Source organism: Mesoplodon bidens, assembly GCF_964165515.1.
Source record: "Mesoplodon bidens genome assembly, chromosome: 11".
Taxonomy (NCBI): Eukaryota; Metazoa; Chordata; class Mammalia; order Artiodactyla; family Ziphiidae; genus Mesoplodon; species Mesoplodon bidens.
Window position 1 is genome coordinate 66,352,782 of NC_138167.1, and position 141,858 is coordinate 66,494,639.

The window sequence follows — 141,858 nt, forward strand, 5'->3', positions numbered from 1 at the left end:
ATAAAGATGTAAAATAAATAAATAAATAAATAAAAATAAAAACTAAAAAAGAAAAAAAAAGGCCCCCGGGACTTAGGGGTTTATCTGTGACAGCAGCTAGCGTTCCTTAACTAGTCCACTGGTCCACCATTTGCCAGAATTAAAGTCTCATTTAGAATCGTCCCACAGTTTAGCATTACCCACATAATCCTTTCACGCCTTAGGGGCTTCAAGGGTATTTATCTGGCCTGGCTCTCAGAAGGCAGGACAATGGGTCACAGAGCCTGAGGGGCTCACTGGAGTTGCAAATGGGATGATGGTTTGAGAAAGGTCCCCCTTCCCTTCCCTTCCCTGCCTTGTCACCGCTCTGTGCCATGCCCTACCCTGAACACTAAGTCCCAGGCATGGCCCTGCTCTGGAGGAGCTCCTGTGTATGGGGGACACAGATGCAGATACAGGCAAGCCTGGGACAAGAAGATGATGGTCGTAGTGGACTGAGGGGCTGTGATGACTCAGGCAGTGGCCCATTCAGACTGAGATTCCAGGGCCTGGCTGGGCAGCACCTGTCACAGGGACCCCGTGGTCCAGGCCACTGGAGACAGAGAATCAGATGGGCCTTTCCCTGATCCAAGCAGGCAAGATTCCAGAGGACAGCACAGCCCGCCTGGCAGGGAGGGGCCTGGGCATGCTCTGGAGCTGGACACGTGGCCCAGAGCCAGCAGGACTTCGAGGCCACCCTGGGCAGGAAAACCTCATTTCCACAGCCCTTAATGACACCTTGCTTGGTCAGCTGGCGACATTGTCAGGATAGCACCTACAGTGAGACATCAGGCCAGGGGATGGGGCTACTGGACCTCATCTGGACCCCAGTAGCCTATGGACCCCATGGGCTCCTGGATGGCTCACAGCCTGGAGGGACAAGGAAGGGCCCCCCCGCTGGGAACCAACACACACACACACCCCTCCTCTGACCCTCCCAGCTGCTGGTAACAGCTGTGTCCATAGCCCCCCAGCCAATAAGAACACAAGTCGACTTTATGTGTCAACCTGGCTGGGCCATGGTTCCCAGACGCTTGGTCAAACACTATGTAGGTGTTGCTCTGAAGGTACTTTGTGGGTGTGATGACATTTACAATCAGCTGACTTTGAGTAAAGGAGTTGGCCAAAATAACACCCAGATATGATAACAGTAGAATTCTACCGTTTACATTTCATAATACTTGCCTTATCAATATCCATCCATCAATCCATCTTATTTTTTGATGCATTTCAAAGTACATTGATGATATCAGTCCAATTCCCCTTAAATGCTTCATAGTTAACTGTTTGAGAGGTGAAATTTACATACAATGAAATGCACAAACCTTAAAAGTCATTTGCATATAAACGTGTAACACAAACTTGTATCAGAATAAAAGACATGATTATCATCTCAGGAAGTTTCTTCGTGCCTCTTTTCAGGCAGTCCTGCCCCTACTCCAAGGAGGCAACCACTGTTCTGATGTGGTTTCCACTATAGGTTTCCACTATAGGTTAATCTTCCTGTTGTAAAATTTCATATAATACAGGACATGATTTCATAACACAGTACTGTATGTACTTGTACCAGTTATCTGTGGCTAGGTAACAAATAAGTCCAAAATTTAGCAGCTTAAAACAACAACACCTAAGATTTCACAGTTTCTGTGGGATGGGAACCTGGAGACAGCTTAACTTGACCTCTGGCTTGGGGTCCCCTAAGGCTGCAATCCACACACTGGCTGGGGCTGCAGTCTCATCTCCAGGCTCGGCTGAGGGAGGTCAGCTTCCAAGCTCACTGGAGTGGGCGTCGGCAGGATCAGTGCCTTGGAGGTTGTTGGACTCAGGGCCTCGTCCCCCCGGATATTGGCTTCAGAGTGGCATCTTTCAGTCCCTCGTCACGTGGGCCTCACACAGGGCAGCCCACAGCATAGCAGCCAGTTTCCATCAGAGCACGGAGGTAAAGGGTCAAGAGGGGGCAAGAGCGATGGAAGCCAGGCTTTTTGCCGACTGCTCTCAGAGTGACAGCCTGGACTTCCCTGGTGGCGCAGTGGTTAAGAATCCGCCTGCCAATGCAGGGGACATGGGCTCAAGCCCTGGTCCAAGAAGATCCCACATGCCGCGGAGCAATTAAGCCCTTGCACCACAACTACTGAGCCTGCACTTTAGAGCCCGCGAGCCACAACTACTGAGCCCACATGCCACAACTACTGAAGCCCATGTGCCTAGAGCCCGTGCTCTGCAACAAGAGAAGCCACCGCAAAGAGAAACCTGGGCATCGCAATGAAGAGTGGCCTCCACTCACTACAACTAGAGAAAGCTGCGTGCAGCAAGGTAGACCCAAAACAGTCAAAAATTAATTAATTAATTAATTAAAAGAAGTGACATCCATCGCTTTTGCCATATTCTATCCATTAGAAGGAAGTCACTAGGTCCAGCCCACACTCAAGGGGTGGGGACTGTACAAGGGCATGAGTACCAGGAGGCAGGGTCACTGAGAGCCATCTGAGAAGCTGCCACCACAGCACCCTTGGGCAAGACACCCAGGGCCTGCCCATCACCAGCTGGGGACGGCTCTCCTGGCTGCTCTTTCTCCAAATGCCCCTCTGGCTCCCGGAGAGGGCCACAGTAACAGTGCCTGTGTCCCTTGGTGTGGCCTCCTGGGTAGGAAGATGCTCCTCTCCATGGCTGCAGGTGGCCTGGTTCTTGTCCCAAAGCTGACTGGGGCCTTGAGCTCCTGACCTTTGCCTCTCCGTCCTCCTGGAAGGAGCGTCTGGTGTGGAACACCCCTTTGGGGAGCATGTAGCATGGGGTGCCCTGGGGTGGGGATGAGAACTCCCCCAGCTCTGCATTTAGCTGACAAGTTCTGGTGGCTCTCCTTTCCTTGGGGACGGTGCTGGCCATTTTCAGCACCAGCATGGCAGGTTGTCCCCTGATTTGCCCAAGAAGCATGACTCTGGGCTATGGTCACTCAGCGGCAGGACAGGGACGCTGCCCTTCCCATCACCTGAGACACAGGAGGCGAGAGTGCACTCAAAGTGCACCGTGTGAGGGGCTTCCGTGCTGGCGCAGTGGTTGAGAGTCCGCCTGCCGATGCAGGGGACATGGGTTCGTGCCCCGGTCTGGGAAGATCCCACGTGCCGCGGAGCGGCTGGGCCCGTGAGCCATGGCCGCTAAGCTAAGCCTGTGCGTCCCGGGAGAGGCCACAACAGTGAGAGGCCCGCGTACCACAAAAAAAAAAAAAAAAAAAAGCACTGTGTGAGGAGGAAAGAGCACAGAATCAGATCTAGGCTGTGGCTCAGCCCTCAACTCACGTGGAGACCACAGCATCCTCCCGCTAGACTGTGAACACACAGGGCCTGGGGTGGCCACTTGGCCGGTGATGTGCTTTCTATTGTGGCAAATATGGGGGTGGGGAATGGGCAGGAAATCAGCAGAGAACCAGAGATGGAGGGAAATAGGACAAGACAGAGAGACAGGGACAGACAGAGAGAGACAGGCAGAGACGATACACAGAGAGGGGCAGAGAGGGAGGGAGAGCAGCGGAGAAGACAGAGGGACCAGGACGTGAGGCTGGAAGGCCCACGCTAACGGGCTGAAATGGGGTGAACGGGAGTGTCGGCGGCAGCACGGGGGAGACCTCCGTCCCAGAGCCCTGCATCGCCCGGGGGAGACTCAGAAGCCTCATCCTCGGGAGCTTCCATCTGGGTCGTAGCTGAGGAGACCCCAGGAGCTGCCAGCCTGGCCGCGGCGGGGCACAGGGACCCCGGGCAGCTGTTTGGGAGAAGATCAGACCCAACCCCTGGGAGAGGGCACAGCCGGGAGGGCGCTGCAAACCCACACACACCGGACAGGTGGATGGGTCAGTGCAACGTGTGTGGAGGGAGGCTTCCCTGCCCAGGAGCTCAGAGAGGCCCGAAATGCCACTTCTGTGTCCTAGGGTGTTGTCCCCACCCAGGGATTTGCCTCAGCGGTGTCCAGGCCTTAGAGACCCCTCCGCCTCCCCCTCCCCCACCCCCCACCCCCGAGCTCGTGAGCCGCGTGTGGCCCTGGGATGCTTTGGCCAGGCAGCTGCTCCACACGGCCACCCCTCCTGGGGTCAGACCCCAGTCCGCTGGAGCAGCGGGGTAATTCCCCCTCCCCACCCCACCCCCTCCTTGCTGGGAGCTCTCTCCTCCTCCCTCCCCAGACTCTCCAAGTTCTCCTTTGTGTTTTGGAAATAAAAGTCAGGAAGTCTTGAGCAGCACTCATCTAAGCCGCTCGCCTCCCCTGAGGCCAGGAGGCCGGAGTGTGCTAAAAAGCGAGGAAAGGAAACGAAGACGGGAAAGGAGAGGCAAAAATCTATAGATAATATATCCAAATATTAGCCAAGCCTCACACAAAAGCGAGGAGTGGAGGGGGCGGTAAAACGGTACAGCTGCTGTGGAAAACAGCACAGCAGTTCCTCAAAAAAATTAACAGAAGATTACTCTACGACACAGCAATTCTTTCCACTCCTAGATTTGCACCCAGGAGAAAGGAGAGATATTTGTGCAACCATGTTCACAGTAGCACCATTCACAACAGCCAGAGGTGGAAACAACCCAGATGTCCAACAGCAAATAAACAAAATGTGCTGCATCTGTACAATGGAATATTATTCAGCCTTTAAAAGGAAGGAAATTCTGACACACAGATGAGCCTTGAAGACATTATGCTCAGTGAAATAAGCCAGTCACAAGAAGACCAATACTGCATGATTCCACTTATATGAGCTACCTGGAGTGGTCAACTTTGTAGAAGGAAGAATGATGGGTGCTGGGTGCTGGGAGGAGGGGGAGGGGGAGTTGGGCACAGAGTTTCAGTTTGGGATGATGAAGAAATTCTGGAGATGGATATATTGTATGGGACATACTTGCACTAAAAAATTATTCATGGTTTATTTGATATTCAAATTTAACCGTGCATCCTGGATTTTATCTGGCAGCCTGACTCTCTGAGGGGTGGCCAATGCATTTGCATGGCTGTCTATCTCTTGTCCTTCAGGCCCTGGCTCAGAGGACTCCTCCCCAGAGAGGCCTCCCCTGACCACCCCTCCCCTCAGTCACTCTTTGTCACATCACCTGGCCATAGCCTTCTTGGCCCTCGCAGGCTCTAAAATAACCCCACTCATGTGTCTGTTTGCTGTCTATTTTCTGTCTCCCCCTCTGAGATGCAGACCCATCCATGCTGTATCCCCAGCACCTAGCACATAATAGATGCTCAACAAACATCTTTTATTTATTTATTTTTTTTTGCGGTACGCGGGCCTCTCACTGTGGTGGCCTCTCCCGTTGCGGAGCACAGGCTCCGGACGCGCAGGCCCAGAGGCCATGGCTCACGGGCCCAGCCGCTCCGCGGCACATGGGATCCTCCCGGACCGGGGCACGAACCCGTGTTCCCTGCATCGGCAGGCGGACTCTCAACCACTGTGCCACCAGGGAAGCCCAACAAACATCTATTGAAAGATGAAAGTGAGAGGCCATCAGGCAGGGGAGTGAGAAGATGTGGGTGACGTTGGGGCACTATGCACTTGCTGATTTTTCATACCCCACCCCTCCCGCTGGTGACTTGTCCCCTCTCCTGTGAGGCTCAGGGCTGCCCAGGGGACAGAGCTGCCCGGGCCCAGCCTGCAGGTGGGGCCTGGAGGTCTGCACTGGCCCAGCCCAGCCTGGGCTGGCGGCCCCTCCCCACAGGACCAGCCTCCTATCCACAGACTCCTAGGGCAGCCCCGTTACCATGGCAATGGCAATCCGAGGTCGTAGCACTGGAAACCAGAGGATGTTTCCCTCCTGGAACACCACCTCCAAGTCAGAATCTAATTCTCACTACAATCATAATAGTGGTTTTGCATAATTGTCCATATATTAGTACCTAACATGCCAGTGTTTATTTGGTTAAAATTCATGAATTCAGGTCTAAATAAAAAGTGCTGATGGCCGAAGTTTTTCATTCTCTTAAAATGTGCTGGGTTTTTTGTGGGTTTTTTTAAGTCAGCCTCTCTCCTTGACAGCATCTTGCTTTTAATCTCGTTATAACCGGGTAAGGGACGGGGAAACACAGCACGGCTCTGCTCCCCAGGGTCCCCCACCCGCAGCCCGGCCTCAGCGGCAGCGCTGGACACTAGCTCCCCGGCCATGGAAGGGGCGGTGTGGGTCACCGTCACCCCTGGCAATGTCTCCCTGTGTGACCTGGCACATGCCATGCCGCCTCTCTGGGCCTTAGTTTCCTCAGGTAGAGAAATGAGGGAAGGGCTTAGTTAGTCTTGAAAATCCCTTCTGCTTCCAAAACATAGACATGTAGCTGACATGTGCTGAGGCTCAACCAGGCACCAGGCTCTAGGCTGGGAGAAGGGACCATGGTTGCAGTCCTCCAACTGATGCAGTGTGATGGGGGCTCAGGAAACAGACAAGGACATCGGGGAAAAGCGTTGGTGTGGAGGAGAAGTGGAAGCTGGGGGGCAAAGACATGGGGCAGCCTGGAAGCCTTCCTGGAGGAAGTGACGTTTGAGCTGAGACCTGAAGTGATAAGTAAGAGTTAGCCAAGGGATGGGGAGAAAGGGAACAGGGGAGTCTAGAGGGTGGGCCTCGTCCTATAGGACACTGGGGAAGAGGCGTGGAGTCGGCAGCACACGGGTGGTCTGCAGAGTGAGAGAGACTGACGAGGCCTGGAAAGGGTGACGAGGAGGGGCCTGGCCCCAAGGCTCCTGTGAGAACCAGGAGGCAGGGACAACCTGGGGGATGGGAGGGAGGAGAGAGTTCCAGAAGGAGGGATGGTCCTAGTGACAGCTGCCTCCACAGGGTGAGCTGCAGGGCTGAGGGACGTGGCCCTGGGGGTCGGCAGGGAGTGTTGGGAGGGGACGAAGGTGTTTGGCTGAGGAGGAGATTGGGCCCGGGAGCAGGAGGGAAGCTAGGGTGAGGTGGGCCTGATTCAGGCCAGGGTCCCTGGTAAGGGAGGAGTCGAGGCTGGGACCCAGCCTTCCAGGGAGGGATAGATGTTGGGGGACAGCGATCTAGAGATTTTGGACACGTGGAGTGCAGCAGGTCTGCCTCAAGGGGCTGGGAGAGGAGGGGCTGGAGCAGGGGGTCTCCCCAGGGAGCCAGGGCTTGCTGTACCCTTCGGCCATGAGATCCTAGGCTGGGCAGCTAGACCAGGTCTCACAGGTGATGAATGAGGCTCAGTCTGGGGCCTGGACCTGCACTTGGACTGCTCTGTGGACAGCCTGCCTTGCCTCAGTTTCCTCAGCTGAAAATGAGGGTAACACCCCTCTCTGGATGGAGGCAGGCCCGTGGCCGGCACACGTGCACACAGTGCGTGCACAGCAGCCCTCACCAGGTGTCGCCTCTCTCCCTGCCCCCACCGTTCTGTCTGCCGTGAGGCCGATGCCCAGGTAGAAAGGCCTTGGAAGGGCTCCCCTCTAGACACCCGGAGCAGGGAAAACATGGCACTCCGGGCAGCACGGCTGGCAGCTGGGAGCGTCCATGTGGGTAGCATGCAGAGGGGCCTAGACAGCTGCGGTGATTTCTCTGTTATCTCCCAGAGCTGCAGGGGCCACCAGAAGGGGATCGCAGAGCAGAAACGGGGAAAGCAGGGGCGAGAGGATAGAATCACGCAGGGCCAGGGGTACAGGCCTGTCTGTGGGGTGACCTCAGCTCACCTTGTTCTCCAGAGTTGGTGGGGCCTCAGAGAGGGAGGTGCAGTGTTGGAGGTCACACGTGACATCCCTGTGTCCCTCCCTTGGCCATGCCGAGACCCCGGTCAGCCCCTGAGGAAAGACAGCACACGCTGGGGGGATGGGAGGTCTAGAAAAGGCTGGTGGGGACCAGGCAGGCCCTCTAGCCACTAACTTGGCTATTCTGTTCCCACAGCTTGTTGACGTCCAGGTGACCAGTCTCTGGACCTCTCTGGGCCCCTGGCCTCATCTGAAGGGTGGCGATGAGAGCGCCCTTCCCAGGGACGAAGCTGCAGGGAGCTTAGCCAGAGGCGAGGTTTGGCTGCATGCCCAGCCTTCATCCCCTCCTTCCAACAAGCGCACAGCGGTGCTCCTTGACAGTTCCTCCCTATCCTGCTCTCAGGCCATGATGCAGGTAGGTCACCCCCATCCCTGGATCCCAGAGTTCAGACCTGGGCAATCAGAGCATGGCACGCACCCCAGTCAACCCATGAGATTCCGTGAACTTTGCCAGACTGTCAGGGAGAGGAGCTCTCCTTCATCTGGGGACAGGCAGGCCCAAAGCCTGGGCTGCTGGTGGCCACTAGGAGAGGAAGGAAGCAAACGCAGAAGGAAGCAGTGCCAAGAGGCGGAGAGAGACTTCATCCTAGCGACATAGTTGGAGCTCTTGATCCAACTGCACCTGAAGGCAACGCTACCTCTGCACTTTTTAGCTACTTGAGCCACTAAGTTATTTCCTTCTTGTTTCTCACTTTCCACCCTCCCTTCCTTTCCTCTCTTCTGGCTCTTTCTTTTTTTATTCTCAATTTCATTTGAGTTGGGTTTTTGTCCTTTGCAGCCAAAACAGTCCTGAAAATACCCATAGTATGATTTCAGGAAACAGTGCCAGGTGAGTAGACTATTACTCTCTGTGACCCTGTCACCCGGGTCCAGCATCTTAGCTACAGAACCAGAGTGCGAGAGCCAGGCCTTGCTTCCTCCCCAGCCCAGCAGTCCCCCACCCATACCCCGGCCATGAGAGGACACTTTCATGGGTGTCTCTAAGTCCCAGACACCCCAGGCCCCACAGCCTGGGCATGATGACCGCATCACCACTCCACCCCCTGGGAAGCCCCCCAACTCTACACCCACCCTACTGGGGAAAGAACAGCACAGACACATGGAGAAATTCTGAAATAAGCTTCTGGGTTTTATTCAAAACAGCACTGGTGGCGGCTGCCGCTTGGTTTCTCTATCCCAGGCCATCTGGGCCAGCAGGTACCAGCGCCATTAGCAACTAGGAGGGAAGTTTATTCACACCATAGAAACTGTACAGCGACTGGGAGTGCGGTAGCCACAGCAGCAGGGCTGGGTTGACGGCTTCCAGGAGGAGGTGGCCTCTGTCTCCTCCCTAAACCCCAGCATGGCCCGGGCTCTGCCAGGAACACTGATTATTGCGCAGAGACAAAAAGAGTATGTGTATCTGGGCTAAACAGCGGCTTCTAAGAACCCAAGCCCTTACACAGCGCAGCAAAGGGGGCCAGAGGTGGCCCTGGAAACAGAAAGCTCCAGTGGGAAGATCTGGGGGGAAGACAGGCAGACAGGCTGATACTGTGCACACTTCGTCCACTTTTAGGGGGCTGCCTGGTGCAGGAGGAGGCCCAGCAGGGGACAGGAAAAGGGCTTGGCTGGGTAGACTATGCCCCATCTGGTCTTGGGTCCCTTTGTACAGGTGTTGAGGGGCCCACCAGCCACCACTCTGCAGAAGCCTGCAAACAGACAGCTTGGGGTGTCCAGCACCAGGGTCCTCACTCTCCGCAGGGCCAGGCCATGTGGGTTAGGGTAGGTTTGTGCTTTTGTGATGGACAGGTCACAGGATCAGGGAGGGCTGAGGGGCTATTCACCCAACCCTTAGCCATTTGGGCTTTTCCTGGCCAGCCAATCACAGCTTCCCTGGTCCCCCATCGCCTGTAGCTCCCAGGAAAAAGGCCAAGTGCCTGGGGTCAGCATTTGGGACCCTCCAGGAGCCAGCCCCATCTCCCACAACTCCCTCAGGCAAAGCTTCTATCTTCCGTGTTCAGCTATTCCCACCTCCAGACACACCCTGCTCTGTCCAGCCCTCGCACCATCGCTCAGGCGATGCCTGGATCACTCTTCCCATGTGTCTGCTGGTTCTGGGGTCACTCAGTTCAGGGTAAAAGGATGGCTCTGTGTCAGACTCGCCCGGGATGTGTTCCCTGCCCAGCCACTTATAACCCGGTGGCACCAAGAAACTCACTTCCTTGGTCTGTGCATGGAGCAGCAGTGCACACGGCTCAGGGCCACCGTGCAGAGTAAACAGGATGACACCTGAGCCCAGAAGACAGAAGCTGCTGACCGGTGTCAGATGCCATCTCCTTGAACGCCAACCCACCCTCCACACGGTCCTCTCAGGTCCCACTGGCCACCTTCCGGCCCCCAGCACACACGTCCCTCCAGGAACACGCTGCCGCGCACAGCCACTGTGTGCGTGGCCTCCCCTCCACCTCGATGGCTGGGGCCAGCATGGCGCTGGGAGGGAGGGCGAGGCAGAGCCGGGCAGGCTACCCGTGGCCTCTTCTTCCCCAGATGAGCGAGCGCCCCCGTGATGGAGCCATGGGCGTGGCAAAGGCAGCCAGCGCAAGGCTCTCTGGGGCAGGCAGGCGGCTTGGGACTTGGGCCCAGCCTCCCTCACCAGCCAACAGGCCACTGGGGGCAGGAGGGGATGCGACCCCAGGCCCAGCCAACCTCCCACCCTGGAGGCTCCCGTCCTGGGAGGGAGCACAGCGTCTGGGCATCGCCTTGTGTGTCCTCATAGCGACCCCTCGAAGAGGACTGCCCACCACACTTCTGGGCGAGGAGAGGGAGGTTCCAGAAGCTCAGGGGCAAATCCAGGTCTCAACTACCCCCTGCCAAAAGAGGCCCACGGCCAGGCTGTGCCTTCTGAATCCACCTGCTTTGAAACACAGGGTCACTGTTTCACATTCCAGGTACTCAGGTGCTGGCCCCCCAATGGTGCCCTAGGCCCCAGGGGATCCTTCACCTCCCTGGGCCTTGGTTTCCTCAGGTGTAAAGTGGGCCTGGCAACCCTTCCCCCCACCAGCTCTGGGGGAAAGGCTTTGCAGGCCACATTGCCCTCTCCCTGTGCATGATGCCCAGGCCCCAGAGGGCCCTACGCTGCCCAGAAGACACCCAGAGCCAGTCAAGCAGACCCTCCCCACAACTTGCAGCCCAGCCCAAAGCCAGACTCTTTAAGGTCAGCGTTTGGGAACAAGGTCAAGGGCTCCTCAGCGGGGCCCAGCTGAAGCCACTGAGACGATCTCACACAGGCAAAGGGCCTGGTTATCCCTGAAGCACAGTGAGTCCCAACTTGCAGCCTTTCCCACCCCATGACCCCTGCGTGTCCACAGACCATTCCACCACCACTTCCCAACCTTCTTCAGACTGACTTCAAGTCCGTTCACTGCTCAGAAACCTAGCCTTGACCTCAGCAATATGTCTGTGAAATCATGGGTTCAGTGTACTGTTTTTTTTCTAATAAATACTCAAATAAATGCATAGTCAAATAAAAAAATACCCGTCCGTGAACCCATTTGGGAAGCACTGCAGCTTTGGGAAAGTGGGGGTGATGGGTATGAGACAGAGACCCAGAGACAAGCAGCGGGAGGGGGGAGGATGTGGTCTCCAGGTGCCAGGCTGGGCATCACCCCTGCTTAGAATCCTGTCAGATCTGCTTTACCCTGAACTCCATGGAGGGTGGGGAGAGGGGCAGCAGAGTAGCTCAGGGGACAGGGGGTTGTGAGGGGAGGGGGCGGTACAACCTCCTGGAATGGCCGTGGCTCAGGGTCCACCTGGGGGATAAAAGGCAATAAGTAACCAGCCACTAACTGCCTGAGCCCAGGAGCCCCAGGGGCAGCCTGACCAGCACAGACCAGGCGGGTTCCCTTGACCTCCAAGCATCTCATCTGCTTAATGCCTCCACCTTTCCTCTCCCTCCTGCAGCCTTGCTGCCCTCAGCCTCCTTGGGACAAAGCCACCCCTGCCCAGCCTTGGAGCCGCCCTTCCCCCCACCCCTGCCCTAAAAAAATACGACTACTCACCCCTGGTTTTTCTAAAGAAAGACACCTAACTGGTTGACTAAGAGAGTTTGTGTGCTCTGGGGCATCTACAAAAGACTGTCACAACAACTAGACGGTCAGGAACAAGACAGACACCCCAACACGTGGACGGGTGGGATCTTAGCAGCGTTTCTTCTTTAAAGGAAAAAAATGCACCCTGAATTCCACCTCTTCTTCTGGGCCTGTCTCCCCCGCCACGGGGCCCTCGGAGGCCTGAGAGCCCTCTCCAAGCTACTCTCAGCCCAGGGGAGACACCAGAAATCACGGCTGCCAACGCCCCGGCAGGACCTTCTGCCCTGGAGTGGGTCTGGCCTGGGTCCCAAACATCAGGCGAAAGCCCCGTCTGGGCCCGGACCCGCACTCCCCAACTTTAGCACTTTCTGGAAGTCATAAGCTCTCGGTAGAAAAAATAAATATATATATATGTCTGTCTCTATGTATATGCATATGTATACACGAATATGCACGGGCAGGACCACGCTGAGCCCATCTGAGCCTCGGCAACCTGGACCCTGCTCGTCCCCCAGTCCCGGCGGCTCGGCGCGGCGCCCAGGTCGCGGACGAAGTATTGCTGTCTGCCCCTCGCTCCTGAGGTAAAGAAGGTGAGACGGGGCGGGCGGGCGGCGGCCCTCATCTCCTCCCCTGGCTCGCGGCGTCCCCGGGCTGTGGCTCCCCGGGCGGCGGCTGCGGCTTGGGCACCCAGGGGCCTCGGGCGGCGGCCGGATCGGCCTGGCACGGCGGGTCCTTGCGGCCATCGGAGGCCCAGGAAGGGCTGCGGGCCAGGCCTCGGGGCCGGGCGGCGGCGTGGGGGCGGCCGGGGCCGGCGGCCAGGCTGCTGGTACTGCTGAACCTGCGCGCGGGCGGGAGACCGGGCGGCGGGGGCAGCGGCCCGAAGAGGGAGGTGAGCGAAAGGCTGCTGAGCGTCTCCGAGTGCTCGCTGCCCGCGCCTCCGCCGCCCCCGCCGGCCCGGCCGCCCGCGCCCTCCTCGTCCGACGGGTCCATGGAGTCGTGCTGGGTGCAGCCCGGGCTGGTGGAGCCCCCGCTGCTGTGGCTGCGCTGATGCGCCCGCAGCCCGCTCAGGCTGAAAGGGCCCCGGCCCCGCAGGCTCGGGCGATGGCTGGCGGCTGGCGACGGGCCGGCGCGGAGCCCAGGGGAGGGCGCGGTCGGCCCCAGGGCGCGCCGCGGGCTGTCACTCAGGGTCAGGCTGTCCTCCAGCGTGGTCTGCAGGCTGCCCGCCGAGCTGCTGCGGCTGCCCTCCAGCGACGTGTTGCTCCCCGTGGCCTGCGGGGAGGTCACAGGGGATGGGGGGCCGCCCGGTGTCCCCCAGCCCGCCCTCCCGGTGAAACGCGGGCACGCCCAGCCCTCTTTCCAAGCCCTCGGGAACTCCCTCGGCTCACACGTGGCATCCCAGGCTTCCCCTTCGCCCTACCACCACCTGTCTGAGCTCCTGGGTGGCCCTCCGACCCGGCCCCCTGCCCCACCCCACTCCCCGACCCTCGGGGGACAGTCGGCGTCATCCTTCTCGAACCCCATCAGACGCTGGCCCCCGGCGGGAGGTGTAGGCTCCGGCTCACCAGGGGTAAAAGTCCCTTCCCCCAGCACCCGCCCACAGAAGAGGGACGTCAAGTCCGCAGACCCTTCTGCTCTGCGCTCTGGGCCCTGTGGGTGCCCAGGTGGTGGCCCTGGCCAATCCAATACAGGTGGCCCTGCAGACCAAGACCTGCCATCGCCCAGACCTACCCCCACCTCCATTCCTAGTAATCACACCCCAACCCACTCAGAGCTCCACCACCCACTGCAAAGCCTCCCAACGCCCCCTCCTCCCCATCCCCTCAAGCTAGACCCCATGACCTTCCTTCAGGGCCCCCCCACCCCCGCGTCCGGGCCCGCCCCACACTCTTCTGTCCCCAGATGCCCTGGGACCCGGCTCTGCCCATTTTATCAGACTCTAGGGCCACCTCCTCCCTCAAGTCTCAGCACTACCCCCTCACTTTCCCAGGTGCCCCCAGCACTGCCATGCCCTGTGCCTTTGGCTGGGCCCATCCCCTCCTCCTCCGCCTTGGACTTAAGGGACCCCCTCAGATGTCCCCTGACAAGAGAGCTCTCAGAACTGGGAGGTGCCATACCTGGTGACGGAGGGTGCAGTTGACGCTCGGCAACCGCAGGGACGCCCAGGAGCCCTGCAGGGCAATCTTGGGGAGTGTCCTGGCACCAGGGGCCTTTTCCTGTACTTTCTGGCTGGCGGCCACAGCAGGGTGGAAGAACTCGGCTGGCATGGGCAGGAGTGGGCTGGAGGCATCCGGGGAGAAGGGGCTCGGGGGCGCTGCTGGGGAGGGAGAAGAGGGAGCTGGGGAGCAGGCTCAGGCCCCTGAGGGGGGTTGGCAGGAAAGGGCCACCTAACAAACTGGCTGTGAGACCGTGGGCTCCCTCTCTGAGCCTCAGTGTCCCCTTTGTGAAAGCAAGAGAGGAACACCGAGGCTGCCGGTGTGAGTCCTGGGAGGGTGGACACTAGGCAAAGGCACAGTTTCTGGAGCCAAGCAGACCCAGGCTCAAGGACCCCTGGGTTCCTTCCTCAGTGAAATGGGGACCAGCTGCCCACCTCGAGGAGTGGAGAGAAGGCTATAAGAGCAAGAGGCAGCTGTGGAGCTCCCAGCCCCGTGCAGAGCAGTGCTCACTGTGACAGTCACCCCCGCCCAGGTCCTGACACCCAGGAGGTCTGGCCAGGCCTGGGGGCCCCCCTAGGACAGCAGGCAGGATGGCAGAGCAGACAGAGTGCTGGGGATGGAGAGGGGCAAGGAGAGGGTGAGGGGGAAATGAGAGCTGGGGCCGGTCTTGGGGGGCAACCTCTGTCCACAGTCCCCTCAGTGCCTTCCAGGATGAAGATGGAAGCCTGAATGTCCCCAGGTAGGGGGATTCCTAATCTATGTCTTATTATTTAAGAAAAATGCTAATGAATGGTTAGGTAAAGAAGATGGGATTTTGTTGGATCAGAACGGCTCTTGGGTCCTGTGCCCCAACTTTTGGTTCAGGAAATCTGGGGTCTTGGCCCCTCAGCCATCATGTCCAGTCCAGAGACCGTCAGCTTTAGGGAAGGTCCTCGGAAGTCACTCCACCCCCAGCTCCTGGAAAGCACTCAAGGCCAGGCCTCCCAGAATAGTACTTGGGGTAAGCTCAGGGTCTGGGGGCCCCTCTTCTGCTGAGCTCACCCCTCTGCCCCCTTCCCCAGCCAGTGCTGTGAAGCCAGATCCCATCACCCTCCAAGGGGACTGGAGGTGAAGGTAAGTCCGTGATGGACCAGTCAACTGAGTCCTCCATCCTCCCGCCCAGAGCCCAGCCACAAGCCCAAAGCGCAAACAGAGGATGCTGAGGGCAGGGCTTTGTATGAAAGGGCTGTTGAGGACAACAGGCTTTCTGTTGTTCAGCATCACCTTGTGTGACGATCTGTGGGATAAACACCTCTCGAATTCAGCTCTAGAAAAACCCTTCAATAATTAGGCAGCTTTCATTCTGCTTGATGAGCTGTGTGTGCCAACGTGTTTCCTCTTTCACCACAGCTCCTAGGACACTCAGCATGAATCTTCCACTAGCCTAGACTTCTGGTATAATTATGATCTCATTTCTCTGTATTGGTTGGCTCCTGATCTTCTGTCATTGTTCTATCAGGCCTGAGATTCCTATCTTTTATTATCAGTTATCCATCTGGTTCTTTCTGGACTCAATATAATAGTCTAGGCAAAAATACCAAGGAAAAAACTCAGCCCGCCCCCTCTGAAGCCAACACCTGAGATCAGGGCTGTGGGGAGCTGACGGGGCTCCCACCCCTCACCTTGGCTGCTCTCATGTTTCAGCCAGGACCGGACGGGGTTGAATGGGATCGACTCCATCTCACACAGGAAGTTCTCCGGACCCGACGAGACGGCCGTGTTGGATAAGGGGAAGAAGCATTCACCCAGGTCCCCTACCCGCATCGGCTCAGGCGGGTCCGGCTCACCCTACAGGAAAAGGGAGGTGAAAAGGGCAGGATGGTGGAGGGGGGAAAGCCTGCCACAGCTGCTTTCATGCCCCTGCTCTTCAGCCCTTTGCTTGGTCGCTCTCACTGCCTGGGATGGCCTTCTCACCTCTGCCACCTGGCCAGCAATCATCATCTTCCAAATCCTGGGTGAAAGGGCCCCGCCTCCAGGAAGCCCTCTCTGATGTCCCAGGCAGATAGCACTCACTCCCCTCATGACTCTGAGATCCTTGAGGGTCTTCCTTGTCTCTGTAGCCAAGTGCCTAGTTCAGACCCTGGCCAGTAAAAAAGCCAAGTCTAGGCGGGTGAAGGCACCAGAAGATTGGCCAAGCAGCTGCAGGGCCTCCCTGTGAGCATGACCCTGGGCAGGTCCCTTCCTGTGGCTGAGTCTCTGTTCTCACAGCCATAAATGAGAGAGTAACCCCTTCTTCTGGGGCCTGGCACCCAGAAGCTGCCAGCCTTCCTTCCTGGCACTCCCTGGGCCCTAACCCTTCTCAACCCTGCAGCCCAAGGCAACCTCTGCACAGTTAGCTACTCAAAAGCTGCCCCAATGTCCCCTCCAAGGCAGATGAGTCCCCTATGAACTGTTCTTTGAGTCCTAATAAAACAGCACCCATCTAAGCCCAACGAGGCCCTAGAAACTGTGTACCCCAACATCCTGTGTGGAAAACAGTGCAGGGGTGCAGGAGATACAGGAAGGGGCTGGGGATGGGTGGCAGGAGCTGTCAGCTGTCAGGGAGGGGACAGGGGGGCAGGGAGGGGCTGGGAAGATCCACTCCCCCCATCCCAGCCTTCCTGGAGCTGATGGAGGACAGCCCTGGGGGGCAGTGGTGCCAAACCCAGGTTGCCCCAGGAGTCAGGGGTCAACGGGACCGAGGGTCTCTTAGGGCAGGGTCACTGCACCCCAACCTCAGGCCAGGGGCTCCCTCTCTCATCCCCGAGCTGGGGCAAGAACGACTTGGCCTTGAGGTCACAAGCCAGGTGGCAGACCTCCCCTGCCCGAGTCTGCAGGATCAACATAGTGGCCCTTCCAGCCCTCCTGGCCTCCTCAGACTGACCACCTCTAGGGCAGAGGTTGGGGACCAGCCCCAGGGCTGGCTTCCCTGCTCTGCCTTGCCCGGCTGTGTGACAGGACAAGCTAGCTCACTTCTCAGAGCTCTCATGTCCTCATGTGTGAAATGGAGCCACATTATCCCTGCCGCACAGAGCTGGGGAATGGACGCACTGAGTGCAAGTAAAGTCTGGCACACAGTAGGTGCTTGCACCTGTTTCAACTCTTCAGCCTTAAGGCCCCCTTGTAAGTTTGGACCACCAGGGACACCTCCCATTAAATGGATCAAAAACATCCAAGGCTACAGTGAGTGGCCAAGGTCACTTGGATGCTGTGATTGGAGCCCTGGCTGGCCTCGTTGCTGTGTGACTTCAGGTAAATCACTCTGCCTCTCTCTTCCCAGCCCTCATCTGATCAACAGGAGATGAGGGCCCAGCACACAGTGGGTGCCACTTAAATGGTGAGCCAGGAAGGAGCAGTGTTTTGGCACAGCAGGCAGAGGCCAGGCTCAAGGACAGATCCGCCTGCCCAGGAGCCCACCGGGTGCTCACCTTGTTGTCTCTGGGGCCGGGTGGGCAGGCTGCGGGGTCCTCCAGACTCAGGTCATCGCCAAGCAGGATGGACGAGGACCTGTCTGAGTTCAGGGAGAAGGCCTCTGTCTCGGCCAGCTGCACCTGCAGGGAGAGGCGGCAGCGTCGGGTCACCCCTGGGGCTGGGATGGGGCAGTCTGGTCCTCCAGAAAGATGCAGGGCAGTGGTCAGAGAGGGCCAGAGATCTGAGCACGGACAGCATGTCCACCCTGTGCAGGGACCCAGCCTGGGCAGGGGGTGGGAGATGACAGGAGGGTGTCACAGCCAGCAGAGTGCCAGGCCTGGGCTGGGCTGGGCTGGAGGGCAGGTGAGCTGCCGTGAGCTGTGATCCAAAGCTGGTCTGCTTGCCCTCAGGCCAAGTGCCACTCGAGCCTGGCTGGGTCTAACTCACCCGTGGCCCTGTGCAGGCTACCCGCACGTGCAGAGGTGTTTGCAAGCCCGGAGGACCCTGGGGAATTTGAAGCCACTTCAGGTTAGGGGGGTTCCCAGGGGAGAAGCTCAGGGCCCCACTAGGGAGAGGGCCCGTCTGAGCCTGCACAAGACAGGCCCAAGGCCACTGGACGCCCTGGGATGCCCATCCGGGAAACTCCACCTGGAGTTTGTCACAGAAAAGGCAAACTGCACCAGAGGTGACACATGGGCTTCCTGCTGGCCCCAGGAGCCCACCACCAAGGTGGGCCCTTTCTGAGCACCCACTGTGTACAGACACAGAGAGGGGCCTCGCAGCTCCTGAGGCCACGCCCCAGGCCTGCACTGAGCCGACGGACAGGCCAGCCCGGGCTCGGGGAGGCAGGTCTGCCACAGCCCCCAGCAGCATCCGCCAAGTCGGCCCAGCCAGGCCTCTGCCCAGAGCCGCTCTCCCCTCCGGCTGGCCCCCCAACCCGAGGCCCCAGCTCCCTTGGGGGCTGCCACTACCTCCTGCTGGTCGTGGTGACACTTCTCGCAGCCGGCCGGCGAGGAGTAGTGGTGGAAGATGGAGCCGGACAGGTTGTCGATGATGGTCAGCTCCCCCTCCAAGGAGTCCTTGATGATTAAAGAGACGCTGTCCAGCCACAGGTTCTCCTAGGCGGACGGGGACGGGGTGGGGACAGGCGGGATTATCGGCCAGGTCGGGACGGCGGGGTGGGTGGGCACAGCTGCCCTCCTGGTTCTCTGCCCGTGGCCTGGGCCCGACCCCTCATCACAGGGTCACCCCTTCCGTGGAGCTGAGTGGGGCCCGAAACGACAGAGCTTTCTGCCCGAGGCCCCCGGCCCAGCTGCCCTCCCAGCCCTCGGCGACCCCGCTGCCCTCTCCGGGCCCCGCCCACCTGGGCTGGCGAATAGCAGTTTCGAATCAGGTGGCCCTCGGCGTCGCCCGCGCTACCCGCCCCTCCTGGCCCACGGCCAGGCACGTGTGCCCCCGGGGAGCCGGCGGGTGGCTGCGGGCTGGGGCCCAGGCCGTGGGCCATCTCCAGCTCGAGCTCGGCGTCCATCTCAGCGTCCTCCTGGGCCTCCTTGTTGCTGTCGTCCAGGTGCTTCATGAGCACGGCCACCACCACGTTGATGAGCACGAACTGGGCCGTGAGCACGAAGCTGACGAAGTACAGCGGCGACACGAACTGCAGGCTGCTCAGGCAGCTGCGCTCGTCATGGGTACAGTCTCGCAGTGTGTCCTGCACCCGGCGGGGCGGGGAGGCAGTGGTGAGGCCCAGGGGGCCTCCAGCCACAGGCCTCATCTCTGTCCTCACGAGCCCCTCCCCACCCAGTCCAGGCCAGACTGCAGGCCAGAGCCGAGGAGCCTGCGCTGGGTGATGGGCAGTGAGGCAAACGCTGAGGGCCTGGCACCCGGAGAAGCGGTGCCCGGAGCCCCTGGCCCTGGCCATGGGCCCCCAGGACCCTCTGGCCCTGGGCGGAGTCCTGTCCCCTAGAATCTGAGCACTGACCCCAGAGCAGCACTTAGGGGTGGACAGAGACCCTAGCCTCATGTCCACCTCACTGTGTTTCAGGGTCCCGGGCAGGTCCCTCTGCTTCTCTGTGCCCTGCACCCCACTCCCGTGTGTGACGGGGCGCTGGGCAGGCAGAGGGCCCGGGAGCCCTGGCTGTCAGGACCCGGAACCCAGCCCAACTCTCCCTCCCCAGCCCACCCAGGTGTACCTTCATGATCCCGTTCCAGTTGTCCCCAGTGGAGACCTGGAAAAGTGTGAGGAAGGCCATGCCGAAGTTCTCAAAGGTGGCGTGCCGGCTCATGCCCTCACATGGGTTCTCGTCATTGCAGACTGGAAGGAGAGTGGGGTCAGCCCGGGCCACCCTGCACTGCTGACTCTCAGCCTCATCTCAGAATCCCCACGACAACCTCAGAGGTGCGTGCGGACTGTGCCCAGCCCACAGATGGAGAAACTGAGGTTCGAGGAGGTGGCACACAAGCTGGGACTCAAATTCCGGTGAGCCTGGCTCCTCCCTCCACCCAGGTATCAGTTCCTGAGAGAGACGATGGGGTGGGTAAGGGCCAATGCCCAAGGGAGCCCCACTTTCTGGAGCCAGCCCTGTGCAGGACTGGGCTGGATGTGGGCTGTGTTGCCCTCGGTCTGTGCCCCAGCCACTCTGCCTGCTGGGGCGGCACTGGCTCTGGACGGGCACCGGCAGGTGGAGCCGGAAGGGGCATCCCTGAGAGGCCAGACAGTTCGGGGGCCCCAAGTCGGCGGTCCACTGCACAGGCCTGGGTGTGCCTCCAGACCCAGGCTAGCGTCTCTCAAAAGCTCCTATTCACACTGGGAGGGGCATATGGATGGCTGAGGGTCGCCCATCCATCCCCCCCCGCCAGGCCTGCTCTGGGGGCATCTCCCCAATACAAAGACCTTGACAGGACAGTCTGGTAGGGGAGCGTGTCTCAGGCCTCCCCACCCTGCCGAGGCCCTCCACCAGACCTGTTCCACGAACCCCCCAACCCCAGGCCTGCTTCAGGCGTCACTCACCCAGCTTCCCGAAGAGCTCCACTCCCAGGGCAGCGTAGATGAAGAAGAGCAGCATGAAGAGGAGGCCCAGGTTGCCCACCTGTGGGGACAGCAGGTGGGACTGGGCAGGGCCTGGGGAGGTGGCGGGTGGCAGGCTCCAGGCAAAGGACCAGCCTGAGGGTCGGGGCAGCTGTAACATTTCACCAGGCTGTGTGTCCGTGTCTGCCACCCCTGCACGACCTCCTGGAGGGCAGGCCAGGTCCGGCACAGAGCACAGGACAATAATAAAACACATGTGGAGCCTTTGCTGTGAGAGGCCCAGTTTCAAGCACTCCACATTCATTACTGCACACAGGGATCTATGAACTCTCTTTTACCCGCATTCTTCAGGTGAAGAAACAGATGTACTGAGAGGTGAAGTACTTGCCCAGGGCCACATCGCTAATAAGTGGTAAGACTGGGATCAAGCCCAGCAGGCTGGCCCCAGGGTCCATGCACACAGTCGCTACACCTGTGTGTGGTTAGTACCATCCCACAGATGAATGGAGAGAGAGAGGAAAGGAAGGTGCAGCAATAATGCCACCTCCTCCACGAAGCCTGCCTGGATTCCTTCAGGCAGACCAGGATGCAGTCTGACAGCATGAGAGTAACTGGTGTGTCCCTGTCACTGTCTCTGTCAGTCTGGGAAGTCCTTGAGAGCAGAGACATGGCTGGATTAATTCAGATCTGCTTCCTCAGGCCAGCATGGGCCCCAGCCACAGAGCGGAGTGAACATAGAAATCATGCAAGACTGGGGGCCCCAGAAGCCTCCTGCAAACGCAGTCACCCCCATCCCACAGCTCCTGTGGGAGAAAAACATCGCAGATTCCAAACCTATTTCAAATCTATCCATAGTCCAGAGACTGCCTTTAACTCGTGTTATGGATGAGATAAGGTTCAAAAGTGTTCCTGCCCTAGAAATGAAGTATCTCCAAGAACCCTCAGAAGAGCTGCATGAGTAGAATCCGAGGATGTTTGCATTAATTGCTGAAAAATAAACCATGTTAATCACAGACTCCTGATGCTTCTCTGCTGCAGACAAGGGTTTCCTTCTAATCTGTGCTACAATCACACCAACAGTGTCTGACTAATTAAATGATTCTCATTCATTAATGAAACAAGCAGTCATTGAGTACTTCTGAGGCCAGATGTGAGGCCCCGACTGCCGGAAGAAATCCGGCAGGGCCTGAGCCTCAGTGCAGCTTCCCACCCTTTGCGGGCCCAGGTCAGCGTTTCTTCAACCCCATCTTTCCTACCAGCTCCCCCTCTTCCCTGCTACAGCAGCCTCCTCAAAGGCCTCCCTCCCTCTCCAGCCTCTCCCTCAATCCATTCTCCTCACGGTCACCAGAGCAACCTTCTTAAAGACAGCTCTGCTTGAGGTCTCCCTTATCCAGACCCTCCCGTGGCTCTCACTGCCCACAGGACAAAGCCCAGGTTTGCTGTCTTGACATCTAAGGCCTGTGTGATCCAGCCCTGCGGACCCCCTCCCAGCCTGATTTTCCACCCCGACTCCAACCACACAGAAAACAGACCCCATTTGCATATTCTGTTTCCTCTGCAAGGAAGACCCTCTCTCTGTCTTTGCCTGTTAAATGCCTCCTCCCCACCCCTCAATACCCAGATCATGGGTCACCTCCTCTGAGAAGCCTTCCCCGATGCCTCCTCCCTCTGAGTGCCTGAGGCAAAGCCTGGAAGGACAGGGCTGAAGTTTCATTTTCATATCACTTTACATAGAACCGAGGAAACATCCAGGGTCAGCTAGTAGATGGTGAGGGGTAAGCCCCTCACCCCAATACCACATGGTTCTTGGCACACGCATCTCTTAAAGTATAATTACTGTCATGTGTCTCCTACTCGAGGCTGGGACCTCCTAGGCATCTCCATGTGCCCTATGCCAACTCAGTGCTGGCCTGGGAGCCACCCTAGGATGCCCAGGGGTCAGAACAAGGGGAAAAGGGTAGGGGAAGGGGCAAGGAGGCCAGGCAGGCTGGGGGTACACACTTGCCACCCCCATTTCCATCCTTAGCAGACTCTTACCTGGCACTTCCTATGATCCAGGTACCGTTTGGTGCTTTATAAGCTTTAACTATTTTATTTTTTTATTATTTATTTATTTATTTATTTATTTATTTGCGGTACGCGGGCCTCCCACTGTTGTGGCCCCTCCCATTGCGGAGCACAGGCTCCGGATGCGCAGGCTCAGCGACCATGGCTCACAGGCCTAGTAGCTGCTCCACAGCATGTGGGATCCTCCCGGACCAGGGCACGAACCCGCGTCCCCTGCATCGGCAGGTGGACTCTCAACCACTGCGCCACCAGGGAAGCCCCAGCTTTAACTATTTTAAACCTCACAACACCCCTTTAGGTAAGCGCTGATATCACCCCCCATTTCACAGGCCAGAAAACCAAGGCACGAGAGATTGAGTCACACACCCAGGCTCTCACCGGGGATGAGGCTTTGACCACAGGTCAAAAGGGCTTGAGTCTGGGCTCCAACCCACTTCCTGTCTACACCCCAACCCCCCAGCCCAGCACTCACCCCCCCTCTCCCATGAGACAAATTCCTCTGAAGGGATTTCACGTTAGGAAGGACCACAGCTCTCTGAATGAAGGCCCTTGCTTTCCACCCAGACCTGCTGTAAGCCGTGTCACTTTCCCTTTGCAGCTAGGCTGCTGGGAAGCTCACACCAAACTCAAGAACGGAACTCATTAACATCCCTAGCCCAGGTTCCTGAGAGAATTAGCTTTGCTTTCACCTGCCCTGGGCTGTTAATCTTTTATCTTCATTTTTATCATGCTGTATCCGTGTCTTTTTCTTTAATAAGACACTTAAAGTTCCTTAAGACTAGGTGAGTCATAATGAATAAGTGAATGTATATGAGGCTCACCTCAGAGTGAGGTGAGACCACACTGAGGGGAGGGAGAAGGGGAGCCACCAGTAGTCAGGACAGTCGGGGAGGGAGAGCCTGGGGCTGCAGAATTCCGAGGAGGATGAAAGATGCACCCTCTGTGGCCCTGACCCATCTCCCTTCCGCTCACCAATGTGTGGGGCTTTCCTAACTTCCCAGGGTTCTCACCCAGGTCAAGGATTGAAGCTGTCCCCTCCTAGAATGTCATATCTGTCACCTCTCCATCCACATCACCACCTCTCCTACCAAGCCACCTTACAAGGTCAAGCTCAAAGTGCCCTGACGCCTTCCCTGATTCCCCAGTGTGAGGGCCTCTCCCCACACCGCCCTGAGGCCTCTGTCTTCCCCACCAGGCTGGTGACTCCTGAGGGCAGAACATGGGTGCTCAGCGGCAGCCCCAGGTCCAGTACACAGCAGGCGTGGGCAAGCGCTTGGCGAATCAGGGAGAAAGAAGCAGAGGGGACCCCGCCCATCTCTCACAGCCCCTGGCTCACATTTGCTTCTCTGGAGGTGGGACTCTGCCCTGGCTCCGGGCAGGTCTGGAGAGAAGGGAAGTCAGGGCCCATGCCCCCCAGGGCCCCAGAGAGGGGCCAAAGGAGCAGCTCTTACCTGCGGCAGAGCTTGCACCACGGTGTCCAGCAGGGCCCGCATCCCCGTGGCCATCTTCAGCAGCTTCAGCACTGTGGGCGACACCCAGCCCGGCCCACTCAGCCCGGGCCAGTGGGGACAGGCGTGTGCACGTATGTGCTCGTGTGTGAATGCAGGAGAGTGAGAAAGTGGAGGAGCGTGAAATCAAGGATGACAGCTCTGCGATGCCGCACTACAAGCACGTGGGTTCAGCTGAACAGGGCGGGGGGGGGCGCGGGGGGGCTGCACAAAAACATGTGTGTCCAAGGTTGGGGCGTTGGTGTAAAAAACTCCAAGAGAAGGGGGACAGGCACAGTGGGAATGGAGGGACATTAGGTGTGTGAGTGAGTGCGTAATTCACCGCGATGAGGCCACAATGACCGACGCGTGAGTGGCCTTGGGGTCTCTCCCTTTCCCTCTGGCTGGAGAGGGCCCCAGTGTTACTGCTGAGTTTCTCCACTGGCCCCCTCACCACTTCAGAATCTGGGGGCAACAGGCAGGGCCGGTGGAAGGGTGAGCATTGAGGCAGGAGGTTTTTGAAAGAAGTGTGAGGACAGCCTTGAGGAGAAAGGGAGGCTTCTGGGAGAAGAAAGAGGATTTCAAGGACAGCGCGTCCCAGGCAGTTAGAGAAATGCTGGTGAGGACCCAGTGTCTTCCCAGGTGCACTGGGTTCCTTTCAACCCAACCTGAGACTGGACCGCAAGGATCAGGGTGTTATATGGAGGGGGCATGCAGGGTGCAGTACAGAGCTGGCGGGACAAGGGTGCATGTGTGCCCACGGGACGGTGGGTTGAGTGTGTATCAGGTATGGGCTCCTCCTGGCTCCTGTTCCCCCTGCTCAGCAGGAGGCCCATGCTGCCCCGCAGCCCTCCCCCACCTGTCCCCACCCGGTGCCCCGCCCGCCCCTAACCCCGGGCAATGCGCAGGACCCGCATGATGCGGATGATGGTGGGGTTGATGGGCAGTGCCGCGTTGATCTCGATCTCCTCCAGCGTGATGCCCATGACCGACAGCAGCACGATGGCCAGGTCCAGCTGGTTCCACCTTCGCGGCCGGGCAGAGGAGGGCAGGAGTGAGAAGCAGGGTGAGAGGCACTCGAGGGTAGATACGCCCCAGCTGGGAGGAACTTCCCAGCTCTCCACCCTCCTGCCATGGCCCAAGGGGATCCCTAACAGCCCCTCCAGACCCCCATGGTTCCAGCTCCTTCTCTGCCCCCCACAGCCTCTGATCCCTCAAGCAAGAGGCTGACCAGGCTAAATGAACATCTCTGGCCTCTGCAGGGAAATAGGAATGGGCTCTGACTCCTAGGTCTGAATCTTGAGCCAGATGCTCCCCCTGTGTGGCCTTGGGCTAGTCCATCAACCTCTCTGAGCCCAATGTGTTCCCTCTGAAAAGAAGGACTAGCATGAGGTATGCCCTGCTCTGCCTGTGGGGTATGGAAGACCCACAAAAGATGAGCTGAGGAGGGCTTGGCAGAATGCCCTGCACCCATCAGGGCTGTAGGCAGCACACACCTGGGGTCCCTGGCCATCAGTGCCCAGACACTTATTGGTTCCCCTCCTCCAGCTGCTCCAGGCTTCCCCAGAGGTCAGGACTTCTTCCCCATCCTGCAGCCCACTCTCTGCTGCCCCAGCCCAGCTGCTCACCGGTCCTTGAAGAAGCGCCTCAGACCAAATGCCACCAGCTTCAGCACAGCCTCCAGCACAAAGACAGTGGTGAACATGTAGTTGCAGTACTTGAGGGCTGTCTCCAGAGACTGCAGGGGCAGCAAAGAGAAGCATGATCCAGGCCCCATGACCTGTCCCCCACCTTATTCCAGCCAGAAAATCTCTGCCTTTTAAGGGGAAAATTTACTCCATTCACATTTAATGCAATGATTTACATATCTACTTTCATGCTTTCCACCTTACTTAATGTGTACGATTTACTTTACATTGCTCTTTTCTTTTCCTTATTTCTGCTGGCTTGGTCCAATTGCCACTCTATGGAGGCAGTATGGGGTAATGGTTAAGGGTTGTGCTTAAGAACCAGATTGCCTAGATTTGAATCCAGACTCAGCACTTACTCCTTATTCACTGTGTAACCTTGGCAAGTCACTTGACCTCTCTGGGACTTAGTTTTCTGATCTATGAATTGGGGATGATAATAGCACCCACCTCAGAAAGTTGCTATAAAAATTAAATGAGGTAATAGCCCAAGACCGGACAGAATAAATACTTGGTAAATGTGAACTGTTATTATTCCATTTCTTCATGTTAATTTAGAAGTTCTACAGTTACTGTTCCATTCCACCAGTGGTTGCCTTCTTTTTCCCTGCACTCATAATATTCCTCTCCTACCATTTAAAATAAGATACTAATTCCTCATCTGGAGGCTCTGCTCTCCCCTCCTTCCCCCACTCCAGTAAGTCTTTAAGAAGACTTGCCCCTACATAACCCTCACGTGTCCCTCACGCACACTGCCTGCAACTAGCTGGGAACTGGTCACCTCTCCTACCGCAGTGTTTGCCCCCAGTGGTCCTGCCCCTCCCCCAGGCTCCATATGCCCCGTAGTGGTGGAGACAGCTGGCAGACCTTGAATGCAAATCAAAGTTCCAGTCCTGCCCCCACCACTCTGGCTGAGTAACTTGTGCATATTTTACCTCTCTGAGCCTGGGTTTCCTCGCCTACAAAAGCCTCCCCCAGACACACCTTAGGATTGCTGTGAGGATTAGAGAGTTAATATCTGCAGTGTGCCCTGCAGAGTCACACTGAACATACCGCAGCTACTGTCACCCATGTTGAAGGCTGGGTCCAAATGTCATCCCTCCTACCCTCACCCCCGCCCCACCCCGCTCACCAGGACCGAGTGAACTTTCCCTCTCACTCATCTGTCCTACCAGGCCCTGCGCCTCCTGAGCGTAGGACCCCCAGTGGGGACGGTTCAGACCCTGCCCCACCCCATCCCTGGGGTGGGGTCTTGCTGAGGACCCAACCCCACCACGTGACCTCGGGCCAGAGGCCAGGCCAGGCTCACCGTGGGCTGATTGTAATGCTCCAGGGACATGGTGACCACATTGAGGCAGATGATGAAGGTGATAAAGATGTCCAGGTAGTGGCTGGTGCACATGGAATGGATGAGCAGCCGCGTGGGACAGTAGGTGGCATAGTAGGGCAGCCGCTGGGCCTCTGCAGGGGGGGTGGGGCGGCAGGGGCGAGAGCGGCACAGACCACAGAGGGTCGGGGCCAAGGTGGAGGCAGAGCACACGGAGCGAGAGGTGGAGGGGAGGGAGGAAGCAAGGGGGAGAGATGCCAGTCCACCCCAGGCCCTGGGAATCAGAGTTAGGTCTCTTCCCCTGAGCCAGGGCGCCTTGAGGGAAAGGGGTAGGACGTGAGGGAAGGTGGCAAAGAGGGCACTGATTCTCCCCATCGTGCCCATGTGTGGGGTCTGGTCTGCTGGGGGCAGGACAGGGATCCCGTGGCTCGGGGCGGGGCATCAAGGCTCTGCCCTTGCCCTCTTCCTGGACTGAGCTGCCAGGGTCTCATTCAGGTGGGCAGTGGGGTCACCATCAGACTCCGGGTGGACACCGAGAGGAGTCAGGTCACCTGGACAGGTGGATGCTGGGGGAAGGGCAAGGCCAGGGGCCTGGGGGCCATATTCTTTGTTCCCTTCTGGCTCCAAAGGCCCAGTGGGTGGGGTCACGCCCCGGCCTCGGCCCCTGAGCCCCGCCCCCAGCCCCTGAGCCCCACCCCCCGCGACACCCGCTCACTCTGGCGTTTCTTCTCCAGGCGCCGCAGCCGCTTCTCCTCGCGCCGTCGCGCCTCCTCGGCCTCCTGGTGCTGCCGGCACTTGTGGAAGTTCTCCACCACGACGCCCACGAACATGTTGAGCACGAAGAAGCTGACGATGAGCAGGAAGGAGATGAAGTAGAGCAGCATCCAGGGGTTGTGGTTGGGCACGGGCTGCGGGGACCAGACGGGGCTGAGGGAGGCCGGTCGGGCACCGGGGGGGGGGCCCCACTGTGCGGGGCGTGCCCCACCTCGCCGCGCCTCCGTGCAGTGGGGGCACCGGCAGCAGCCTCCTGGGCAACTGGGAGATTTGAAGGAGGCAGAGGTAGAAAGTGCCCACCCTGCCTGGCACAAGTATGGCGCTCAGCAAAGAGAGCCCTCCCCTTCCCGCCATCTGTCTTCTTCCTCTCACCCACCATCTATCCATCCCCCATCCACTGATCGTCCACCCATTTATCCACCCACCGACCTCTCCATCCATACACTCATTCCTCCATCTACCCATCCATCCACTCAGCATCCGTCCATTTATCCAACCATTCATCTATCTAGAAACAAGGCAGCCAGAAGAGGAGAGAGCACAACCCTGATGGAGTCTGTGTGTGTGTGTGTGTGTGTGTGTGTGTGTGTGTGTGTGCTGGTAGGGGTGGCAGGCAGGAGGGTACAGACTAGGAAGTGGAGGAGGATGTCTCCACGTGCTCTATTCCCCCCACATCCCCAAGCCCCACCTCTACCTCCAGCTCTAGAGTCTATGGGGTGAGGCCCAAGAGGCCAAGAGCCCGAGCCTGCTTACAGGCCTAGGCGCTACCCCCAGCCCCGATTCCTTCACTGAGTGGGCCCTGTCATGACCAACAGCATCTCCCTGCTCCTTCTCCCATGGCCCCCACAGCCATGACACTGCCAGCCCTGGTCAGCCACGTGTCTTGCCTAAAGTCCCAGCCTAGCCCCAGAGGGGATCCCCACTCTCAGGGGCATCTTGGGAGTGAGGGCTCAGGCCTCCTCTCGGGCCCAGCCTCCTCCCTGACCCCTTTCACCCTCCCACTCCTAAATCCATCCTCACCCAGCAGCCCCGGGAAGCTCCCGCAAGCTCACCTCGTTCTAACCCCTTCGCTGACACGCACTGCCCTCAGCTACGCTCCACCCCCGGCAGTGTGTGCAGGTCTTCCCGACCTTCCCACCCTGCTTCCCCGCGCCAGCCGCCTCCTCCCACACACTCAGTCCTCACACATGGGCTCTGCAGCCCTCCTGGCGGGGCCAGCTCGCAGCGCTCGCCCTGCACAGAGCGGGTTTGTTGAGGCAGACAGAGCAGTGACTCACACCAGCCAGGGAGCGGCCCTCGTGGGGCAGGGTGCAGGCCAGGACGAGGAGGGGCGGGCTGTAGCTGACAGTGGGAAACACCAGCTTCAGACCCTGGGCCCCCAAAGACACCGTGTCCCTCCCCCACTGCCCGGGCCGGACCTGGCCCAGCCACTCCCACCTGCTGGTCCACAGCGACGGCGTCCAGTCCATTGTACATAATGTTCACCCAGCCGTCCTTGGAGGCCAGCACAAAGAGGGACATCAGGGCCTGGAACGCGGGAGGAAAGGGTACAGGGGCAATGGGCGCGGGCAGTTCAAGCTGCACCTGCCCCCTCCATAGCTGTGGGAGGCAGAGGGACAAAGAGGCCTTCCCCAAGTCCAGGGCAGAGCTGTATCCTCAACCGACAAACCTTTTCTGAGGATGCACTGTGGGCCTGCCATATGCCCTGCAGGCACTGCTGCAAGAGAATGAGACTGGACCGGGAGTCCTGGGCTCCAGTCTCAGCTCTGAAATTAACTGCACAAGAAAATTCATGAGGTCTTTTCCTCTCACCCATGGAATGGCACTAACACTTCAGTGACTGCCTGCCATGCTGGCTGGGAGGGTCAGCTGAGACTTTAAAACTGGAAGGTTCCTGACAAACATGTGGGGCCCTGCCACCATCACTCCAAGCTTGCCTCTGGCACCTGAAAACAGGAGCTCGTGGGAGAAGTCAGGACCAGCCCAAGCTCTGCCACTCACTGGCTGTGTGACTTAATGTCTCTGGGCCCCAGCTTCTTTGCCTGTAAATGGCAATAATTGCCCCAACTAACAGATTTTAGAAACAGAGGTGATCCCCAGGAGACAGCCAGCCAAGGCTCCTATATAGACAGCAGGCTAGGATAGGTCTCCTGCCCTGAACCGGCCCCTCCTTCCTGCCTACCCAGGGCACAGACCCATCCTCTTCCCTTCCAGGCAGGAATGGTGCTGAGGGCTGCCCAGAAAGGGCTCAGGCCCAGGAGGAGGGCAGGGCAGGGGACAAAGAGGGAGTCCTCCCTGCCAGGGAGGCACACGAAGCCCTCACACACCAAGGGGCAAATGTCCCCGTGAGCCCCTGCATCACAGAGGCCTGTAGTACAGACAGCCTGAGACCTTGGAATCACAGACCTGCTATCACTGTCCCTATTTACAGATGAGGACACTGAAACACAGAGAGGGTCAATACTGGCCTGAGGGCACACTGCTGATAAATGGCCCAACAAGGAATCCAAGGCTTCAGGCCATGCTGTAACCTCCCACATGGCTCTGCAGGCTGAGAACACCCTACTCAGTGGTCCCAGGGCATCAGCCTGGCATCAAGCATGCCCAGAACTGGAAAGAGCTGGGGATGCTCCATAGCAGCCAGGCCTGGGCCTGGCGCTGAGGTCAGGGAGTCAGGAGCAAGATCATAAAGGGTCCCCAGTGGCTTTCCCTCAGCTTCCTGGAACATCTCTTTTAAAACATTGTCTTGGGACTTCCGTGGCAGTCCAGTGGTTAAGACTCCACGTTTCCAATTCAGGGGGCGTGGGTTCGATCCTTGGTCGGGGAACTAAGATCCCACATACTGCGTGGTGCGGCCAAATGAATAATTAAAACTTAGAACAAAATAAAAATTTTTTAATTAAAAAAAAAAAGATTGTCTTACCAACCACTGAGTTGTTAAGAACTTGAGGATGTACTACTTCTGGAGAATCTGGAGGGGCAGGGTAACTGGGACCCAGTTCCTGACCCCATTTCCCAGCCACTCACTGCCCCTCTGAGGCCCCACAGCTCCTTTCCCAGGGGGCCCGGGGAGTGGAATCCCTGGTCATGGGGATGAGTGCTTCAGTGGATACAGTTGGACGGTCCTCAGCAGAGAGGCCCAGGGCCCTGGGCCACCCAGAGTTGGATCCTTGCTCCCTTCCTGTGTGTACTGGGGAAGGCACTCTCAGGCTGGTCATACCCAGTCACCTAGGTGGGCCCTCAAGAAACAGGAACAGTTTGTGGGTGGGGGGAGCTCTTTGGAGGCAGCCAGCTGGGGGCTATCATCTGGGACACTACCCAGATGGCCGAGCCTGGAAGGCCCCCAGGAGAGGGGACCAAGGGCAAAGCAGGAACTGGGCAGGGGCCTGCCTGCCAGCTAGAGTAGGGACCAGAGGAGATGGGTGATGGGAGAAGAAACCCACCCTGGGCCAGGAGCTTGATACACTTTAATCTCTGCCACAGCCTGTATGGTGGCCTGTAACATTCCCATTTTACCAACAGGGAAACTGAGGCTCAGAGAGGCCACACCTACAGTAAGTGGCAGAGCCAGGATTCACACCTGGTCTGGCTGACTCCAAAAATGCCTGTCAGGGCCCCCCCGGGTAGGGGGTGGGGGCCAGGAACCAATGTCCACTAAAGCACTTCCTAAATGCCAGGCACCTGCTGGACACTCTGTATTCACCATCCCTAAGCCTCACGCTACCTGTGAAGTGAGTTCTACCCCTACCCATTCTGCAGAAAAGGAAATCAAGGCTTGCAAAGCAGAAGCCCTGGCAGGGGAGGACTGGAGCCTGGTCTGTAATCCCAGGGCTCTCGGCACCAAAGAGCTGTCACCCCACCCACCGGGGATGGGTCAGGTCAAGAGCAGAAGGAGGCACTCACCTGGCCCAGATTATCGAAGTTGTACTTGTGGTGGACCCAGCGGTAGTTGGCGGCCACGCAGTCAGAGCGGTTGGTGATGTTGCGGGTGTCTATGCCCAGACAGTGGTAGAACTTGCCCTTGAAGAGCTGGGGGTAGGGACACAGGTCACAGGGTTAATGACCATCTTGCCAGTGCTCCCAGGGGTTGGGGGGGGAGTGCAAATCAGAAGAGGGCCCCGCCCCTCGGGGTCACTTCCTCCTTGTACAGCCTGAGCCAACCACTCTATCCCACCGTCTCTCCAAGTCCCCCAGCATGAAGCGGGGCTGCTCGCATCCCATCTCACAAGTGAGGAAACTGAGGCCCAGGGGTGTTACGCAATTTTCCCAAAGTCATTTGAGGTTTAAGAAGTAGCAGAGGGCTTCCCTGGTGGCGCAGTGGTTGAGAGTCCGCCTGCCGATGCAGGGGACACGGGTTCGTGCCCCGGTCCGGGAAGATCCCACGTGTCGCGGAGCGGCTGGGCCCGTGAGCCATGGCCGCTGAGCCTGTGCGTCCGGAGCCTGTGCTCCGCAACGGGAGAGGCCACAACAGTGAGAGGCCCGCACACCACAAAAAAAAAAAAAAAAAAAAAAAAAAAAAAAAAAAAAAAGAAGTAGCAGAGCCAAGCTTCACACCCTGGTCTGTCTGATTCTTAGCTCTTCCACAGACCCAAGAGATCAGACACCAGTACCCACACTGGGGATTCGGGCAGTGACTCCACGTGAGAAAGTTGCTTGTACATCCCTGAGAGACAGAGAGAAGTAAAGGGACCCACTCTAGGGACCCAAGCCCTTTCCATGTCAACTGCCTGGAAGGGGCAAGGCCACTGTCCACACAGGGTCCACACCAAGCCCGTTCTGCCCAGGAGGCCACGCTGTGAATCTCTCAGCAACCCCAAAGGACACCTGTGCATCGGGTTCCTCCAAACCTACAGCCCCAAACACAGGATCAGGTGGGGAGCCTGGGGGCCTCAACACAGGGTTCAGACCCTCAAGAAATAGGGTCTCAGCAGCAGCTCAGACCGCAGAAGGCCCAGGTCATTCTGGCCACCCCCCAACACACACTCTGTGATCTGCCCCACTACTCGCTGTCCAGCCCTGAGGCCTCATTCTATTCCTGGGCTGGACCCCAACCCCAAATCTGAGTCAGCTCAAGGCCCTGCCTGGGTCAGAGACCCTCCATGACCCCTACCCCAGAGAAGCCAAGCCCCAACTCCTTAGCTGCCATTCCAGGTCTCTCCCCACTCGGCCCGGCTCAACTCTCCATGCCAGCTGTAGCCCCGGGGCTCTCTCTCCACACGTACCCTGCTTGGTCCCGCCTCCCCACACGTCGTTGCCCATCTGCCCCTGACACACCTTCCCCCTGCCATGACCTGCCCAAACCTCCTGTTTTTCAAGGCCCAGTGCCAAGGCCACCTCCTTCAGACGTTTTCCCCACTGTCCCCAGCCCACCCCTGTGCTCCCATTTACCCAGCCTGCCTTGCAGTCAGCCATTTGGGCCGTGTCTGTCTCCCTCCCTGGAATGGGAGCTAACTGCTGGCAGGGACCATGGCTGCTCCACCAGGGCCACCTGGCACAAGGTCTGGAGAGTTGGGCAGGAGTGTGGAGCCTCTTGCCCGACTACAGAGCCCACCCCACCCCCTGCCCAGCCTGGGTGCCCCTCACCTGCACCCCCAGGATGCCGAAGATGATGAAGAAGGCACAGCAGATGAGGACGATGTTGCCGATGGGCTTGAGGGAGGAGATGAGTGTCTCCACCACCAGCTTCAGGCCAGGTGCCCGGCTGATGACACTGCAGTCAAGAAGGGGTCAAGGGTACCATTAGCCGTCAGCCAGGCCTGCAGACAACCCCTACTTGGCCCAGAGTCACCAGAGCAGAGGCTCCCAGGCTCCAGATCTATATGAACAGCAAGGCACTGTGCTTTCACCCCAACCCCTTGGGATCCACACCACATCACGCCCAGAGATGGCAGTGAGCCACCAAGGACACACAGGGAGTGGGTAGCAGCCCTGGGGGCCACCTTCAGCCCTCGCCTTCCAGCACCTGCTCCAGGCTCCTCCCCCAGGAGCAGGGCCCACAGGTGTGACCCTGGCCCTGCTCAGCTGGGCACACGCTATGGAGGACTGAGTGGGTGTGGATGGCCGGAGTGAGGGGTCCACTTAGACCCTGGGGTCTTCCTTGGACAGTGCAGGGTTCCCGCATCCTCGGATGCGAGGGTCCTCACCGCAGGGGTCGTAGGGTGCGCAGCAGCCTCAGGACCCGGAGGACCCCCAGGATCTTGGCTCCCCCGGCTGAGGCCAGGGACACCACAATGTCGATGATTGACACGAAGACAAGGAAGCCATCCAGCACATTCCAGCTGCTGCGCAGGTACGCCTGCTCACCGAAGTACAGGCCCAGCGAGACCACCTGGGGGAGGGGCGATGGGCGGGGTCAGCCAGACTCCTCGAGAGGGTGGAGCGAGATCAGCTGGGCAAGGGGCAGAGTCAAGTAGGTGTGGGAGAGCCGGGAGCAGTGGGCTGGAGCGGACACGTGCCCTGCCACCCCCTCTGAAGGCGGGCTATAGGTCTCCCCCTACCCAGGGAGCCACTCCCTGAAGCACCCCATTCCCTTCTCCCTGCACATCTGGTTAACCCAATTTGAAGCCACGTGCTCTGGGAAGCATCCTAGATGGAACCCTCCCCCTGTGCCCTGCACCTCCAGCAGGTACCTCCACAACACTGGAAATGGGCTGTGAGCTCCTGGGCAGCGGGCACAAAGCTGACCTCATCCCACCTTCCCCAGTCCCAGGAGCCCAACCCAGTGGCTGGGACCAAGTGGGGGTGAGCCTCCAAGGCCACCTGTGGAATGCTGTTGAGGGGCAGGTGAGTGACAAGCTGAGCGGGGCTGGGCCAGGGCCTGGGGCCCCGGACAAGGGGGAGAAGAGGTCCCAGGTGAAGCCAGGTACCTTCAGTGTCATCTCGCCCACGAAGATGGCTGTGAAGATGTAGTTGGACACAGTGAGGAAGATGCGTTCCTGAAAGAACCGGGAGATGCCATGGATCCAGGTTCTCCCAGGATTGGTCAGCCTCTGCCTTCAGCCAAGGAGCACCCAGGAGAGGCTGCCACTTCACAGTCCAAGGAGGCGGCCCCCTCTCCAGAGGCAAGCTCCCAGCCACATCTCCCTCCATGGCATCCGGTCTCGCTGGGCTCTCCAACCCTCCCAGCCCAGCATGCTGTCCCCCAGCAGGCCCTGGGGACCTGTCCCTCTGCCTCATTCCTTCCACCGCCCGAAAGCCCCAGCCACTCACGGTGCTGCCGGCCTCAATCTGGGGCCGCTCCAGGGCGATGGTGATGCAGTTGAGGAAGATGAAGGCCAGGACGACATAGTCGAAGAGCTTGTGGGCAATGATGGTCTGACACAGGACCCGGAACCTGGGCAGGGTGGGCAGGGGGCCACATGAGTGTCAGTTTGCCCCTTACCCTGGCCAGGAGGAAGGCACCAGGAACACATGAGAACCAGGGTGGCCTAGAGGAAGCTGATCTTTCTTTTCTCTGGCCACACAATAAATAGGTGGCGGCTTTAGGTCTCTGCTCAGGATGCCCACCTGACGCCACCTCTGCTGACCACACTGCAAGCTCCTGGCACCACAGGGTGAAGGGCACCCACCTAGCCCTGGCACTCAAAGCTTTCCAAACACTGGCCCGAATCTCTAAGCCTTGTCCTCCAGCTGCATGGACACATTGTCTGATACCCTCAGCTTCTGCCCCCAGGCCTTCCCTCGGGCTGCTCCTTCCGCCTGGACCAGCCTCCACCTCCTTACCACCCCTTCTTCATCTACAGAATGGTGTCTGCCTCCAAAGCCCAGCACAAAGGCCTCCTCCCCCAGGAAGCCTTCGGATGACCCCCTCCAGATGGAAGCACCCCAGGTTACCAGAAGATTTATCCAACCTGGTGCCCAGCACAGGATGGCCTAGACTGGAGGAGATGCCCAGGAGGGCCCACACACAAACCCCTTCCTCCCCAGCAGACCCTCCACTACAGGGCCGGGAAGGCCCTCTGAGGTATGGGAAACCACCTGCCCGCTCCCCTACCTCCCCACCACGCCCCGCCAATGGCCCTACTTGGCTTGGCAGAAATCTCTCCCTCCCAGACCTGTCAACCCTCTACTCTAACCCCACCCCAAGCCTGGCCCTGCCCACCTGTTCTCGGGGGAGAAGAGGTAGACAGACCAGTCCTCGCGGACTTCGCACCAGTCAGGCTTGTAGACGTCAATCATCTTGCGGACGCGGAAGCACAGAGTCTGGCAAGGGGAGGACGGGGTGCTGGCGGGTCAGCGCTGCCCAGAGCCGCTCATCTCCACCCACCCTGACCATCCAGCCAAGTGGGGCCACTGGGTGACCTCCGAACTCTCCCAGCAAGACCAGAACCCTCGCCCCACCCAGGGCGGTCAGGGAGGGCTTCTCTCCCAGGGGCGGGCCCAGCTCAGAGGTGGGCAGTTCCGGCCCCGCCCCCTGTTCACCCACCTGAAGCCCTCTCCCCATGGCCAGGCCCCCCCTTGGGCGGGAGCCCTGTCAGTCCCTCCCACTCCAGCGCCGCCCCTCGACCCCTCCCCGCTGCGTCCCAGCTGACCGCCTCGTGGTCCCCTCCGCGGCCCCTAGAGCCTCGCGCACTCACGTAGTCCATCTCCTCCTCGTCCTCCCCGCGATCCCAGCGGTCGTCCATCTTGGTGAAGACGTCCTTGGCGATGCTGGGCATCCTGCCATTGCAGTCCTCGTGCCCGGGGGCCGGGCCTGCCGCCTTCCAGGCAGCCCGTGGGTGGGTGCCCACGGCGGGCACCAGCTCGGCCAGGTCCACCGAATCTCTGGTGTCGAGGGACAGCGTCCGGCGGTGGTGACAGTGACGGTGCGCCAGGTGGGGACCATGCTGCGCTTGGTGGGCATGCGGGGCGTGCAGGGGCGCGGCCCGCAGCGGCCCCTCCTCCTGGGCACCCTCGCAGGCCCGGGCGCCGCTGCTGCGCTCCGCCGCCGAGAGCAGGGACTCGTGCTCCGCCGATGGTGGCTTGTGCTTGAGGCTGTTCCAGCTGGAGCGACGGCTGGCCCAGGCCCCACTGCGGCCCCACGGCCCGTGATAGGAGCTCCGAGAGCTGGACTGGGAGGAAGCCCGGGGCTCCGGTCAGCGCCACCACACACACCCACGGTTGTGACTGAAGGGAACCTGCACACCCGCTGAGGCCCAAAGAGGGCTGCCCACTTGGCCAGTGGGTGACAGAAGGGGCTAGACCCCAGAGGTCCTCTCCCTGCTCTGCCTCTCACTCCATCGACATCTACAGACACATGGGCACCTCCACTGTGTGGCTATGTCCCTCCTGCCACCTCCCTTCCCAGTAAGGGCATCTGCCCATTTTACAGGAAGGGAAACTGAGGCTCAAGAAGGCCTGTAACTTGGCCATGGTTACAAAGTTTGGCAGTGGCAGAGGCCAGATACAAGCTCAGGTCTGCCCAACCCCAAGGCCCAGCTCTTAACCCTACACATTGCTGCTAAGACAAAAACCCAACTCTCTACACCAGACCCACTGGCACTATTCATTCATTCATTCATTCACTCATTCCTTGTTGCCAGGTCCTGCTCTGTCTCTGGGCACCCAGGAATGCAACAGACATGGTCCCTGCCTGGTTCTGGCTGGGCAGCCTGGTGCCCTAAGCCTAGGTACCAGTCTGAGGCTGGACTGGCAGACACTTCTTCTCAGGGTCCCTCAGCACACACCCAGCAGGGAGCAGCCACCCAGAGCACCCCACGAGGACTCACCAGGGAACGCTGGTCGTAGCTTACCCTCCCCAGTGACATGACACTGCTCTTGCGGGAGCCCAAGGCCATTAGCACAGGGTCTGGCTGCGGCGAGAGGCGGGGGGCGGATGCTGCAGCCCCAGTGGGGCCCAGATGTCCACCCAGTGGGAGATTGGAGTCCAGGTGCCCATTGGGGGTCATGGGGATTGCGCAGAGCTTGGGATCTGGAGGGTTCAGATAGAGACAGAGGAAGGAGCAGACAAGAGGACAGAACAAGAGCAAAAGAAGCCACGAGACAAAGAAACAGACAGGGACAGTAACAGAAACGAAGAGTTTTTCTGGAGAGACCTCCTCCACCAGGAAGTCCTCCTGCTTGGACCCCGTCACGTGTGCCTCCCCTCTACCCCATCTGCAAGGCTCTCAGCTTTATTTTTGGATGAGTGGATCCCTTGCCTTCTGTGTTCAGGGCCAGCTCTGAGCTTCACCCAACACAGGAACCTCACTCCCATGCCCAGTGCAGGAAGAAGGCAGAGCCTGGTTAGCCCGGTTACTGAGAAGGACACAGCATGGGCTGGGAGGTTTCTTCCAAGCTGCACAGTGGTGCTAAACAAAACCCAGGCATCCTGAGGCCCAAGGCTCTTCATTACAGGCCAGCTGTATGGAGGGGTGAGGGTGGGCTGCAGCCACCCCTGTGGCTAGAATTCAGGAGAGCCATGAATGTCACTGACCTTTGGAGATTTAGCAATTCTTTCAATTATAAATGTAAACAACAAACCATAGAGAATTAGCAGTCCCGAGCCTTGGCTTGAGGGGAAACCAGATGCTGTGCCCTCTGCCCAACTAGATCTGGGGAAGAGTCCTGGCCTCCTAGGTGACGAGTGGAGGTCCGTTTACCTCCGCCACTGTCCAGGCCCTCCTGGAGCTTGTCAAACTCCTCCATGTTGGATGAGCTCTGGTCCTCGTCCGAGTAGGAGCGATTGGCGTCGCCCTGGGAGACCGTCCCTCACATTGGAACAAAAGTCAGCTTAGCCCTTCCCTCCCTCCTGAATTTTTCAATGGGTGTTTTCACCCCCCCCCCATTTTACAGATGGGGAAACTGAGGCTCAGAAAAGGGAAGCGAGAAGCTAATGAGGACCTAGGCCACAAACCCACATCTGCCTGATTGTAAGTGTCCCCAAAGCCTCAAAAAATGAAGGAGGCAGGATCCAGAATCCCAGATCTTGGGGACTTTAGGATCTCAGAGATGGAGAAGCCTAGGCCTACACCCCTGAGGGAGAGGCAGGGATCCTAGATGCAGACCCCCCCCACTTGCATGCTTCCTGTGATGGTAAGCTCATCACCTCACTGGCAACTCCCTCCTCTGGAGACCTGTTGCCTGCTAGATGTTTGAATAGCAGTCCTCCTCCATCCAGACCACCCCCCGCCCAGTCTCTTGCAGGCCCCAAAGGGGTGCTTCCTCCACCAGGGCCACAGTCACCTCTGCCTGGAAGCCCTCCACCAGGATGGCCACCAACAGGTTGAAGAGCACATAGTTGCCGAAGGTCATGAGGGCAACGAAGTAGAGGGAGGCCCAGGGGGAGGTGGAGGCCATGCCATTGTAGAGGACGACGTTCCAGTCCTCCTGGGTAAGGATCTGTGCAGGGAAGGGGGATGACAGCTCAGCCCCTGAGTATCTCCAGGCCCCCCAGCCCACTGGGTGCCCTAGGTGCAGGCACGCCACAGCCCATGAGCACCTACAGCATCCTCTCACACACGCTCGGGCACACCCAGGGTCCTCAAAAACCATGGCCCTAGCAAAGCCGCAGAATCATGCATGTGCGTGTGTACGCGCACACACACATACACACACACACTGCTCTTCCTGCTGCCTGGCCTGCCCACACCCTCGAGGCCTATGTCACACACTCCTGCCCTGACACGTGCTCCCCACTGACCGGTGCTCCCTCCTGGCTGCTCCCCAGCCCCATCCTCTCAGCACCCGTATCCCACCACCCAGGGCACAAGCCCACCCTGCCTTCTCCCCTGCCCCCACCACACTTGTGTGTACACACCCACTCAACCACGGCCACAGTACACGTGAGGAAACAGTCTCAGGGAAGAATCCTAACCCCACAGTCTCAGGGCAGGAGCAAGGGGGCGGGGACGGGCACCGGGCAGTCAGTCCAGCTCCCAGAGCCAGTGCTGCGCCAGCCTGGCCACTGGAGGCTGGTGTTGAGGGGCCTCCTTGTCAGGCCACTGCTCTTCCCTGGATTCTCTGAGGCTGGGAGCACCTCCAAAAAGTGATCCTGGGAGAAATCCCTTCCCCAGACACCCATGGACACATGCTGGGGCTCACCTGGAACACCGTGACAATGGCCCACAGCAGGGAGTCAAAGTTCTTCCGGTCAGGGACTGTGTCTCCCGTGTCCGTGCGGAGGCTGAATTTGCAGCCAAAGATGTGCATCCCAAGGATGCTGGGGGAGAGACAGAGGTGGCTCAAGGGACTCAGACACACAGAGCTCTCTGCCCACCCACCTTGTTTCATTCTCAGAACAACCCACTAAGATGGGAGGGGCCAGTGTTGGTCCCATTTTACAGACGTGAACACAGAGGCTCAGAGGGGCAGAACTTGCCCGGAGACATAGGGGATTAAGTGATGGTGCCAGGATTCGTAGCCAGGTCCGGGGTGTTGCCCGGAGAAGCTCAGCCAGCCACACTCCCCCCGGTTTCTGCCCACAGGCCTGGCAGGCCCCACAGGTGTGGCCCCAGGGAGGGCGGGACTCACCTGAAGATGAAGATGAAGAGCATGAGCAGCATGCAGAAGGTGGCCACATTGTCCATGGTCTTCATGAGCACCACGAGCTGCCGCCGCAGCGCAGGCATGAAGCGCACCAGCTTCAGGACCCGCAGCAGCCGGAAGGTCCGCAGCACCGACAGCCCGCCGTCCGCCTGCCCCACAATCTCCCAGATGCTGCAGCCCACCAGGCAGGGGTAGGGAGGGGAGAGAGGCAGGAAGGGTCAGAGGGAGGCCGGGAGGAGACGAGGGCAAAGGAAGAAGGAGAGGCCAGGTGGGCGGAGAGATGGACAGCTTCCATTCATTCACTCATTCATCCAACGGGTATTGTTTCACAGGTCACTGCGTCTCGTGGCACCCTAAAGCCAGGGCTCTGAACCTGGATTCCATGGACCACGCCCCCCCAAGAAGTCTATGGTCCATAAATATCTGACCTCTTTTTGAGATTTAACATTCTTTTGATTATGAACATCAACAACAAACAGCAGAGAATTAGCACTTCCTATGACCCTGTGGCCAATCGAAATCACTGATATTTTTCTATCTCATGACAGCCGATACAGATGTTTCCAGATATTATTTATGCTCATCCTTTCTTTGGAATGATGGTAGTCACGGACCCACTGCTAGATCTTGCTATTTAATAAATTAATCCAGAAGTACATATACTGCTAAATCACAAATTTTCAAATATTTTGATAACTGTATTTCAGTGTAATTAGCTTCCTTTGATCTTATGTACTTCATTTACTGGCTGGGGTCAGTGCATTAAATCCCCCTCCCACCCTGTTCTGTTTCTAGGCCCACAGGCTAGGGGTGGGGGTGGGGGGGAAGGTCGGCACCTGATGATGACAATGATGCTGTCGAAGATGTTGTAGGGGTTCCGCAGGTAGTCAAAAAGCCCGAAGGCGGCCAGCTTCAGCAGCATCTCCAGGGCGAACATGCTGGTGAAGACCACATTGCAGATCTCCAGGATGTTGGTCAGCTCCTCGGGCTATGGGGGTGTTGGGGAAGGGAACGGGGACCCCGGTCAGGCCAGAGGGCAGCCGGGACATCCATCAGCTCTAGAACCTCCAGGGAGGCCCGGCTCTGCCACCCCGGCTCCATGACCTGCAGGTCAGTGTCCTCACCAGAGCTCCATCCTCCCCCTGCACTTGGCCTCAAGAAACTTACAACTCTGCCTCATCTCTGCTGGCTTGAGAGGTCCACTGAGATGGGAACACATGGGGCTAACCTTCCACAAAGTTGGCAATGATGCTGGTACTGCACACTAAGGGCCACATTATGATACCCATTTTACAGATAAGGAAACTAAGGCCCAGAAGCCAGCCAGAGGTTACATGGCTAGACACAGAGCAAGACAAGAAGGCAAACCAGTGACTGCGGAAACCCTGTTTGCCCACGACCCTAACCCATTTTGGGAGCACGTGCAGGACCTGCCCTGTGCACTTCATAGGCATCATGTAACTTAGTCCCTCACAAGAGCCCATTATGCATATGAAGAAGCAGGTTCAGAGAAGGCCAGTCCCCTGCCTGAGACTGCAGTAGTAAGGAAGGCCCAGAGCCAGGGTTTGAAGCCAGGCAGCCCGGCTCCAAGTCTCCACCCTTAACCCCTGCCTGTGCAGACCTCCCTACACAGCCTTCCCCCCACCTCCTTCCTTCCTTAGCAATGGCCGTCTCAGGATTGTGGGTGGCTGGAGACCGTCTGCCCTGTGAAGGGGAGGACAGAGACCGTGCACCTCCTGTATGCCACCACGGCTCTCAATCCACCTGACCACCTGGTCAGTGGGGCTTACTTCGCCCGCTTCTCAGAGGATGACACGAAGGCCCAGAGAGGTTAAGGGTCAAAGTCACCTGCTGCTCAGAGGGAGACTTGCCCCTCTGGCCGCAGACACAACCTCTGCCCCTGGAGCTGTTTACTTGCTGGTTATTAGCAGTAGGTGACACCCCTGCAAGTGGGACCACCCAAGGAGCCCCAGTGTATGAAACAGGCCACCCTGTTGGCCACGACTGGGGGTGGGGTTCCAGGTCCTCCCCCCAACAGCCCGGGCCTCAGTTTCCTCATCCATAAAACGAGGGGATGGAGTAAGATGAAGGCCATACGAGGCTCCAGCCCCTTCTCTCCCCACCTCTCCCCCAGCCCTGGCCCCGCCAGGACTGGTGAAGTACCTGGTCTCTGATCACCCTGAGCCAGGCTGTTCCCGCCTGAATCACGGAGAAGGGAAGGGCCATTTGTTAGGCCTGAACATGTGTCCGTGTTGAGCTCGACCCCAACACAATTACTGACAGTCAATCTGTGAGGCCACTGTTAGCGGCTCCATTTTACAGATGAGGAAACTGAGGCTCAGAGAAGGGAACTGCCTTGCTCAGAGCCACCCGGCAAGGCTGTGGCAGAGCCACCAAGTCAGACTCCAAACTGCTCTCCCAGTATCCACACCCACACCTCCCTAAACTCGTCCATCCATCATCCACTTGTTCATCACTGGATGCACTCCACAGGTCTCCCAAGCATCTGTCAGGGGCTGGGCTTGTGCTACCCAGGGTGGGCGGTGGTGAATGAATCAGCACATTCTTCCTGCCCTTGAGAAGTGCAGGCTCCGCTGGCAAAGCCCATCATGCAAGTTAACAAACCACTCGGTGGTGATAAAAACAGAGGAAACTTGAGGGTGGTTTGGGGGAACAGGGCAGTGGAGTCAGGAGCAGCTTCCTCTAGGAAACGACATCTCAGCGAGACCTCAAAGCCGAGAGGGGGAGTGGGTGACAGGGAGAAGAGAAGGTTGTCCAGGCAAAGGGACCAGCCCGAACTCGGGCTGGGAGGCGGGAGAGTTCCCAGCATCAGCACCACCCACCCCAGCCCAGCACCCCCGCACGGAGCAACAGGGCCTCAGGCGCCTGACTTTGATTCCACTTGGGCCAAAAGGAGAAGAGAAAAAAATAACAACCCAGCCCTCCCGCTTCCCGCCTGGTGCCTAGGAAATCTAATAATACTGCCAGCTCCTCTCAAAGCCAGATAAAAGGAGAAGGCACCATTTCCATCTGTAATTATATCTGACTCACAAAATGGTACCAAAAGGGGAGTGGGACCCCGAGAGAGGCCCCCAGTGGGGGAGGGGCTGGGGCCCGGCATCCCTGGCTGAGCCAGGGCCCAGATGCTACTCAGAGCCACCAATTTCCTAGCCCGCCGAAACAGAGGTGAAAGATTTGGACGCTGACAGGCCATAATGGCAGTCACCCCGCTCTGGGCCACACGCACTGCACACACACTCCTGCCCACCTGCAACTGATGCGGAGCCTGCAGCTCTGATCTCCCGGAAAGGTAGGTCACCCACTCGCTCCCCTCCTCCCTCGAAAGAGCTGTTTCTCTAGTCAAGCGCATACCTGTTAATCTTTTTCTAATGGACCATCCATCACTCTTGCGAGCATTTTTCTGAGAGAGACAGCGAGCGGGAGAGAGAGATTGACAAATACAGACACAGTGAGTGATGAGAGACCACGGGGGGAGGTATGTGGAGAGGGACAGGGCAGCCACGAGAGAGATGGAGAAAGAGAGACTGAAAGAGAGGTGGACCGATAGACAGACAAATATAGACCCAGGGAGTGAGAAGCAAATGCAGGGTGTGGAGAGACAAGATAGAGAGAGAAAAACAGAGATAAACACGTAATGAAAGACCAAGATCATGACACTGTGAGTCAGAGACAGAGCCAGAAAGTGAGAGAGAGCAGGTAGACAGACAGACAGACAGGCAGAGACTGCAGAGAGGTGGCTGGAGACGGCAAAGACCCACCCCATGGAAGAGGAGGTGCCGAAGGGCAGAAAAACCAGGTTAAGCCAGAGGCAGGAGGGTAGAGGGCCGATGAGGAGGGGCTGTAACCTGAAGGTGAGGCCAGAAGCAGAGGGAGACGGGGCAGGAGCAGGGCCAGCTCATCCCTGCTGAGCGCCAGGCTTGGGAGGCCCAGTTGCCCAGCCTCTGGCCACTTCTGCTGGGCCAGATAAGGGCCCAGCTGGGCAGGGGTCTCTAAGCTGCCCCCAGGAACCCCTTGAGCCCAACATCATCCTCATGATGACAATGGCAGCTGGTGTTGAAACACCTCCCGTGTGCCAGGTGGTGCTAAGCACTTTCCACGGATTATCCTGTCTAAGCTCAAACATTACCCTATAGTATCCCCATTTTACAGCCAGGAAACCTGAGGCTCAGAGAGAAATGACCATCCCTGGCCACAACCAGGCAGCGGTAAAATCCGATCTCAAACCCAGGTCTCCTCCCTCTGGCCCGCCCCACCTCCCCATGGCCCAGGTGCCTTCACCTGCACTACTCTTCTGACTTCAGGCTCCAGTTCAGCACGGACATGTCACTGCCCTGCTTACAAGCCTTCCATGGCTCCCCACTGCCCTAAGGATAAAGCCAGTCTCAAGACCCTTCATGGATTGACAGGCCCTGGCCTCTTGGGCCGTCTGCCCTGCCCCATGTGCACATCCTCCTTGAGGGCTCAGGGTCTTTCGTAGGAATGCCCATGCTCCCGGCGCCTGCATCTGTCCCTCCTTTGTCTAATGAAATCCCAGTCATCCTTCAGGATCCATCTCCAGCACCATCACCTCCAGGAAGGCTTCCACAACTGCAGTTCATGTTGGTGTCTCTCTCCCCTAAGTCCTCACAGAGCTGGAATGTCAGGTACTAAACCACTCCACCTTCCTTTTCCCAGAGTCACCCCAGATCTGGCTTGGCAGTGACTTGATGAGACAGCTGAAAAGAGAGTAAAGCCTGACCCTCTTTTTGTTGTCCGACGAGGTGAGCATCCTCTAGCTCCAGAACAGTCTTGTGCAGCTCCGGAGGAGTCATGGGCCGGGACGGGCGAATGCTGGGAGAGGGAGGGGCTGAGAGAGCCTGCTCCCAGGAGCAGTGCCTCCCCACCCCCTCCCATCGGCTTCCTGGAACCTCCAATTCAACCTCAGCATCTCAGCTTCTTACCACATCACGCTGGGTGAGAGTCCGCCTCTCTGAGCCTCGGTTTCCCCATCTGCCCAGTGGGGACAAGATACTCACCCCGCCTGCCCTGGGGGCTGCCAAGAGGATGACACTGGGAAGATATGTGACAGCAAATGATGACAGAGAAATCTGGCTGCCCAAGCCGACCCTGCCCACCTGCCTGTCACGCAGCCTCAGTCACAGACTGTTCTGGGCCCATTCCCCTCCAGGGCTATGCCGACTTCTGCACCATCTGACCACCTCATGGGTCACACACAGGCCACTGCCTGGCTGACCCCCACTTTCCCCTGTCACCTCCTCCTAGGCCAGTCCCTGCAAGGAGTAGCTGTGGCCACAAGGAACCTGGTGACACTCCCTTGTGATTTTGGCAGCAGTGGCCTCCTAAAGGCCACGGGCACCCACAGTCTCACCTCTCATTCAAGCACCTGTGACCACAGAGGCCAGAGTGGCCCCACTTCACAGACGGAGCGGGAAAGCAATGCCCAGGCTCTGTCCTGCCCTCACCACCGGCCCCCCCGGGCCCCCACCCGGTGGCCACACCAAGCTCCCTGCCGGCAGGGGCCGCCACGATGCCTCCCTCTGCGATCACTTGCTCTGCGGGAGAGGGGCTGCTAGCGTTCACCAGCCTCTCCTCCAGCTCCCCCCTTTCTCCCTGCCCCCTGGCAGCCCCGGGCCACCTCTCTCTGTAGGCAGCACCTCAGGGGCTGCTCAGAACCACCTCAGGGGCGGAGGGCTTTCTGCCAGCAGTGTCAGGGAGCTAGGGGCGTGGAGCAGAACTACCCGCGCCCCCCACAAGCAGGCCCTGCACAGAGCTTGGCCAAACAATGGCTGCCACTCGGAGCTGCTTTAAAGAGAGTATTTTTTAAATTCTCCCTCCCCCTCACTTTTTCCTTAATTAATAATTTTTTGAGGCTCCAGATGGCAGCTGGTAAACTTACCCCAAGGGTGGTGGTGTAAGGCTCCAACAAAAGATTCACAAATCGGGCTTCCCTGGTGGCGCAGTGGTTGAGAATCTGCCTGCTAATGCAGGGGACGCGGGTTTGAGCCCTGGTCTGGGAGGATCCCACATGCCGTGGAGCAACTGGGCCCGTGAGCCACAACTACTGAGCCTGCGCGTCTGGAGCCTGTGCTCCGCAACGGGAGAGGCCACAACAGTGAGAGGCCCGCACACCGTGATGAAGGGTGGCCCCTGCTTGCCACAACTAGAGAAAGGCCTCGCACAGAAACGAAGACCCAACACAGCAAAAATAAATTAATTAATTAATAAACTCCTACCCCCAACATCTTCTTTAAAAAAAAAATGCAAATCTCCAGACTCCCCAGGAAAAAAAGAAAAAAAAAGATTCACAAATCTTTCTTAACAAGTGGGCACCTACTATGCACCAGGCTTCTTAATGCATCGAACCCTCCCAGCTACTCTGGGAGGAGGGGGTCTGTGTGCCCATTTCCAGATGGGGGACACTGGCCGAAGGAGGCCAAGTGACTTGCCCAAGGCCACCCTACCAGTCGACAGCAGAACCAGGGATGGAGCCCAGACCTGGAGCGGCGGATTGCAGCTCTCTGGCGGTGGTCTTCAGAGTGTGGCTGGGGTTGGGGTGGGGGGCGGAAGGGGGGTGTTAATACCTGTCTTGAGGATGGTGATGAGGACTCAATACACCAGGCTGGCTCGGGGCCTGGCGCTTAGTAGGTGCCAGGGAGCCGATCCCTATGACGGAAAGGGCACGAAGTTAGGGCACCTGCTCGTGGATGAGGAGGCCAGGGAGGATCCTTTGAAGGGGCAGAGAGCGCCTACTGAGGGCAACCCAGTGGGGGGGCCAAGAGGGGTCCTACGGTGCCAGAGAGAAGAGGCTCCCCCATCTGGAGGCTAGAAAGTTTGCCCAAAAGGACGTGGCAGAAGAAGTGAGTGGGGACAGGCCAGGCAGGAAGACCCTGAGGAGGCTTGGGCAGGGACCATAGCCTGGCCTGAGGCTGGGGCTGCGGAGAGAGGGAGAAGCTGGACCCAGAGGATGGAGCCACCCTGGCCACCGTGTTTGCCCGTGGAGGGATGGCTGGGAAGTGAGGAACCAGTAGTTCACTGGCAAATGGGCCTCTGAAAAATAGCCCTGATTTGCTGCGTATGTCAATTTCCATGGTGTAAATACTCCCACCATGGCCAATTTCAAGCTACCAACTGTTTATAACGATGGGCTTGCAAAATCCTTGAGTATGAGCAAACTGGCTCTTGCGAGCTGGCTCCACAAGCCACTGGCAGGGATGGTGCTCAGGCCCTGGTGCAGCAGGACTGTGACAGGCGCCCTTAGTGCTGCCCCACCCAGAAGCTAGAGCCAGCACCCCAACAGTGCAGGTTCCCTGTGGGGCCTTCCCCGGGGATGCTGGGCCAGGCAAAGGCCAGAAGGCTGGACCCTAGGTGAGGGGGTCCAGCCTGCCTGTCTCACCAGCTTTACCCTGCAGAAAGCCTCCTCAGCCCTCCCCAGAGACACTTAGTTAAGCCGGAATAACTGGCAAACAGGCAGCTCCGAGCAGAGCGTGGCGGCAGCCCCAGGGGCCGCATTTAAGTAAATTAAATGAAGCCTGTACCTGGTGAGCGAATAAAGAGGGAAATGAGAGTGTGGCCCACCACGGGGCACAGCGGGGGGTGGGGGGGCCTGCAGAAAGAGGGCCACGGGGAAGCCAAGGAGGCGTCGAAACCCTAAACTCTGCGGTGGTATCAGTCTTGCCACACAAAGATGTGGGTTCAAATTCGGCCCCTGACTGGCTATGGGACCTTGGGCCAGTGACCCCCCCTCCCTGGGCCTCAGGGTCACCAACTGCCAGATGGCGTACCTCATAGGAAAGGGGTGCAGGTTAAGGGAGGGACCCCACCTAGCAGCTGGGGGACAGAGGGAGCCAAAAAATGATGTTTTTCCAAATGGATCCAGGGCTGGGCTTGTCCAGGCTGTCACCCGGGCTGTGACCTATGGATTGGGGACATCTGTGCAAACCCCCCAGAGCCCTCCATCCTGTGTCCCCACAAATACGCTCTTGTACACATCCTCCCTGTGCTCCTGCTACTTCCCAGAAGCCATGCCCTCCTCCATGTGCTATTCCCCCATGGGGACCCTTTCTCTGAACTCAGCTCACCTGTGAACCCCCAGCAGTACCCCCGATGGCCTAGGGGGCCTGGGACTCACCAATCACCGCAGCCAACACCCTCCCTGCGCCCCACGCACCCAGAGCTGAAGACAGAAGAAACCACAGGTTTGTCCAAGAAGGGAGATGGGGGACAGCCTTTGCAGGGCACCCCTGGGGCCCCTTAGTGCCGGGGTGCTGCGGTGAGGCGGAGAGTAAGTGGGGGGCGTGAGGGGCAGGAGGGCGTCCCACCTGCAGAAGGTATCAATATGTCCCAGGTGGAGCACAAAGGGCCTTGAATGTCAGTGGAAAGGTCTGCATTTTGTGCCAAGGTCAGCGGGGGCTCTGGAAATTTGGGGGCAGGGGCACTCCCAGCCTCTGGAATGACTGCTCCAGCCGTTTTGGAGAGAAGAGACAGGAGGGTCACATGGAGAGGCGACAAATGGAAGTTAGGACTCTGCAGGGACTGGCGGGGGATGGGTTGTGGGGGACCTGGTGTCCACGCTGAGAGACTCAGAGGGAAAGGAACCACATCCCCCTGTTCACACCCCAAGGGGCCATTCGGCCACGCGTTGACCCTGAGCTCCACCCCCTCTGTGCCTGGCCCTGGGCAGGGCACTGAGGTCACATGGCTGAAGGGGACCCAGGTCAGAGGAAGACAGACAGACAGCAGGTGTTCGACAGGCCCGGGCTCACACGTGCCAGGCTCCCCCGGGCCCCGCCTCCCGACACTCGCCTGCTGGTGGTGCTCAATGCCCATGCTGACGGTGTTGACCAGGATGGCCATCATGATGCCCCGGTTGAAGTACTTGCTCTCCACAATGCCCCGCAGCTTGGCTCGCGTCTCCCGCCACACGTCTCCACACAGCCAGGCAGCCCCGTCCGCCTGCCCCACCTCGTCCTCGTTCTCCAGCTCCAAGGAGGCCCCGTCTTCACTGCTCCGGGCCCCGTGCCCGCCGGCCTCGTCCTCGCCGCTGCCCGAGCCCCCGGAGCCCGAGCCCCCAGAGCCCGAGTCCTCCTGGCCCGAGTTGCTGCTGCCCAGGCCCGAGGGCCGCCAGCCCACCTCGTGCTGGCAGCGGGGGCAGCTGGCGGGGTCGGAGGCCAGAATGGCAGAGATGGGCTGCACCAGCATGTGAAGCGTCAAGTCCGGGGGGCTGTGTCGGGGGCACAGCTCTGGAAAAGAAGCCAAGGTCGGGGTTGGTGCCTCGGGTCCCGCAGGAGGCGGCCCCCGCGCACACTAGGCCCGGCCCAACCTGGGTTACCACTCGCGTGTGCCCACGGGGTCTGCCTGGAACCCGCCAGCCCCACCTGGAGGCCAAGTGGCTCGTGGTTCCTGGGGAAACAGCTTCACCCTCTGGGCTTCGTTGGCCCCCGAGGAAAAGCGGGGACCAGGAACACCCACACACCGGGGCCATGGGGCGGATTCTGTTGGTTAATACACGGTATGAGCCCAGAACAGTGTCCTCGCCCTGTCACTTCCTGCCCCGTGGCCCCAGGTTGGTCACTGAAAGACCCTCCAGGAGCCCCAGCCCCTCCCCACCGTCCTGCTTCATGACATCATGGAGCTTGGAAAACGGCTGAAAAGACCATTGTGGAGGGTAGACACCCCTCAGATGAAGCCAAGGTGGCCTCGGCATTCCTCAATTCTCCTGCCCATGGCGGGGGCCTGTCACCAGGGAGGAAGCGGGCAGGAGCCCGGGGCAGGGGCAAGCCCTTGCTCTAGAAGCACCACCCCTATGACTTCCTCCCCCAACCCCGCACAGCTGAGTCAGGGTTAACCCCGGGAGGGGGCAGGAGCCGTCATCCCCCCAGCTGCCCAGGGAGAGTGCGAGAAGCTGGGCCGGTCTTGGACCCACGTTCTGTGATCTGTGAACCATTTCAAAGAGGTGTCAGAGAGGCTCTTTCTGGATAGTTTGGTTCCTTCTTTATATTTGTCTGCGTTTTCCTAGAATACACAGGTTTGGCTTATGTAGCAAAACATAAATAAATAACGTTAAAGGGAAAGAAAAACCTGTAATGTCTACCGTTCATTTCCAAACACCTCCCTATGTCTGGACAAGGCTCTCTGACTCAGTCACCCTCTAGACCGGTGGGGCAGCCAGAAGCCCAAGGGTGGGCCACCTCAGTGCTGGAGGTCATGGCAAAGCCCTTCCCAGCCCAACTGTACGTGGGGCTGGGCCCCCTGACACTTGTTTCCCAAGGAAGGGAGCCGGGGGAGGCACGAAGGCCCAGGGCAGGGGGCACGGCCTCCCTCCAAAAGCCTGTCTAGGGCTTCTCTCCACGAGGTTTCCATGGAGAGGGCGATGGGCGGCAGCAGGAAGCCCTGAGCCGTAAACACCCCTCCCCGCGTCATCCAGGAACACGGGGTGCCAGCCTTGCCCGACCCCAGCTCCCCTGTCCACGTGCTGGGCCAGCCCACAGGCCACCTGGAGCTTCCAAGACCACGCCTGGATGGCTGGCTCCCAGGGGCGGCTGGGCGGCAGCTCTGAGGATGAGTTCTCCAGCTTGTCTCTGAGAACCTCAGGTTCCCAGAACGTGAGACCTGCAGGGGCAGGGCCTGGGGGTGGCTGGCTCCCACAGCGCAGGGCCTCGCCCTCGCTCCACGGCGGGGAGCCGGGCCGTCCACCGTCCCAACTGCGCCTACTCTGGGCTGACGCCGGCTGACTTCCTTGTGGACACCGCCTGGGGGCAGGACTGGGCCTGGGGTGGGGCCCACCTCCTGTGGCCCTTTGCCTCCTCCTACGGGAGCGGTTCACGTCCCCCTAGGGGTGGGCTCAGCAGAGCCTGCAACTCTGATGTCCCCAATGCCGAGCTTTGGTCACTGACACACTGTGTGACCTTAAGTGACTCCCTTCACCCCTCTGGACGTTCGTTGTCCCATCTGAACACTGGGGCTAATATTACTCACTCTGCTCCCTTCACAGGACTGTTTTCTAGAACAGATGAGAAAACGAATGGAAGCCCCTTTTTAAGCCTACGCTGCTAACTCTCTGGAACCGTCTACAGTCGAGCAGGAGAAATGGCCCCAAGGCAGGGGCAGATCACAGTGTTCGGGTGTCCCCAGCATGCCCTGCCTCTCTCTGCAGGGCTGGCCACGGCCCTTTCATTCCAGGTGCCCGACATCGCTGCTCAGGTGTGCTAGCAAGCAGGCAGGCGGCCACAGGAACCCATGGGGGATCAGCGGGGTGAGAACGGAGACAGGCTACAGTGGTGGAGGGATTTTATAGTTTCACAAGACTAAGGACAGACTATTGTTCATTCTTTCAAGCGTGGCTCCCAGGGCAGAGCCCGAGTCCCTGTGCACACATGGGATCAAAAGAAAATTCCTCCAGGGCAGGGCTAGGCCCCCCAAGCGCAGGGCTAGCCCAGGCCAGGCACCAGCAGGTGGTCAGGAAAGGGGGCACGGAACCCCGGGGGTGTGGACTGGAGCTGCCAGGGGAAGATCCGGGTTCTGAACTTGCTGGATACCTTTGCTTGTGCTGGGAAGACAGGGCACGTTTGCAAACAGTGCTGTTTCTGAGTCCCCAGCTAGAGGCACACGAGGCCTGCGCGGGGCACCCTGGAGGTCAGGGGAGGTGGGCCACTTACTGTAGTGCCTGGGCTCCTTGGTGTGGGGCCCGGGCTTGGTGGAGCCGGGTGCCTCCGGGGCCTGGCGCCGGCTCTGCAGGGCCTGGTAGAGGCCCAGGGCCCGGCGCTTAGCCTTGCGCAGGATGTGGCAGACGTACTGGAAGATCTCCTCGTAGCAGTCACCAGGCTCGGCGTAGCTGGCCACCGTGCTGGAGGACAGGTAACGCTGCCGCTGCTCCAGCATCAGCCGGTGCTCCCGCTGCTTGGTCTCCGAGAACTGGGTCGCTATGACAACGAGGCACAGGTTGATCATGAAGAAGGAGCCCACCTGTGACCAACGGGAGAGGACAGGGACAGAGGGGACGGTGGGGTGAGAGGAGGTGGGAGCAGGGGCAGGATGGTGGGAGAGGGAGACGGAGAAGGAGAAAGAGAGACGGGGAGACGGCGATGGTGATGGGGAGACGGTGATGGAGATGGGGAGACGGTGATGGAGACGGGGAGACGGCGACGGAGACGGGGAGACGGCGATGGAGATGGAGGGACAGAGGCAGGGCGAGAAGCAGAGGATACAGAGGCCAAAAGGAAGACCGGAGGAGGGGCAGGGGCGGATCCCAGACATGGAACAGGGAAAGAGACAGCCACAGACAGGGGGGTACAGACAGACAGACAAGGTCAAGGAGGGACACCAGGGGAGAGTGAGACAGGCTCAGAGAGGACAGAAACGGAGGGTGTGGGAAGCACAAAGTGACCGGGGCGGGTGGAGACAGGGAGAGAGGAGGGGAGGGCGGAGCGCCCAGAGAGACGGAGAGGCACGGGCACAGATAGGGACAGGAAAAGAGCGCTGAGGCCTTGCTCTGGGAGGAGGCTGGGGCTCAGGACAGCGGTGGCCCAGGCAGCTCCCCAGGCCCCGCTGAGGCCTGCTTCCAAGCCCTCTCCCCTCAGGCCCCTAAGCCTTGGCCACGGCTGCCCTCCCACCTGGGACATCAGCGCTGAGGGCAGGGAGGGAGGCACGGCCCCCCTCAGACTACCCGGGCCCTGAGTCCCACCCCAGCCCTACCCTCACTACGGCCTTGACTTTGGGCCTCCAGACAAGAAAAGAGAAGCTTCCCTCGGAAAGGGCTTAGTTGGGCATCTTCATCTGGGCTTGGATGGGGAAAGGCTACCTGGCTAGTGCTAGGAATTCTGCCACCTCAAGTCCCAGGGCCCAGCCCCAGGGGCCACCACAGGCAGGAAAGCCCCCGTTTCCAGACGCAGGCTCCTCCTAAGCACATGCTAAGCCTTTGAACAGACTCAGCTGCAGACTCGCCTGCCAGAGGGAGGGGGCAGTGTGCGTTTCACCCTCCTCCAGGCTGCCTACCAGAAGGTTCCTGTAGGCCACAGCCCCAGTCGCTGATCCCCCTTCCTTCCTCTCCCCCACAGCACAGCTGGGGAGCTGGGGCTCAGGAGTGGGGTACGGGGGCCTGGGGTGGGGAGCTTCCTGACCCAGAGGACTCTGGGAAAAATCCCTGCCTCTAAAGTAAGAAGATGCCTCACTCGTTTGCTCTCTCCGCATTTCCTGGAGACCCGCTCGGCAGGCCTGTGTGAGGGGCACGGACCCTGTCCGCTGGGAGCTCACACCTGGCAGCCTCTACCCAGCCCGCCTCTGGGGCTGCTGTCCCTGGGTAACTGGGCAGCTCCCCATCCCCTCTAGACCTCCATTTCCCCATCAAAAACATAAGGCTCGGACGAGCTTAGGACTTCTGCAAACAGGAGTACTGGGGACCTGCGTGCAAAGGCTGAGGACCCCTCACCGGCTGTGTGGCCCAGGCCAGGCACCTCACCTCTCTGGGGCTCAGGGTCCACACCTGGGAAACAAGCAGGTGACCCTGCATGGCCAGGGTTGTGAGGGTAAAAGAACAGCACGGTCACCCAGCCTCTGCTCGCAGGATGCTTCCCAGCACCTGGAAAACTCAGCATCCTCAGCCTCCTACCAGCACCCGTTCTCCTGTGACAGGGCCACCCGGGGCCCAATAATCGCAGCAATAATAGCAGCAGGGCACATTTATTGAGCATGTACTGTGTGCCAGGGGCTGTGCAGCCGCAGGCTCTGTCTCCTCTAACCCCCCCCAGGGCCCCTGAGCCAGGTGCCGTCACTGTTCCCCGCTTCACCGTGAGCTCAGGGGGCTAAGGGTCCTGCCCAGGGTCATGCTGGGAGTTCCCAAGCCCAGACTCCACCCCTAAGTCCATCAGGAGAAGCAGATGAAGGGTCCTCCGGCCTCTCTCTGGAACTCAAGGCTCCTCTCGCAAGCTCAGTGGTTCACAGTCCCCGCACTGCAGGATTCTGTCTGGCCTCAGGGTCTCTGTGAGGCGTCCCCTGCCCAGAAGGCTCTTCCTCTGGCTCTTCCGCCTCCAGCCTTTAAGGCTCAATTCTGGCATCACCTCCTCCAGGAAGCCTCTCACTTCCCCTATCCCTTCTCCAAGCCGGGTGAGAGGCCTCCTGTGGGCTCCCTCAGCCTCTTGGGCTTCCTTCAGTGGTGGCTCCTAAGATGCAGTCTGGTACCTGTCTGCTGTAGCCCATCTTCCCCCACAAGACTGTGAGCTCCCAGGGAGCAGGGAGGGCCTGACTCACTGCTCAGTACCCAGCACTCGGCTCAGGGCCTGGCGCAGAGCAGGCTTCCCTAAATGTGCTAGGCAATGAACAAGCCAGTGGATGGACGGCAACGCTGAACAAAGCCTGGGTCCCTCTCTTTCTATCTAGGGTGACTCCTCATGGGTCCAAGGCCCCAGCATCCCCAGGAAGGCATCGAAACTAAGCCAAGAGCGAGGGTGTCTCAGGTCGGCTTGTCCTGAGCCCCCAGGTCAAAGTCCCAGCAGCCCAGGATGGGGTGCTGCCCCGGAGTCCCAAGCCCGCTCTCTCCCACGGCCAGGAAGCCAGAGATCCCAGCCCTGCAGCAGCAGGGAGCCAGCAGCGACTCTCCCAGGAGTGAATCACCTTGACACCTGGGGACTGTGCTGTGGCTGAAGCTGCTGTCAGGCATGACAAGGTGGATGAGCTCGTTCTGGGGAGACTGTGCAGAGGAAGGCAGGAGGGGCCGGCCAGACAGTGGGCCCTCTCTGGGGGCGGAGAGAGAACCCCTTCATCTCGAGGTCTCCCCCACAAGACAGAGCTGCCCAAAAGCTGGGAGCCCCTCCGAGAATTTCAGGGACTTCTACCAGTTCCCAACCAGGCTCAGCCTCCCCTCCAGACCCTGCCCGGGAAGCAGCCCCGGGCTTCCATTTCACAGCATCTCATCTTCCCGCCCCAGGAAACGAGGGAGGTGCTGGAGCCCTTGAGAAGCTTCCATCCTGAGGCTGCATCCCTGCTATGGTCATAAAAGGATGTATTCCCAGAGACTACGAGGCAGAGAAACACGAGCAGGAGCAGCAGGTGGACTTAAATGCCCAGAAATGAGAAGTGAAGGCAATCGGAAGTGATGGATGCCTCCACAGCCACCCCTGACGAGCTCCCTCAGTCACCTGCTGCTCGGCTGCATTTAAAAACTGCCCCTCCTGCTCTCTCCCACTCAGTTCTCCGGGCTCTGAAGGGGCACCCTGGGGATTCCCAAAGACCCCTGCCCCCACTCTGGGGTCCCCTGGCCCATGGGTCCCTGAGCTTGCCCAGAGAGCCCCAGCTCCCCTGACACTTACTATGATAAGCAGGATAAAATAGATGAAGTTGTAGAAGGAGTGAGCATCCATCACGTAGTACATGATCTCCACCCAGCCTTCCAGAGTAATCACCTGCAGCCAGGACAGAGCAGAAGAGGAGAGAGAGAGCCTGAGATGGCTGAGCGTCCAGAAAGGCAGGCAGCAAAGGGGAAGCTGCCCCAGACAGAAGCCCCGCTGCGTGCCGGGACACTCTACACACGTTCCCTCTCGTACTTCTCCCAAAGGCTCTGCCAGGCAGCCATCCTCATCCCCAACATGCAAGTAAGGAAACTGAGGCTCAGAAGGGTTAGGACACTTGCCCAATGTCACACAGCCAGGAAGGAGGGGACCAGGGACTTAATCTGGCCCCTCTCGCTCCAGAGCCCCCCACCTTCCAGTCTTCCACACCAAGGCAGGAGGACTGGAAGCAGGGGGCCCTGGGCTGCGGCTCCAGCTCACCCCCCGGGCCACTCTCTGAGCCTCGGCTGCTTCTTTAGTGTGTGGGATTAACAGAGCCCACCTGGCAGGGTCGGGGCGCAGCTCAGGTGAGCCCGGGACGGGGGCTGTGAGAAGCCTGGTGTGCCTCTGTCACCCATGCACTTTCCCAGAGAGGAAAGCAGAGGAGCCTCGGGCGAGGCGAACGCTGGGCACCCCCAGCACCGCGGTCTTGTTCGCTTCTGACAAATGCACAGAGCATTTGCCAGGTCACTGCCAGCCACCCTCTCGGGGCCGAAGGGTCCCAAAATGCACCTGCTGGGCTGTGATCACATCACACCTTGCAGCTCTGAATTCTATGATCCTGTTGCTCCCCAGAGCAAAGCGTGCCAAGCAGACCCCTCAGCGGCTTCTCAGCCACCACCCTCTGCACCTGCCCCATCCTTCCATCTGACGACAGCAGGAAGGCAACCTTGACTGAGTACTCACCGCACACTAGTCTCGGCTCGCATCATCTGGTTTATTCTTCTCAGCCACTCAAGGTGGGGGGGGAGTTGTTATTACCCCCATTTTAGAGATAAGAAAACTGAGGCACAGAGGCATCAGGCAATACACCCGAGGGCCTACAGCCCTTTCTTTGAACCTCAGTTGCTCTGTCTGTAACATGGGCATGATAGTGCCTGTTGAGCCAGCAGGACGGGTAGATTTCAATGACGGGTGGCAAACTCCCAGCACAGAGCCCCGCCTGCCAGGTGAAGCTGTTCACCCCACCCCTCCCCACCCCCAGCCCCCAGCATGGGGGCCGGTGCCAGGCCCGAGGGCCCCACCTGGAAGATGACGATCCAGGCGTAGCCGATGTTGTCAAAGTTGATGGCGCCCTTGTGGGGGTTGGCGCTGCCCGTGCGGCACACATTGTAGTAGCGGTTCCAGTTGACACAGAGCCCACTGGCGTTGAGGTCCTGGCGCCCCGCCCCGAAGTCATAGACGTCATCCTTGGACAGGCAGCACTCGCGGCCCTGCTCCTTGAGCGGGGGAATCTCGTGGCAGCCCATGATGCCGTTGTCCCCCGACAGGGAGCAGATGAAGGGCATCTCGTCGTCCTCCTCCGGCTGGTAGTAGGGGGGCAGGGCCACATCCCCTTGTCTGTCCACAGGTGATGGTGGGGAAAGAGGAGAAGGGGAGGGGTCACTGCCACACAGCATGGCAAGACCGGCCCAACATGCCATCATCGCCTCCAGGCCTTCGCACATGCTGGTCCCCCTGCCTGGGACGCCCTTCCCCACCTCTGCCATGGTCACAAAAACTCCCACCTGCCCACCGTGGACAGTTCCAGGGTCCCCCCCACACCAAGAGGGAGCCTTCCCTGGCGGAGCCTCAGGGAAGACTGGGCCCTGCACTCACCCCTGTTATTGCTCTTGGGGAAAAAAGTGCACCCAACTCCCCTGGGAGGTTGGAGCTCTTTTAGGGAAAGGACTGAGTCTCAGCATCCCTAGTACCTACACACTGTGGTCGGCGCAGAGTAGGTGCTTAATATACAAATGCTAAATTTTTTTTTTTTTTTTGCAGTACGCGGGCCTCTCACCACTGTGGCCTGTCCTGCTGCGGAGCACAGGCTCCAGACACGCAGGCTCAGCGGCCACGACTCACGGGCCCAGCCGCTCTGCGGCATGTGGGATCCTCCCGGACCAGGGCATGAACCCGTGTCTCCTGCATCAGCAGGCGGACTCTCAACCACTGAGCCACCAGGGAAGCCCCACAAATGCTAAATTTTACTGATTCAACAAATGAAGGTAAGATACCTTCCTGCCCCACCCTCTCCCATCTCTGTGACCTTGGGCTGGTCACTTCCCCTCTCTGGACCTCAATTTCTTCATCTGTAAAACAGAGATGACAATGCCTGCCCTGCCCATCCTGTAGAGCTAATCTATGATTCACTGCAATCCTAATCAAAATCTCAACATGTTTTTGTCTATGAAACCTGGCCAGATGGTTCTAGGATTTATATGAACGGGAGAATAGTCAATACAATTTTTTAAAAGAATAAAGATGAATGGAGTGCAGCCCTACAGGAGAACAAAATACTCTACAAGTATGATTATTATTAGAGTGTGGTATTGCAACAGGAACAGAAAGAATTGTGGAACATCACAGAGCACAGGGACAAACCCAGGTATAAAAGAGAACTTAGTACATTATAGAGACACCTTTTGAGGTCCATGGGGAATGGAAGGACTAGTCAGTAAATGGTGTTAAGACATTTGCTGTCCATTTGGAAAATAAAAAAGTTAGATCCTGGGCTTCCCTGGTGGCTCAGTGGTTGAGAGTCCGCCTGCCGATGCAGAGGACACGGGTTCATGCCCCGGTCCGGGAAGATCCCACATGCCACAGAGCGGCTGGGCCCGTGAGCCATGGCCGCTGAGCCTACGCATCCAGAGCCTGTGCTCCGCAACGGGAGAGGCCACAACAGAGAGAGGCCCGCGTACCACAAAAAAAAAAAAAAAGTTAGATCCTTACCTCACACCATAAATATGTCTTGAGGACATGGTATCAAAAGGAAAAAAGAATGTCTATTATCTCATCATTAATTGTTTATATTGATTGCACACTGAAAATAATAATATTTTGGATATATTAGGTTAAATAAAATATATCATAAAATTTAAAATAGTAAACTGGTGCATTAAAAAGCATAAATGCGGGCCTCCCTGGTGGCGCAGTGGTTGAGAGTCTGCCTGCCGATGCAGGGGATACGGGTTCGTGCCCCGGTCTGGGAGGATCCCACATGCCGCGGAGCGGCTGGGCCCGTGAGCCATGGCTGCTGAGGCTGCACATCTGGAGCCTGTGCTTCACAACGGGGGAGGCCACAACAGTGAGAGGCCCACGTACCGCAAAAAAAAAAAAAGCATAAATGCTACAAAAATAACCATAAAAACACTATAAGAAAATATGAAATATTTTTGTTAACTCAGGATAGGTAAGGCCTTCTTGTATAAGACACATAAAATCCAAAATCTATAAAGGAAAAGGTTGACAAGATTGATTATATACAAAATTTCTATGAGACAAACAATAGTATACAAAGTAGGCAAACTTTTTCCATAAAGGGCCAAATAGTAAGTATTTTTCTGCATACCACATGGTCTCTGTCCCAGTCATGCAACTCCACCATTATAACATGAAAACAGTCATAAGAAGCAAGTAAACAAGTGGGCATGGCTGTGGTCCAATAAAACTTTATTTACGAAAACAGGCCAGAGTTTGCCATCCCCTGGGATGAAGTATTTGCAACGTATAAAACAGATAAAAAATAACCATCTAAAGCATATTAAAATCTCCTATAACTCAATAAGAAAAGGAACCCACTGCGGGGGAAAGGACAAAAGAATGGAAAATTCACAGAAGAAATCAAAATGGCCAACATACAGGAAAAGATGTTCATCTCACTAATAACAGGAAAATACAAACAAAACTAACAGTGAGATCATTTTACATCCATCTAAACAGCAAACATTTCAGGGCTGACAATATTGAGTATGGGGTGAGTGCAAACACGCTAATACACTATTGGTGGGAGTGTAAGTTGACATGACTTTTTAGAGGGCAATTTGGCAACAACATCTATTAACAATTAACATGTAGACATCCAACCCAAATACATATGGTCCCCTGACAGTTTAATAAAGGCACTACTGCAGTTCAGTGGAGAAAGGATGGACTTCTCCATCAGTGGTGCTGGGACAGTCGGTCGTCCATATAAAAAATGAATCTTGACCCCAACCACAGGTCATACTAAAAATTATTTGAAGTGGAATATAGACCTAAATGTGAAAGATAAAAAGAAAGCTTCTAAAAGAAAACACCGGAGGACAGTTGGTAACCTTGGGTTAGGAAAAGATTTCTTAAACTGGATACAAAAAGCATACTAGGAAAATGATTGATATCTGGTCTTCATTACAACTGAGAGCTTCTGTTTGTCAATCAAATGACACCATTAAGAGAGTGAAAACAGAAAAAGAACAAAAAGAAAAAATTTTTAAAAGGAAAAGAAAAAACAAAAAGTATAAAGGAACAAAAAATTTCTAAAGAAATAGAAAACAAAAACACAATAAAAAATATTTTTAAAAGGAAAAACAGAGTGAAAACAGAAGAAAAACAGAAAAAAAATTAAAGACAATAAAAGAAAAACAGAAAAAAAATATAAAAGAACAAAAAGAACTTTTTATTTAAAAAGAAATAAAAAGGAAAAAGAAAAAAATTTAAAAGAAAAAGAACAAAATTTAAAATATTAAAAAAAGAGTGAAAACAGAAAATTTAGACTGGAATCAAATATTTGCAGTTTATATATATCCACCAAAGGACTCAAATCCAGGATATAAAGGTCCGCTACAAATTTATAAGAAAAAGAAAGGCAATCCAACTTTAACATGGCAAAAGACCATACAAACACTTCACAAGAAGATACACCAATGGCTGATAAACACACGGAAAGGTGCTTATCACCACTAGTCATCAGGGAAATTCAAATTAAAACCACAATAAGGCACCATTGCACTCTCACTAGAATAGTAAAAATGAAAGGACAATTCCAAATGTTGCTAAAGCATGTAGGGCAACTGGAACTCTTAGACTTTGCTAGCGAACATTTAGTGCAACCATCCTGGAAAACAGTTTGGCAAAATCTACTAAAGCCAATAAACTTATGCACTCCCTTAACCCAGCAATTCCACCCCTGAGAACTTACCCAAGAGAAGGAATGGCCATATCCACCCAAAGACATGGACAAAAGTATTCATCAGTCATAGAGCCAAAGAACCAGAAACTACCCAGATCAACAGGAGAATAGAAAAACACATAGTTGTATATTCACGCAGCAGAATCCTCACAGCAGTGAAAAAGAAGGAGGGACTTCTCTGGTGGTCCAGTGGGTAAGACTCCATGCTCCCAAAGCATGGGGCGGGTACGACCCCTGGTCAAGGAACTAGATCCTGCATGCATGCTGCGACTAAGAGTCTGCATGCCACAACAAAGATACCCCATGCCACAACTAAGACCTGGCACAGCCAAAATAAATAAATATTTTTTTTAAAAAATAAGTAATCTAAAGATGATTTTTCTTAATGAAAAAGGAAATACACAAGCAACAACTTGGATGAACCTCAAAGACATTGAGACAAAGATGCAGACACAAAAGGTAACGGCCTATATGATTCCATCTAAAGAAACCTCAGAAACAGGCAAAGGGAATCTATGGTGATGGAGATCAGAATAGCTGCTACTTTGGGGTGAGGGGGAAGGTGACTGGGAAAGGGCAGGAGGGAGCTTTGCTGGGGACAGTGAGTTTCTCAGGGTAGATTTACAGTGATGTACAACCCAGGTTAAAACCTCACTGAGCACTTAATAGCTGTGCCTGCTACTGAGTGTAATTTATACCTTAACCAAAAAAAGTATTTTAAAAAAATGGACACAGGGGCATACCTCGGTTTTTTTGAGCTTTGCTTTATTGCATTTCTTACAAATTGAAGGTTTGTGGCAACCCTGTATCGAGCATATGTCGGTGCCGTTGTTCCAACAGCATTTGCTCACTTTGTGTCTCTGTCACATTTTGATTATTCTTGTAATATTTCAAACTTTTATTATTATTATATTTGTCGTGGTGATCTGTGATCAGTAATCTTTGTCGTTACTATTACAACTCACTGAAGGCTCAGATGATGGCTAGCATTTTTTGGTAATAAAGTACTTTTTAATTGGGGTATGTTCTTTTTTTAATACTATTGCACAATCAATCGACTACAGTATAGTGTAAACATAATATGCACTGAGAAACCAAAAAAGTCATATGACTCGCTTTACTGTGGTGGTCTGGAACCAAACCCGCAATATCTCTGAGGAATGCCTTACATTTTGACTAGAAATTATGAGTCTAGCCATTGATCACAAACATCGCAAGCATACACAATGCTCCCTGCAGGCTTGTGTGTAAAAGCTAAAACTTGGAAACCTCGCAAGGTCCATCAACAGAAGCTGGCTCGCCAGCTTCTGATTCATTCGTGGAATAAGAAACACTGATGAAAAACACACTCAAGACACGCTGCCAGAGCAATTCTCATTTTTAAAACCTGTCTGGGGTGTAAATAGTCGTGTGTGTGCATTAATGCCTAGACAGAATCCGCAAGAAGGGACCAGATGCTTTGCAGAGGACACCAGACCAGGGCTCAGATTCCGGGCCCTGCCACTTCCTAGCTGGGTGACATCGTCCTGATTCTGTGCTCATCAAGAACACTCCAAATGACCATCTGGGGTCTCCTGAGGGGCTTATGTGCCTGGAGGGATGCTTCGCACACACTCCCTGGGGGGCAGTCACAGCAGGCTTTAGAGTCAGGGGAACCCAGGTTCTAATTCTATCTCTCACTTCGCCAAGCTGGGTGCCCCGGAGCAAGATTCTCCTCTCTCAGCCTCAGTTTCCTGGTCTCCACATGGGATCAAAAGTCAAGCGTCACCTCCACGGCCCCTGTCACACAGGAGCGCTTCATCCTTGCTAACCAAGTAAATAAACTGGTCTAGAGATACCCAACAACCAAGAAAATAAATCACAAGTGACATAATTTCAGACAGAGATAGTGCCAAGAAAATCAAGCAGGATAAGGCAATAGAGGGTCTGGGGGATGTGGGTGGTGAGGGAAGGCCTCCAGGACAAGGCGACATCGAGGCTGAGCTGGGATAATGAGAAGGGGCCCATGTCGGAACGACCTAGAGAAAGATCCATATGGGACGGAGGGGCCTGGATGAGACCTGAACCCAAAGCTGAGAGCTCATACCTACGCGTCTCCATCTTTGAAGGCCAGACCAGGAGAAGCAGGGTCCTCCTCTCCTGCTGCCCCAGGCCCTGACTCAGGGGCCACCTCTTCCAAATGACTGACACAGTGAGGGCACCCCTACCCCCCACAGGGCTCTTACCCACAAGGGTGCCCCTTCTCTGATCTACCCAGGTACCCTACTGTTCCCCCACAGTGATGGGCGGGTCAGTCCCTTCCCCAGGCTTCCCCCTGGCTCTCCAGCTTAGCTCCATCCCCACAACCAACAGTCAGGCCAAGAGGGAGGCCCGGCCCATGCCTGTGCAGTGTCCCCAGGGGCAGGAACTGTCCCTCCTGCAGTCCTTGCTCCCCAGGGGCAGGAACTCCACCTTCTGCTGCGTCCTCGGCCCGAGCACGGGCTGGGCAAGAGCTGCCACTTGGATGAGTTTGTCGAGTGACAGGATGAATGAAAATGCTTTTTTACTTCAGTCTCCCTGGGGCCTGGCACACAGCAGGAGTGCACTAACGCATATTAGTGAAACAAAATGAAAGTATAGTCATGTCCAAATACATATGGGCATGTATGTACACTCAAAAACGTCGCTTATCCCTCGTCGCTGAGATTCTGTAGATGTCACATTTCTCAGACAACTCAACGCAACTCCTCCAAGAGCCAAAGCTTGATTTCTGTTTACATAGCTTTGGACAGTCATCTCTCTGAGGAGTTGCTCACCCCACTGCTTTTAGACACAAGTGGGCCGAATGCAAGCTGACCTTTCCCTGATGACTCAGAGTCACTGATAGGAATGTCTGTGCTGTAATTAGAAAGCCAGTTTCCATGTCTGCTTTTAAGGTTTTCTGACTCTTTATTCCTTGTTGTCATCACTTCTGCTTGGATCTTAACTGCCCTTTTTCCTCTTACCCAACCTCCTTCTAGTTTGCTGCTTCCACTCTTTTGGTCCCAATTCCCAAGTAAGTTAAAACTATGTGTTAAGTAAGAGTCACTAGGTACTGAATTAGCATCTAAGGGCTTATCTTGGACTGGGACTTTTTGAGACCAATTTTGAGAGCTCAGAGGACTTCTGTGCTCATTCTGGTGTCCAGCCATTCATGAGAGACCTACCACCAACTCACCTGGGTACATCCCTTAATCTCTCTGCACCACTGGAAATAAGGATTGGGACCAGGTCTCAATGTGGAGACCTTCCTAGCCCTGAAACATTTAGTGCCACTGATCCCCCAGCTAAAGCTGGCCAGGAGCCCAGGGCAGGCGGGTACAGGGTGGGGTGGGACTGCACTCACATTGTGAAGTTCTCCTCCAGGAAGCAGCGGTTGCGCAGCAGGCCTGCCCAGAGCTGCACGCCGATGATGCCAAAGATGAAGAAGACAAAGAAGCAGAGCAGGAGGACATTCCCCAGCATGGGCAGCGTGTCCAGGAGCAGGTTCACCAGGATCCGCATACCTGAGAGAGGGAAGGGTGGAGGGATGGGCAGACAGGGGCAGAGGTCCCAGAGAGGACAGAGGGAGAGCAGGGTTAGAGGAACAGAGAGGGGGCAGTGAAAGGAGAGGTGGGACATATGGGCAGGGGCTCCTTACTGTCCTCAGCCTGCTCAGTGGCCACCAGACAGACTTCCTCCTTGGTACCTGCCCCTCCTCTCAGAGGCCACGGAAATGGCCCTGGGCCCCACGACACTTACACTAGATTCTGGGTGAAGAGGCAGGCATTTATGGAGCACCTTTTATGTGCCAAGCGCTTTTCTGGGTAATGCACAAATATGATCTCCTTCGTGAGGGTGATAATATTATCCCTATTTTATAGAAGAGGCAACTGGAGGTTCCTAGAACTGAAGCTACTCACCCAAGGTCACACAGATAGGAAGCAGCAGGGTCTGGATTTAAACCAGGTGTCCTGACACCAAGTTAGCACTCTTTCCACAACCCCCAAGTACCCAGAGGCCTAGGACTGAGGCCAGCTCATCTCCCTATGCCCAGCACCCACCCAGAATGGGCAACAGTAGGAGGCTAATAAGTGTCCTTCATCTCCGGGGCAGTCAGTGGTTCCCTGACCTTGCCAGGACACATCAGTACCAGCCAAAACCACCCTGCTGACCCACCCACTGCATGATGGAACCAGGCAGAGCTCTCAGAGCCACCTACAGAAGAACCCTGGCCAGCCGAGGGACTCAGACCTGGCCTGATGCCAGAGTAAGAGGACTTTTCCTTTCCTAAGAAATAGCTGCAATGAACAACCCAAGCCAGAGGCAAAACAGGAGAAAATGGGGAAATGGGAGTGGAGATAGACATCCCCAGGGAGGGTTATGGGTGACTTGAAGGGGGCTTCAGGCAGGCATGGGAAGGGGGGCAGAACATGTGTTCCTGGGGAGGTCTGACATCCTGAAATGCCTCAGGTAGGGAAAGCCTGTGGAAAGCACATAGCCTCTGATTTACAGAGATTCAGGTTCAAATCCTCACCCTGCTAGCCTCTGGGACCTGTGGGACATGAACCAGTCCCTTCGCCTCTTGGAGGATAAGGCCCCTCAGCAGAGGGGCCCAAGAAGACAACAACCACTCTACAAAGATTCCCCAGCTCAGGGCCCACACCCAACTCTCAGCAAACTCCGGGGCTCCCGCCCCACAGAGGAAGTGGAGAAGATGCTCAGCTTCCGGCACTGCTCCACACACTTACCACCCTTCACGTCTGTCTCCCCATCCTTCCCTTCTGCCCCTCCTGCCCTGGGCTGACCCATCTGCACCCTCCATGCCCTCTCTCTCCCCGTGGGCTCAGTACCCCAGTTGTGAAAAGGACCCAGCTCTCCCAAGGCTGGGTGACATCATCTGCACAGCTTCAGTAACTGTCTGCATGTCACCCACTCCCTCCTGACTCCTCAAGAAGATCCAGCCAACCCAGTCACTGGAGAATCCGCAGGAATGCAAGCCCCAGACAGGTGGGTCACCTCTAGTTTTGCCCAGCTCCCTTTCCCAGTCCTATGAAAACAGCACCAATTCCCCCATTCCAGTCCTGTGGTTTGGGTGGGCTGACATGGAGATCACATGACCTAGACCTGGCCAATCAGCATAGCCTGTTCCTCTAGCCTCAATGATTGGTCCAGGATGAGCACATGACTCCATCCAGGACCAATGAGAGTCTGCACTGAGACTTCTGCTGGAACTACAGGAAAAGAGATGCTCTCTTTCTGCAGAGGTTACAAGCTGCGAGGAGTTAAGCCTGGAGCTGCTGGGGCCATTTGCCTCCCGGGAATAATGCCTGCCTGGGGTTGAAGCCAGCCCAAGGAAAGCAGAGCCCAGGACAGAGAGGGAGTGATTCCTGATAACACACTCTACAACACAAATCTGGGCATGTCATCACTATGTATGAAAATTGCTGGCATTCTTATCAGTTACAGAAGCTGTGGTTTGTGGACCCCTGGCAGGTTGGGGGAGGTCCCTGGAAGGACTACAGAAGGTCCATGAACCTTATGGAATTGCTGTAAACTATGCAAGTATGATGCCATGAATTTTTCTGGGAAGAAGGTCCACACAAGTGTCTGTGGCCCCAAAGAGTGTCAAGAGCTGGTGGGTCACACTTGAGTGCACACCCCCCAAGATCCTGTGATTTCTGTGAACCCTGCCTACCTCTCTAGCCTCATCTTCCTCTCTCCCTCCCTCTGTCCCCAGTGTGTTCACCCTATGTCTAGCAATATCAAATTATTTAAAGTTCCATAAAGCTACCATGGGATTTCACACCTCCATGCTTTTTTACTCATGCTGTTCCCTCTTTCCAGAACACTCTTCTGCCTCTTTTGTGCCTGGCAAACCTCTATTCAGCCACCACAGCTCAGTTAAGGATCTGCTTTCTCTCTGTGAAGACTTCCCATACCCTTTCTAACCCCATCTCTCTCTCTTCTGTTCTGGGCAACCTCAGCACCTCTGACCTAAGATGTACAGTTGTGCCATGTACAGTTGTGCAGGTTGCACAACCTTGGAGGGACCATTTACATCAACATCCAATCTTCTTCTAACCCTAGTGTGTAGTCATCTGTTTACCCTCCTGTCTCTTCCACTTGGCTCTAACCTCCTGGGGGCAGGGCCTGTGACTGTGTCACCTCAGTGTTCTTGGAACCCAGCAGGTCCTGGCCCAGAGGAGAGGCTCAGCCAACATTTATTGAATGACTGCTTGTGAATGAATTGTGTGCTAAGTCATAGGGAGGGAGTGGAATATTGGAGAGGGGAGGATGGAAGGATGGTGACAAGGAGAACAGTGGCCCTGTCCAGATTTTTATTTATTCCAGGGGTGATGGCTGAGGTAGTTTTTTTTTTTTTGTGGTATGCAGGCCTCTCACTGTTGTGGCCTCTCCCGTTGCGGAGCACAGGCTCTGGACGTGCAGGCTCAGCGGCCAAGGCTCATGGGCCCAGCCGCTCCACGGCATGTGGGATCTTCCCGGATCGGGGCACGAACCCGTGTCCCCTACATCGGCAGGCGGACTCTCAACCACTGCGCCACCAGGGAAGCCCCTGAGGTAGTTATTAATGAGTGTAGTTATTTGGGATTTGCATCACGAGCTCTGTATGGAGTGATTTCCAATCAATAATTAATGCCCACCCCCATCCTCCCTCCCCACAAAACTAGGTCAGCCTCCTCTTGGGAAAGGCAGTGGGGCTCCTTTGCAAGCTCCTGCTCTCCAATTGAGAGCAAGCCAGGGTGAGTGAAGGCTCAATACCCCACCTTGCCACATCTGCCCCCCCCACTGCAGGGTAGTCAGGGGGTGTGCAGAAGAGGGAAGCGAGAAAACAGAGCAAGCACCCTGCAATCCATCCAAATGTTAAGTCATTTGCAGGCCTTTCTGATGCCCCATCATTCATTCACTCATCAAACACTTATAAATACTGTTGCATACCAGGCACAGTGCTGGGCACATGGGGAAACAAAAATCCTAATTTTTTTACGCCCCCATTTTTTACCCCTGCTGGTGGAGCTTGCAGTCTACCAGCAGGGGGTCAGGGGAACACAGTGTTGGGGAAACGGACCATGCCTGGGCAGTGAGGGCAGCTCCAGGAACGTTCCTGGAGGGGCTGACTCGAGCTGGGCCCTGCAGGATGCCAGGAGCCGTGGCAAAGGCACAGAGGGGTGACCATTCAGAGAGGGCATCCAGACTGTGTTTGGGGGTCTAAGGAGAGCGGGGCTCTCTGTTAGGTGGCTGGTCAGGGTGGTCCATGGGCAGATTTCTAAACAGGCCGAGCGCTTGATCAGCTCTGGGCTTTAAAGGGGAAGGAGTAATCCTGGAGGACAGGACAGAGGCGGGAGGCAAGCACGGAGGGCCAGGTGGCAGCTGTGAGAAGGGGTGAGATCAGAAAGACCTGGAGGAGGCAGCTCCATATCATCCCAGCCCCGCTTCTCCATGCCTGCTCCCCAGGCCCAGCCTGTGTTGCTCAATTAATTACATTTCTCAGTTCTCCAGGACATTGAAATTCTGAAACGCTCCTGAGAACCTGCCAGGCTGGCTTCCCTGAATGGCAGCCCGGTCCCTCCTCCCCTCCTGCCACCCTCTGCTGAGCTGGGCCGCAGCTCACTTCACAGCCCCCCTGGGGCCCGGGGAGTCCCAGGGCCACAGAGCCACCACATAATTAGCTAATTAGGGACTCCGAACGAGTTCATCACTTCCGCGCCAGGAAACAGGGGCCACGCGATTAGGGAGCCAGGGAGGACCCCGTGAGAGCCCAGCTAATCCTCCTTCTATGCCCACGGTCAAGTAAGTAATTAGCTAAGGCAAATCCGATGGTTCCACTCTGCCCTCATTTCCCCTGGCACTGTGTACAGGAGACAGAGAGAGACAGACAGAAAGTGAAACAGAGAGAGAACTGTAGACAGAACAGAGATGGAGAGAAAGAGAGACAGAGAGAGACTGTCTTTAAGACCCATCACCATCTGCCTCGGACCATCCTTCCTGCTCGTCTCCCTCCAAACCGTCCCCCAGCCAAAGCCTCCTCCTCCAGGCAGTCTTCTCTGATTCTTACTCCCAGATACTTAGGAAGGCTTCCTGCATCTAGTTCCCCCATGGCTCTCCTTTTTCCTCTCTCAGGATGAGCTTACCTGGTTCTGCTCTCTCAGTGTGACTTTTCAGACCTTCAGCCTGGGTTGGGGACCAGGTGTGCCTTGGTGAGGGCAGGCTGCAGGCGACCCATGAGCGTGGTTGAGGGCCCTGCTTCCCTAGTTAAGAAGGGAAAGAGGACCCCGGAGTCCTCAGAACATTCAGTGTAGCCCCTACCCTGATGAGCATCCAGGGCATCAACCCACAACAAGACATCTGGGTCCCAGTCCTGGCTGGGCATCCTTGAAACAGAGTTTGCCCTCTCTTGGCCCCAGCGGCCTCATCTACAGAAGAGGACGGTGGTTCCTGTCCAGCCTCAGGAACACCCCAAGGCCAGGACACCTCAGAGTGGGGTGCCCCCAAAGTTAGAAGCCTCCAGCAGCCCAGCCACCCCGTGGGGAAAGTGTAAATCCTCATCCCAGCTGCCTCCCATCCCCCCCTCACAGGCCCCAACAACCGGGCTCCAGTCTAGCTCCAAAGTCTCACTCCCCATGCCCTCCACGCCACACCTGAACCTGCTGCTCCAGCCAGACAGCAGATGCGCCCGGCACCCTGACTCCCCACCTCTGCACACACTCTGCCCCCACTCACACCGCCCCGCACTCTCTGCCACAAGGGTTCCTTTGCTATTGTGCTGCCAGGGGCAATGCCAGGTGCACTTCCCACGGCAGGACGGGGTCCATGCTGGAGCCAGACTGACCCACTTCCAGTCCCTGGAAAGCCCAGGTTCTGGGTCACTGCCGGGCCCTCAAAGTTGCCTAGAAGTCCATCTCTCCTCCATTTTTAAAGCTCAGCTGCGTGGTCGCCTCTTCTGGTCCCCAGGCTGAGCTCGTGCTCCTGCAATGAGCTGCCACAGCCCCATCCTCCCTCCATCACAGCACTTGGTACACTGTCGGCCTTCATCACAGCTCTGCCCTCCTCTCCCCGCCGGAAACCAGGAGGGCAAGGCCCACCAGGGGTGTTCTGCATCCTCCAACCCAGCCCAGGGCCTGGCACAGAGTGGCCCCTCCGAGGAGGGCAGCTTGAACGAATGTAGGAGTGATGGTTGAGTGGATGGATCTGTTCAACAAATGTTTAGTGAGGGCTGGGCTTCCTCCGTGACTCTCCAGCGTGGGGACCAGGGCCTTCCGTCCACCTGCTCCTCTCCACCATGCCTGGCCCGGCCCAGCCATCGCTCGCCTGCCATCCTGATAATGCACATGTGGCTGGTCCAGATGACATGGCAGTGGAGGGGGTCGTGGCTGGGTTCAGGAGACATCTTGAAGGTTGAGCCGAGGGGTGGGATGTGGCTGCGGGCGGTAGAGAGGAACCCAGGCATCTCTGAGGTTGGGGGCCTGAGACTAGAGGCATGGAGCAGCCCTCAGTAAAGATGGGGGTCCGCGGGGATGGGTGGAGTCTGGGGTGCGTGGTGTACACCCATGTGAAGTCGCTTTGTAAGATCTCAGGGTCCGGGGTTCAGGAGAGAGGAGTATGGCCTGGAGCATCACGTGGGTGGCATCAGGGTAGAAATGGCCTCTAGGTGGCATTTAAAGCCAGGAGCTGGGGGAGATGGATGACAGGTGGGCAAACTGATGGAGCTGCTCAAGCTTTTCACTGCTTCTCGCCGGGGACCCCCAGACCAGACCCTCTGCCCTAAGGAAAGCTGGGCAGCAGCGAGGCAGAGGGCCCTGGTGGCAGTAGGGGGCCAGGAGGAAGACGGGGGTGTGCTTCCTGACAGGCATCTCCCCTGGGGGTCCGGGGTGCGCTCTGCGGACAGGAACTGTCAGCCCACATTAGCGGGGCCACTCTGCCAGGCCAGCTCAAGTAGAAAGAGCCGAACTCACACCAGCCTCTGCCAGGGGCACAGCCCGCAGCCAGAAGGAGGGGAGCCAGGCCCGGGGCAAGGGGCGCCAAGGCTGTGCTTGGCCTGGGGGCTCCCCTTTCTCCCTGGTCTGGCCAGGTCAGCGGAGGGCGCTGAGCAGCCGGGAGAGGCCGTGTGCTGCTTCTGCCGTGGCCAGCGCCAACTAATCAGGGGCACAGTGGGTACCGGGAGGCCGGGCCAGGCAGCATATGGCTGGGCTGCCGAGGACACAGCTACTGGCCCCAGCCCAGCCTGGGAGGGGCCTGTGGGCTGAAGAGGGCCCTCAGTGCCCACTCCTGAGATAAGAAACAATCCCCAAGCAAGGAGTCTGCAGCCCGGCACCCTCCACCTCAGGGGAGGCCTTGGTTTCCTCCCCAAGGCTGTCAGGGCTCACTCCCTAGAGGGTGGGCCTGGTCCTGTGCCACTGAAGGCCCCCCCACACTGGGGCCCCTGCTGCCCTCTTACTCATTCTTCAAACGTCGGGTGCCCCCTCCTCTCTGAAGCCTCCTCAAAGTACGTCGTTGGTGGCCCTTCCCCTCGGCCCTGATGCTTCCATTAGAGCACACGTCCCCTGGCCCAGAGCTTCTGGCTTGAGTGTCTGCCTACGGAGACGGGGCTGCATCTGAGTCTTCTCTATGACCCCACAGCTGACCCAAGGCCTGGCCCCATTGCCCCTTAGTGGATGAACGGATGCTTGGATGAATGGGTGAATGAATGCATACACAGTGCCTCTCTCCCTTAATCTTGTGTCCTGTCCACGAATCACTCCTTCCTGATTTGTAGAATAGAACTTGACCCCGGCGGAGGAGGTGGCAGTAGGGGGGGCTACCTTCACCCCACCCCCACCCCAAGCATCTCTCCTCTCACAGTCCTGGCTGCTCTTTACCGTTCCTGAGCCAGGTTCTCATCAGATGTTCTGGCCAGATGCTCTCCCGCCCACCCTCACCTCTTCCGAAAGGCAGCAGCCCTGGGGAAATTGGCGCCCTCCACTGCCTCTTCTCTCTTCTTTCCCCACCTTCCTCTTTCCCTCCCTTCCTTCCTTGGGGGCTGCCAGACCTTTCTTCCTCAGGGAAGCTGGGGGACCCTTGTGGGATCCAAGGACAGACAGTCTGAAGTCCAAGGTCCTGCACCCCAAGTCCCATTAAACACACGTACAGAGTGGAAGTGCTGAGATTCTCATGCAAGCTCTGTTTCAAGGTCCCCCGGCCCCACTGCCAATAGATGCGGAGTATGAGACTCCCACGTGATCAACGTATGGTGTTTGCACCTTCACTGGGCACCTTCTAGGAGCAGATGTCATAAGGATGTTTTGCTGCCCCCACAGCCTAGCGAGGAAGGGCTGGGACCCCATTTTATGGATGGAGAAACTGAGGTCCGAGAGGTGGAGCCACTGGCCAAGATCCCAGGCACTAACCCTGGTCTAACTGCTCTGGATGCAGCAGTCTGTAGCCCAAACACTGGGACCCTCCCTCTGTGAAAAGGGCAGGGATGGGGCAGTTCACAGGGCACATGTTCTACACCTGGCACTGCAGACTAACCCACATGAAGGTGCTGTGTGCCATCCCCCTTGTGCAGACAGGGGTCCGAAACAAGAGAAGAATCTTTCCCCAGGTCCTGCAGCTAATTAACACAGGACCAAGCTTTGAATGCTGGCAGGGTGACTCAGACACCATGCTCTGCACTAACCATTGCGCCATCCTCCTTCCTGCCCTGACTCATCCCCCTCAGGCTGCTTGGGGCCTGGCACCACGAGAACTCTGCACCCTGACAGTGAAAGGCGTTCAGAGGTCTGGGGCACACCAAACTTGGGGGTAGATGGGAAGAGAAGGGGCCTTGAGGGCATTACTTCAGCCCACAGGGCCTTTCTACTTTGACCTTGGATGTGGGCAGGGGTCTTTCCTGATGCCCTGCGGATGGAGTGGGCGGCTGAGATGCCTACACACTAAAAGGAAAGGAAGGAGGTTGTGAAAAGGAGCAAAAAGCTCTGGCCAGCTGTGTGGTCTTGGTCAGGTTAGTCAACCTCTCTTTGACTCAGTTTCCCCATCTGTAAAGTGGGCATCACAATGGTACCAACATCCTAGGGCTGTTATGAAGGTGAAATGATACAGCCCATGGAAAGCATCTGATAAATTTTAGCCATTTATCATTATTAGGAAATCCCTAGAAGATGTGGAATGCTCACCTCCCACCTCCCCATGACATACAGTCCTCTGCCCAGCCCCACTGTTCCCAAGACAGCTCCTGCTCTCCACCTTGGCACATGCAATTCCACTCCGTCTGCAGGGACCACCCTCCCCAGCCTTCTGTGTCCTTGTTGAGCATCTTCCAAAACCAGCCTCTGCGAAGAGGTCCTGATGCCCCCACCTTCCACCCCCAATGCTCCCAGCACCTTCTTCATAATAGTAGCACCTGTTGGCCACTTACTGCATACAAGGCTCCATGCTAAGCTCTCTACACACATGAGGGCATTTCATCCTTACAAAGTCATATGGAAATTGCTATTATTAACCCCATCTTATCGTTGGAGAAATAGAGGCCCAGCGTCCCACAACAGGCAGGTGAAAGGATTAGAACCGGGGCCTGTCAGCACAGAGTAAGTCTCCAGTCCTGCCTGCAGCTGGGGCCAGACAGGAGCCTCACCCACAGCACTGTCAGCTCTGCCTCCCTGTCCCTGGGCCCTGCCCAGCCCAGCCGCATCCCAGAGGCCCCTGCACAGAGGTGGCTTCTTGCTGACCCAGGGGTTGTTAGTTGGACTGGGCTCCAGGAAGGGGGCAGGGGCCCAGGAGAGGCTCAGCATCCCCAGCAGCTACCCCCAAGCTCCCCAGGCCTCCCTCCCAACCCCCTCCACAGACTGGGCAGGTGTGTGCAGTGGCAGGGTGCAGATGTGGGCCAGCAGCTCAGACTCAGCCGGCTCAGGCTTTAGCAGTAACTGCCCTAGTTTCTTACTGGAGAAAAAAGCACTTTTCATATTTAAATGGCTTGGCCAATGGGCTTTGGGAGGCACTGCAGCTGATTGAGGGGTGTATAGGCTGGGTGAGGCCTGGAGTCCGCTGGTGCCGGCAGAGGGCACTTTCAGAGATAATCCAGCCCCATCTTGCCAAGGCCCAGAAAGGGATAGCAACTTATGAAAGGTCACACAGCGAGGAACCAGAACCCAGCCTCCTGACTGGCAGTCTAGTGCTTCTTCCCTCCCTCCCTAACCTTCTCCCATGCACTATCTCCTGCCCTTTATCCACCAATGGTTCAGTGGCCAGGACAGACCTGGCAGGAGTAGGGTGGAGGGACGTATTTTTAACGAGTTTCTGTAAAGAGCATCACGACTCCCAGGTGCCCCAACCATCCTGGACAAAGTCAGAACCACACATCTAATCAGTCCCTCCTCCTCCTTTGTGCAAACAGGGAAACTGAGGCCCAGAGACAGCCAGGGGCTTCCCAGGTCACACAGCAGACTCCCCGCAGAGCTAAGAAGCAGAAATTACATTCCCTGACAGCCCAACTGAGTCTTCCTGGTTGGTCGTGTTTTTAAACTACTTCTTAAACTATAGGCAGCCACCCCCCCTCTCCACAGCTTTGCAATTAATAACCCATAATTTCACTTTGCCTAGTCCCAGTTCTCTAGCCTGCCATCTAGTGGCCAAATTGAAAGCTACAGGCTATTGTTGAAGGAGTCCCATGGCAGAAGCGGCTCGAAAGATAAATAAATGGGAGGACCTGGAATGTTCATGGAAACATCTAGGAAAAAAGAAGGTAACCAACCAAACTTCTCAAAGAGACACTTCTAAGACTCTGTGCCCGCCCCACCCCCCATGCCACTCATTCCCCAGTGACCCTGGGCAGAACTTCTGGCACCTGGGAAGGACGCTGCCCCTTCTGTAAATGAGGGTCTGGATCAGAGGACCTGCTCCAACAGCCTGAGGCTCCTGTTAATCAAGCTGTTCGTGAAGATGGATTTATCTTAAGGTCCCTTTCCAGGGGGGCGCATCGGTTATATTTTGGATCCTGGAGCGTTGTGCTTCCAGGTTCTGAGAAAGCAAGTTTCGAGATTCATTTGTCAGCTGAGAGGCGGAATCAGCTCAGAGTGGAAACAGAACTGCCCACCTCAGGCCACCCTGGGCCTCCAGCGAAGCCTATTAGAAGGAGAGAGGCCCCTAAGGAAAGACCCGAACTCCTCTCTGGGCCCTTGGGGCTACCCAGCCTCCAAAATCGGAACCTCCAGGAGCGCAGGGTCCAACCCCGCCCTTCTCCAGAGAAGTGAACAGACTGGCTCTGGGGACCTGGAAGTGACCCCTACAGCCAGGAGCTGCAAATGAGCTCCTCACGCGGGCAGCGAGAGTGGGCGAAAAGGGCAGGGAGGAGAGGCACATAGGCCCACACCCCGCACACGTGCACACACATATACATACAGCACATGGTCTCTCATAGATACAGAGACCCTCACACCCACACACACAAGTGTACAGAAACCCACCCAGAGAGAGAGGCCCATACCCTGCGTGTCTATCCTGTCTGCCCCCCACCCAGACCATCTCTTCTGAAACGTCCTGTCACATTGCCGCTCCCATGCCTGTCAGATCCCGAGACCTGACAGGGGATGCAGAATGCAGGATCGTGTACAAACGCCCCTGTGTGACCCCGACACAGGCACCCGCATCTCTGGAAAGGGTACCGGGCCTGTGGGTTGCATGGCTAGGAGCGTGACAGTGGCCACATGGTGGCTGCTTCCTGAGGGCAACCCCTGCCTTCCCCTGGAACAGAAATGGGGAGCACTGAGGGGGCGCCCAGGAAAGATGCGGCCCCTGCCCGGTGCCTTCCCTGCTGAGGTTGCCCAGGCCAGACGCTGGGCTTCCTCCGTGACTCTCCAGGGTGGGGACCAGGGCTTCTGCCCACCTGCTCCTCTCCACCCTGCCTGGCCTGGCCACGGCTCACCCACATTACCAGAGCAGTCCTCTGTGTCCACTCCTTCACTTCTGCCAGGCGTTTCTAAAACACTCCCTTGCCAGGTCAATCCCCACGCTCCACTGGGTCTCAGCTCAGGCTCCACCTCAGGCCCCCAGTGCCCCCCACTCTGCCCCTCCCTGCACCCCCATAAGCTCCACATGCCCGGCACCCCTCCGTCTGAGCACTGACTGCACAGAACAGCTACTCGATAAACTTGGCCAGCGGGTCCACTTCACACCTATTTACTGAGCGCTTTCCACACACCAGGCATAGTTCTGGGCGCTGAGGGAACAAAGTCTGCCTTGTGGTCAGTTTCCCAGTAGGAGGTGGCGCCTGAGAGAGAGGAACATGCACCCCTGGGCAAGGTGGGCTGGTTAGAAACAGGCTCCAGTTTAGTCCCTGCCACTAACCTGCTGTGTGACCTTGGGCCGGTCATGGCCCTCTCTGGGTCTCATTCTCCACATTTGTTAAAAGGGGTAAAGATGGTTTTGAACAAGTTAATCTTCTAGGCTTGTTGGCAAGTGGGAAGGACAGAGACAGTCTGCCACCTAGGATGGCCTCTCTGGATGTCCCTTCCCTGCCCCCGAGGGAGTCTCCCCAGGACAGTGGGAGGGGCAAAGGTGATACAGCTGAACTGCTCCCCCCCCACCACAGCTTTGGTTCTCACCGCTCACCCCCAGCCCCACCCCCATCTCTCAACCCCTCCCTCAGGACCTTCACAGCAACTCTCAGGGGCCCCTGGAGTTTCCCATCACGTCAAGGCTCATGTGTGGGGAGGTGACCTTGTATCTGCGACCTTGAGACCCCAGCACTCCAGGACCCCCTACGTAATTCACCCAACCTGTGCCAACCTGCCCTCCCAGGTCACCTTGCTCCACAAATATCCCACAGCACAGCCTCCACTGCCCAGCCAGGCCTGTCCGGGCTGACCAACACGGTCTGCGAGCCCAGAGTCAGGCTGGCCCCGCAGGCACTCACAGCGGACGGGCTGTAGAGAGGTGGGCAGGGCGAGTGGCAGGGACCCCCAAGGCCCCAAGCCTGGGTATTGGCAGAGTGGGGTCAGTGGTGACTGTGGAGAATGAGGTGCCAGGAGCCCTCTCACCTTCTGCAGATTGGGAAACTGAGGCTCAGGCAGGGAAGAGAAGCAAGGGGTCAGACAGAGCCAGGGAAAGAGCTGGGCTTAGGACAGACATAACTCTACTCAGATCCCTGCCTTGCCCCTGAATTGCTGTATGACCTTATGGAAGCCACTTAACCTCTCTGAGCCTCACATAGGTTGTTCAGAGGGTTAAGTCAGCCAGCGGCATGTCAAGAGCCTGGCACACAGGAGGTGAGTAGATGCTCATAAAAGTTCCTGACCTTCCCCATCAGGGCTGAAGCCCCCTGCAGGCAGGGCCCTCCCCCTCTCCTTCCCTAGATCCCCATCCCATTCCAGACACAGGGCAGTGGAAAGAGTCAGGAGACCTCCTGGGCAAGTAACCTCAAGTCTCCAAGTCTCAGTTCCTTCATCTCAGTTTTTCACGAGACTAACCCACCTCCCGCCAGGGGGACGGTAAGGCTCCGAAGAAATCACAGAGATGAAAAGCTTTGAAAGCTGTATGATTCTGGGCAGGTGTCAGGGTTTTTTGTTATCAGATAAACTCTCTCGATACTAGATGGGCCGACAGATGGATGGGCAGCCGGTCAGATGGGGGAGCGGGTGGATGGACCTGTGGCGGATGAACCTATGGAGGGGGTGAGTGGGGGGGTCGGGAGCTCGAGCTCCAAGTCAGCACAAGTGGGGGGTCTGGGAGCCCCTCCCCAGTGGAATGCTGCATGACGCCCTCCCTCAAACCAAGCAGCTTCTTTCCACACACCTGTCAACTTGACAGCCCCCCCAACAAGGAACCTTGTCCCCAAAAAGCCAGTACTTGCTGCAGTCCGAGTCCTTTTGGGACCCAGAGGCGCCAGGGCCACCTTCCAGCATCTTCAGGCCCAAATAGTGCCCCTTGAACCCCTGGCAGCAGGGCCCGCATCTGTCCGGTCACTGAAGGATCCCGTGCCCAGCACAGGCCTGGCATGGGGAGATGCCGGTCTGTCTCTGCTGAGTGAGTGAGTGCCCTGGGGCAGGGCAGGGGGCACCAACTCACTGGGCACACGGTTGATGGCTTTGAGGGGCCTCAGGACACGCACGGTGCGGATGGCCGACAGGTTGATGTTCTGGAGGTCCAGGGAGTACTCGACCATCCTGCGAAGAGAGGGGAGAAGAGTGAGGCCCAGAGCACGGGGACAGCAGGGCCACGGCCGGGCCAGCCACGCCCACGCCTGCCTGGACGGGGTAAGAAAAGTGGTCAGAAACCCGGCTAAGCCCCAGTCAGCCCTCTGGCCTTGGGCTGTCTCCTTGGGCCTGTCTCCTTCTCTGTAAGCAGCGCAGGTGACATCCACCTCGTGGACTGCCCTGAGGGTCCCAGTAGATGCGGCCAGGGGCAGAGGGAATGGATGGGCAGAGACCCTGGGGCCCCACCGCATGCCCAGCACTGTGCCAGGTGGCTCCTGCCCCGCTTCCAGGGCAGCCTCTGAAACAGGGAGGATTCGCCCCATTCCTCAGAGGGGAGAACAGAGGAACCGCCGAGAGGCCCCCAGGCTGAGCCCAGACGGTGACTGGACATCACAGTCACAGCAGCAGCAGCATCTGCGAAGATTTTGCTGAGGGCAGAGGCCGGAGTGGAGCCCCAGTCCCTCCATCTCCCCAAGTCCCCAGGGGCCCCCCAAGCCAGTGTTAGACGCCCAGATTTATGAAGAGATGAGGCTGTAAGAGAGGTGACATCACGTGTCCCAGGTCACCCAGCAAAAGGGTAGAGGCTCAAGCCAGGAGTCACACCAGTTCTGCCCCCCTCCACCGCCTCACACCCATCCCCCACCCCCCAACTCCCAGCTCCACTGCCGGCTCAACGAGGCCAGGCCAGGCGCAAACTGTACCTGGTCTGCAGGAATAACCTCTCTCTCCTGGGCACGCAAGGCGGCCGGCTCCAGCCTCGCGGGGCCCACTCCCGGCCTTTCTCCCACTGTCCCTTCTGCCTGCAACGCCTCCATCATCTCTGTCCATTGAAACCTTCCTCGGGTTCTGTGCAGATGCCCCTGGAGTCCTGGAAGTTTCTCCACACCTGTGTCCATGTTGAACCAGGCCAGTCTAGGTGCTGACTCAGACCGGCCCCTACCCTCAGGCGTCTGCACTCAGGCAAGGGAGGGACCGAAAAGCAAAGACAGCACTGGAGCCCTCACCACTGCCCTAGTTCTCGTCCTCGGGGCCTCACCAAACAGGTCCCCCTCCCCTTCCAGTCTGCCTCCTCCAGGAGGCCTCCCCAGATCTCCAGGGGAGGCAGATCTCCGGTGTCCCCTCTGTAGTTTCCTGCACGTCCGTCAGACCCTTCCTGCTCAGTTGCTACCTCCCCCACGTTTCCCCCTTTGAAAGACAGGTCCCAGGGGCCTGCAGCCCCCGCCTGACCCCAGACATCCCAGTCACTGGACCTGGGCCTGCCACCCTGGGACTCCGGCACTGCCGCCAGCTCCACCTGTCACCACCATCAGCGGGAAGTGAAGGCTGTTCCTACACACCATGCAAACCTGCCCGATTGTTGTGGAGCCATCGCCCCCTCCCGCTGCTTGAAGAGTAATTGAGTGAAAGCTCCGTTTCCCTGAAATGCCTCAATCCATCCCCCAGCTTTCTGGGGCACAGGGTCCGGCTCCCATGCTTGTGTGCTCTCTCTCTCTCTCTCCTTTTTCACACACACACACACAAATGCAACACAGAGTCAAACGCCTGCACACAACCATTGGTGCACACACACGTACACACTCACTCCTTGGGCACCCTCATCCACATTCACTCCTACCAGGGCCCAAATTCAGATGAAGGGACATGACAAAAAAAGTGACAGAGAGGGCTTCCCTGGTGGCGCATTGGTTGAGAGTCCGCCTGCTGATGCAGGGGACACGGGTTCGTGCCCCGGTCCGGGAAGATCCCACATGCCGCGGAGCGGCTGGGCCCGTGAGCCATGGCCGCTGAGCCCGCGCATCCGGAGCCTGTGCTCCGCAGTGGGAGAAGCCACAACAGTGAGAGGCCCGCGTACCACATACACACACACAAAAAAAGTGACAGAGACCTAAGAACTGGAGACAGAGACCAGGGGTCCCGAGGAGGGGGCAGGAGAGGGGGCAGGGGGGGCAGCAGCCAGGCAGAGAGGGTGAGGGCTGAGGTGCCCAGGGGCAGTGGGTGAGCTGGAAAGGGGGCGCCGAGGGCGTGGAGCGGCGTAAGGATTCCGGGTGTGGGTGAGCCAAACTGTCATTTTCATCTTTGGTAGAAAGAGCTCTCCAGGCAGCCAGGGAGATGTGTGTGATGGAGGCACTGCGGGGGCAGCACACACGGGCACACAAACAGGCTCTCACACTGGCGCGCACACGCGCACGCGCGCACACACACACACACCAGGCCTAGGAGAGCCACCCCATGGCAGGCAGCCCTGCCCCCAGGCCCCAGCCTCTCAAACACAGACCCTGGTTCTCTCCCTCCTGCCAGTGGGCTCGCTTTATGCTTTGCTGGGTGTGCTGGAAGTGGGAGATCCCAGCCCACGCCAGACTGAACCCACCCAGGTACTACGTCCCAGGAGCCCCTGGGCACACCTGCCGAGATCCATCAAATGCCAGCCCAGGATTTCTTCCCATCCCGTGAAGTTTCACCACAGAAATAAATAGATGCTTCACAGACGATGGGTAGAAAGAAAAGCGAATGGTTTTTGAGGGCCTCTTGTGTGTGTTACCTGCGTTAACCTGCTCGAGCCCCCTCTACATTTCTCAGATCCCATCTCATCCCTCTCCCTACTGCCCTGAACCAGGCCAGGCCCATGGCTACGAGCCACACCAGGGCCTGCCTGCTGCAGGAGCCCTCAGGACAATCCTGCCTGGTCCCTTACTCTCCCGCCCCACTCTGCCACACGGGTTCTGTGCCCCTCCATCCCCCCTCAAGGAACCCATAGCCCACCGTCTGGGACTATTGGTTCTTAATTAAGTGAGGGGCACCCACCATGGCCCCTGCCCCAGGACAGGCTGGGAGGCAAGAATGGGAGACTACAGAGGTGCTGTGTAGTCAGGCCCCGTGGCGAGGATTCAGGTTCACCTTCCTTTCTCTAAAATAAGTGGGGCAGGGGGCCGGCCTCTGGGTCCTGAGTGAGATACAACTTATGGCTGGGTGTCACCGAGGCCCACAGTTACCCAGAGTCAGTAAGCTTTAGGGTCTGAACTCCTCCTAAACTCCATCTCATGGGAGGCTGATCTGACTCTTGTCCCCATCTCTGAAGGGGACTAAGCAGTCACAGCCGGGCAGACCCAGAGCGACACAGTGACCCAGTCCCTTCCCTTCACCTCTGACTTGATCCTCTACTACAAAAATTCCCCTAAGAATTAATCAGTTGCAGCCCACCCTCAGGGTCCCCACTGAAAAGCCCTCAAGAGAAACTTCTGGGAGAATTTAGTGTCAAGATCTTAGCTCTGAGCTTCCTGGCAGTTGAGTCAAAAGGAGAAATGCGATGAGTCACTAAGTTCTTTTCTTTTCTTTTTTTTTTTTTTAAGTTTTTCATTGGCAAATATATATTCTATTTTTTTTTACATCTTTATTGGAGTATAACTGCTTTACAATGGGGTGTTAGTTTCTGCTTTATAACAAAGTGAATCACCTATATATATACATATATCCACATATCTCCTCCCTCTTGCGTCTCCCTCCCACCCTCCCTATCCCACCCCTCTAGGTGGTCACAAAGCACCGAGCTGATCTCCCTGTGCTATGCAGCTGCTTCCCACTAGCTATCTATTTTACATTTGGTAGTGTATACATGTCCATGCCACTCTCTCGCTTTGTCACAGCTTACCCTTCCCCCTCCCTGTATCCTCAAGTCCATTCTCTAGCATGAACGACCTTGGCTTTGGGGGGTTTTGTTTGTTTGTTTTTTGGTTGCACCATGTGGCTGGCGGGATCTCAGCTCCTAAACGTTTCTCCCAGGTCCCAACTCTCTCTTCTATATTTCATGAACCTATCAGGGTGGCGGGGGAGGGTGTCCTGCTGCAGCTGCATCTCCCATCTGGGGGAGCAAGACCAGCTGTAAATGCTTTCAGTGATAAAGAGCAAATAGCAGGTGTGCAGTGAGGAATCCAGCAGTTCTCATTCCCTGAGGGGAAGAGGATAGAAAGCTGGACATTGGACAAGACCGTGGAGAGAGGGGCTGGGCGAGTAGCCGGGAGGTAGGAACTGCGGGTTTAAGTCTCTGCCCTGGGATCACGCTGTCCTGACGGTGACCGTGCACCGACAAGCCCAACGCGGGACACTTGCTGACAGCTCCAGCACCCAGCCCTCCCTGCTGACAGCTGCAGCAGCCCCCTGCTTCCTCTCCACACGGCCCATCCTCCGTTAGTCCAAACCTCCTAAAACTCGAATCTAGGGACTTCCTTGGTGGTGCACTGGTTAAGAATCCGCCTGCCAATCCAGGGGACACAGATTCGAGCCCTGGTCCTGGAAGATCCCACGTGCCGCGGAGCAACTAAGCCCGTGCGCCACAACTACTGAGCCCAAGCTCTAGAGCCCACGAGCCACAACTACTGAGCCCTCGTGCCACAACTACTGAAGCCCACGTGCTCTAGAGCTCGTGCTCCACAAGAGAAGCCACCACAATGAGAAGCCCAGGCACTGCAATGAAGAGTAGCCCCCGCTCGCCGCAGCTAGAGAAAGCCTGTGCGCAGCAATGAAGACCCAATGCAACCAAAAAAAAAAAAACCTCGAATCTAGCTGTGTCACTCCTGGCCTTAAACCCTCAGTGGCTCCCCCTTGCCCTTCAAGGCCCTGTAGTCTGGCCTCGGCCCCCTCCCCCCACCCCTTGCCCCTAGTCCATGCACCTCGGGCACCAGGCCAGGCCCACCGAGCTCAGCAAACACGCGATTCTCTGCCCCCTTTGCTTTGCGCGTTGCCTGTTCTCGCTCTCATCCTTCAAGATGCCCTCCTCCGTGAAGCCCTGCTCACGCCCTCCCTGCACGGCAGGCTGAATTCAACCCTCTCTGCTCTGGCTCCTTCTACACTCTGTTCACACCTCCTGTCTAGTTTGGGTTCCCCCAAAGCAGACTCAGCCAAGGGCTTGGGAGCAGCAGCTTATTTGGGGGGTGATCCCAGGAGGCAGAGAGAGAGCAGCAGAGAGGGAAAAGCCAGCGAGGGACTGGTCATGAGCAGGTTACCCTGCAACTGGGCTGCAGTCCCAGCAGGGGCCCTGACGGGCTGTGTGCCTCAGACGTGGACCGGTGAGGGCGGGGCTGCAGCATTATCCATCGCCTGACCGGCTGGAGGCTGGATGCTGACCGGCACCTCTCTCCTCAGACGCACCCCGCTCCAGCCCCGCCACGCAGAGCCGGCCCCCCGGGGAATCTACGCAGCATGAAGAACGCCTGTGACAGAAGCAGCCACCTTCCACCTCCTTCCTCCTCCTCCCCGCTGGATGAAAGCTAAGGGAGCATCCCCCACCTCGAAAAAAAAAAGAGGGTGAAGAGGGCCGCTCTGTGGGTGAATAACCACCCAGCCGACTTCCCTTAGGCCCTAAGTAAGACATCACTTGCAGGAGTGAGAAATTAATCCCTAATTACACAGTTACTTTATGGTGCAGCTTCAGTGCTAAAAGTCTAAAAAAAAAATCAACAAACCCCCCCACTGCCTCCTGCCAGCTCCCAAGTGCCTAATTAGGTAAGTAATTTTGCTTTAAAGCGAGCACTTTCGTCCTGACATCACCCCAGGAGGAGGCTGACTGCACCCAGCTCCCGGGTGGCATGTCATCTGGGGAGAGGGGCTGGGATGTGGCCGTGCTGAGGTGGGGACCGTGCCAGGGTGGGCAGGCAGGGCGGACTATCTGCTCTCCAGGGCCCTCCCCATGGATTCCTGCTGAGGGGCCACCCTGCTCCACTGCCAGCTCCCCTGGCTCCCGGGACAGGCCCAGAGACCCAGGTCTGGTCAACCAGTGGACAGCCATTCCCCAGCCACCACGACTGGCTCAGGATGGGCCATGAGGGGCAGCCAGTCCTTGAGCTGGGACTGCAGGGAAGAGGTGCTCTTCCTGGCTAAGCCACCGTCAGGAAACCCGGAGGCACTAATGGCCATCTTGCCTCCGTGGTGGCCCGAGAGTTTTGCCAACACAAAGGAAGGCTGAGGCCAGAACTGGAGAGAAGCAGGATCCTGACCATATGGTTCAAGCACTCCCTCCCGCTGCACCCGAATCGAAGAGCTGCCCTTTATTCTTCCCAGGCACATGAGCCAGTACCTGCCCTTTGGGCCTTGGGGGTCATTTGAGTTGGGTTTCTGTCACTGGCAACTCAGAGTCCTGCTGATTCAGAGGGTTTCTGGAGCACTCAGCATGTGCCAAGCACTTCACACCCCTTCCCATGGTGGGATTACGGCGCCCAACGCAGATGAGGAAGCTGAGGCTCAGACAGAGCCCGGGTCACCCAGCTGAGTAGTGAGGGACCCAAGAGCTCTGCGTGACCCCTCCCCACCTCATCAGTCATCAGGCCAGGCGTGAGCACCTCCCACAGCTGGCCAGGTGGCCAGTAGTCAGCTGGGTCAGCAGCACGTGAAGTAGAGCCAACATCCATGGGGGCAGTGTTGCCCCGTGGTTAGAGCACGGAGCCTGGCTTCCAACCTCAGCTCTGCTGCTAGTGCACCATGTGACCTTGGGCAAGTCACTGAATTGACCTCATGGGGTTGTGGGGAGGATGAAATGCGTTCACATATGGGTTCAGTGCCTACGACAGGGCCTGGCACAAGAAAGAGCCAGCTATTATTATATCACAGCCTCATGTGCTGCTTCGGTTCACACTGGCCCACGAATCACATGATGCCTGCTTAAACCCTTCCCTGGATCCCACCTCCTGCTGGGGACAGCCCAGGCAGTAAGGGCCTCCGGAAGTTCTCTGACCATGACCGCAGCACTGCCCACCGTTTGCCCTGCAGTCCAGGGACACCCCCCATCTCAGTTTCCCAGAGTGCACCATGCTGTTTCCAGCCGACACGCCTTTGCTCTCGCCAGTGCCTCTACCTGTGGTGCCCTTCCCGGCTGTCCAGATCCCACCCCCGGGCAGAACTGAACTCTCCTGCTCTGTGTCCCACTGTGTCTCTACTAGGGCACCTCTGGCCCTGAGGGGTGCTGTCGTTGCCCCTGCTCCTCAGGGGCTAGCTCAGAGTCCTAGCTGAGTCCCCAGCCCCCGGCCCAGGGCCTGGCTTGGAGGTGGCTCCCTTGTCAGCTTGTCAAACAAATAACTTGAGGGACAAGATCAGAAAAAAAAAAAAGAAGCTTGGAGCTGACAAGAAGCACCATAAAATGACTGAGACTTAACATCTTTCCAGGAAATAACCCTCCCAGGAGATGATTCTTGTGTGTTGCTGATAAAAATAGGGTGTTTCCTCAATCTTTACAAGGGACCCACAGGGGCTTTCTTAAAATGTAATGTAAGATGTAGCTGATGGAAAGGCAGCTGAGATGCTGGAAATGGCAGATCATCTGTCAGGAGGCAGTTCTGTGATGACTCAGGCTTGTGTTGCTTGATAACTAGACCACCAGCCTATGCTACTAGGCTGGTACCCAGCACATAGTAGGTGTTCAGTGGAGGCAGAGAGGAAGGAAGTAATGGAAAGAGAGAATTAGGGAGTGATAACATTAACCCTTGACTTTGGCCAGCGTGTTATGATTTATGGGTCATTTTTACCCATATATCCTCACACAAATCCTATGAGACCAGAAGAACAGGGTTTCTTTAGCCCGCTGGACAAAGAAACTGATGCACTGAAACCAACTCAGGCCAAGTTCAGAGTAAAGGGGGAATTGGGGGCCACAAAAGAATTTGGGGGCCACAAAAGAATTTGGGGGCCTCAGCAGTAGGAGACCCTGGACCTTCTCTCGACAAGGCTCCACTCAGGTGACAACACTCCAGTGACTTTATCTCTGGGTAGAATTGCCAGATACATACAGGATGCCCAGTTAAGTCTGAACTTCAGGCAAACAACAATATATAATTTTTTAGCATATATGCCTTCTGATGAGCCTCCCACAAAATTCAGCTCCCTTACGCCAGGGTAGTCTTGGCACCACGGTAGTTGGGCGCAGCTGCTGGAAACCAGACAGAGATTCTTTTGGCTCTACCACAGCTTGAGGGAGAGGTCCCTCTTCCAAGACTCACCCCACATCCTTCTGAGAGCTGGTGAGGCTGCCCAAGTCCTCCAGAGGAGATCAGCTAGAATATTTTGGCCTCTGAAAAGGTAAAACCCTTCATATTGTGAGTGAGCATGGGCTCTGGGGACGGTTGTACCTGAGCACATCCCAGATCTGGTCCATACGGGCTGTGTGACCTGAGGCAGGCTATTAATCTCTCTGAGCCTCCATTTCCCCATCTGGGAAATGAGGTTAACAGCCCCAAGTTCTCTGGACTGTGGGGATGTAAGAGAGCCCAGCCCAGTCAGGAAACTTTAGTTCTGGTAACCCACCTAATCAGCAGTGGTTTGTGCCTACCTAGAGCACCCTTCTCTGCTTGTAGGGTAACAGTCCTGGGATTTTCCAAGTCCATCCTCCCCACTCTTAGGCCACGTGGTATGAGAGACGTCAACCCCACACCCAGCGCCAGGGCATGGGTCTTGACCTAGGTTTGGCCAATCAGAGTGCTACCGCATTTAGGCTACAGTGATTGGTTCAGGGATGAACACATGCCAATCCAAGCCAAGGAGGCTCTGTTCCGCCCTCGTTGGAGTGGCTGAGAAAGCAAAGGTGTCTTTCTGTTGAACCAGAGGGAGGAGGCTGGGCACTCAGGGCTGCCTGCCGCCATCCCCCCACTGAGAGGAAAGCTGCCATGGATGGAGGTCGACACAGAAGAATGAGAAGAGCTATGGGACGGGAGGACACACTGCCTGGTGACATCTTTCAGGATTCTGGATTAAGCGTGTCCTGAAGTCAGAGACCCCTCGACTTTCAGTAAAGGAGATGATAAACTCCCTTAAACAAGGTTCGGCAGGTTCCTGTCCATATAACTGAGAGAATTCTGAATGATTTATGATTGACTTGGTGTCTGGCTTGTCAACCTGTAGCCTGAGAATCTCTGGTGATTTACCCCCTACCCCACCCTCCATGACATCTAGCACCTGTTTCCATGGAAACGGACCAGAGCAGTGATCATCACTCTCTCCCTCCCTCCCACTTTTCTCCATATGCAAATGAAAGATCATCCACACCAGGATTCTCCCTGGAACCTTCCCAGATCCACACCCACCCAAGGGCCAGTTCGGCTACAAGAAAATGGCTCCAGATCCCCCAGCTCTGCAGTGACTGGGCACAAAGATACAAAACAAACATGTCATGGAGCCTCTCCGCCATGCTGGCTCAGGGCCAGGCTCCAGGGACTCCAGGTCGATGCCTCAGCCTCAGCCCTGCCCCACAGCATGCAGGCCTTGGAGCAGACAGACCTGTAGAGCCCAGGATAAAGCAGAGTGTAAAGTCAGTGGCAGAGCCAGGAGGATGCCCTGGGCCTGCTGACACATGGAGTGCTTCCCTGACCCAGAGATCACGCACACAGAGCCGTGCAGGAGGGAGGCCAGCAGTAAAGGCTTCTGAAAACAGCCCAGTGGTGACTCTCTGATGCTGGTAGCCACAGCGGGTCTGCTGGCGGGCATGGGCCTCTGTGGAGCTTACACAGGTTGGTAATTGACTTTAGATTTCTCAACAGATCATGTGCACCCACAGTCAGCCCAGGTAGTGCTCCCAAGGCTCCAACCAGGACTTGGAGACATGGTAGGGTCACAGCTTTGGCCAAGAGCAGACGAAGAAACTCAGACCCTAGGAGAGGCATGTGGCAGACTCGGAGAGCTGCCCACCCAATACGCATTCTCTCGTCTTCCAATCTTGCCTGGCCCCAGGGAACGATTCTTGGTTGATTTGCCCAAATTCAATGATGTTTTCTATTTTCCTAGCTTCCCTTGCAGCTAAGGATGGCCAAGAGATCCAGTCTGGCCAAGCATGCTGGGACAGAGGAAGGATCTAGAAAAGAAAATGTTGTTTTCCAGATCCAAGTAGGCAGGTGCAGCTGGCATAGCCCTGTCTCCCTTCACCCTTCCTGCCTTCAGTGCAGACACAATGCCCACAGCTTCAACAGCCACCTTGTGACCATGAAAGAAAGACCTGGAAAATCACAAGGACATCAGCCCCCACATCACAGAGACATCACTGGTACCCACTGACCTCAGAACATCATGTTATGTCAGACAAAACACCCCAGGATTTTCACAAGTCACTGTTGGTCATATGTTCTGTTACCTGCAGCCAAATGCATCCCTGACAAATACACCCAGCAAGTTACACAGAACCAGGATTTGATCCCAGCCCATGGAGCCAAGCTGCCTGGGTTCAACTCCTGACTCTGCCCCTTGCCAGTCCATGACCTCGGGCAGGTCACTCCCTGTCCCTGTGCCTCATCTGTGAAATGGAACTGACCACAGTCCCTCCCTCGCAGAGCTAGTCTGAAGATTAAGCCAGATAATGCACAGCATCGGGCCCAAGGTGAGTACTCAGCAAACAGTAGATGCTCTTATTTTTATCACCTGGATAATGCCTAAGAGGATTCAATTCCCTTTGCTTTTTAAAGTCCCACTGATGGGGCACTTTGGACAATAGGAACTCTCAGCAAGCAACACAGAGGGGACATGTCTGCCTGATCTTCCTAGAAAGCTCTAGTCCAGGGATAAGGAACAATTCTTACTGACATTTTGTTTCCCGAGAGCCTGTAAGAGTCAGGTTGGAGAAGCTGTTCCCCACGCACTCTCGGGAGAAGCTGTTTCCAGGGTGGGTTAGATCCTGGTCCAGCCTCTCCTTCTCCCTCCCTGGCCAAGGTGCAGAGTTCCAGACATTACTGCTATTTGTGTTAATATTATTAACGATGATAGAAAGTCTTACAAGGAGTCCCCACTGTTCCGTTGACACAGCACATCTGCTTGTCATGAGCATTAATTCAGATCCTGGACACAGATCAGAGATAGAGCCCTCCCCATGCCTCTCCCCCTTCCTGCAGCTTCCAGAACTGGGAAGCATGCTCTCCACTTGAAGCACTCCCAATGAGGGGCTCTGTGAGGGTCAAATGAACTAGACCCACTTGCAGCAGGGCCACCTGGGCATTTGCATATAATGCAGATTCCTAGGCCCTCCGTACCTGCTGGGTCTAGATCCCTTGGGTGAGGCCCAAGAATCTATATTTTAACATGTGCCCCAGTAATCCTGTCACTCTCTGGATTTGGGGGAGCACTAAGAAGTGGTACAAAGCTGCACATATGTTTGAGGACTGGGGAGGCTGCACATTCCTCATCTGCTCACGCTCATCCCTCAGCTGCTCCGTTCTCTACACCGAGGTCCTTTCCAGGATACCATCATAGCCAGAAGCTTTCAAGGGACATCAGACTCAAGGCCACTACTGTTCCCTGTACTCTTCCAAGGCGGGGCCCACACCAGCCATGCACTTGGCAAGGGCTCTGGCTCGGCCTCATTCTGGAAAGGTCCCTACAGCCCAGCCCTAGAGCCCTGGCTCAACCCCACCACAGACACCAGTCATCAGAATTCTCGGGGAGGGTTTTTTTGTTTTGTTTTTTTGGGGTTTTTGTTTTTGGTTTTTTGTGTTTCTTTTTTGCGATACGCGGGCCTCTCACTGTTGTGGCCTCTCCCGTTGCGGAGCACAGGCTCCGGACGTGCAGGCTCAGCAGCCATGGCTCATGGGCCCAGCCGCTCCACAGCATGCGGGATCCTCCCGGACCGGGGCACAAACCCGTGTCCCCTGCATTGGCAGGCACACTCTCAACCACTGCGCCACCAGGGAAGCCCCTTGGGGAAGGTTTTAACAGAGGGACCCAGGCCCCTCCCCACAGACGTCAACGGCCATTTCATATTGTTGGTTAGGGGAGGCGGTAGTATTACCAGCTTGATGCAGCAAGGGAGATATACAGATAAAGAAAATCTCAAGTTCAACAAGAAGTCATTGAATATTTCACGGCCTCCTAATGGACTAAGGCAGAAAAGTGTAGCTTAAACAAGACAGTGAGGTAGGTTCAACTATTACCCATGGATTAGTGGGGCTTTGTCACACACTGGAAGAGAGTCTCTAGTGAGGTGCCACAGGGCTCACTGTCCTGGGCTGATCAAGCACAGGAAATAAATGTAATGAGTGAGTGAATCAAGACTCCAAGATATCACTATAAGATGAAATTAATAACAATGAATGCAAAATTTGGTATTTGTGGTTTAAAAAAAAAAATCAACTGTGTTTAGTTCCAGGGTGGGAGAGACCTGGCTTGGAAAGTGAACACGACCTAGGGGTGGTAGGTAGCACAGCCCCTCACAGGTCACCATGATCCCACATGACCCTGGGGCAAGGGCAGTCCCTTCTCTCCCCCCATAAGTCATCATTGGAAAGTTGGGGTCCTGCTCCCCAGCCAGGGACCAAGACAGCCTGAAGTATGTCCAGCAGGTGAGGCCACCCACCTGTCCTTTGACAAATGGTGGGAGATGCTTGGGAGACTCGGGGAGGATATGAGCCGCCTTCCAATTTGTGAAGGCTGTCATGAGTCTGTCGGGGAGGCACCTGCCCATGTGCTCCAGGCCCCTCTGTGCGATCAGGCCCCTGCCCCCGTCTCTGGCTTCATCTCTCAGCACCCACCCATGCCCCAGATCCCTGGACTCTGACAGACACCCTCCCCCACCCCCTGCCCGGTCAGCTCTTGCACACCCCCCCCCCCCGCCCGGCCTCTCTTCCTCAGGAAGCCGTACACTAACCCTCCCCTGCCATCTAAATCAGGCCCCCATTCCACGCCCTCACGGCCCTTCTATACTTCTTTGCAACAACATTGGTCCCAATTTAGAAGTTATTTAGAACTTTATTATCTGTTTTATATCCATTTTCTAAATCGGGAGCTCCATGAAATCACAACAGCATCTGTCTTGTTCCTCTCATGTCCCCGCTGCACAGCACCTGGCGTGTAGTAGGTGCTCAATAAATGCTGGTTTTGTGAATGAGTAAGTGAATCCCATCAGGTGGGAGCTACAGGAAGACAAATTTCAGCTTCGTGAAAGAACTTCCTAGCACATTAGGTTGTCCCAGTTTGCAATCGGCTGCCTTGTGAGTTGCCCCCAGGGGCAGCACACAAGCAGGGGCCGAATGGATGTGGAGGTGAAGGCTCTGACCTCTAAGGAACCTTCCAGTACAGAGGTATAGAACCTCCATCGCTTGAAGAGGGAGCCAATAATTTGGGGAAGAGGAGGAGCAGGAAGGAAGAAAACATCCTCGGGATGGCAGGCCGGTTACTCGGGAAACAGGACATTTATAGCTGCGAGCTTGGGTGGGCCTGGGCGGGGGGTTGGGCTCTGGAGTCCAGGCTTGTGGCTTCCCATCCTGCCCTCTGCACCCACACCATCCCTAGGCACAAAGGACAGGAAGGACCCAGGACAGGGTTAGGTCTGGGTCACCAGAGTTCCCAGCATCCCACACAGGGCTGTTCATGACTCACAAAATGTCTTCACTGAACCCACCCCCTAAGCCAGGACTGGCTACATAATTTGCAGGGCCCAGTGCTAAGTGAAAACTTAGGGCCGCTTGTTCAAAACGTATTAAGAATTTCAAAAGGGTGAAAGCAGAGCATTAAACCAAGCATGAGGCCCTAGGGGACTCCATATGCACCCAGCTCTCCCTGCCTCCCAGGAGGATGCTGGCCTGTGGACCCCACCCCATCCCACCCCCACCCCAAGGACCAAGAGAAGACATCAGACGGAGACCTGGCCACAACGCTGAAGCCAGGCCAGCTCCTCACTCTGCTCATCTTAGATTTCATTGTCTTTATTTATAAATATGAGCAGACGGTGAGGGGGAAATCACTAAGCAATAGAGGAGACTCTTCAAGTCAAAAGGGCAGAGTGGGGGCACCTCCCTGGCGGTCCAATGGTTAAGAATCCGCCTTCCAATGCAGGGGACGCGTGTTCAATTCCTGGTCCGGGAAGTTCCCACATGCCGCGGGGCAACTGAGCCCAAGCTCTAGAGCCCACAAGCCACAATTACTGAGCCCACGTGCCACAACTACTGAAGCCCGTGCGCTCTGGGGCCCATGTGCCACAACTACTGAGCCCTCATGCTGCAACTACTGAAGCCCATGTGCCTAGAGCCCGTGCTCCACAACAAGAGAAGCCACCGCAATGAGAAGCCCGTGCACCGCAACGAAGAGTAGCCCCTGCTCACTGCAACTAGAGAAAGCCTGTGCATAGCAAGGAAGACCCAGCACAGCCAAACTAAATAAATAAATAAATCATGCAGTACTGACTTAAAAAAAAAAAAAAATGACTTCCCTGAAACAGGAGTTAAGAAAAATTATCCTAAAACGTGGAAATACAGCAAAGGGAGGGCAGTATTTCTCACAATGTCATTTAGAGCACTATTTAACAGACCTATCTAAGGACTATTTCATCATCTAGGGGAATATACCTTTGTTTGATTCACTCTTTATCATTAATTAACAGTCTGGCTGCTGTGCAATTACCTGTAAACTCAGAAATATTTGTAAGTGATTTCTGAGAGGGAAGACAGCAGAAGCAAGAAGAACTACAATCCTGCAGCCTATGGAACAAAAACCACATTCACAGAAAGATAGACAAGATGAAAAGGCAGAGGGGTATGTACCAGTTGAAGGAACAAGATAAAACCCCAGAAAAACAACTAAATGAAGTGGATATAGGCCACCTTCCAGAAAAAGAATTCAGAATAATGATAGTGAAGATGATCCAGGACCTCGGAAAAAGAATGGGGGCAAAGATCGAGAAGATGCAAGAAATGTTTAACAAAGACCTAGAAGAATTAAAGAACAAACAAACAGAGTTGAACAATACAATAACTGAAATGAAGACTACACTAGAAGGAATCAATAGCAGATAACTGAGGCAGAAAAACGGATAAGTGACCTGGAAGACAGAATGGTGGAATTCACTGCTGTGGAACAGAATAAAGAAAAAAGAATGAAAACAAATGAAGACAGCCTAAGAGACCTCTGGGACAACATTAAACGCAACAACGTTCGCATTATAGGGGTCCCAGAAGGAGAAGAGAGAGAGAAAGGACCCGAGAAAATATTTGAAGAGATTATATTCAAAAATTTCCCTAACATGGAAAAGGAAATAGCCACCCAAGTCCAAGAAGCGCAGCGAGTCCCATACAGGATAAACCCAAGGAGAAACACATCAAGACACACAGTAATCAAATTGGCAAAAATTAAAGACAAAGAAAAAGTATTGAAAGCAGCAAGGAAAAAACAACAAATAACATACAAGGGAACTCCCATAAGGTTAACAGCTGATTTCTCAGCAGAAACTCTACAAGCCAGAAGGGAGTGGCATGATATACTTAAAGTGATGAAAGGGAAGAACGAGCTTTGATTCTAACTGCCTCTTATCCCCACATTTTTTCTCCAGTGCCTGTCTTCCTAATTCTGCTGATTACCATCCTGCTTGTTCCTCATTAATGAGTTGAATAAGTCTGTGATACATGTTCCTTCTAAGATTTGTGTGAGGGTAATTTTTTTTTCAACTTTTTGGAAATTACACTTTGACTTCAGGATCAGGAAAGGACTTTTAAGAAGGCTGATTTGCGGGCTTCCCTGGTGGCGCAGTGGTTGAGAATCCGCCTGCCGATGCAGGGGACATGGGTTCGTGCCCCAGTCTGGGAAGATCCCACATGCCACGGAGCGGCTAGGCCCGTGAGCCATGGCCGCTGAGCCTGCGCGTCCGGAGCCTGTGCTCCGCAACGGGAGAAGCCACAACAGTGAGAGGCCCGCGTACCGCAAAAAAAAAAAAAAAAAAAAGGAGGCTGATTTGTATCTATAAAGAGATACGAGCGAATAATGCATCCATAAAAATAAGCTGCTCTGAAAAATAAATTCAAGAGCCAGAAGCAATCCTGGGAATTAAAAAGACACAAAAGGAGAGGAACGCTTCCATTAGGGGCAGTAAATAGAGAAAAGGACATCGTTAGTGATTCAGAAGGCCAAGTCAAGGAATTCTCTCCAAGTACAGATGAAATCTGTGAGAGAAATGAGAAAAAATGCAGAGAATAGAGGAGGGAAATAACCACTTACTGGGAATTCCAGGAGAGAGCAGAGAAGAATGGGCAATCACCAAAGAAGATACAGAAAATTTTTTTTCTGACTTGAAGGAATACATGAGTCTTGAGTTCCAAAAGGCCCCACAGGGAGCAGTTCTTCACTTACACCTGCCCTTGTGAAATCTCTGAATTCTGAAGGTGAGGAGAAAACCTACAAGCTTCTAGCAAGGAAAAAGCAGGCTGTCTCCCAAGAAAAAAGAACCAGATCTATAGTGGCCTCAGCTGCAATACTGTGGTGTTGATTTGGCTGGTATCATGGGCAGGGTTCTGAGGGAGAAAAACTAGGACTCTAGAACAGTACAGACAAAAACTGTCCTTCACCCACAAAGATCAAAGGAATATATGTTCGGACAGGCAAGACTGAAAAATGACACTATCCAAACACCTTTTCTTTTTAAAAAAAACTACTTAAGGATGTCCTCCAGCCAAACCAAAATGAGAACGAGAATGAAGAATTTGACAAAGGGGTGACACATCTCCCAGCATAGGAACCCCAGCATTAACTTCTAGTTTGGTCTAAATCATCACTGATAATGTGGTTGTGAAACTGAATACAGCTCTGAGGAAGGGAAACTCAGAAGAGCTGCCACATTTTTTTTTTTTTTTTTTTTGGCAGTACGTGGGCCTCTCACTGTTGTGGCCTCTCCCGCTGCGGAGAACAGGCTCCGGACTCACAGGCTCAGCGGCCATGGCTCACAGGCCTAGCCGCTCCGTGGCATGTGGGATCTTCTCGGACCGGGGCACAAACCCGGGTCCTCTGCATCGGCAGGCAGACTCTCAACCACTGCGACACCAGGGAAGCCCGAGCTGCCACATTTTAAAGAACACCAGTGAGAATTCAGCATATACTTGGTGATAGCAACTCCCCATCTCAGCCATGTGCCTGGCCACCCTCCCTGCCCCTTCTCAAGGGCATCACATACATATGCTGGCATGCACACACATGCAAATGTACATGCTCTCACAGATACTGACACGTGTATACACTCACACACACACTCGTGGACCTCCAGCCTTTTTGTCTCCCCCCTTCTCACCTCTGCCATATTGACCATTACTGGGCATGGTTAACACCTGCTCCTCCTTCAGCTGTTGTGTGTGTGTCACCTCCTCAGGCAAGTCCTCCCGAGCCCGCAGCCTGGCCCAGAAATTCTCTCAGAAAATCATAACACTTTCCCAGAGCTCTGGTCTCAGCGTGTGGCACGTTCACCCATGTGGCTGCTGGATGCCTCTTTCCAGACGGTAGTTGGGAAGGACAAGACCTACGTCTGGATTTGCCATCCTCCATACCCCACATCAAGGACAGAGCTGACACGTAGTAGGAGCTCAGTCAACCCCTGGCTGTTGGATGAATGTGTGAATGGGCCACCAGCCTGGTTTGACCCAGGAAAGCAAGGACAAGGCACAGAGCAGAGTCCAAAATGCTCCAAACAAGCTGAGTTGTCACCTGGCCTCTCTCTGACTGACTGTAGCTTAAGTCTTGGCAGAAATAACCACAGTTTGGAGTCAGACAGTACTTGAGTCTGTGCTGGATCTCTGACTTGCCGAGTGATCTAGATTGATATAATAATAATAATAGCTGGGATTTCCCTGGTGGTCCAGTGGTTAAGACTCCATGCTCCCAGTGCAGGGGGCCCAGGTTCGATCCCTGGTCAGGGAACTAGATCCCGCATGCCGCAACTAAAGATCCTGCATGCCACAACTAAAGGTCCTGCACACGGCAACGGAGCTCCCATGTGCACAGCCAAATAAACAAATAAATATTTTAAATAATAATAGCTAATATTTATTGGGTGCTCACTTTGATGTAGCTACTATTCATTATATTATCTCCATTTCACAGATGAGGAAACTGAGGCTTAGAGAGGTTAAGTGGCTTTCTCAAGGTCATAGTTAATATAAAACAGACCCAGTATCAGCTGACAGTGCAGGAAGACACATGATTTACCCGAATGGGGAGGTATGAATGTCTGTCTGTCCAGGCCATTCAGGGAAGGGACATAATTCCTTCCTTTGCAGGCATCCAGGAAGGACCCAGACAATACCACACAGCTTCATCAATATTACCAAGAAGCCCCAGGGGTTATTCAAATTATGTCTGGCATGTACCAGGGGCTAGGACCTGTCTGATATGGTCTACCTACCCTGCCATGACAATGAAGAAATCCAGTCGGTTCCATGTGTCCCCAAGGTAGCACTTCTTGCCAAAAATGCCCAGGGCCACCATCTTGAGCACCATTTCCATGGCAAAGAAGACAAAGATGAAGTCATCAAAGACCTGCAGGGGCAGGAGGAAGGCAAGAAGCAAGGGACAGCATGAGGTTCTGGAGCAGGACCCAGGGTCAGAGCCATGGTGTGAGGTGGGAACATGGGCACGGACACGAGGGGCCAGGGAAAGACCTGGAAAGTTCTTCTCCTAGGCAGGGAGAGAACCTCAGAGATCCTCGTCCAATGGAGTCATTTCACAGATGAGGAGACTGAGGCCCAGAATGGGGAATGAGCTTGCCCAGGGTCATCCAGTCCACTCTATTTGTTCCCTAAACACAAGCGTAATGACAAGGGACCCAGATGGGAGTGGGGTAAAGGGGGTCTCCCTGATAATCGCCATGCAGTGGGCTAGACACGACCTCTTCAATTCTCACAATGACCCCATGAATGCTCCCATTTTACAGATGAGGAAACTGGAGCTCAGATTGTTTAAGCGACTTGCCACAGGTCACACAGCAGTGAATGGCAGACCAGAAATGACACTCAGGTCTATCTGACTCCAAAACCTACATGGAAGGGGCTTTCTCAAAACAGGCCTGACACCCCAGTGGGCACAGGTCTCGGTGCTGCCTTCTTCCGCTCAGAAAGGAGGCCCCCAATATGTCCCTAGTCATGGGCTCAGGTGAGTGTGTATTTCCTGAGAACGGGGCCTGGGTGGAATTCCTCTTCCTAGGATCAATGAGGGCTACGGTCAATTCAATAAATGGGCGCTGAGCACCTTCTGTGGGCAGCACATAGGCTGGGTGTTGGGGACACAGAGGTGAGTGCTCGGTAAACTCACCACCTGGTAGGGAAGCCAGCCTAGTACCCACTGAGGCTAACTGATTCTAACTCTACCCAGGGCCCTGGGGCTCGCTGAGGAGCATGTTACCCACTTGGACCCCGGACCCACCCCAGAGATTCTAATTCTGCAGGTTTGGGATGGGTCAGGGGTCTGGATCTTTAACTAGTGCCCCAAGGGAACCTGAAGCTTTGGGCTGCTTGGGAACCACTGAGTCCTGTGGGAACACAAGAAGCAGAGGGCAATTCCTCCCAGGAGGAATCTGACTTTCTCAGGGAGACAGAATTGGATGTTTCCACATCTGTAGAATGGGTATAAACCTAACACCCCACACTATGGGTGTACATGTGCCACAGGGACCAAACGTCAGGCCTCCACCTGGAACTATGGATGTACGTGTGCCACAGGGACCAAACGTCAGGCCTCCATCTGGAACTTCAGTGAGATGAGAATAGGAGAGGTCCAGGAGGCCACTCCTAAAGTCATAGACAGAGTTATGGAGCTTGGCCTTTATTTCATGAGCACTGGGAGCAAAGGGCAGGCTTTCTGCAGGGAGTGTCTGGTCACTTGTGCTTTACTGGATGGGGGGTAGGGGTGGGGAGAACAGGAGGAAGCTGGTGGTGGGAGATAAAGGGGGCGTGGACTAGGGCAGAGACCTCGAGATAGACAGGATGGAAGGGAAACGGGTAAGACCAGCTGGGAGTGAGGAAGAAGAGGACAAGAGACAGGGCAGGCCAGGTGTTGAAAATGTGGCTGGGCAGGGTGGGGCGGGGCATGGCAAGAATGGGCGGGGCATGGCAGGAGGGGCAGGGCATGGCAGCCGGCCTCACCTGTAGGATCTTGCAGCGGTCTGATAGGCAGTCCATGTCGTCGCACGGCTGGTACATGCCAAGTGTCACGCAGTTCAGCAGGATCACCAGCATGCTGATACATTCAAACCACGTGCGCACCAAGTCAAGGACAAAACAGCTGGGGGACCGTGGCGCACCACCCACCACAAACACAGGGCCACCCCATTTCCCTCCAGGTGCCTCCCCTGATGGGTCAATGCCCACATTTTCAAAGACCTTGGAGACCTTGGAGCCTGCCTACCCCCTCACAACAGACAGGGCCACACGTGCCAAATCCACCAGGGAACCCAAACCCCACCAAGCCACCGCCTGCCAGGATGCCCCACCGCCTTGCCCCAGCCTGAGATTTCCCCACAGACCCAGAAAGGGAGAGGTCCCCAGAGGCCCAGCTGGCGGGCCATCTCCGGACTACCCCAGCCGCTCTGTCTCTGACCACCTCCCCCTGACTGTCTTTGCCTCCTTTCTCTGACCATCCTTCGTCTCCGCAACCCACGGCCCCTTCATCTCTGCCCAACCCCTGGAGCTGAAGCCTGCAGGGCCTCAGGGGCACGTGCTCGGACCCAGATGGGCTCCCCAGGCCAGGCCGCTCTCCTCAGTAATACCCTCCTCCTTCCTGACTGGCTCCTGCCCAGTCTTAGAACACAGCTGACTGATGTTCAGCCCCACCCCTCCCAATCCACCTAGAGTCCTAGAACCAGGGGAGCCAGAGCTCGAAGGGACCTGAGGGCCTGGGTCATTCATAAGTTATCTTGCGGACATGCTCGTGGTCTTTATCCACAACTAGAACCGACATTCCAGGGGGACGGGGGGATTACATTCACAGCCCTGACAGGGACAGGCATCTAGGAGGAGTTCAGTAAATGTCTGTTGTGAGTAAGTAAATCTCTCTAGGCACTGCCCACTCTGACACCCAAGGATTCTTGAGTGTCCTCAAATGAAAGCCCTGGTCCCTCAATTTCAAAGCCCTTGCCCTGAGCTCAGATGTAGCTATGGAGGCCAGACACTTAGCCAGACCCTTAGCCAGACCCCATCCAGTGCAGGGGGTGGGAAGTACCTCTTGCCTGATGGAAGACTGACCTGGTTTCCTTGGCAACGAACTCCCGCCCATCCCCGGCCCTTGCTCACCTTGGGATGCTGCCTTCCCTCCCGCTTTCCCCTCAGACCCTCCTCGCCCCAGCCCTGCTCCTTCCTGCCCCCACCCAAACCTCTGTCACTCTCCTGCCACAGCCTGTAATTAACTTCAGTCGCTGCCAGGGCCCCCTTCTAGCCTGAGCATCGCTCCTGCAGCAGCTTCATCATTAATTAAGTTTTTTGAAGTTCAAACGTTCTAATTACCAGCGAACGTCCCCCACCCCCTTGCCTTTCCCCCCTGCCTGTTGTGCTCGCTCTCCTTCCAGCCACCTCTTCTGCTCCCTCTGCCCTTCCCGCCAGATTCATGTTCAAAGTGCACTTGGCAGGTGTCTCCCAGAAGCCTGGCACTCCCACTTCTTCCTCACCAAGGCCCTGAGCAGTGGAGATCAGCAGGCCCATTTTACAGATGAGGAAAACTGAGGTTTAGAGAAACAAGGGGCCTCTCCTAGGTCACACAGCTGGAAAGCACTGGTGCTGAGATTCACACCAGGCCTGCTCTCCTCTGTAACGGAGGGCCCATCTCTGCCTGTGCCTTCACCACCCCTCTCTGAGGCCTCAGCCCATCCTCAGCATCTCTCACCTGGACCCTGCACAGCCTCCCCGATAGCTTCCAGCTCTGGTCTCTGCCCCTCCAATCTGCCCTGCACACAATCCCCAGGCACTTGCTGTGTGGCCAATACTATCCGAGCTCTTTGCAAGTGTTACCTCATTTAATCCTCCAGCACTGTTATAAGCCCATTTACAAGTGAGGAAACTGAGTCACAAAAGGGAATACAATTTGCCCAAGGACCCCAGCTGGGAAAAGGCAGAGCTGGGATGCAAAACCAGAGCCTGCTTTTCTTGCCCCCAAGCTATTTCATCACTGCCAGATTAATCTGGCTGAAGCACAACTCTGATGATACCTCTCCCCTGTTCAAAAACCTTCCATGGCTCCCCATCACCTTCCCTGGCCTGACACACTCAAGGCCTCCTACATTCTGACCTCACTAAATTCTTCTAGGCTTACCTCCCACCAGCCTTTGCATGCATTGAACTTCTTGCTGTCCCTAAGCATACGCTTTGCATGTATTTTCTTCTACCATCTTTACTAGGCAAACTCCTACTCATCCTTCAGGTGACAGCCCAGGTCATTTGTCACCTCTTCTTGAAGCTTCCCTTGAAGCACCTTTCCCCACTCACATAGTGGTGGCTCAGCATCCTCTCCGGAAGTGCTCCCCACCCACCTGGTCTAGCTCATATCACAGTAATGAACTTGGCAGTAATCACGACTACTGTATGCCAGGCCCCTAGGGGCATGGCCCTAACGCTCATCACAGCCCACTGGGGGCAGGTGGAGAAACGGTCTGGAGAGTTGGAGTGACCTGTCCAAGGTCACACAGTCAGTAAGTGGCCCAAATGCTCTGACTTAGTGGTGCGGGAGCTGCCGCCACGGGGGTGCCTCTGTGGCTCATCCCTCGAAGCGGCAGATGGAATGGCTTTCACCTCTAGATTGCTCAGCTTCAGACACTCAGAGATGGACAGTCTCAGCCCTGCCCCGAGGCACTGGGGGAAATCCCAGATGGCACAGCCTGGGCCCTTTCCAGGAGCCCATGAGGCTCAGAAGTCAGGCCAGAGCTGGCATCGCTGCCCGTGGTTCCTGACACGCTCCCCACTGGCTTGGGGATCAAAGGCACCAGCCCTCCTTGAAGTTAAGCCAGACCACATGGTGCAGGGTCGGAGAGCATCAGAGGGAGAAAAGGTCGCGGGCTGAGCAACTTGGTGGCCTGGCCCAACGCCCAATGTTGCCATCTTTGGTCACAAGCACTGAGGAGCTCCAAAAGCCTTCAGGCAAAGCTCCGGGGCTCCAGGACAATGCGAGGGAGGACAGAGGCCCAGAGAAGGTGGTAAGGGATTTCTGGGGAACAGGGCAGGCAGGGGCTTGTCAACGGCCCTGCGTTACCTCCCACAGCGAGGCTCAGGGCCCCCGTCTGGCACTTGAGGCTCTGCAGTTAGGACCCTGCCCCCTTGCCCACTTCGTGCCCAGACTTGCATCCCTCTCTGGCTGACCTTTGTCACAGAACAACCCCATCCAGGTCCTCAGAGAGCCCCTGATCCCATCCCCCACTGCCCAGAGGGGACACAGAGGGGCAGAGAGCATCCAGCAACAGGGTGAGCCTGGATCAGAAGTGACCCTCTGACAAGAGACTCCCCACCCACAGGGGTCCGTGAGTCACAGCTGGATTCCAAGCCCTACCAAAACCCAAATGTCCCCAAACGTACAGGCTCTGCATGTGTAGCAGCCACTAGGCACAGGTCCCCACCCCACCTCCCAGCTCCACCCCTGCCCCCGTCTCAGCCCCGCTTCCTGCCAGCCTCGCCTTAGGAGCCCCAGCCCATCTCCCCGCACCCCCTGCTCTGCCCTCAGTGCCTCCTATGGCCCTCAGAACTGGGGCCTCAGAGCCCAGCAGTGAATTAATGCACACCTATTGAGCGTCTGCTGTGTGCCCGGCACCAGGTTAACAACGGCGATAATGGTAACAATGGCAAACACATCTCAAGTGTTCTGGAGTGTTTGTCTGCCAAGGAGCTTTCTAATCAAACAGCATGTATTATCTCATTTAAACCTTACATGCCAGTCCAGGCCCTATTCCCAGGGCCCCAGAACACAGAGCCCATGTAGCCATGGACTGAGGACCGGGGCTTGTCATCTGTGTGCAATAGGGGAAGCCCCGGTCCTTGTCAACCTCTTCTATAACAGGGTGCAGAGTTTCCCATTCTTTGGCTTTGGGGGGGCAAAAAAAAAGCCACCTCACCAGCAAAGGACTGAAAATCCCAGGCTGCTGTTAACTGCAGATTACTTAACATGACCTTGAGTAAGAATAAGAGATTCCATCACAAACCCTTTAGACAATGGTTGTCTTCCAAGTGCTGAACGTTCGCTCACAGCCTTTAAATACAATCAATCAATTCAGGCCTGGCAACGTGGAGAGTCACCCTGCAACTTCAGCCAACTCCCCCCAACTGGCAGGTACTACTGTTACCCCCATTTTACAGATAAGGAAACTGAGGCACCAGTGCTGGCTGCAGGGCTCCAGCCACAGCCACCCAGGGTCACATGGCTGGTACGTGGCAAGGGCAGGATTTGAACTTGCTTCTGTTGACTCCAAATCCCCAGTTCTCGGCCACGTGCTCTCTGGCCCCAAGTACAGGGCCTGGACTGGCGTGTGCTCTGTGGAGTATTTGCTTTTCCCTTCTCGCCCACATTGGCTCCTCCCGATTGGGCCTGGGTCAGCAGTGCGGGGTCAGGAAGGGGAATAGTCCACCCCCACCATGGCTGGGAAGGAAGGACCTGTGTGCAGGACATGGCAGGAGGGGAAGCCAGTGAGGAGAGGGTGCTGGCCTCAAGACCCCCAGTAAGAGCCGAGCTAGATCAGTACCATCTCCACCCCATGCCTGGCTGCTGTCTTAAGAAGGCCGGGGTGTGATCTGGGAGGACAGGGTCACCAGGGAAGCCACAATGCCGGGGGCCCCCTCAAATCTGCCACTTCCCAAAGAGAAGAATGACCAGCTGGGCAGTGTCCAAAGCCCGAGCAGGCCCCTCAGGGCAGCCTCCCTCTCCAGGAGCCAGAGCCAAGGCCTGCACAGTTACCATGGCAACCACCACCCTTCATCCTGTAGGCCCAGCTGACAGTCATGGTTTCTGTAATTTGGGGGGCTCTGGTAAGGTGGGTGGGGGGTGGGAGTGCTGGGTTTGGCTGGGGCAGCCAAGTTTGTTTTAATTTTTGTCAAATCTGAAATCAGATCCATTTCCCAGGGTGCACCTCAGTTGTCTAAATAAATCAAGTGGAGGAAGAGGGCTGGGAGCTGCATCCTCCTGGACCAGGGAGGCAGGAAAAGTGGACCAGCCCTTATACAGGATCCCTCCCATATACGTCCCCAGGGAGTCCAAGGATGGGCAGGCAGGAAAAGTGGACCAGCCCTTATACAGGATCCCTCCCATATACATCCCCAGGGAGTCCAAGGATGGGCATGCAGGCCTCAGCCCTTCATAGACCAGGGCCTGAGGTTCCAGATCCCTGTTCTTGGGCCAGCTCTTTGATCCTCCGAGGCCAGGTTCACAAGCATCCATGGAGCACCTGCTGTATACCTGGCCTGTGCATCATCGTACTGAGATGAACCAGGCTCACTCCTGCCCGGGAGATGTCCAGAGTGCTTCCATGTTCCAGGACCCGCCATGGTGTGAGGCCACGTCGTAAAAGTGGTTACCATTATGAATGTCAAATATGCTCCAGGTCCTGGGCTTTAAAGAGGATATCCATTCACTCATTCATTCATTCGACTTATCTTTATGAGCAGCAACCACTCTGGAAAGCTGCTTGGCAGCATTTATTAAAACTAAACATTGGGCTTCCCTGATGGCGCAGTGGTTGAGAGGCCGCCTGCCGATGCAGGGGACACGGGTTCGTGCCCCGGTCCGGGAAGATTCCACATGCCGCGGAGCGGCTGGGCCCGTGAGCCATGGCCACTGAGCCTGCACGTCCGGAGCCCATGCTCCACAACGGGAGGGGCCACAACAGTGAGAGGCCCACGTACCGCAAAAAAAAAAAAAAAAAACTAAACATAAGCCTATGCTAGTATCCAGCTGTGCCACTCCTTGGTCCATACCCCAGAGAAATGCCCAAATAAGTCCACAAAAAGGCACGTGCAATTCTTAACAGCCCCAACCTGGGAACAACACAAGTGTCCGTCAACAGGAGAATGAGTCGGGCAGGAGATTTCAACTGGGGATGATTTTGGCCCCCAGTGGACGTGGCCATGTCTGGAGACATTTTTGGTTGTCACAACCAGGGTTTGAAGGATGCTCTTGGCACCCGGTGGGTGGATTCCAGGAACACTGCTCAAAACCCTACAATGCACAGGGCAGCCCCACTGCAAAGAATTATCCAGCCCAAAATGTCAACTGTGCCGAGGCTGAGAAAGTCTGTGGTACATCCTTTTGATGGAATACTACCCAGTGATGAAAAAGAACAAACTACTGCAGCAGCATGGATGGAGCTGCCAGGCATAACGCTGGCAACAGGAGCCAGATGCCAAAGAGCAAAGAATGTCCGAATCCAATTAGACGAAGTGAAAACCCAGGCAAAGCAAACCAATAGGGAAGGAGGTCAGAACGGCGGTAACTCTGGGGGAGAGTCCTTCACAGGTGGGGGTGAGGGAGCTTGCGGGGCTGGAGATGTTCTTCTTGGCCTGAGTGGGGTCACAGGAGTGTGTGTATATGGAAAAAATGCCTTGAGCTGGACATTAAGATTTGTGAGCTCTACTGCAAGCACACTTTACCTCAATAAAAAGTGTAACAAAAAATGATAAAGAATCACAGCTATAAGGAAAAATAAAATGCAACAATTAAAAAAACACAAGCACCCGCTGGGGCACCAGCTGTGATGGACCCCCAGGGCACCTTCACCACAGCCCTGCAAGAGAAGGGTGCCATCCTTGTTTCACAGACTTGCCCAAGGCCACAACAAGGGACAGAACCAGATTTGAACCTCACACCATTCCATCTCTGTTTTTTTTTTTTTTTTTTTGTGGTACGCAGGCCTCTCACTGTTGTGGCCTCTCCCGTTGCGGAGCACAGGCTCCGGACGCGCAGGCTCCGCGGCCATGGCTCACGGGCCCAGCCACTCCGCGGCATGTGGGATCTTCCCGGACCGGGGCACGAACCCGTGTCCCCTGCATCGGCAGGCGGACTCTCAACCACTGCGCCACCAGGGAAGCCCTCATCTCTGTTTTTTTAAAGATTTGTTCTGTCCAAACCCACGGCAGCCTTGGGAGACAGGCATGGCAGACATCAACACACCCACTTAACAGATATGAAAATGAAGGTCCAGAGACTGCAGGACTTGCCCAAGGTGTCACAGTTGTTGAGCTGAGGCAGAAAATTGTTCCACAAAGTGAAGAGACCCGCTGGGCAGATGGTCCTAGGCCTCTCTCCACTTACATGCCTCTAGCAACAGGGAGCTCCCCACATGACACACAGCCCTGCCCAGGCTGATTGGTTCTGGTTATAAGCTATGGAGCCTCAGTGGGCTGAGATCCCTTAGAACGAGTGAGCTCTCCCTTCCTTGTCCCTGCCCCCAAGCCCACTTCTTAGAGTCCCTGTAATTTGACAACTCATTGAATTTGGCCAAACTCTCTGATTCCCAGATGCCCAGCAGGCCTCCGTGCCCAGTGCAGACAGCTGGAGTGGGGGAGGCAATGGTGAGGGAACTGGGGCCGTCAGCTTGGAAGAAAACCCGGGGCGGATGGTCCACAGGAAAGAAGCTCCAGCCAAGTACCCTCTCCAGACGTCACACCTCAGCCATCGCTGAAGACAAGGGCAGGGAAGGCCCCTGGGGGGCCAGGGTCCCACTGTCTGTGAGCTGTCCCAGCCTCAGGAGCCCATCCACAAAGAAGGTGCACTGCAGGGGAGCCTCCTGGAGTCCTAGGCAGTGGGTGTGGATGCCTCCCCTGGGCCCTCCCGGCAGCTTGGACATCCCCCTGATGACGGTGTGGTCTGTCCTAGCCTCCCGCCCCCAACCAGGCTGTGCTCTCCAAGGGCAGAGCATATCCGACCCTCTCTGTGCCCAGAGGCCCACCTGGAGCAGCAGCTCAGGGGTATCTGCAGCCTCAGGAGGGAGTGAGGTCCCTGTCGCTTGGAGGCATCAAGCAGGCTAAGGAGGGACTTCTACACCAGAGGGATCTGCAGCCTCCCTCCCCACCCTGAACTCCCCCCTTCTCCTTTTTAACATCCATCACTCGTTATTCATATATTCAGCCCCTCTTCACTGAGGGTCCCCTCTGTCTGGCCCACAGTGGCTCCGGGAACCCCAAATAAAGAAGACATGGTCCCTGCCCTCCAGAAACCATGAGCAAACACTCCGTGGAGACACAGACGGAGAAGGTGAGGGCTGGATGGAGGGTGATGACAATCTCCCTCAGCCTCCTGGGGGCCTGTCCCCACCACACATATCCCCTGCCTGCCCCTGACCACCCACGTACACACATTCACATGTGCACTCCCATGGAGCCCCGTGGCCCCTCCCGCATGTACACGCGCTAACTCGCGTGCACACCATCCTCCACGCCCCCCAGACAGCAGCACTGGGCATGGCCGATCCACTCTCTCCCTGAGGAAGCTCATGAGCCCTTTCTCAGAATAATGTTTTTAAGTGCAAAATTGTTCTTAAAAGAATGCTTAGTATTAGAAAGGAAGGAAGCCAGCTCTGTTAAAATACTTGTCAAAATATTTTTTAGAAAAACAAATTTGTGATGGGGGTGTGTTTCGTTATCAACACAACAAATAACCAGAGCTGGGGCGGGTCTGATGCTGTCTGCCTGGGAAGCAGGGATGAATGTCAATGACATTCTGAGAGCTCTACAACGACCATGATGTGGCACGGAAATATTAAATATCGGTGACTGCTACTGGTGACAGTCGCAGACACTGCCAGTAACCCCACCGTGCTTGGTTGCCTCCATTCATAATAGATAGAAATGCTCCATTTCAGTCAGAACTCAGTGAAAACAAACATGCAACTTGTCCCCATCCAAGTTCACAAACCTTAGTTTAAGACCCTTGTTCTAGAAACTTTCTCCTCCTGGGCGCTGGGGACACCACAAGCCCCTGAGCAGATGCCCTTCCTGCTTCGTGGACTCCACACCTTGAATGATGGCCCTTCTCAGGCTCCCCAGTCCCCGATCTCCCTTCTCCATCCCCTGACCCCACACCCTCTCCCAGAGCCTTGACAACCGTCCCTGGGCTGACCAGGTCCTGTCTGGTCCAGCCACAGGTTCACTCCCTGCTGAAATGGCCTCCCAGACACTGCTCTGGGATGTCTCTGGGAACCTCAAATTCATCAGATCCAAGATGGGATAGGTCCTCCTCTCCCCAGACCACCAAATTCTCCCCTGAACTTCCCACCCCCATGAACAAGGACCCCAACCACCACCAATCCTGCAAGTCATCCAGACTAGAACCCTTCAGAGCCCTCCTTCCCCTCATCCCCATGCCCATCTCAGAGACCTGTCTGCTTCACCCCCTAAATCTCTCCTCTCCACCCACTCCTCGGCACCCCACTGCCCAGGCAGGCTGCACTGTCTCACCCCTGAGTCCGTGAACAGCCTCCTCCTCCAGCCTTGCCTCTTCTGCCACAGCCTCCACGCAGCAGCCTGAGGGCTCCTCCAAAACCAAAAGGCTTCCGTGGCTCCGCTGCCTTCCAGAGAATTTCCAAATTCCTTGGCTCGGCATCCCTTCGTGTAAGGGCTCTGGGCCGGCCTCGTCTCTGTCCATATAACCTCCACCTCCAACCTTGTTTACTAGGATGCACCTCACTGAAAGCTTTGCTGCACACCTACTATGTGCAGGGCTGAGGGTCAAAGCTAAATTAGAGACAGGCATTAATGGAACATGGCACCTGTCCTCAAGGAGCTCACAATCTAGCAGAAGGTGAGGAGAATAAGTCAGGTACAAAAGGTCTTGTAAGTAAATAGTACAAGGAGAGAGTGATGGTGCCCAACACAGGGTTGAGCTGGGGATTCAGCATCTGCCAAACAAGTGAATGGATGAATGGGTGAATGGATTGACAGATGGGTAGGTAGGAAGGTGGGGGTGGGGCTGTTGGGTAGTTGGATGAATGGATGATTGAATGGGTAGATAGTTGGGAAGATGGGTGAATGAATGCACGGATGTAAGAGTTGGGTGGATAGGTGGGTGGGTGGGCAGATAAATGGATGCAGAGATGAAAAGATGGATGCATGGATGGGTGGATGGATGGATGAGTGGGTGGATGGATGGATGGATGGATGAAGTAAAGAAAGGCGGGTGGGGAGATGGGTGGGTGGGTGCATGGGTGAATGGGGGACAGATGGATGGGTGGGCATATGGGAAGGTGATTGGGAATGTGACTCTCTAGTAAATGGCAGCTCCAGGACCCAAACCCAAGTCTACGGGACCACAGGAAACACTTCCGGTTGGGACTCAGCACCATCCTCGACTCCTCTTTGAGCGATTCCCACCCTCAGTCTCAGCCCTCCTCCTCACAAGACCTTCAACTCCGTTCTTTCTCAGAGCTTCAAGAGATCTCAGGGACCACCTAGGCCAGAGCTTCTGAGCCTCAGCATTATTGACATTTGGGGCTGGATAATTCTTTGCTGTGGGAGGCTGTCCTGTGCATTGTAGGATGTTTGACCTTTATCCACTGGAAATCAGTAGCACCCTCTCCCCAAGCTGTGACAGCCAAAAGCATCTCCAGACTTTTGCCAAATGTGGCCCGAGGGCAAAATCACTCCCGACTGAAAAATCACAGTTGATACAGCTCAACCTTCCCTCACCAACAATTTTAGGGATGAGAAAACTGAGACGCAGACAGGAGGAGTGACCGGCCTGAGATCACGGGGCTTGCACGTGGGCTCGGCCTCTCTCCCCAGCCCAGCGCCTCCACATTCATACAGCACTTCACCATCAGCCAAGCCTTCTCCTCCTGCTTTCTCATCTAGATGAGCCAGATGGAAACCGGCGCCCAGAGAGGTCCAGGTGTTTGCTCAGTATCACACAGCAGTAAGCACCAGTGTCAGGATTTGAACTTGGGGAGAGATGAGGGAGACGGGGGAGCAGAACACAGCTCCACAGGGCAGCTAGGGGCAGAAATGTGGAAGGCAGCCCTATAGGAGAGCTGGAGGGAGATGAGCAGGAAGACATTGTGGCTGATTAAAAAGACGTATCGATTTCTCTCCAAGGGAAACAAACAGGGCCATCTGTCTCCCCACGGGACCATGACGCGGTCTGAGGGAGGCGACAGGTCAAAGTTGGCTTCTGACACGGAGCTGCAGCCCAGGCAGGAGGGAGGAGTAAAAATCCAATCACATTTTAAATGCCCCAGGAGGGGGCTGACTCTTCATTAGCCAGCCCTCTTTCTAATCCTCCTGCTGTGCACCAGTCACAAGGAGACATCCCCTGGTCTGGGCTCTCAGGTTTCACAGGACCGGCGCACAGGCTGCCCCCCAACCCGCCTCCGCCACCGCCAGCCTGGGTGGCCCGCACAAGCTGGCCTCGACTAGCAAACGGGCTATCTCGAGGATGGCGCTGAGCTGCACCCAGTGCACAGGAGGCCCTTAGGGGACGCAGCGCCCGCTCCAGCACAGCCTTCCAGAAGCGTCCTTGCACGCTCAGCCTCCACTCCTGTCTTCTCCCTACCCACACCCCAGGCTATAATCAGCAGCCCTGGTGACCCCAGCTTGGCTTGGAACCTTTGACCAGACTGTTTCCTCAACTGGGATGCCATGCCCCTCTGCCCACTTCCCATCAAAGTCTCTCCTGCCCTGCTCTTTCTCCACTCACAGCTCCTGCTGCATCCCCCGTCAGGACGAACTGACCACTGCAGCCTCCTGGTGCCCTCAGCCCCTCAGGGTCCCTCTGCCCGGTCTTTACCCTATTTTTCTTCACTGGAGTATGATTCGGGTGCGGCTCTGCCTCCCCCATCAGGCTGGGGACTCCTAGGGGTCACTGCTGGGTTCCAGGCCTGGTGCACCATGGTCCCACCCAACATGGCTGAACAGCCCTGGGGGCACCTCCGCCCAAGTCTGGAACAGTGTCCAACACTACTGAAGCTGGCTTCGATAAACACTTGTTGAATCAATCAATCAATCAATCAATCTTCATTATAGGTGCCTCCTGCTTGGTCTGCAGACCTTAGTCTCTCTCCCTCAAGCATCCTCCATTCTGCTCCAGCAGGGACCATTCTAATAAATGAAATTACTCATGTTCTATCCCTGCTGGACCCCCTTAAATGGCTCCCCAGTGCCCACAAGACAGAGAGCAAGCTCTAACCTGACACTTCTTACCCTGCTATCCAGCCCCTGCCTCACACTGTTACAGCCACACTAAACTCCTCACTGTTCTCTACACTATTCCCTCTGCCTAAAATACCATCCCTCAACTGTTCTCCTGGAAAACTCCTACTCATGCAGCAAGACCCAGGCCAAATGTCCCCCCTCCAGGTAGGCTTCATCAATGCTCCCAGGCTGGGTCAAGGGCAACTTCTGCACCTGTAGCTCTCTTTCTTTCTTTTTTTTTTTTTTTTTTTTTTGGCTGTGTTGGGTCTTCGTTGCTGCTCACAGGCTTTCTCTAGTTGCGGCGAGCGGAGGCTACTCTTCATTGCGGCGCATGAGGCTCTCATTGCAGTGGCTTCTCTTGTTGCAGAGCACGGTCTCTCGCGGGCTTCAGTAGTTGTGGCACACGGGCTCGGTAGTTGTGGCTCGCGGGCTCTAGAGCACAGGCTCAGTAGTTGTGGTGCACAGGCTTAGTTGCTCTGTGGCATGTGGGATCTTCCCGGACCAGGGCTCGAACCCGTGTCCACTGCACTGGCAGGCATATTCTTAACCACTGCGCCACCAGGGAAGCCCCCTGTAGCTCTCTTTACATATAAATCTCCAGGTGACAGTACCTGAGATTGCCCTGTGAGTCAGGCTCTCCCTGGCCCAGCCAGGCTCCTCTAACTGGCCATCCAGTCTACCCTGCTGACCAATGAGCGTGCAGCATCCACTCTGACTACCATGAACGTCCCCAGGGCATAACTTGATGCTGACTTTTAGTTCTGAGAAAAACAACCTTCTCTACACCAGATGGAGGGAAACGGACAATTTCCCAGACATGTGTTGCCTCTTCCAGCAACACTTGCCGTCTGTCTGGGCATTCCGCTTGGGCCAGGGCTGAAGGAGGAGGGGACACCTTCTCCGAAAGAACCCCTTCCCTGGCTGCGACCAGGCCCTGGCCTGAGAGTCCTGGGCTCCGGTCTGCCCTGGATTTGCTGACTACTCAACATGTGACCTCGGGCAGTTCACGCTCCCCTCCTTGGCCTCAGTCTCCCCAGCTGTAGAGTGGGGAGTTAGCACACTCCCAGCCCTGCCACTGCATGGGAGGAGCTGAGAGTATCTGAGAGGTCATGGCGAGTGGGAAAGTACTTTGTAAAGCGGAAAGTGATGAGCAAGCCCACCTGTGCCAGGCCTGGGCGTTGGAGGCACAGAGTAAAGTGAGAACCACAGGTCCAGCCCTCTGGGGCCTCACACCTGGAGGAGGAGACAAGGCCAGCAACCAACAATTCCCTGAGGCAGGAGGAAACTAAGATAGGGAAGGACTGATAAAAGGCTAAGGGAGCCTAGAGAGGAAAAAGCTGAGATCCAGGAAAACTTCCTGTAGGTGGCGGCCAGGAAGCTGGGGCTGGTGGGGCTGGCAGGATTTGGCACCATGGAGATGGTGGAGAGGGCACTGTGGGGGCAGACCCAGCAGAAGCAAAGTCAGGGAAGCAGGGGTGTCAGGAAACACCAGCAGCTTGTTTAGGCTTCAGAGCAGAGTGTGTGAAGGGAAATAGCAGAAAGGCAGCTGGAGGCCAACCAGGTGGATCATGGAAGGCCCTGAATCCAGGCTAAGTGAAACTATTCTGGGGGTGACAGAGAGCTGCTGAAGGTTTTTGCGTGAGGAATGAATAAGCAAACAAATGGAAGAAGGCAGGCAGGGAGGGAGGAAACAGTACCTGACAAGTGACAAACCGCTTCCATGCTGGGAGCCCCAGGACCCCCTGATGTTGAAGGCAAGTGGGGAGGAGAGAGGGGGTCCAGGGGAGAGGCACTCATCCGAGGTTGCCAAGCTTTAGGCTCCTGGTTGGGTGCTCTTTCCACTGTGCAGGGAAGAAGAGGGAGGGTGACGCCAGCTGTCAGTGGGACAGGAGGGGTGAGATCCCGGGAGCCACCTGCTTAGACAGGAAGAGGTGGAGGAATGCAAGCCCGGATTTCCCGGGAAAGGGCTCAGGACAGGAGGGGTGGGGGTTAGATTAAGGAGGACTTCCTGATAGTCAAGAGCCCTCAGAGGCCCTAAATGTCCTTATCAGGAGGCCCAAGGCCCTGTCTGGTGCAGCAGGACTGAGAGGTAGCCCGCCAGAGGCAGGGGGATGGACTAAATGACCAGAGCAGGGGAGCAGGGCGATGGGAGAGGGGACTTCCTGCTGGTGATGGCCCCGTTTCTCTCCCCATGGTTAGGGCTTTGCAGGTTTCCCCCCTCTCACTCCCCAGCCATCATGCCCTCTCCCCACCTCGACCCTGCAGGAGCCAGCACATTCCCACCCCCGTCAACACCGCTCTCCCTGGCAGCCCAGCCCACAACCTTCTCAGACCATCGTCAAAGACGTGGGACCCAGCTCCCCGCCAGCCTTCAGGACCCTTGTCCTGAGCCAGGGCACCCAAGCCACCCTAACCCTGAAAGCTCCATCATCAGCTCCAGTGTGCACAGAGCTGTCACTCTGCACTTAACAGTTTGCCCGGTCAATGCTTGCCCTGGAATTCTCACTGGACCCCCTGACATTCCCAAATGGTGGTGGGGGGGGTGTTGCAGAGGCTCCCATTTCACAGATGAACAAACAGAGGCTCAGCAAAGACAAAGGCCTCTCGGCCAAGAAGCCAGGAGCAGGTCATCATTCACACTCAACCAAGCCACAGTCCCGGCGGTCACCTCTAAGTCCTCTCCTTCCAACACCAACCCCAAAGCAGCCACACCTCCACTCGGACCCCCCTCTCCAGGCCCCACCAGCACCATGGGCCACCATCATCCCTTGTCACCATCCCACAGGTCCCCTCCAATGATGGTCTCCTGGCTGACGTGACCCTCTCCTGCCCAAAATGGCCACAGCTGTCCTCTGCACGTGCCTGGTACACGGCACACACTCAGTAAAGGCTTGTTGACCGAGCTCATGAATGGGTGAGTGAAGGATGGATGAACAAGATCCCTTTCACCCCCAGAACCAACACACTGAACCCTCACAATGAACAGCACAAGGCTTGGCATCACAGGGCTATGATGAGACCCTGGGCCCTGCCCTCTTCCTGCCCAGTGATGACCCAGGTTAGAGGGTCTGCAAGGCAGGGGTCTCAGCCAGGTGGACTTCAAAGCAAGAGCACCCACAGACCCCACCCTAGCAGCAGAGGGTCCCCCGGCAGGGGACCAGAAGCAAACAGAAGTGGGACAGAGTGGCAGAGGAGAACCAGGACCACAGCCATGAAAGCACAGAGCGATTGAGCCCACCCACAAGGAACACGGAGCCCCGTCCCCACAGACACCACTGAGATGTTTCCTGACAAAGGCGGCAGGGAAATGGGCACCCCAGGCAGCCTTTCCTGACTTCACTGCCCAAGTATCCCCAACCTGCAGACAGGGAGACTGAGGGCAAGAGAGGGGAAGTGACTTATCCAAGGTCACTGGCAGCTGGCGGCTCCCTGCTCCCGGCCCAGGCTGGCGCCCTCCCCCTGCCCAGCAGAGAGGCAGCCTTCACAGCGGACCGGCTTCCACCGTGCATGGCTGGTTTGCGCCTCGGCAGAAGCGCTGACTCAGCACTGGCTGGCGCGGGGGAGATGGCAGCCAGGAGCATGCCGGAAGGCAGGGGGCTGCGAACTCCTCCGGGGGGCAGCCCCTGGCAGGGCACAGTGAGGTGGCTCCCAAGGGTAGACACTGGAACCCAGGAAGACCCTTGCCCGGCCACCTGGGACTGCAAAGCAAACGTCCCTGCTCCGGTGGAGTGGGGAGAACCCCGTCTTCAGACTCCGCAGGGGGCAGCCATGTCCTGGATAAAAGCTGAGCCTGGGGATTCAGAGAAATTGAGGATTTCACGCCAGCTTTAACACATCCTGGCTGCACAACCTGGATAAAAGTTACTCAGCCTCGGGCTTCCCTGGTGGTGCAGTGGTTGAGAATCTGCCTGCTAATGCAGGGGACACGGGTTCGCGCCCTGGTCTGGGAAGATCCCACATGCCGCAGAGCAACTAGGCCCGTGCACCACAACTACTGAGCCTGCGTGTCTGGAGCCTGTGCTCTGCAACAAGAGAGGCCGCAATAGTGAGAGGCCCACGCACCACGATGGAGAGTGGTCCCCACTTGCCACAACTAGAGAAAGCCCTCACACAGAAACGAAGACCCTATACACAGCCCCAAATAATAAATTGATTAAAAAAAAAAAAAGTTACTCAGCCTCTCTGAGCCTCTGACAGCACCTACCTCTTGAGGTGGTCATAAGGGTTAAAAGGTGATACTTCAGGCAAAGCATTCAGCACAGTAAGTGCCAGCTCTTGTTATTATCGCTCCTGAGCCCTCCTCTGTGCTGGACACACGGCTGGGTGCTTTGCAGGAGTCATCTCTAATCATCTTTAATCGTCCCATTACAGAGATGAGAAAACTAAAGCTCAGGGAAGGGAAACTAGAGTGAGTACAGCCCACTACTGGCCCTTCTCCCAGCCAGTTACACGCCTAAGAAAGGCTCTCAAAGTCTAATCTAGGGTGGAAAATAGGTTTCCAACTGATTAGTCATGCTGCCACGGGTGCCCTGCTGGAGGATGCTGTTATCGATTAGCAATGTCTGCACGGATGAGGGCATGGGTACTAGCAGCGTCACTGGCACAAATGTACCTAACTCACAGAGATAGAATCTGATTTTCCCTGGAAACAATGTCCTCTGAAGGCATTATGTTCTATCTAAAGACTTGATGCCCAATGTCTTATTGAATCTACCACGAGCAGTGTTTACTCAGCTGTATGTGAGGGCTCTGTTCAGCTTTTGGGCACAGGTAATAAGAGCGATGACCACACGGGTGGCAGTTTTTCGAGTTTACAAAGATCCATTTTCACACTATGTACTGCTTTGGTCTTCAGTGCGATCCTGTGAAATGGGTAAATACCACCGCCGTTTGACCGGTGGAGAAACTGGGGATCTGTGAGGCTAAGAAACTGGCTTATGGTCACACAGCAAACAACAGGCAGAACCAGCCCATGGGTCTGTCTCACCCTGGTTCCCAATGCTTTCCACACGCCACCCACCCATGAGTCAGCACCATGGGAAAAAAAATAAACAAACAGCGCCATGGACCCCTTGACATTTCAGACCCAGTGTCCTTCCTGCTGAAACCCTGCTGACAGTGCATGCTCAAGGCCCAGGCCAGGCAGGCAGAGAGTGGTGCTGACATTTGGGTGAGTGGACCTTTCCCACCCCAGCTCACCAGCTCGTTGAGGGTCCCAGCAGCCTTCTGGCTCTCCAGTGAGTCAGGTGGTGACTCAGGGCCTACCTCTGGGCTGGATGAGGAGCTGAGTCAGGGAGCACCAAGCTTCAAAGGGCAGCTGGCTCTGAGCCAGGGCCCCTCAGCTCCAGGGACACTGGCGCTCAGGACAGTCTGTCTGGGGCAGACCTCCCACACTGCCCTGCCCCCTCCCGGGCCTGCTGGTCCTGATAGCCATTCCCGCTGGCCTGACCCTGATGCCTACATGTCCTCCCATGTTCCTTTGGGCTCTTGATGGGGAGCAGAATCCTGCAACATCTGGAAATGCAAAGGGTCATTTCTGGTTGTCACAGTGATTGAGGGCCACTACCTACCAATATTTAGGGACCAGGAACACCAAGTGTCCTGTGCAAGACAGCTCAGACCACAAAACACTGTCACACCCAAAACGCCAACCGTGCCCGCACTGAGGAGTAAGGCGTTAAGCACTGCCCCCTCCCTGAGCTCCCTCCCAAGGACGAGGGGCAGGAGGGAGGTTTCGGGCCAAGGAAGAATCCTGGAACCCTCAGCACCTGATCAATGACATCCCCCTCCCCCCGCACCCCAAGACCCGAAAGCCCAGCCTGAGTGCCCCATGATTAAGCCTCCACTCCATTCACTAGTGGAGACCCAGCGAGGACACTGCCAACACGCCCCCAGCGAACACTACAGGAGCACCCGTGGTGCGCCAGGCACTGTGCTGGGTGCTGGGGTCCCGCAATGAACAAGACAGGCTCGGTCTGTGTCCTGGTCACCTGATAGCACCCTGGAGGAGGCAAGTGTTAGATTCAGAATCACATACGGGCTAAAACTGAGGGGCTAATAAAACAGAGGGGCTAATAAAACAGAGGGGCTAAGGGGGAATCACAGAGGGCTGCCCTGAGGAGGTGGCACTTAACTGTGATTTGAAGGATGCAACAAAGGACCTAGCCAGGTGAAGAGGAAAGGAAAGCATTTCAAGAGGAAGAGCATGTGAGAAGGCCCTGAGGCCCGGAAGAGCTTGGGAAGCAGAGTGAGGTAAGCGAGGCAGGGGGTGCTTAGGGGGCTGGTTAGTGCTTTGCTCTCTTCCTGCAGGGCGATGGGAAACAGTAAAGGGTCTTGAGCAGGGGTGACCCGAGCAGATGAGAGGCAGCAGGTGGATGCAGGAAGAACTGTAGGAGGCAAGGTGGGTGGAGTCTCACCCTGCGTGCTGGGGTCAACTGCCTCCGGTCCAGGCCCCTGGGCTCCCCATCAGGCTCTCATCACCCCTGTAGCCACCACCCACCAAATGGCTCAGCCACGGGGAGCTGGGCCACAAGCCAGGGTCTGACTTAACTCTGCCTTCTCAGTCCCGGTGCAGACCTGAGGTTCACACCTGAAGGCTTCCTGAGCCAGTGAGACACTGCACTGACCCCCACAGTCATCAGCAACTTCCAGAACATTCACATCAGCAGGACACCAGGTCCTCATCCATCCGAGCTCCACGGCCTGAGCAAGGTGTCCCCTGACCCAGCACGTGAGTTGGCTCACCACCCCAGAGCCGTGCAGCCTCAGGCCTCCTGACCAGAGGGAACAGCCGGGTCCCGGGCAGGACCCAGACAAACCCAGGCCATACAAAGGATATGGGTTACACACCATCTTGATGCACCAGTTCCGGGGGCTGGTGGTCTGTCGCAGGCAGAAGAAGGCAACAGGCGCCAGGTCTGGGTGAGGGACGTCTGGATCGACTCCGTCCAGGGGCTCCTCCGGGCCTGGAGGGGAGGGAGCGGGGCTCTGGGGCCCGGGCTGCTCCGTGACTCCTGGCTCAGCTGCTGGGGCTGCGGCAGGGGAGGAGGGCAGTGGGGAGCTCTCCGCCATGTCGGCACTGAGCAGGGAGCCCTGCGGAAGAAAAAGAGATGGCACTTGACGGGGCACAAGCTTGGCACCCATTCCGCGACCCGCCTCCCCCGACAAGGGGACACGGCTCAGACAGCCCAGCCTCAGGCCCCTCGGCCTCACTCTGGCTGTGAGGATTAGGAAGGAGCTGGTGGTCCTGGGGCAGGTCTGGTCAAGCTTGCTGAGCCTCAGTTTGGGGAGATGAAAAGTGGGGAGAACAAAACATTCTTAGAGTATACTTGTGATATTATTGTTGTGAGTTGTTGGTTGGCTGGTTGGTTTTTTTCAATGATACTAGAGTTGTGTATTTATTGCATCATCGAAGTAAAGAAAATTTGCAGGAAAAAGGTGAAAGTGATCGTAAAGACAGACATTACTGCCAGGACGATGCGTGTTACAAAGCAGAGGTTGGGGTGCCGTGGGACCAGATACCAGCGTACCTGGGCAAGCCAGGATGGAATCAGGGCAGACGTCCCCGAGGAAGTGACAGCTGAGACGAGACTTACAGCTGAGCCCAGAGGCACCCCCACCCACTGCCCCACAAAGCTGAGAACCCAGAGCCCTCACACACCAACCTCTCTGCTTTACGGATGGAGAAGCTGAGGCTCAGAGAAGGGACAGGATGGACACACAGCCAGGTAACAGCAGAGACAGAGCTCCACCAGGGCTGGATTCCTGGGTGTGTCGCCTGGGCACCCACCCACAGCAGCACTCAGAAGGGCCCTGTGCTTGGTTTAAAGCCCGGCTGTCACCAACTTGAAATCCTTAATACTTTTTGACCAAGGCTCCCACATTCTCATTTTGCGCTGGGCCCTGCAAATCACGTAGCTGGTTGTGACTTCAACACAGAGGTACTCTGACATCCTGGCCTCGTCTAGTGTTCATTCCAACCCCAGAAGCCTTATTAGGCCCATTTAACACATGGAGAAACTGAGAAGGGAGGGGCATGCCAAGGCTACACACTGAACTAGGGCATGTCTGGGGGCCGGAAGCCCAGCACCAGCCCACCAGATTCAGCGATGACTGACTGTGGCCTTGCTTAGCCCCCTCCTCAGCCAGCCAACGGCAGGGCCCGCCTCTCCACACCTCACCCAAGAGGTTACCAATCCCTGAATCCTCACCCACTGGGGTCTCCTGGGCCCTGGCACCCTGGCAGTGCCAGGCTGGGCACTAAGAGTAAGAGATCCCTGGCACCCAACCGGCTGCTGCCCGCGGCCGGTGGGCAGTCAGCTGAGCCGCCCAGAGCTGATACATTTGGACATTTCTCTGGCTCCTGGGGACAACAGGCGGGAGTTGGTGCCTCCTGCCACTTCGCCCGGCTGATCAGACAGGCAGAGTTTTCTCCTGAGCTCAGGGCTTTGCTCTTGATTCCAGAAAAACAGCCACGGGCCTTACATAAGCTCCCAGGCACCTCGGCCCTCCACGTGTCAACCACTGGGCGGAAAAACATCCTCCCCAGAATGGCTGCAGGTCTGCTCACCGCTGTGCCAGCCCAAGTCCACCGCTCCCCGCACTGGCCCTCGCTCCCGCCAAACTCGACCTCGTCAGGTCCCAGGGCAGCGGCTGCCTCCCCTAGGTCTCTGCTCACACGGCTCCCTCTGCCGGGAGCACCCTCTCCCCATCTCCCATCCACCATTCTCCCAGGCCCTGACGATTCATTCATTTGTCCAACAATTATTTCCTGAGCACCTACTGTGTGCAGGCACTGTGAGGGCTCTGGGGTTAGGCTGGTGAAGAAGCCAAACTGGGCGCCAGCCCTCATTCAGCCTTCACTCCAGCAAGGGAAAGAGGCACACGGGTCAATTCATTTTTCTCTCTGGGTTTCCATAGCTCTTATCACCACTGAACATGTTGTATAATTTATGTATTTATGATTCAGTGTCTGTCTCCCGACCTGAAAGGAGGCTGTAAGACAGCAGGGACTGTGGTCTGTCTCATTCACTGCTGTATCCCCCAGAGCCTGAAACAGTGCCTGGAACATACTAGGTGCTCAATAAACATTTGGTGAATAAATAAAAAGTGCTGGGAAGTAAATAAACAAGGAAGAAAGGTGGGAGTGGGGAGAACCCACCTCACCCTCTCTAAAGAAAGACCTTCAAGATAAAAACAAGAATCAGAAGTCACCAGCCATGGGTGGTCTCGGGCAAGAGCCCTCCAGGTACCAGGAATGGCTGGGAGGCTGGAACGCTCAGTGCATTTAAGGAACGGAAACGAGACCAGTGTGGCTGAGCAAGGGGCAAGGAGGGGGGATGAAACTGAAGAGTTTGGCAGGGCCCACTGTGAGTCCACGGAAGGAGCTCGGGTTTTAGTCCAAGCACCAACAGGAAACCACAGAAGGGTTTTTACGCAGGGAGTGGTTTGCTCTGGTCTCTGTTTTAAGCCGTCCCTCTGTGGGCTGAAGGGAGACAGGGTGGAGGGGCAGGGGTGGAGCGAGGACGGCAGGAAGGAGAGAGATGGGCTGGGCTGGCCTGGGATGCTGGCGGAGGCGAAGGGAAGGCGGTGGATCTGAGGTATATTTTACTGGCAGGAGAGCCTGGCCTCGCCTTGGCCCCCATGCCACCGCACCTAGCTCTGCCGAAGTCCTGCCTGCAACCGCAGAGGTGGGAAGAGCTGCCGTGGCCTCTGGGACCACACAGAGCCGCTTCCTCTCCTCCTGCTAAGCTCTGTCCACGTTGTACTAACTCGCTCTTTGCCTCGCTCCGCCCTATTGAAAGCTGTCACACTGTGTTGTCCTTTGCCCTCACACCTCTCCCCACACGCTGCGGGGCTCCTAGAGACCACGACTGCCAAAGCCACCAACCCACTCCCCAGGGCCCAGCCAGCCTCCACCGCTGACCTGCTCCCTCGCAGCTGCCCAGGCGACAGCCTTCGGGCCTGCTCCCCATTCCCAGTTCCCTCTGCTCCACGCCTGCAGCCCAGCTCCTGGCCCAGCTACCCACGTGCCTACAGCGGAAGGCTCTTGGGCATTTGGCAGCTGGGGCCCCCTGGGCTCCAACCTGTCTGCAGATGGAGCCTCAGAGAGGGCAGAGGACTTGCCTTCGGTGGCAGCATTGGTGGATTCCAGCTCAGGCCCATCTGGTCCCAGAGTCTCAGCTGCTTCCACAGCCAAAGCCTCCTCCCTCTAGATGGTCCCAGGGGGGCCCCGCAGGCAGTGGTGTAGTAACTCGACTGGCCTCCACGAGCAGGGGCAGGACCCCAGTGTGCCTAGAACACCCCACCCCCACTCCTGACCCCACTGGCCTCCTGGAGCCTCAGCCTTCTTCTCCGTTAAGCTCAGCCTTCCTCTCCTGCCTCCCTCCGCAGGCCCCTGTGAAGAGGCGATGTAACCTCGATGGAAAGGCTCTCTAGGACCCACGAAGGTGGCTGTCGAAGCGTGTATGGGGCCAGCTGTGCCATCCCCAGGGGCTGCCACCCAGCCCTCTCTTTGCTATCACCACCGTCTCCACTACCAGAACCGCCATCACCGCCGTCACCGTCATCTCCACCGTCACCACCACCACCACCATCATCACAGCATCACAGAGGCTCTGATTGAGTCTGACCCTGTACCAGGCAATGGGCAGAGGGCTTTCTATGCATTGTTTATGTCGATTCCCAACACAGTCCCATGACATACAGACCATGCTTATTCCTACTTCATGGAGAAGGAGACCGGGGACCAGGGAAGTCCAGCAGTGCCCGAGACCATGCATCTAGTATAGGGCAGGGTCAAGGTCCCAGTCCAGGTCTGCAACCCCTGAGCACAAGCACTGAACCATCACAGGCACCACTTTGGGACAAGGAAAGGTGCCCTGGAACCAGTCCTTCCCTCCCACTTAAGTCACCAGGCAGTGCAGATATAGCTGCTGGTCCAGCCAAGACCCCCAGTGTGGGCAAAGACCCACCAAGTCTTCCCAAGTCTATGGAGAAATCTGCCTCCCAGAGCCTTCCAGAGCCTTTAGAGTGTGGTATGGGGAAACCTTGTGTCCGCAGAGCTCAGAGTCCTGGCGGAGAAGGACCTGAGGCCTGGCCTGGTCACCCCAGGCAGGCCGTGTGCGTGTGTGTGCATGTGTGTGTGTTCACAGGTGCACACAGGCAATAAGCAACTTATTTATCCTTTTGTCAACAACCACACATCAGCTAATGTCACAGCTCAAAGAACAAGCTACAAATTCAGTCTGGGAATTCTAGAATCCAGGAATCTCAGAATTAGAATATCTTAGAATCACCCAGGACCTTAGAGGCCCAAGATACTAATTACGGTCACCTTACACTCTATAGTGTGTGTTTCAGAGCACAGGCGCTGGAAGCAGAGACCTGTGTCAGAGTCCCGGCTCTGATGCCAGCCCACCTTGGCACGTGGCTCAGCCTGGCAGGGACCTCGGATACCCTGTTTATAAAATGAGGGTGGTGGCTGCCCCGTGGCAGGCTCGCTGGGAGGATGAACTGGAGTAACACGTCAGCACCTGACCACGCCACCAGCCACTAGGCCAGCAAACAATGAGCCTGTGATGGTCTCCCACGCTTGTGAGCGCCATCAGCCACAGAATTCCAGAACCCTGGAACGTAGGCATCCCAGAAACACAGCATCTGGTTTTAGACCCTGTGGGCTCTAGATCTTTACACAGGGAATCTCTGAAAAGATTGGGACCCCTGAAGTGGCCTAATCATCACCACACACATTCACCAGCACAAAGACCACACAGTCACACTCACACACACCCTCACACACACAAGCACACACAGAGACATACATACAATTACACACTCACACGACACCCAGTCACACAGACATCCATCTTACTATCACACTCACACACACAATCAAACTCACACACAGACACACTCACAATGACACACACACACAGACACATACAACGTTTACTCACATAGACATGCACTCACACACCTCACAAGCTCATTATCACAGACACACAGACACACACCACAGCGCCCACTCACACACCGCACACACCAATGCAGAGCCTGCATCTAGAGGCCTGGAGAAAAGTCTCTACGAGGCTGCAGGAAACCTGCCTCCCAGAATCTTCCAGCCGGTGTCTCAGAGCCCCTGGAACCCTCTGTCTGCTCCCTCTTCCGCATGACAGCCCTGCAGATGCGTGACGACAGCCCGCCCACCCCCAAGCCTCATCTGCCCCAGGCCTCTTGTCACCAGCTCCCTCATCCATTCCTTGGGTGGCAATTTCCAGATCATCTGTTCCTTGGGACCTCTCCCCAGTCATGCTCAAGTTTGCCTTCTTTCCTCCGCAAGGACTGGACCAGGTTTGCACCAACTCACCCAGAGTAGAGCAGACGGGTCACCTGCCTGATTCTGCAGGGACAGAGATGGATCTCTCTTGATGCAGTCTGGGAGCCCCAGAGCCCAGCTGGCAGCTCAGTCAGACTGAAGCAACTATGGGGCATGTGGTCCACTGGTCCCCTCTGATCTTCTTCAGAGGAGCTGCAGCCAAGTCAAGGCTCCTCTAGCCTAAAGAGGAATGGCTGAAATCTGGCCTCTAAGTGCAGAACCTGACACAAAACTTGCTCTGGTCTGGCCAGCTAAGCCTGCCCACATATTGCAGCCACCTTGGCTCTGTCACCAAAATCAACAGCTCACCCTCCCAGCTTTGCAGTGTTAAATGAATTAGATCAGCAACCCCTCCCATGATGGCTAACAAGACTCATAGCCAACATTATTTGTTGAGCACTTACTATGTGCCAGGCACCTCATTACAACCCAGTGAAGTAAGCACTTTTGCCCTCTCCAATTTATAGGTGGAGAAACTGAGGCACAGAGAGATTAAGGGATTTTCCCAAGGTCAAGAGCTACTTAGTCAAAGAGCTGGGATTGGGGCTTCCCTGGTGGCGCAGTGGTTGAGAGTCCACCTGCCGATGCAGGGGACACGGGTTCGTGCCCCGGTCCAGGAAGATCCTACATGCCGCGGAGCAGCTGGGCCCGAGAGCCATGGCTGCTGAGCCTGCGCGTCCGGAGCCTGTGCTCCGCAACGGGAGAAGCCACAACAGTGAGAGGCCCGTGTACCTCAAAAAAACAAAAAAAGAAAAAAGACTTGGGATTTGGATCTGGGAGGTCCAAATCCAGGTTCCCTGTTAAAGGGTTGTCCAGGCCGGGCTGTATACAGAAGTTTGCAGCCCCCTCCCCCTCCCCCAGTACCTGTCCATGTGTCTGTCACTAGGCATCATCATTTGTTTGTTGGCCCTCGGCCTCATGACCAGCAAGTGAGGCTGTGTTTGAATCTTGATCAGTGTGTTTGAACATTTCCCAGCAGGTGACCCTGCTGATCATTTTCCACTCACTCTGCAGTAATTAGGACCTTGGGTCTTATTTCAGTGAACAAATCAGGATGAACATGGCCCCTGATGGAGGGAGAGTATTCTAGCAGGAAGAGCACTGGGTCAGGAGCCTCAGGGCCCAGGTTCGAGTCCCAGCTCTACCCTCTCTGCATCATATAGTCTCAGCAAACTTCATTTCCTCTTGTATAAAATGCAGAACAGGATTCTTTCTCTACCTCACAAAAGGGACAGCAAATGGGAAAAGAGATTCAGAAAGTACCTTAATGAAAGAAAAACGGCTTCCCTGTACCAGGCCCCATGCTAGGCACTGTAGAGACATTTCTAAGCCTCGCAAAAATCCCTTAAGGTGCAAGTTATTATCCCAATTTTACGAGAAGCCAATGCTCCCCTGATGCTAAGTGCCTTGCCCCTCGGGGCCAGGCCTGTGACCATGGACTGGCTCATGTGTCTCCCGGCCAGGACAAGAGCTGAGTGATCCAGGTTGGAGGCCTAAGTCCCTGGACCAACGATGAGTGAATCACAGCCCTGACTGCTCATCAGGGCTGGTGGTCAGGGGTGAGGAGAGGGAAGACCCTGATGCTCTTCTCTGCCCAGGCCAGAGTGCAGGAAAGGGGGATTTAGTAGAGGGAGGGCCTCCAAGATGAAAGGAGAAGGTCTGCAAGGCAGGGTCAGGCCTGTGCTGACCTTGGCCCCAAAAGACTGTGGCTTCCACCCTGGAGAAACCACTTCCCTCTCATCCTCTCCTGCATGAGGAGCCCCAGAAGCTTCCAGCACTTGCTTCAAGGGTATCCAAACACCTCATGCTTCCAAAGCACACCGCCCCCCACATGCATCAAACACAGCCCTGGTTCTCCTTTCTGAGAGCACAAGAAAAAATCAGGCCCTATGGCCATGTGCCCACACGGCACCTGGCACAGGGGATGACCCAGGCCGCTCCCAGGGGCACAGAAGCACCAAGACTGTCTGTCCCCTTCTGTTCACTGCTATGTCCCCCAGTGACCAGAACAGAGCCTGTCACATAGTAGGTGCTTAACAAATACAAAAGAGAAAGAGAGAGAAGGGAATCAGGAAATCAGATTTGTTTTCTTCCCTCCTTAGACTGGCAGCCATGAGGGGGAGAGACTCAGCCCACATCTTTCTGGATATCAGGAGCCACAGACCCACGAACCTACACCCACAGACCCATGAATCCACACATCCACAGGTTCACAGACACATATACCCACAGATCTATAGATCCACAGACCCACGGACCTAAAGACTCACAGACCTACACACTCACATATTCAGAGATCCACAGACCACGGATCATGGAGCATGGGACCACAGACCATGCTCCCAGCTCCCTGGGCTGCCTCTGAGCCCCCAACCCAGCCGTAGCACTCCTGGGGGCATAAGGATTGAGGGCACAAGGCAAGAGACATCCTGTGCAGGAAGAAAACATTCTGCAGCAAAGAACGAGAGGGTGCGGAGGGGTCGAGAGGGTGCGGAGGGGTCGGAAAGGAGCAAGGGGAAGGGAGGATAGAAGAGAAGAGGGGGAGAGAGGATGGGGGAGAGGGGAGGAGGGCGCTGCTCCCCCTGCAGCCCCAACCCAGTCCAGCAGCCTCTCTTTCCAGACATGGTTTTTGAGCGCCCTGAGCTGGGGGTTGGGCACCCAGAGAACAAGGCAGCCGAGGGGGAGACAGACGCAACTCAAGGAGCCCCACAAAAGCCTGTTATTACCTTGGACCATGTTCAGAAGCTGCTGGGGGTGGGCAGAGCAGTGCCCAGAAGCAGACTTTCCTGAGGAGCCCCACTCGGGGCACAGGGTGAGGGTGGCAGAGATGGCGGTGGAGGGGGACAAAGGCAGGAGAGTCGGAGGCGACCCCCCACGGGGTCAGGATGTGGGTCTGGGTCCAGGAGCACAGGAAGGCTGCAGTCATGCAGGTCCTTGAAGCTGCTCCCAGCTTGGCTGCGGGCTCACGAGGGTCAGGCTGTCTGGAGCCAGCGACAGCGAGTGGGAGAGGAGGGCTTCTGGCAGCCACCTCCCCACCCAAGGTCAAGGGGAGTCAGGGCACAGGGATATGGAACTGCTGCTTGGTGCCCCCTGGTGGGCCTAGAAGATGCCCTCTCAGAAGCACCTGGAACGGGGGTGTGGGGGAAGGGGGCAGAGAACCTTGGTCAAAGGTTCAAACCGGGAGGGACCTTCAGCCAGGCTGGTAGCCCCTCCCCCAAGCTGCCCTCCACAGTGTTCCAGGGGCAGGCCTGGGCAGCTCTGAGAAGCCAGGCACGGAGCTCAGAGGTCCTGGTGTGGTACCCAGGCCCCCGGGGTGTGTGTGTTGGGGAGGGCGGGAGCGAGTTTGGTGCCAGCCAGCTCAGCAATCCCCCCAGGATGTGCTCTTCCCTTTTTCTCTTCCTCCCCACCAGACGCAGCCCCAGAATCCGTCCCACTCAGTGCCACCTGCCCTGACACCTACTGGATCCTCTCCCTCTGGTCTCAGCACTGATGGTGGAGGTGGTAAGGGGACGGGGAGGTCTCTAGACTCCCCCACCCGGTCCCCATCCCAGGCCGGGGTCCTGGAGCCTGAACAGAAAGTTTGTCCTCAAGGGTGGACAAGAGTTTCCAAAGCCAGTCCTTGGGGCTGAGGGGAGACACTGATCTGAGAGGTGGCCTCACAGCACGGACAGGGCCTGAGGATTGAGACGGTGGGGAAGCAGGCCCAAACTCTTCAGCAAGACCCTCTCCCGCGGGGCCTAGCCCACGGACCCATAGCTCCATCTGCACAGCACCCTAGCCCTAGGCAGTGCCAGTATCTGCTGGGTAAATCCCCCAGGTGGCGAGACACAGAAGGACAGACTGGCTCCCTGGTCAGGCCAACCTGAGCACCCCAGCCCCTAGGACGCTGCTCACATGGCGTGTCAGACCCCATCACACTGCACGGCAGACGCAAGCAAGCTTCCTCTCTCTCTCTCTCTCTCTCTCTCTCTCTCTCTCTGTCATACACACACACGCAAATAGGGACACACTCACACATGCATACACCTGGGCCCAGAACATAGACTCCTAGGGCCAGAATACGGCTCATGGTTCTCTCCAAATGCCAGTCTCATCCATGGCTCAGGAGCCCCCAGGACCCTAAAGGGAAAGAAAGACACAAGCAGAGCAGCTGACGGACGCCTCCGCGGGCCCATCCAAGAGCCCCCTCCCCCAGGCATCATGACCTCCCCCAGAGGCCCTCCCACTCCCTGCCAAGGCCTCTTGCCCCCCACATCCCACACACACACCACCCAGCAGACAGTTAAAACCCGATCATCATGAGCACTCATTATATAACCAGCCCCGACCTGCTGAGGATTCCTTTTACCCCCTAGAGTCCCAGCTCCAACCCCCTTCCTGGCTTCCTACAGCGAGGAATTGGGCACCCCCTGGGTGCTGACCAGAGAGGGGGCCGGCTCTCCCCCCTACCCGGGCCTCGAGGAAAGTTAAAGGCTGCCTGGGATTTCCCCCATTCCATCCCCTGCTGCGGCTCTCCCTCCACCAGCACTCCCAGCTCAGCCCCCTGGACACTGGCACCAGCTATGGTCCCGCTGGCCGCAGAGCCGCAGCAGCTTAGGGGCAGCGGAATTGACAGCCCCCGGCCGGCAGCCTGACTTGTTGAATAAATTTCTGCAGCGCTGGCTCAGCCGGCTTCAGCATTGGCACCGAGAGAACTTTCGTGGCCTTGGAGAAGGGACCGGTCAAAGTTTCCCGTCCTTCCTCCCAAGGCACCTACCCCGAAGGCACGGGGTGGGGGGCCGGCCTGATGGGCACGCGCGGGTGGGGGACCGGTCCCCAGAAATAAATAAATAAACGCCTCAATAAAGAAAGAACCCGACGCGCCAAGAAACTGGCATGGAGCGTAGCCCTCCTTTGCTTCCCCTTCCCCCCATCCCCGCCCCCACCCCACCTACCTTGGCATGGACTTGGCCGGGCAGCGGTGGGTCGTCCACGTTAGAGCCGCAGGGGCGACGCGGCCCCCCGAAGCCAGAAATCGAGGGGGACCTGCAGCCCCGCCAGCTGCCCCCCGCCAATTCAGGATCAGCTGAGCCCCCGGGGCGCGAGGGGCGGCGGGCAGTGGGCGGCGGGCCCCGGGGCCCGGGCCATGGCGGGAGAAGGCGGCGGGCTGGCGGGAGTGTCGCGCGGCTCCGGCGAGCGGCGAGAAGCCGGCAGCGCGGACGAGCCGCGGACCGAGCCGGAGTTGGAGCGCGCGGCAGGCGGCAGGCGGCAGGCGGCAGGCGGCGGGCGGGCGGGCGGGCGGGAGCGCGGCGCTCCGGGGCCGGGGCCGGGACCGGGGGCGGGGGCGGGGGCGCTGCGGGGACCGAGCGGCGGGCAAGTGCCCGAGGGGAGCCGCGCGGGCTGTGGCTCAGGGCGGGGGCGCGGGGTTCACCCGGCTCGGCTGGGATCGCGCCTCCGGCCCCGGGCTCGAGGCGCGGGGTCTGCGCGCGGCGGGGCTGCGGAGGAGCCCGAGCGCCCGGCGGTGCGGGGACGTGCGGCAGCGGCGAGACCGAGCCGCGTCGCGTGCGAGGCAAAGCCGTCCTTATACTGACACCAAATGTCTTCGGGGAAAGCTGCAGGCGCGGGACGCTGGAGGGGGGAGGCGTGGAGGCGACAGACAGACTGACGGCGACGGCTGGTGAGCCCCCACTTCTCCCAAGCGGACAGGTAGCCCCCAGCCTTGAGGCCACCTCCTTAAAATTCAGGGTCGTGCCTGGGGGAGGGTCCTATCCCCTCAACATGGGGGCTGCGTCAATGCATAAAAAGGGAGGGACCCTATTACCACCGACCACTCCCAAGTCCCAGGTGCCTGGTTTGGCCACATTACAGTCCGGATTCTCACCGAGATGTTGTGAGAAGGGTGGGGAGAGGGTCCTTCACTGCCCCAGTGAGGGGCTGCCCATCTAAGACCACCAGCTTTTACAAGGTGGAGCCTGGCTAGAACTCAGATCCAAAGGTCACTCCACAGCCCAGGCAGCCTCCCCTCTTCTCATCCACATCCAGCTTCTTCCCACCCTTCAAGGCTTGGCTGAAAAGCCACCTCCTCCAGGAAGGCTTCCAAGAGGGCCCCCAAGTGGAACAGATGCCTCTCTCCAGCTGCAAATGACCCAGCCTTGCCAATTCCCCTGGGCAGCCCAGGCCACAGGAGCCTGAGGGGTCAGGAACCTCAACTCAGCTCTCCCACCCCCACTTCATCTTCTTGGAGGTTGGTGGGTGGGGGCATCCTGCTGAGCTGGGGGCTGTGGTGGGGGGATACTGAAGCCTGCCCTGGTACTGTTTGGTCTGGCAGATGGACAGAATGTTGGGGGAAGGTGCCTTCAGGCTTGATCCCAGTTTGGCCCCTTCCTGACTGAGGGCCTTGGGCAAGCCCCTTAAGGTCTCTGAGCCTCAGGTTCCTCATCTGTGAAATGGGGGCAAAAGTTTACACTTTGCAGAATGAGAGGAGTCTAAAAAGGTTTTAGCACCGTGCCTGGCGCATAGTAGGTGCTCAACAAATATTCACTACTTCTTACCTTTTCGTTTGTCCAGGGAAACAAGACAAAACTTTGTCAACAGACCACAGTGCAAGGTCTTACAAGCACACACCAGGGTAGGCGGTGTCTCACAGGCATGAACTGAGCAGGCCAGAAGGTGTCCACCGGTGGGATGGATTTATTTCAGAATAGAGTGGGCTTCAGATCAGGAGTCTCGGGAAAGAGCTCATCAAAGGCCAGAGGCTTGCACCAGGCCTCGAAGGCTTGTGCAGGATTAAGATAAGAGGAGAGGGGGTGGGTGGAGAAATGGCATCGAGAAGGGAGAAAGGACACGCGCAAAGACATGGAGGTGGGAATGAGGTGGCCAGAGCAGGCACTCCGTGCCCTGACCGGCTGAGTGCCCAGCTGGACAGCCCCAGACCTGGGAGAGTGGAAGAGATCAGGCAGCCAGGCAGGGAGAAGATGCCGACTATTGCTCGCTTCCTCTCCATTCTCCTCTGGCCACACTTACATTAAGTTCAAAGGCCGGACGGGACCCTGAGAAGCCACCAGATGGTGAGTTCTCAGGACGGGGGCTTTTCAGTCACAGTCTCCCAAAGTGACTGCTCAGCTGCCCCCACCCCAGTTGCATACCTGGAGTGACATAAATCTCAGCATCTCCTGGGGCAGCTCCTTTGTTCTCTGTGCATCTCTGATCATTCAAGTTCTGTTTCAGATTTAAGGAGAAATTTGCGCCCCCCTCCATGATCCAAGTCCCTTCCCTGTCCCGACAGGACTAACAACCCCTCCCGGCCTCCTTCAAGCATCCACACTGGCAGGAAGTCCTGCTTTATGTCCAACCTAAATGCTTTAGGCTTCAACTAAAACCTTCATTGCCCAGTCCTTCACTCTTCTGCCCACCCCACCGCTCATCACTGGGATGGGCTCTGTGGACATGGAGGGCACACATAGACTAAAGGTCATGGAAGGACTGCTGATGAAGGGCGACCCTCAAATCTGCAGGTGAATGGGAGTGCAATTCCAGGTCTCCGCAAGAAGCAAGGCTGTGGCAGTCTCTCCTGGAGGCCCTCGCTGGCTGCAGGAGCTTCATTTATTCATTATTGCTATTTATATTGGGCCTGGTATTTGCAGAAGGCTGCAGCAGCCGTGCACACTCATTAGGCCCCGCCGTGCCCCGGGAGCGGGAGCCTGCCAGGGCCCTGCCAGGAGGTAGGTGTGATGGGCCCCAGCCTGGAGTCCCCTAGTGCACCCACCTGACAGCTGGGCCAGGTTCCCTATCCCCTCCCCCAGGGACAAGACCCAATCCTTGCTGGGCCCTCACTCTCTATTCCAGCAGCTGCTGGGCTTCTCTGCCCGTCCCCGAGGAGAACTTTCTAGCAATTGTAGTGGCTGGAAGGGTAGGGAACACCTGTCAATGGAGATAAGCAAGCTGGGACTAAAGGAAGCTGGGGCAGGATTCCTGCCCTAGGACATGAGACGGGTCCCTTCCAGGCCTAAAGATCCAAAGAGTACAGAGACAAAGATTGCAATATCCTCAGAATCCACACTGATTTATTTCTCAAACACTTACAAAGCATTTTTCTGTGCCAGGCCCTGGTCTAAGCGCTTGACAAATATTATTAACGTGTTTAATCCTTTCCACAGTCTTGTAAATTGTCACTACTATTTTACAGATGAGGAACCAGTGGCAGAGAGAAGTTAGGTAACTTGCTCAAGGTCACACAGCTAATAAATGGCAGAGCTGGTATTTGAATTCAGGGGACCACGCTCCAGAGTCTGTGCTCTTAACGTGGATTCTGGATTCTAAGATTCAAAAACTCTGAGGCTTCCATGGTGACGCAGTGGTTAAGAATCCGCCTGCCGATTCAGGAGACACAGGTTCGAGACCTGGTCCAGGAAGATTCCCACATGCTGCGGAGCAACTAAGCCCATGTGCCACAACTACTGAACCTGCAATCTAGAGCCGGTGAGCCACAACTACTGAGCCCACGTGCCACAACTACTGAAGCCCGCTCGCCTAGAGCCCGTGCTCTGCAACAAGAGAAGCCACCGCCATGAGAAGCCCGTGCACGCAACGAAGAGTAGCCCCCGCTCACCGCAGCTAGAGAAAGCCCGCGTGCAGCAACGAAGACCCAACACAGCCAAAAATAAATAAATTAAATAAGTAAATTAATTAATTTTTTAAAAATGTTCAAAAACTCTAAGAATCAAGGTTTCCAGGATTCCCAACAGGCAGAATAACCCCACCTACTAGAGCAGGGAGGGGATGGCCTGAGATACCCTCACATGGGCCACCCCCTGCCGCTTCGAGCACATTCCACCGGGGCATGGAGAGGGACTGCTCTCAGCCCAGTACCCTGGATGCCTAAGAACCAGGCCCTGGGAGCATCCCACCATGATCAGAGCTAGGGATAGAAGAAAACCAATGGCAGAAAATGAACTTCAACACTCCAAGAGCTTTTATTAAGCATCTACTGGGTACCGGGCCTGTGCCAGGGCTGAAGGACATGACAAGATAGAAAGGTAACAGAAATGCTGATTGTGGATGAAACAGGGTGGAGATTTGGAGTCAGACTCAGAGGGAAGGTGGACCAAAGCTGGGCCCCCCAGAGGCAGGTGCTTGATGGGTTCAGAGAGGCCAAGATGGACCCAGGGCCCAGTCTGGAGGGTCGTGGCTGGATGGGTCAGGGGAGAGAAGAACCGGAAGTTTCAGAGGGGAAAGAGCAGAGAGTGAAAGGAGAGGAGAGAAGATGAGGAGGCGGGGTCACAGGGAAGGAGAGCCCCTGGGGAGGAGCCTCCAGAGAGGAGGACTCCGATGTGCCAGTCCCCTCTCCCCACAAGCCCCCAGGAAGTTGCTAGATGCACACAGGCCTTGTGAGAGTGGGGTTTTCAGTGTGGGAATGTCAAGAAAGGGATGAAACCCCCTGGGAGCTGATGTGCACGAGGCCAGCCCTGGGCAGGTCAGCCAGTCCATCCCCCAACTGGACTAAGCTGGCGGAAGCAAAGGTCAGAGCCAGAGGGGCCCAGGAGGACACTGGCATCCCTTCAGAGTCACTGCAGCCACAGGAATCCTGCCCAGGCTGGAAGGGTGGTGGTCCAGCATCTTACCCAGCTGAGGAGAGGCAGCCCCCTCCCCCGGACAGGTGCCCGTGTCCTCTATCACCCCACTTAACCTGGTGAGAGGGATCATGAAGCTCATTTTACAGATGAGAGAACCAAGATCCAGAGAAATTAAGTCAATTGCCCAAGGTCACATAGCTAATGAGTGGCAGAAACAGATTCTATGCCAGAGTGAGTGTGTGTGTGTGTGTGTGTGTGTGTGTGTGTGAGAGAGAGAGAGAGAGAGAGAGAGAGAGAGAAGAAGAGGGAGGATAGAGATCCATCTCCACCTGCCCAGGAAGGAGGCTGGAGATGGGCAGAGGGAGAGGGGACAGATCTCAGGACCCCCAGTTTCCTGCCAGGTGGGAGACCCCTGACTCACAGCCAAAAGAAGCTTTTGTTGCCCTAGAAGCTTCCCAGATGGGGCTTGAAGAACCTAGTGTGGGCGCAGTGGACAGGGCTGCTATGCCCCAGAAGTCTGCAGTGGGTGGGGGCGGGGGCAGGGGCAAGGAGAGGCGGCAGCTTTATTCCAGGGTGAACGTCAGAGAAGAGAACGGCAGCCCTGCCCAGACCCCCAGCCCAGACAGGACACCAGAAACCCCCTAACATCCGACTAGCGCCCAACCATTGGCAAATCACCCCCTCTGTGCCTCACAGCATCCGGCACGCATAACCTGGCATGCAGTAGGTGCTCAGTATTTGCTCAGTGCATTCCTTGAATGCCGTCACTCAAACAGTCATTTCCAGGTCCATGTTCCTGATAAGGGAATTGAGGTGATGTGGCATGCGGACAGTCACTCCAGGTGGTCACTCAGTGACATTTATGAACCACCTACTCTGTGTCAGGTATTGGATGTACAGAGACGAATGAAACCCAGCCCAGCAGGGGCATGGCCATGTTCAGATAACTGGTGGTAAGCGCAGTGGAGAAGCGGGCCCACAAGGAAACCGTCTTTTCTGGTGGCGGAGGGTCAAAGCAGGCTTCACATGCAGAGCAACCCTCTGAAGGCTTGGCGGGGGGCAGTGGGCAGCGGGTGGACAAGGGCTTTCCTGGCAGAACATTGCAGGAAGGTCATCTCAGGCAGGGGTCAGGTGGAGAAAGGCCTGGGTCTGTGAAGGAGCCGAGCTTGTTGTGGGAAGAACCCTGCTTTGAATGCCAGGCCAAGGGGGTGCCAGGGGGGAGTGGCAAGGTCAGGTTTGTTGTGGAAGCCCGGACCTGGGTGCCATGGGAGAGCCCATCGCGGAAGGCAGGATTAGGGCCCGGAGGCCTAACTAGCCTGGGCTGTATTGCTGACAGGAGGGATGGGGACAGACTTGAGGGATGTTTTGGAGGCAGAGGGACAGGACTTAGAAACTTAAGGAGGGAGGGAGGGCCCTGGTTTCTGGTCCTTCCCCAGGTGGACAGTGGTACCTGCCATCTCCCCCAGCAGAGCCCCCAGGGCTCCTCCCAGCCTGGGAAGGCAGACAGTGGGATGGGCGGTGAGACAGGCACAATGAGGGAGAGACAGCAAACGAGAGAGATGGGAGAGTATGAGATAAAGGACATGGGAAAGGAGAGGTGAAGGGAGGGACCAGAGACACAATGGAGCTGGAGGGGAGAGCGATGGGAGGAACCAAGGGAAATCAGCCTCTGCTTCCTTCTCTCTGTCTCTGTGGGAGTGCTTCTCCTTTTTCCTGTTCCTCTTTCCCGTCTCCCTTCCTCCTCAGCTGCCTCTCTGTCTTCCTCTTTCTCTGACTCTGTCCATCTTTCTTCCTCCATCCCCCTCTCTCCGTGTCCACCTCCCCTCCCAGTACTCCCCTGTCTCCCTAACTCGGGGGGCCACTCCCTCTCCATCTGTCTTCAGCCTCTGTGTGTAAGTCTCCCTGCACACATGCTCTCGCTGTCTTTTTCTCTTTGCCCTTCCTGCTGTTTGGAGAAAGAATAATGGAGCAGGCATCTCTTCCCTTTATCCTCTGCTGGACAAAGGCTGGCACCCCTGCAGTCAGGCCTCTGGGAAGCCACCTTCAATGTCGCCCTCAAGGAGAGATGACTGGGGGCTGTGCGGGTGGGAGAGGGGCCCTGGGCTGCAGAGGCTGCTCCGGGTTGCCCTCAGTCCTCACCCTGCAACCCCGGGACCCCTGCTGGCTCAGGAGAGGCATTCGAGGGAGAGCTCCTAGAGCTCCCTGCGTGGTCGAAATTCTTCCTTTCCTTTCAGGTTCTGATCTTTGTTAAAACTGGAACCCACCTCCCCCCACCTCCCACTCCCCTACCCGCCCCACCCCTGGCCCCGGGAAGAATCATGGAGCCCAGTTCCCCAGCCCTGGGGCCAGGTCTGTACCTATGCCAACTCTGGGTTTTGGAGAATAATCCCCAGTCCTGCCCTCTGTTTGGCCTTGGTCTTGGAGGTTGGGAGGAGGGGATGAAAAGCCATAATCAAATGTCTCCACCTAGAGAGTGCCTTTGCATCCTCAAGGCCAGCTCAGTCTCTTCCCCCCATCACACCAGAAGAGTCAGAGGTCCCTCACTCCTCACCCCCACCCTGACTTGATGGCCTAGCACTTTGTCCTGCCCCTGCCAGACTGGGACCCCTGCAAAGAAGGGCAGAGCTGGGCATAGAGCAGGTGGCAGAGTCTTGCTGAATGAATGAATGGATGATGATCACACAGGAGGGTGTAACAGGGCCACTTTGTCCGTTTAGCAGCTCCTCTCTGAGCCCCAACTATGTGCCAGGCACAGTTTTAGGCCCTGTGGGTACAACAATGAACAAAATGAAGTCCTTGCCCTGTCATGGAGCTTATATTGTAGTCAGCGAGTCAGAAAATACGTAAGATAAAAATGTGAAATATATAGTACATCAGATATGATCAGCCTGTAGAGAAAAATAAAGCTGGGGAGAAAGATAGACAGTGAGGATGGAGGGGTCATTTTAAGCGAGGTAGTCAGGGACATGATCAGACTCAGATCCTGAAAAATCATCCTGGCTGCTGCATAGCGACCAGGCTGGGAGGGGACATTGCTCATCAGTCTCCGCACACTCTAGGGCCAGAGGACTGATGCTTTCTCAGCAGGTCCTTGGTCCCTGATGCAAATGGCCCCTGACATCTGGGCCCACCTACCCAGCTGAGGGCTCAGACTCTTACTTCTCCCTCTGGGTGAGCAGAGCCTGGCGCTCAAGCTGCCCCACTTTATCTCAGCCCCTGGGTCCATCTCTCATCTTCCATTCTCTGCCACCATCCCTAGGGCACACACATTCCCTTTATAAAATCTTTCCAGGAACCCTTCCATCTAGGGCAGAGACACAGACCATGGTCAGGGTGTTTGACGGGTCCACGGGGGAATGGAGGACACAGATGCACATCCTCAGTGGAGATCTGGGAGGCTTCCTGCAGAGAGTGGCTTTCAAGATGCACCTTGAAGGTGAGAGTAGCCATCCACAGATTAAGATGGGGGGACACTTCCAGTGGGGGGTGGGGGGTGTCACAGAATCCAGCCTCCAATTCTGTTTGAACATCAAATTATATATACACAGTTGGGGAAGTGGTATGAGCCAACCCACTGAAGCAGAAAAGCACACACCTGATGGAGAGGCTTCAGGTGTTCTGGTAACCAGCGTGACCTCACCACCTCCACATCCATGAATTCCCTTGCTCCCCACCCCCAGCTTTTCAAGGTGAGCAGGGTCATCATGTTCCTCTGGCAGATGCAGAAGCAAGGACTGGAGAGGCCAACAGACTGGCCAAGGTCACACAGCAGAAAGCAGCAGAGCTCAAAAGCCCAGCCTGGGTCTACTCTCTAGATAGTCTGGGGCTTGCAGCCACCTTGCTCCCAGTCTTTGGGGACCTGGCCATCCCCCCGCACCCCAAGTCTCTGGGTAAAACTGGAGAGGGGTTCTCCACTGCTTTCACTTCCGGGGTATAGAGCTGCACGCCCCCAAAGAAGAAGAAACACACAGAGACACACAATCCCCACACTCCTGTGTGTACACCACAAACACCACAGACAGCCTCACACATACACCCAAACAGATAGAATCTTTATTAAATACACCCTCACAGCAAGACACAAACTCGCACAGATACGTTCACACTCCCTCTCAAGTACACACAGCCACTTGAGCGTTACTGTTATTAGGTTCACACAAACACAAACACAAGAGCAAAAATACCCTTTCTCAAAGGCACTCGTGAAGGCAGAAAGACATAGTTAAGTGTTAGAGAGACAGAGGGAGAGGGAAGGACGAGAAAGAGGAGGAAGGTGGAAAAATCGAGGGAGAGAGAGAGAGTGAGGGAACGGGCAGATCAGGGAGGGAGCGAGTTTAGAACAGCCAGGAGGAGAGAGATTTAGGGAGAAAGATAGGAGAGGAGAGGGGAAAGACGGGGAGGAAAAATAAGGAGACAAGGAGGCAGTAAGGGGACGGAGGATGAAGAAGGCAAAGAGGGAGAGGGAGCCTGTGATTGGAGCCTAACTTTAGCTGCAGCAGCGCTGATGACTCACACTGGGGGGGGTGGGGGGGTGGAGCGTTGGGTTGGCTCCAGGCTTCTGTTTATATACCTCGATGAGCTAAATATACAGGCTAAGGGGTTCTTCTGTTCTGGTCCAGCAGCTCCTCTGCATTCTTCCTCCCGCCCTCCCCTCCCCTCCCTAGCACACACAGGCACACACGCGCACGCACACACACACACTCAGAGCCCCTGCCTCTCCCTCCCCCAAGCCCACAGGGCCCTGCCTGTGCCCTCCTGCAGCCACCAGCACACATCCTGCCCTTGCCTACGGCTCTCCCCACCAGTGTATTAGCTGCCAGGAGCTGACCATGGAGCTTGGCCCCAAGCTCAGAAATAACATGGTCCAAACTGCCCCTTTCTGATTTCAGGAGGTCAGGTGGGAGGGGTTGACACTTGTCCAAGATCACGCAGCGTGCGAGTAGATGAGCCCCACCAGAGCCTCCTGTGACTACCAAGCCAGAAACTCCCACAGGAGACAGAGGTGAGGGCCTGAGGTGGTGGGACTGAGTGCCCAGGGGCAGGCAGGCTGGGGCCTGGGGAAGGGAGAGTGGAGCTTGGAGGGAGAGAAAGCACGAGAAAAATCCTGCAGAACAAGGAAGAAACGGAACAGGGGCTGATGGCAGGGAGTGGTGACTGAGGGTCTTGGGAGAGAAGGAGAAAGAGAATTCCATTGGCGAAATCATCTCTGGACCCACAGGGAGCTCTTCTGTCATCATCAGCCCCCAACCCCGCTCCCTGCATCCAGACCTCCTGAGTTCGCATGCAAGGCCAGCCCACCAGCCCGGTCAAATGCCTGTAGAATCCCGTCCTGTAGATCGTGGGTTGTGTCGCTGTCCGTGGTCCTGAACCTCTCCATGGCCTCTCCCAGGCCTGGACAGGGTCCTTTCCCACCTAAACCTCTCCCAGCAGTTCAGCAGGGTTGAGGGATGAGATAGTGGTGGGAAGGAAGGGGGAGACGGAGACAAAGGACAGGGATTGTGAAGGAGGTGGCCGCAGCCAAAGATTTCCAGGGAGAGAGAGCGATTTCTCCTTTGACATAGTTTTCAGATAACCACAGTGACCAAGAACACCACAGCAAAGATGGCTGGCAAGTCGCGGAACCAAGGCAGAATGAGATGTCTGCAAATCTGGGCAAGTGTTGACACGCACAAATGAATCCAGGCCGGAGGGCGGAAACTGGGCAGGCTGAGAGTAACGTCCTCAGCAGACTTGAACCAAAACGCTCCTAGTTTTCCTGTGTTTTTATTATCCATTTTGATGAAGAGATTGTGAGTTTTCACACTGTCACAGAACAAACAGAGCCGTGACTTCCGTTTCCCAGGGTACGTGGCTGTTTCATGTAGTCCTCACAGCTCCATCACATTCCTGACAGTTTCGAAAATTTTTGTTTTCCTCTGGGAACATAGAAGCGTGCTAGCCCTCCCTTTCCCCATCACACGCCAGGCTCAGGAGCCCCGTTCCCTGGCACACACCTGCCCCCCCAATGCTCTAATTACACTTGCCCCCTCCCTATGCTGTCTCAAGCCTCCAAGGCCTTTGCACATGCTGTTTGCCCACACACACCTGAAGTGCCTTCCTTCCCCCTTTTCTCCTTCTAGGCCTAGCTTCTCTGTCTCCTCTGCTGGACACTGCAGGGCAGGAAGTACCACACTCATCTCAGTATCCCCAGCAGCCAGCATAGAGTCTGTCATACCCACTTACTGGGCTTCCCTTCCATTTAGATGAGTGAGCTGAACTGAAGAAACACTTGACTAAATATCCTAGGATTGGGGAGGAGGGGTGCACATTGACTTTTCTAGCAAGGAGAGGGTTGCAGGTGTTCAAAGGGAGAGGTCTCCAAGTTCGTAGACAGAAACTTACTGCATAAAGCAACCTTAAGGGAAGTTTAATAGAATCCTCCCTCCCTGCTTTGTCTCATTTTGCAGCTGAGAGAACTGAGGCTGAGAGAGGAAGGGCCTTGGTGCACAGCTGTCCAGGGGGATAGTGGGCATCCCGAAGCTGCCCGAGATGGCAGGGATGTCCTTCTGAGTGCAAGCAGGCGGGGAGGGGGCTGGCTCTCTCTTCCAGGCCCCTGAGCCCTCGCTTGACCATACATATCCCTTAGGAGAGAATCTATCAGCCCTGGCAGAGAGATGGCCCCACCCCCTCTCCTCCACCACCCCACCTGCCAGAGAATCCCAGCCTTCAAATAATGAACAATTCCTAATTTAATTACATCTTTAATTCATTTGGGTCTCTGAGGAGCTTTGAACTGGAGTCTGAGGAAATGCTCAGTAGTTTCTGAGAGGGAGGGAGGACTTCCTTTCCTGTTTCAGAGAAGGGAGAAAGAGAGGCCGTGGTCCCCTTTTCCTCTGGGACTGTGTGTGCCCCCTACTTTCCCTGCAGAGAATCCCTCCGTCAGACTTGGACTTTGAGACAAACAAGGTGCTGGCAGAGGGCAGGGTGGCAGCTGGTGGAGGAAGCAGGGGGTTATTGGGGAACCCCCCCTCCACTATTTTAAAAGACACAGTGCTCACTCACACAGCAGGGAATTGGTTGTGGACTGCCTTCCGTGTGCTGGAGCATCATAATCACTGCAATCATTTCTTGAGGGTCTTCTGTTGTCAGGCACTGCATCCAACTTAACTTTTACCTCTCAATATTGCCATCTGTGTTTTGCAAAAGAGGAAACCAAGGCTCCGAGGAGAGGAAATGACTTGCCCAAGACCATAAGGTAGGTAAGAGGCACAACCAAGACTCAACAGTTTTCTTTCTGGCTCGAAGCTGCTGCCCATAAACTCTACCTCCACCCCCACCCCCACATACCGCATCTTGGACAAGGAATCCCAGGAGATGTCTAATCCAAGGATGCTGACACTCCAGGGATGAACCTCTTGGAAGTATTTGGGAAATCTTGTGCCTATGTGCAAATTTCATCAACTTATAATAATAAGGGCAGACATTTATACAGTCTTTACTGTGAGTTAGGCACTGTTCTAAGCACTTTCACGTATTACCTCATTTAACCTTCACATCAGTCCTATGAGGTAGGTGCTAGTATTATCACCCCCATTTTACAGATGAGGAGACTGAGGCACTGAGAGGCGAGTAACCTGGCTAAAGGTCACATACCTGGGAAGTAGTGGGTTCTGCAGAGTAAGTCCTGCAGAGTAAGGTTTATAATCCTAACTCTGAAGATCAGGAAACAGGCTTAGAAGGGGCAGGGCATCTCCCAAAGACACACAGGACATGACCTAACTTAAACTCACACCCAGGTCTGACCGAGTTCCAGGCTCTCCATTGCATTGAGTAGGTGGGAACCTCAATGTCCTCATTTGTCAAATAGGTCAGACATCTGTGTCACAGATTAACTGGGAGGACCAGATGTTAACTGGGAAAGCACTCTGTTAATGGATAGGCACCAAAAACATGATAGCTACGGTCCTGAGGCACTTAGAATGTGTTCATTTAATCCTCACAACAACCTACAGGGTTGACATTATGGTTAAGCACAATTTATGATGAGGAAACTAAAGCACAGAGAGTTTAAGTAATTTGCCTAAGGTCACACAGCCCATAGTTGGTGGAGCTAAGATTTGAACCCAGGCAGCTGACTCCAGAGTCATGCCCTTAACCACCATGCTCTGCTCCCTCCACCTGGGAGCGTCAGGGAGGGTGGGGAAGGGATGGGAGCCGGTGATGAGGCCTGGGAGGACACAGAAGGAGGTCATCTGGCAGAGAAGAGGGGAGAGCAGAAGCAGAAGAGGGGACAATTCTGGGACCAGAGCTGGAGTGGGGACACAGCCTAGCGCCCCACCCCCAGGACCGAGGGGTCTTAGGAGCCTATTTGTGTAGAAGCCAAAGCCATGGGGCCCCAGGCACAAAGGTTTGTATGGTGGGGAGGTGGTGTGTTGCCAACCCAGGGGCCAGCAGATGGGGCAACAGCAGCCCTAAAGGCCACATGGGCCACCAGCTGGACAGGCAAAAGGTGCCCAGCAACTCCTGCCACTAGGAAACATCTGAAGGGGGACAGGCCTGGGGGCAGATGAGAGGCTGTCCAGAGGGGCTGATGACCTGGGCTGGGGCGTAGTCCTGGAGGTGGAGAGACAGGAGAGTCTGAGGTGATTTAGAAAGTTGAATGGACAGGACAGGTGACTCCTCTCATGGGGGTAAAGGACAAGGGGAGAGTGGCACCCCAGTTTCTGGCTGGCGTGAGACAGAGGAGAGGAGAAGCAGGTTTGGGGGAGGAAAGCAAACTCCAGTTGGGACAAGTTGAGGCTGAGAGGTTTATGCAACACGCAAGAGAAGAGGACTCGCCCAGGAGGCCATGGAGACCTGAGTCTGGGGCCCTAGAGAGAGGTCTGAGCTCATGTAAAAGCCATACAGCCTGGGATGGCTCAGCCAAGGGCTGGTGGACCCACTAGCCTCCTTTTACCTGTTTCTCAGGAGAGAAGTTGCGTGGAGCTGCCAGGACCCTCTGGGGACATCTCCTGTCCACCAAGCCAGGGCCCCAGTGCGGGGGCCAGGGGGGCTGTCACCCAGGACTCCCTCCTAGACTGAGGCTGCAAGTTGCGCTGTCCTCAGGCTGTGCTTTGCCTCCCATCCAGGCAATTCAAGAGACAGGACCTCAAGCACAGATGCTGGCAGACAGTGTGGGCACCAGGGGCTGACTTTACCCCAGCTTCAGGGAAAACTCTCCAAGTCTGAAAGCCATCCTGCCAGGGAACAGGCTGCCCACTAAGGAGTGAGCTCCCCATGGCAGGTTACAGCCACACAACTAAAGAATGCTCCCTCCTCCCAGCCAAGCCTTCCCACCCATCTCCCTGTCTTTGAGTCTGTGGACACCATCTGTACCCCACCCATCACACCAGGCTCTAGCATCTCACATTCACACTCACTCTGCTCCCCTGTCACGCTTCCTGCCTCAAACCTCACTCATACTGAATGAGGAAACAGGCTCCGGCACATAGTAAGTGCTCAGTAATATTTTTTACCTAACAAATGGCTTGACATTCATTCATTCATTCAACAAACATCTGCCAGGCACCACTTGAGGGTCTGCGGCTACAGGCAAGAACGAGATATAAACTGTTTCCCAGACAAGCAAAAGCTAAAGGAGTTCGTCACCACTAAGCCAACCTTACAAGAAATGTTAAAGGGATTGCTTTAAAAAGAAAAGAAAAGGCCATAACTAGAAATACAAATATTATGAAAGAGAAAATCTCACAGTAAAGACAAACATATAATAAAGGCAGTAGAACAACCACCTATACAGCTAGTACGAAGGTTAAAAGACAAAAGCAGTGAAACCGTCTATTCTACAATAATGAGTTAAGGGATACACAAAACAAAAAGATGTAAAATATGACGTCAAAAACATAAAATGTGGGAGGGGGAGTAAAAATGTTGTGCTTTTAGAACACACTCAAACTTAAGCGACCATCCACTTACAAGGGACTGCCATATACATAGGTTGTTATATACAACCTCATGGTAACCACAAACCAAAAACCAATAACAGACACAAAAGATAGAGAAAGGGGGCTTCCCTGGTGGCACAGTGGTTGAGAGTCCGCCTGCCGATGCAGGGGACACGGGTTTGTGCCCCGGTCCGGGAGGATCCCACATGCCGCGGAGCGGCTGGGCCCGTGAGCCATGGCCACTGAGCCTGCGCGTCCGGAGCCTGTGCTC

At 56.3% G+C, this 141,858-nt stretch overlaps 1 protein-coding gene across 1 annotated transcript; it reads right to left on the minus strand.

The window, feature by feature from the left end:
- Positions 1-12,432: 12,432 nt before the first annotated feature.
- Positions 12,433-116,839, minus strand: CACNA1I (calcium voltage-gated channel subunit alpha1 I; the record flags this gene model as incomplete). The annotated part of the gene is made up of 36 exons (XM_081248772.1): positions 116,588-116,839; positions 97,741-97,879; positions 96,006-96,139; positions 77,772-77,869; positions 64,081-64,240; positions 56,812-57,127; positions 55,550-55,642; positions 51,905-52,211; positions 49,053-49,489; positions 41,066-41,217; positions 40,215-40,400; positions 39,786-39,903; positions 38,928-39,083; positions 38,345-38,438; positions 37,472-37,674; positions 36,341-36,814; positions 35,866-35,966; positions 34,974-35,097; positions 34,631-34,699; positions 33,908-34,092; positions 33,348-33,474; positions 31,668-31,793; positions 29,202-29,291; positions 27,706-27,898; positions 26,973-27,124; positions 25,604-25,713; positions 24,868-25,001; positions 23,940-24,010; positions 20,404-20,482; positions 19,586-19,707; positions 18,760-19,104; positions 18,368-18,514; positions 17,414-17,536; positions 15,629-15,794; positions 13,929-14,128; positions 12,433-13,083 (listed from the first exon to the last, which is right to left on the minus strand). Exons 1-36 carry the CDS (start codon positions 116,809-116,811, stop codon positions 12,433-12,435), a joined length of 6,606 nt encoding a protein of 2,201 aa, XP_081104898.1. The 5' UTR covers positions 116,812-116,839.
- Between the last annotated feature and the right edge of the window lie 25,019 nt (positions 116,840-141,858).